This window comes from Neolamprologus brichardi, chromosome 20 (assembly GCF_056152115.1).
Source record: "Neolamprologus brichardi isolate AB-2024 chromosome 20, ASM5615211v1, whole genome shotgun sequence".
NCBI lineage: Eukaryota > Metazoa > Chordata > Actinopteri > Cichliformes > Cichlidae > Neolamprologus > Neolamprologus brichardi.
In genome coordinates this window covers 19,893,678-20,030,000 of record NC_142123.1, presented here as the reverse complement: position 1 = coordinate 20,030,000, position 136,323 = coordinate 19,893,678, and the positions used below count along the sequence as shown (strand labels likewise).

The window sequence follows — 136,323 nt, the reverse complement described above, 5'->3', positions numbered from 1 at the left end:
ATACTGTGTGAATGGACAACAAACCTTGGTAGGGAACAGCTGTTCATCTATGGTCATGTGTTCTCCTGGAGTGAAACTAGCACAGTTCTCATTGAAGCGTGTCCAGATGTCAGATATCGGAATGGAATGGAAGATCTTTGCTGAGAGTCAAGGAAGGTGTGAATGTGTGTCTTTTATATTTGCAGGTCAGTCAATGTGTGGGATATTTTGTATAGATACGGCAGGCATTTCTGAAAGTTGTAACACAGAGGTTTGGCCTGGCTTGGATCTGAGCAACTCTGAGTGAGCAAATGCAAATGTGCCAGGCCTCAAGGATAATGGGTGGTTTGCACAACAAAAGCTGGAGGAGAAACGAGCTGATGACCTGTGAAAATCTCAGCAGGGGTGATTAACACCTCGGGACTTGCACCAGAAAATAAAAAAGCCAGTAATTCTAGGGGGTGTTGGGTTTAGGGAAGTTACGCAAATTTGCGCAGGTTAGTAAACCTAGTGTTAATACTACTAATAATTTATATTAGTAGTATTATCCAATGTGTGAAATTAATTATTAAAAAAAGTAACGAGTCAAATTTTTGCAAATGTATGTTTTTCAAAAACTTACTCAAGTAAATGTAACGGAGTAAATGTAGCTCGTTACTACCCACCTCTGCAAAGACGTAAACACAAAGCGCGGATCAGAATCAGTGAGATGTTGCCTTTCTCACCCGACGGCACGACACGGTCGGGGCTGAAAGCCGACAGCTCGCTGATTCTGATGTTTCGGCGAGTCCGCGCTTTGTGTTTACGCCCTTTTGCGCTGATTCTAAAGCTGTTAGTTTTATCTCTCTCCAAACAATATTGACCGAACCAGCAGCAAAAGAAGATCCAAACTACGCTTCACATAAACATTGTCTATCCCCGAAATCTGTTTTCTGCATTATTCGCTTGCTTGTTAAGCACAAGACTACCATTATTTACAGCGCTGTCGGCCGATGTTTTTTTTCTTTCCTTTTACTTACTTCCGAAAAGAAAACCTAGTTTCTGCCGTTCAATAGGCTTCTGAACAAATTTAAACTTTTTAAAATTATACAAAATGCAAAACGCTTAGCCGTGTCTCTAATAGAACCACTGTAACTTCAGAGGTAATGTTCATATGGTGATTAATGGTTGTCTTTCGTTTTTGATGTACTGCAGAATATTTTTATAAAATCCCAGGCCAGGAAAATCACCATGTTTTTCTGTGTTTTATCTTCAGCTACTTTGACACAAAGGCATCTGCTGTGATGCTCACACCTTTGATAAAATCTGGAAAGTGTCAGCTTCCTTTTTATAGATACAAAAATATGTAAATGTACTGACTGTCTGAGGCAAAATTTCCCAGATTCAAATAGAATTGAATCGAATCGTGGATCAAATCGATTCAGGACCCTGTGAATTGGAATCGAATCTATTCTAGAAATCAGTGACGATACCCAGCCCTAGTTAATAGTTTTAATAGTTCATAATTAAATAATTGTGTTACAACATGGAATTCAAAACAACATGAGGGAACCATATGGACGGTCACGGGTGCCAAAATGTATTAAACACATAATTATATAGCATTTAATGTCATTAATTAAAATATAAATAAGTGACATAAATTACATTTATATAAATTATATATATAAATAATTTAATTTAATAAATGTAATAAATTATTTTAATGATGTGAACAAGTTTCTTTTCATCTGGATGTTTTCAGTGGGAAAATCCTGAACCAATGACTTTGTGTTGTTCCAGGGTACAATACCAGAGCCCTGCTTAGCACATTGTTCATTCAGTGGGCTGGTTTCAGTCATTGTGCAAATGTCCTATTTATAAGGTTGTAAACCTGCAGTCAGCTGAGACTGAAGAGGTCGCTTGGATTCAGTAAAGAACTAGATGTTACAATCCCGGACAATGCATTGCTTTTAATGGAGAAATCTTGAGGGATGGCTCTTATGAGGAAAAGCAGCCCAGAAACTTTGCCAGCAGCACACATCGTTGTGTGCCTCAACTTTCGTTCTTTTATCCAAGCAAATCTGCCATTTTCCCTGGTTAGGTTTAGGGATTAGAGATTTGATCTAAATTGTTAAAATTTGGGACGCATCGTCAGTAGTGGACCGTGGATTCATCAGGTGTTTCGGCCATTATCACTAGACACCCTCATCCAAGGAGGCCCTGCCAGGATTGATCAGGGCCCGGAGTGTGTCACTGGTTTATGTTAAAATTGTTTTTCTCTTCTTCGTTGTCCTGTTTAGTTTTCTAGTCTGGCTTCCCACACCTCCCCGCCGGACTACCTCCCAACTGCCTCCCAGAAAAGGGAAGAAGAGAAGAGCGGAACATTTTTCATTCTTCTTTTTAGTTTTACTACCATGAGGTTAACTGCACAGTCCCCAGGAGGCCCCGATGAACAGAATCAACTTTTGGGATTTACTTACCTGGATGATTGAGCATGCATCAAGACACATTTAATCAACTTATTATATATTCAATTCATTATTTCTCATTTTGATTAATTATAATAACACTTAATTATTTCACTATCAATTAATTATTTTCAGTTTAATTTTTTTTTTTTTTTTTTTTTTTTTTGCAGTGTTCATTAATCAGTTTTATCTGTCAGTCTAACTGTCTCTGCCCCTGAATTTGATGGGTGAGTCCAAAGTATTGCTTTGGGCTGGTGTCTATTTATTTAGTGCGCTCTGCTTAATGCACACAGTTCATTTGGACCTGATGGACCTACACCATCAGCAATATTTTTGAAATACTTGCCGTGTCACCAAATATGATTTTATTATTTTTATGTAGTGTAATCTTCAAGCATCTGGTCGGTCTGTCCACTTCAGCACCATCATATCAGTCCATTCTCTGAGATGGAGCTGTCTTGACTTGCTGTGTAGGCTAACCAATCAGATGCTATGTTTATTGATAAGCTGCAGTGACAAATAAGATTAATTCATGATGCACTGCAGCACAGCAACCATGAAATATTTCATTAAACATCGAAAAAGTAAAGTAACTAAGGCGAAAAACGGAGGTGGGTCAAGTATACAAAAATTGCACTTTTTTTAGCTGCTGTTCCAGCCAGCCTGTAAGCCTTTATAATGATGTTGACAACAAAGAGTTGTACTGGTCTTCAGCCCACCAGGAAAATGTGCAGAATGCCAGATTACCAGTCAAGCACTGATGTCACCACAACTTTGCCTGTCAGTAAAGTTGGAAATCTAGCTCCCTATGACGCATAGCTGACAATGGCATTACCGGCTTATTATTTCTTTAATTGGTATTCTAGAAAATAAACATTCAAAAGAGTGATTGTCTTCTTACAACTGCCTCTTCATTGGCATTGCCTGTTGGCATTTGGGAGGCAGGTGAAACTGTACACTAAAGTCATTTTTACTACAACACCTTTTTTATAGGGTCGTATGCAATAGCTTTTTGTCACTTAGCAGCTTCTCTGTCATTACAGCTCAAGTTTCTTTATATCATTTAATTTTTTAAACCTTTTTAAGGGGGGGTCGCTCTGTGCATCTCCACAGTCGGCATATATCAAAGTTGCTCTGATCCTGTAGTGGAGACTGGTTTGACGTGGTATACACAGGAAGTCAGCCATTTTCAATCACTACAACTTTCAAACATATTTGTCTCCCATGCTGAACAATACCACAATCAGCTGACAAACAAAGTCACACCCTTTCTAGACAGGGTTAAAAGCCATTTAAGGCTTGAGAAGAATTGAGAACAAGGAGGGCGGGAGGGGGACGTAAACGAAAATGGACTGGTTGCAGAACTTGGGGAACCTATATAGATGACAACCAGAAGGAGCGTGTTTGGAGGCGTGGTCCTGCTCCTGAAATTTGATACATAATCTCTATTAAAAAATGTCCAGCTGCCCAAAACCTAACAACACAACTCCTATAAATACTTAACTTTAACACCAGATTTTCATATACTTACATTTGAAAGTGTTTTCCTCTCCCGCTTCGACTGCCATCGCTATCAGAAAAAAAATCTCCTGTATGGCCTGCAATGAATCCTGGGATATGGTGGGACACGAAGGATACACCGGACCCATCCTTCAAATTCATGGAAAACAAGGACGTATTTGTCACCGCATTTGAAGGACTCTTCGAATTTGGACAGCCTTTATCGCGTTGCTTTGACATCATTGCCCACAAATGCGGCCATTGAAGTATGCAACCCCTGAATTTGGACACAGCCGCAGTGTACAGCGGGTGGGAGGAGTGAGGAGTGGTGTGTGGGGAGTGTTGGGGAGTAACGGAATACATGTACTGTAGCGGACCACCAGGTGGCTCCACTCACACCCAAGTTGAAGGAAAGTGCTGGGGTGGAGATTTTGGCGCTTACTGTATGTGATGTTCTGAGAGTCAGTTAGTAAAGTTGGAGTGAGACACTGAGACCTCGCCTGTCGTTATTACATACCTCCACAGTACCACTGTTATGTATTTAAAATACAAATATGAGTAACTGTATTCTGTTACAGTTACCGTTTAAAAAGGTGGTATTTAGAATACACTTACTTTGCTGAAATAAAGGTCGTGTCCAAATTCATGGGCTGCATCCTCCTGAGGCGCATTTGTAGACCGATTATGTCACAGCGACACGCTGAAGGCTGTCCAAATTCGTAGCATTTGTCGGCTCCGAATGCAGCCGACAAATGCGTCCTCCTTTTTCCCGAATTTGAAGGATGGGTGTCCTTCGTGGCCAACCATATCCCAGAATTCATAGCGCGGCCCAGCCAAGGTTTTAAAATTACTCTTACTAATCTTTCTGGGTCACAAAATAAACTTTTATCATATTTTCAGGCGAGAATGTAGCTGTGTTAACGAGAACGGCACAACTCCCGGCACATCATTTTCAGATCACCGCGTTCTTTTGCTACTCAGGTTAAACGTAATATATAAGTCACTTAGACAACCTAAAAATGTTAGTGTTTGGCTTTTTTCTGTGTTTTATTTGTTCGTGAGTAAATCGGTTTGGCTGAGATTAAAGTTATTAGATTAGATAAAATAAAACTTTATTAATCCCCCAGGTGGTTTTTACACAGCTGAATAAACGTCAAACAGAAGTGTGAGAAGGTCGAGAATTTACGCCAATGTCCTGTTATATTTTAGGAGCAGACGGCCGAGTTTATTAAACTCCACCGAGACAGCGGTGACGCTAATCAGAAGGCTAGACCGTCCAATTTCCCCAGCCGTTTACTTCCGGCCTACCCAACCTTCTGAGCACCCAACCCACATAGACCGCGAAGACCGGGTCCTGAGGAGGATGCAGTCCATGAATTTGGACACGACCAAAGTGATTACACAGCGGTCTTTTCCTGTTTCATATGTTCGGCTGTGCCCTCTCTATATTTGGTTTCCACGCCCCAAACAAAACACACATTAAGAGGCCTGTGTCTCAATCTCGTGGCCCATGTCACCTCTACTACACCCCGCATAATGACGTGAAAAAATATTTTTAAAAATTATTCACAAAAATGATTTAATATGAAGGCAATATGCAGAGTGTTACAGGCATCGCACTAAAGAATGTAGCCTCATGGGCACTGTAGTCCGTGCTGCAGGGACAATGGACTGCCATACCCATTATGTGTCTGTGAGCGAGGGAGTGAGAAAAAGGAAAAGTACGAGCTGTACCCGAGCAGAAACGGCAGCTGGAAGCATGCAAATATAATAATAATCACTGCAGCCAAAAAGAGTGCCTGACGAGCCCAGTTGTAAGTAAGCTATTAAGACTCGACTGTACACTGTGTTCGTATTTTCCTCCAAAACAATTAGTTCAGTTGGAGCAGCCTTTCAACGCCTCTCTCTGTCTCTTGCTAGCAAAGTTGACCCAGACAACAAAATAAAGCTAGTTTTTGGCTACAAACCCGACACAAACCCACCGTATTAGCCAGGTCCCTTTAATACGGTTCGGAGTCGCGGACCTGTTTTATATACGCGTGGAATAGTTTTCTATACGAGATTGCTGCAAAAAGTGCAGCCTTACCTAATGTCCACCCTACTGGTACTCATTTATATTAAGATTTTAAAATGTAGTCAGTATTGGTATGGCGAGTAACCTTCAGTAAAAGTCATAATTCACACAGCAATAGTACATTCATGTAGTTGTAAAAGGCATGATAGTATTATAGGTAATCCAAAGGATTCAGAATTCATTACTGTCATTGAGTAACGTAACAGAATACGTTACAAAATACATTCTGGGGCATGTAATCTGTGGTGGAATACATTTTAAAAGTAACCTTCCCAACAATGTGTGTGGGTAACGTTCACACAGTAATGACGGCCTCAGGTGATCAGGAGAAACTTACCTGGATTTCCTTTTTCCACAGCAGACTGAGAGCTGCAGGTGGACACTGAAGGAGGTCTCAGACAGAGGTTGTAACTTCAGTACACATACTACTGTTAAAGGACTGAATACACTCCCCATACCAGCATAGGCAAAAATACACATGTTCTGTACTAAAGTGCTGTAGTAGAATCTGAAGTACTGATTCAACTTCTTTACTCAAGTAAAAGTACTAAAATGTACTCGGAGAAAGAAAGTAAAAGAAGCTGTTTGCAGGATGTTTCTACTTTAGTTCAGAGCTCACTGAACCTTTTAATAGCTCCAGTAGATTTTCGTAGTGTGATCAGGTGACCTGCTGCTCTCTGTGGATGGACACACCTGAATCCAACCAGATGTGAGCAGATGTTTCATGAGTTGTCCTGATTTCATCCTCCACACTGACCGTACACAGTTTATGCTGTCTTTATATTAGACACTATACAACCATCATCAGCTAAGTCGGCTGAATCTCTGCTACATATGATGTAAGCTACCTGTGCGCATCCACAGCCACTGTGCAGCAGTCACACACTGTTCTTTACTTTAAACCATCACAGCAAACTAACCTGTTTATCCTGCACTAACCTGCAGAGGATTTTCATGCAGCCTTTAAATGTCACAGTCGCCTCAGTTTGATTTCACAGTATGAACAAACATAATGTGACATGTACAGATTTGAAAACATGAGGACATGTGAGCTTTAAAAGCTGGAAAAACTGATCAGGAAGGATGGCTGCTGTTAGCATGAAGCTGGACACTCTGGTGACAGTAGCAGAGAAAAGGACACTAAAACTGCTGGACATTCTCTGCACACGGCCATCAACAACCAGAGGAGTCTGTTCAGTGACAGGTTGCTTTTCCCAAAGACAAGAACCAACAGACTTAAACTCTTTTGTCCCACATGCCATCAAACTGTTTAACTCCTCTCTGGAGGGGAGAGGGAGGGGAGACAGGAGGGGGGAACAACTGAGCTGTAGTGCTTTTTTTTTTACTGTACAATACTTTTGTTAATATCCAACGGTGCACTAGACTCACAATACTTGAAATGAGCAATTCCCTTGTATTCCTACTCCTATTTATTCATTTCGTATACTCTGTATTTATATATGTGTGTATATATGGTATATTTCTGTTCACATGCATCCTGTAACTTCTGTCGGTGCTGTGCTATTGGAAACCGAATTTCCCGGAGGAACCCACCCGAGAGATTAATAAAGTTCAAAGAACTTCGAAGAAGTTTGCTCTTTCTTTTCTCACCCTGTGAAATAAGCAGCTGGACCTTTAGCTGCAACACACTGCGAGAAAAACTGCACACAAACAATTTGTGTGTTTTCTGATCTTTTAGAGCTGATAGAAACGCTGTATTTAAAACTACCTGGCACTCCCTCCTTCTGTAGGGCTGGCTGGATGCCGAAGTACCACAACCACAACTTAACACCTGCAGTCCTTCAGATGTTGTGAGGAAAAAAGAGAAAAAACAACCCTGTCCCACTTTAATCCCTGACTTTGGCACACGTCATGTCTTTTCATGCTCCATCTCCTGGTGATTAATGAATGAACAGGATTTCTGTTTAGGCTGTTGGCAGGATGACATTTTCATTATTATTATTTTTATTTATTTATGTATTTATTTTTGCCTTACCAGCCTTCTAAAATCTCAGCTGAAAACCATATTCTCCATGGTAATCTGCTGTTACTGGGATGGTGGAGGCTTGGGATGTAATGCCATCTTTGTGCAAACTGTCATTTGGTAGCTCTCCCTTAATTGCTGGTCATTGATGAGCAACATATCGCTGCGGCTATCTGTCCTCCATATATACAATTACATAAACATACAGACACCTTTTAAGCCCTTCTCCTCTGATCAGGTGTCCATCTATCATTTACCTGGATCACTGTCGCCAAACCATCTGTTTCATAATACATGTAAGCGAATGATCCCAACGTGCTTAAGATACTTTTTAAAAATTATCTGTGTAATTTCTGTTCATATTTAAATTAAGAGGGGGTGGCAGTAGAAACTATAACAGATGTCATCAAGTACACTGTCAAACGATTGCTCTGTACAGACTCGTGTACTTGACTACTGAGAAACTGCTTTCACGTCAGACTTACCTGCGCATTTCATTTACTGCTAAGCTGCTTAGCGGTTCTTATTTATCCAAAGTGCGACACCTGAGCACAGACCCGGGCTGTTAAACAAGTATGAGTCAATGCAGAGGTCAGACAGACTGTCCCAAACAATCTGCAACCACCTGTTTAAAATCGACTTAGAATAGAAAATTCTAAGTCTATTCTTGAGATATTCTTATTTTCTGTTAATAGTTAATCTTTCAAATGACAAGAGATAATGCCCAGATATCTCACCTCATCTTTCATCTGTATATTACATATTGACTGCAGGAGACACTCATGTAGAGCTAGTATCTCACATTTATTATTATTATTATTATTATTATTATTCAGCTGTAAACCTGACGTGTTTCATAATTGCCTTGGCTATGTTAATCATCATGCACTTCAGGAGTCGTCAGGACGCGGGGAACACAGATGAGAAATTAAAATGGAGCCACGAAGGAAGCAAAACAAGACACCTTAACATGGAAACACAAGACCTTCACAATAAAACACAAAACGGTGAACGTATATAATACAATATATACCTCAGAGTGAAATTTGGAAACATGACACTTTTCATTTCAATACGTACATTTAAAAAACAAAAAAACAAAAAACAAACAAACCCTCAAACCACATTTAAATTACAGGCAAGACAATGTAAAAAAACAGCTGTAAAAAAAACAAAACAACAAAAAAAAAAAAACAGATAAAATCAAAGTCAGCTGTCCAGCCACTCCAAGTCTTCCCCTTCACCACCATAAGATTTGTGAGTTACTGCGTAGTCCCATAACAGCTCCTCACCAACTGTGATGTCCTTCAGGGCAATGAAAAGTATTGTCTCCTAAGGTCCTGCAGGAAAGTTCATTGTAAACTTCTGGGGCTTGATGTTGGGATTTTTCCAGGAATGGTTCATTTGCATTCCATAGGTTTCAATGTCGGGATGACAGGCACAGGGGAATGCAGTGGCATCGATGCACATACCTCGGTCACACTTGTCCCTGAAGAAGAACAGATACCCCGACTGGGGCCTCAGTTTCCCTTCTGCTTCACTGATGTATGTCCCGTGGTAATCGCACACGACATCCCCTTTGCAGGAAGGCATAAGTGCGATCACACCTGTAAGTTGAAAGAGACCATCGGTCATGACAAGGCTCTTAGAAACGTTCACTGGCAATTTAAAGACCGTGTAGTGTAAATGATGTGTGCATTTTACCGTTGCCCTTCCATTCCCCAAAGTCTTGCAAAGCCAGGCCCTTCCACTTCTGCTCTGCAATCGAAGACATGAGGGACTCGTTGTCTTGTATACTGGGTTGCGGAGCAATCCAGGCCTGCAAGATGGCATTGACAGTGGGCTTGTTGGTGTGTCATTTCTCCTTGTCCAAAGCCATCTGTGCTCGTGCAGGCTTAGGTGGGTTACCTCTTCTGGCAATTGACTGACCTGCTCAAGTGGTCCCAAAGCGAGGTACAAGAAATAATGCAAGTCATTAGTGCAGCTTAAAAACAAAAAAATCAACCATATGCATTTTAGTCAAACACATTTGTACCTTGAAAAATTCCTTATATTTATAATTGAGCTTTCTGTGTATATTTGATAAGTGGTTCTCAAATTGTGGTACGCGTTTCACTATGTGGAATCCATCTAGTGGTATGCGGGAAGTCTCCCAAAAAATTTCTATCATTTATCTCATGTAATTGAGGGATTTCTGAAAAATTAAAAACATACTATACAATACAATTTTATTTATATAGCACATTTAAAAACCCAAAGGCACACCAAAGTGCTTCACAGTAATATGTCCTGCTATCACTTCTGACATAAAGGAAGACGGGAAACCCAAACAGCAATGACGTTTGTAAGGTTATTGAAATTGGGTTAGCTAGTATACAGGGTGGGCCATTTATATGGATACACCGTAATAAAATGGGAATGGTTGGTGATATTAAAGTCCTGTTTGCAGCACATTAGTATATGTGAGGGGGCAAACTCCTCAAGATGGGTGGTGACCATGGTGGCCATTTAGAAGTCGGCCATCTTGGATACAACTTTTGTTTTTTTCCCCAATAGGAAGAGGGCCATGTGACACATCAAACTTATTGGTAATGTCACAAGAAAAACAATGGTGTACTTGGTTTCAACATAACTTTATTCTTTGAGTTAACTATGAGTTATTTACAAGTTTCTCTTTGTTCACAGCCATTGACATGTCGAAGAGGTTAACACGTGAGGAGCGGATCGAAATTGTGTTGATATCTGGTGAAGGCAGTAACCGGGTCATTGCAGCAGATTTCAATGACACCCTACGAGACCACCCATCTCCCATGCTACAGTTAGCAAACTGCTTGCTAAGTTTCGTGAAACTGGTTCAGTGTTGGATTTGCCAAAATGTGGACGCAAGAAAACTGTCACTAATGAAGAAACATCAGTGGCTGTCCTAGCTTCATTCAGCAAGAGCCCACAGCATAGCACTCGCCGCATGTCACTGGAGAGTGGCATTAGTCAAACATCCCTTCGGTGGATATTAGCTACTGTAGGAATGTTTAGCTGTTTTAGAGTTGAGAAATGTGTTAACATAGAATCTAGAATTATTGTAGAGACACTGACACTGCCCTCAATGTAATAGAGGCCTGATTGTGTCATGAACTTAGGAGTAGATTTTAGGAGACCCTCCCCAGTTGGACTGTGAAACTAAGACAAAGAGGAGTAAATGCTGAGTGGAAATTCCCCAGAGGATATCTGGGTGGGGGTCTCAACATTTGTAACTGGATAACTGTGGTCTGGAAGGGAGATGGGTTTTTATGACCTAGGGAGTCACCTACACCCACAGTGCTTTAACTGTTATGCACCCACACCCACATGCACACTCACGTGCACTCACACATACATACAGGTACGCACATACATTCACTCACGTGCGCTCACATAGGCATACGAGTACGCGCACACACAGGCACTCACATGCTCGTGCATACACAGAGTTTGGAGCACACCATGGGGGTTTTATGATGGGGTCGCCTCTATAAAGCTGGCTGTAACAAAGGGGTGAAGATTTTGCAGAGGGACACACCGGCCTCGTCTTCCCTTCTAGAAGTGCATGCTTAAATGAAGATGAATAAAGGTTTTGTGAAATAACTACTGAGTTCCGGTGCCGTCTCTGGAAGTTTCGACGAATAAAAGAACCGGGGTAAAACTGATTTCGCAACACTACTCACAAATGGCACCCTTACAAACTCCAGCTACTGCAGCATCTCAACGAGGATGACCCAGATCGGCGCACAGAATGGACAAAACAAAAATTGGAACAGGACCCCCAGTTCACGCAGAAGATTTTGTTCAGTGAAGAGGCAAACTTATGTGAATGGTGAAGTTAACAAACAAAACCACCGCTATTGGTCTGACACTAACCCACATTGGATGGATCCCTCCAAGACTGTTGAAACAACAAAAGTGATGGTTTGGTGTGGTATATGGGGTACAACGATAGTGGGTCCATTCTTCATCAATGGAAACCTCAAGGCCACTGGATATTTGAAATTGCTACATGATGATGTGTTTCCCTCTTCATGCACTGAAGCTGGCACGTTCCCTGAGTTTTTCCAGCAAGATGGTGCACCACCACGTTATGGGTGCCAGGTCCGAGCATACCTAGATGAACAGTTTCCTGGAAAGTGGATTGGTCGTCGTGGGCCAGTTGAATGACCCCCAAGGTCTCTCAATCTGACCCCCATAGACTTTTATCTTTGGGGTCATCTGAAGGCAATTGTCTATGGTGTGAAGATACGATATGTGCAGCACCTGAAACTACGGATACTGGATGCCTGTGCTGGCATTTCTCCTGCGGTGTTGCTATCAGTGTGTGAAGAGTGGGAGAAGAGGGTTGCATTGACAATCCAATACAATGGGCAGCACATTGAACACATTTTATAAGTGGTCAGAAACTTGTAAATAACTCATAAAAGAATAACGTTACGTTGAAACCAAGCACACCATTGTTTTTCTTGTGACATTACCAATAAGTTTGATGTGTCACATGGCCCTCTTCCTATTGAAAAAACAAAAGTTGTATCCAAGATGGCCGAATTTAAATGGCCACCACCCATCTTGAGGAGTTTGCCCCCCTCACATATACTAATGTCCACAAACAGGACTTTAATATCACCAACCATTCCCATTTTATTACGGTGTATCCATATAAATGGCCCACCCTGTACAATGAGTATTGTGATGAGACGTGAAGGTAAAATACACCGATGACTTGACAGCAAAATAAAGGAAGAAAAAAGAGGTCTGAAATACAGACAGGAGGTGATGGAAATTGGAAACATACAGGGAAACAGCTAAATGAAATGAAAATAATGACATCACAGTAGAAGAGTAAAATTAAACACTAAGAACAAAGAAGCACAGGACTTTCAAAGTAAAACAGCAAGCTTAACAACATGCAGACATGACACGAACCAACAAGGGAGGCTTGACAACATGAAACACACAGACAAGAAATACATGTCATACTAACTCAGAGGACAAGAACCGGCTTACACAATGGGATATAGATGATAACATTAACTAACACTCAAGTAGTTTCCTTCGGGATAAATAAAGTATTATCAATCAAGTAATTCCTAACTGACATTACCAACACAAGACTTAACATATTTTTAATATAATATGAGAATTCAAAAATACAAGATTAATTCTAATTCAAAGACAAAGCTTTATGCTAAATGTTCAGACATCGTAGCTGACATATGCATATACACTTACTGGACACTTTATTAGTTACACCTAAAAGACTGCTCGTTAACACAAATACCCAATCATGTGCCAATCACATGGCAGACATGCATTGCGGCATGTAGACAAGGTCAAAATGAACTTCGGAGGTTGTCATTGAGCATCAGCATGGGAAAAAAGTAGACTGAATTGAATTTGAGCGTAGCATTGTTGTTACTTGCAGATAGGCTGGGCTGAGCATTTGTGGAACTAATGATCAACTGAGATTTTCGCAAACATCTCACAACAAAATGGTTGCAAAAACTCAATTAATTTAGTGAGTGGCAGTTCTCTGGGACAAACTGTCTAGCTGATACATACCAGAGAATGCATTGACTGCTACAGCTGGTAGGAGGACTACATAAACCCAACATAACTGACCATGTACAACCAGGGATGGCAATAGAGCATCTCTCAACAAGAATTGAGGAAGTTCAAAAGAAAAATTGAAGTCCATGGATGGTTACATACTCAGAACATAAAATATTGAAAGCTGAAATCTTAGAAACGTTTACTCTTACACCAGCTAATTAGTTATGTAGTTAACATCATTGCCATATGGTAATTACTGTAAATAATTGTGATATGTATATTTGATCATATAATTTATCATAATTTGTGATCCAAGAGCTGGTCTTTATTGCTTCAGATTCTACATGCCTTTTATTCAAAAACTAACATTATATTTATTTCAGTCATGCTCTTACACATACCTTCAATACATAGGCACCACATGAAGTTGCATCCTGTTGAATAGGATGAGGCAGTGTGTCACATGCCCATCTTGATGCATTAAGCCCTCTGTGTCTCATGAAAAATCTGAAAGACATATGTAGTAAGGATTCATAAGTTGTTCTGTATAAACAATTTACATGTTAAACCTAGACATGTAAGGTGCGTGTGGGGTACTGGTACAAGCCAGGGGAAGGACATCCAGCAGACATCTTGGCCAAATTAGAAAAACAAAACAAAACACCAGTGTTGTTGACCAGAAGGTGGAAACTGTGCTAGAGTTGGGTAAACACAGAGGAAGAGAGGGGGAATATATGTTCCAGGGAAGTGTGCCAGTGGGGCGGTAACAGAAAGACATGCATTACGGTGGGGGTCAGAATAGGGAATTTCAATGTACGCAGTATGATTGGTAAAGAGAAAGACAGTGGGATTACATCACTGATTGTGTCAAAACCCGTTCTTCTTCGCCATGTTGATGTTTGGTTCTAGGTTTACAGATAACGTTAGGCAGGAATCTCCATTGAGTCATGTTCACAGATGACATTGTGATCGGTTGTGAGAATAGAAATTAAAAATCCACCAAATTTTAATGTTTTAAAAGACAGCCTGGAGGGGTGGAGGTATGCCCTGGAGAGAAGACGAATAAGTTCAGTGGCAGTAAGACAAAATTTTCATGTGTGAATGACTGACCACAGAGGTAGCGATGGAGAGTTATGAATTTAACTTGGGGTTAAACATCCAAAGCAACAGACAATGCAGAAGAGAGGTAAAGAAGCGAATGCAGAGGGTTTGTGTGACAGAAAAATATGTAGGGATAGTATGAGATATAGGCAGATGATCCAAAGTGTTGACCCCCACATGAATAAGCTGAAAGAATAACAAGATAAAAATTAGTGTGTTAACACATAAACTTTACTTCTAAAAAATAACATTAAAATTTCAAGCATAAACGGTTATATCAAATGTATAAATACTGCAAATGAAGGAAGAATGACATTTGAGAATAATAAAATAACAACTCTGTCAAGGAAGCAGCTGTGTGTAGGCAGGCGAGGACCCGAACGCTGGACTCACAACACACGGGGTAAACTTTAAAACACGTCTTTATTAACTGAAAGGCAAGCGGCGATCCAATAACTTCACTGGGATGAACTAAAGCTAAGACACAGGGAAAACACGAGGAAACGCTCGCATCAATGACGCCACACAGAACAGAGAGAGATCCAGACATAAATACACAGAAGGTAATGAGGGACGTGTGAACGTACGGGGACTACAGATGGAAACAATTACACATAACAAGACAGGGAGGACACTGAAATAAAAATATTGACCCAAGACTGGGACCTTAAAGTTAACACAGGACGAAAACCGAGAGGAAATTACTAAATAAAACACCCAAAATATGACACTTTTCTCTATAGAATAAACTCAGCGTTACAAAGTGAGCTTTGAACATAAACCATAATACAAAATCCCAGGGACACAAGACAACTCAAAACACTGGGTCGAGAGACCCAGGATCCCGACAAACTGCGTTTTAGATTAAATGAGGCATAACTTACAAATGTAATTACATAAGTCATTTTGAAATACTGTATACACAGAAGGTGCAGTGCTCCGAAACAGAAAAAGTTGAGTTTTCTAATTGACAGATTTGAGATATGTCACCAAGACTGTTGGATACAATAAAGTAATATGCATGGAATTCATACTTTTAAAATATATTTTAAAAAATGATTGTCTTTGAGCTTATAACTTCTACATCAAAGACTTAAAAATAAATGGAATGTGTCAGGTTGTGTATTTTTGGCAACATCGAGCAGCTCCTAAATGTCAGATGAGGATGTATTAGACAGATTATTTTAAAGATCATTGCAACTACTACAATTTTATGGTAACTTAAAATGACAATTTCTGAGTTTTAAATGTTTTTCTTCTACTGGGTTTACATTGTGTTAACATATATTCAGAGACAAATTTCCCTTGAAATGTCCTGGCATTGTTTGACTCTCCTTTGGCTTTCACCAAGTGGATCGAGAAACACGCTTCTCTTTTCTCCAGGTTTGATCACCTAAATGTTGAAGTACTAGAGTTACAAATATGACTAATTACAAATATAATTAGGCATAGAAACTGAACATTTAACAGTGTTTCCTGAAAACCCTCTCCTGTCTGATCATTTCTTGATAACATTTACAATAATTGATTACGCAGCAGTGGAGAGTGGACTTTATCAAAGTAGATGTCTTTCTGAAAGCGCTGTAACTAAGTTTAAGAATATAATCCAGCCACTGTTATCATCGTCAATGCCCTGTACCAACACAGAGCAGAGCAGCTATCTGAACGCTACCCCAACAGAGGTCGATTATCTTGTTAATAATTTCACCTCCTCACTATGTACGACTCTGGATACTGTAGCTCCAGTGAAAACTAAGGTCTCTAATCAGAAGTACCTGACCCCGTGGTATAATTCTCAAACACGTGGCCTAAAGCAGATGACTCGTAATCTGGAGAGGAAATGGCGTGTCACAAATTTAGAGGATCATCATTTAGCCTGGAGAAATAGTTTGTTGCTTTATAAGAAAGCCCTCCGCAAAGCCAGAACATCTTACTACTCATCACTGATTGAAGAAAATAAGAACAACCCCAGGTTTCTCTTCAGCACTGTAGCCAGGCTGACAAAAAGTCAGAGCTCTTTTGAGCCAACCATCCCTTTAATGTTAACTAGTGATGACTTCATGAACTTCTTCACAAATAAAATTTTTATCATTAGAGAAAAAATTACCAATAATCATCCCACAGATGTAATATTATCTACAGTTACTCTTAGTACCATTGATGTTAAGTTAGACTCTTTTTCTCCAATCGATCTTTCTGAGTTAACTTCAATAATTACTTCCTCCAAACCATCAACGTGTCTTTTAGACCCTATTCCTACAAAACTGCTCAAAGAAGTCCTGCCATTGATTAATTCTTCGATCTTATATATGATCAACCTATCTCTAATAATCGGCTATGTACCACAGGCCTTCAAGGTGGCTGCAGTTAAACCTTTACTCAAAAAGCCATCTCTAGACCCAGCAGTCTTAGCTAATTATAGGCCAATCTCCAACCTTCCTTTCATATCAAAAATTCTTGAAAGAGTAGTTGTCAAACAGCTAACAGATCATCTGCAGAGGAATGGTTTATTTGAAGAGTTTCAGTCAGGTTTCAGAGTTCATCACAGCACAGAAACAGCTTTAGTGAAGGTAACAAATGATCTTCTTATGGCCTCTGACAGTGGTCTCATCTCTGTGCTTGTCCTTCTTGACCTTAGTGCAGTGTTCGATACTGTTGACCATAATATCCTATTAGAGCGATTAGAACATGCTGTAGGTATTACAGGTATTGCACTGCAGTGGTTTGTATCATATCTATCAAATAGACTCCAATTTGTGCATGTAAATGGAGAGTCCTCTTCACAAGGTCAATTATGGAGTTCCACAGGGTTCAGTGCTAGGACCAATTCTGTTTACATTATACATGCTTCCCCTAGGCAGCATCATTAGAAGACATAACATACATTTTCACTGCTATGCAGATGACACCCAGCTCTATCTGTCCATGAAGCCAGATAACACACGCCAACTAGTTAAACTGCAGGAATGTCTTAAAGACATAAAGACTTGGATGGCCACTAACTTTCTGCTTCTTAACTCAGATAAAACTGAGGTCATTGTACTCGGCGCTGAAAAGCTTAGAAATATGGTATCTAACCAGATTCTTACTCTGGATGGCATTACCTTGGCCTCCAGTAACACTGTGAGGAACCTTGGAGTCATTTTTGACCAGGATATGTCCTTCAACGCACATATTAAACAAATATGTAAGACTGCGTTCTTCCATTTGCGCAACATCTCTAAAATTAGAAATATCCTGTCTCAGAGTGACGCTGAAAAACTAGTTCATGCATTTATTACTTCCAGGCTGGACTACTGCAATTCATTATTATCAGGATGTCCAAAAAACTCACTGAAAAGCCTTCAGTTAATCCAAAATGCTGCAGCAAGAGTACTGGCAGGGACTAGAAAGAGAGAGCATATTTCTCCTGTTTTGGCTTCCCTTCATTGGCTTCCTGTTAAATCCAGAATTGAATTCAAAATCCTGCTACTCACATACAAGGTCTTAAATAATCAGGCCCCATCTTATCTTAATGACCTTGTAGTACCATATTACCCTATTAGAGCACTTCGCTCTCGCTCTGCAGGCCTACTTGTTGTTCCTAGAGTATTTAAAAGTAGAATGGGAGGGAGAGCCTTCAGTTTTCAGGCCCCTCTTCTGTGGAACCAGCTTCCAGTTTGGATTCGGGAGACAGACACTATCTCTACTTTTAAGATTAGGCTTAAAACTTTCCTTTTTTCTAAAGCATATAGTTAGGGCTGGACCAGGTGACCCTGAATCCTCCCTTAGTTATGCTGCAATAGATATAGGCTGCCGGGGGATTCCCATGATGCATTGAGTTTTTCCTTTCCAGTCACCTTTCTCACTCACTATGTGTTAACAGACCTCTCTGTATTGAATCATATCTGTTATTAATCTCTGTCTCTCTTCCACAGCATGTCTTTTATCCTGTCTTCCTTCTCTCACCCCAACCGGTCGCAGCAGATGGCCGCCCCTCCCTGAGCCTGGTTCTGCCGGAGGTTTCTTCCTGTTAAAAGGGAGTTTTTCCTTCCCACTGTCGCCAAAGTGCTTGCTCATAGGGGGTCATATGATTGTTGGGCTTTTCTCTGTATCTATGAAGCGCCTTGAGGCGACATTTGTTGTGATTTGGCGCTGTATAAATAAAATTGAATAAAATTGAATGAATAAATAAAATTGACGATGTACTTGTGTCTCGCAAGGCACACTGAATGCACTACTTAATTTATGCTTGAACATAAGATCAAGATGGGTGACAAATAATTTTTTTTTTTTAAAAAAGACCTACAATGTCTTAGTAATATGCTATTCTACATTGTGTCATGTCTTAATCGCAACTGATTCTCCAATTGTCCAACTCGGAGAATGTTTTAAAATGTATTTATATTTTTCCTTTAATTTGTCACCCACTAGTTTATACGCAAATGACCATGAAGTACGAAAAAATTATTACCACCAGCATCCAGTGATGACCTTCATTGACAACTCCCAAAATATACTTGTAGAACACTGGGTCAATCTGTAACACATTAAAAAAAAACAAGTTAAATAGACCCACCTCACTAATACGTATTACAAAACTTTTAAGGACAACTTAATGACAGAATATTGTTTAATACCTTAATTTTTGGCTTATTCCACTTTCATACCCTTGTCATTTCATAGGTGTCAACCACAAATGCTCTTTCAGCACAGTCTTGGTTGAATTTGCTTACCAAGACTGTCAGATAAGCATTAATAACCTGGAATTACAACAACAGACTCACAATAATTGATTTACATTTTTAAATAAATTAAAGAAAGTTAGTTATGCTACAAACATTTTTTGTAGGAAAAAGTGAGCATAAAAACAAAAAGAAAGAAATGTCACTTTACCTCACTTTCTAGTTCCCTTTGTGGAGCTGTTGTCACGGTTGGCAATGGCCGACCGTGGGGATGAGAGAAATGAGGACCCAAAATGCCGGACTTGATGAAGGCAGTGTGTTTATTTACAGTGGTGTAGATCCAAACAACAATAAATCCCCAGTGCGATCCCAACTCCCGTTCCGTGTCTTCTCCCTACTCCCGTGCTCCGTGCTCAGTCTCCGTTCCCTGTGTACCGTCTGTGTGCTGCTTCCTGGTTCCCACAAATCCTCCTGGGGAAACATGCATACAAAGGCAGCCGTGAGTACTTAGCATACCGGCAAACTGGCACTAACCTTGCACATATTACTGAGACTGACGAGAAGTTACTCAACAATCAGCCACACTGTTTTGTAGCTCCTCTGACGAGGCTTAATCGGTGCCAGGTGTGTGTGGAAATTCTTGGGTTGACCGGTCAGCTGGCAGGGCCACACCAACCAGGCCTGAAAGTGCCTGTCACGGCCACACCCTCACACATACGCTCACACCCATACACACCTGCCAGTACACAAACAAGGAACACTGTCATGGCCCCTGTGGCTGCTCAGCTGACTCAGTTTGGCCACAAGTGTTTTCTTATGTGTTGCGCCTGCCTGCCTGCCTCTCTCTCTCCCCTCCCGCGCTCTACCGGGGCGGAGTCTTGGCGACTCCGGCCCCTGCCTTTGACACCTGCAAACGATCATCTAATCATCACGATAACTACTTAAGGCGGCCGCTGGGAATGCATCATCGCTGGAGTTTCATTCGTGCCGTGACTTACCTGTGCTTTTCTCCCTGTGTCAGACCCAACCTTCCAGCGTGAGGACCGCCGCTACGGTGAGCGTAAGAGCCAGAGTACAAGAGCTAAACCTGAGCGTTCTGAGGAGGATCGTTGTACATAGCCCCCTATGTTTCCCTCGCCATGCCTGTGTTTCCCGGAGATCCCTACCTGCGACCTTCACCTGTATATAGCTGCACGTAGTGTCTGCTTATTAATAAATTGTGAACTTTTGAGACAGTCTGCCTCCGAGTCTCTCCTGAGCCTGACAAACACAGGACAGGAGCAGTGCAGAAGACACAACCCTCACATAATAATAATAATAATAATAATAATAATAATAATAATAATAATAATTGTTAGAGTGAATTATTAAATGTTTGTCATTTTTATGTTTACCATTTGTACATTATTTTAATGAATTCTTTCTGTCCTCCCCTCCCCAGATTCTTAAGATTCTGGGTGGGGGGGCGGTAGTGTTTTTTATCACAGGCACATCCTGGTGAAGGTCTGTTTGATGTTGGTAAACTTCCTCCCCTTTGTATGGCTTCACTGTGTTATCTAGGGTGAACCATCTAGGGTGTGGGGGAGACTACCCTCTTTATGACCAAGGATGTTCCTCCTGCTTTTATGTTATATGACCCTTTGATCAGCAGGAGAACACACACACACACACATTCTCACATAACACACACACACAGTGCCTTGTCTTTGTAACCAAGGGGGGTTACGTGGGGAAGGTATGTGTTGTAAACTATTGTTTATTGTGTGAACGTTGTCAATAAAAGGCAGCGAGAGCCGTCGTCGAGGTCATTCGTGATGAGCTGAGATACCGACAAGGCTTCCCTTGCAAGTGAAACGATCGATCGACTGTCTTGTTTTCTTCATGATGAATAAGTCTCTAGAATTAGCGGGGCTTGTGGAAACACAGACCCAACAATAATAATAATAATAATAATAATAATAATAATAATAATAGTCCACACTGCTCACGGACCCCAAGTCCCTGGAATCGGGTCCGTGACAGTAACCCCCCAAAGGTCGGCTCCCAACGGCCCTAAAACAAAAAAAACAAAAACAACAATACAACAATACAACCAACCCAAGGTGGGCAGCGGGCGGTCAAGGACGGAGGGCCCGAAACAAACAAAAAAAAAAGAAAAAAATTGTCCGGCAAACAGAGTCCCAGTCCAAAACGTGTCAAAACCCCAGCTGCGCCTCCAGCGGCGGGGCACACAGTCCCAAAAAGAATCCCCCACTCACCGCAACTCTGACGAGAAAACAAAAAAGTTCCCGCAGCTGGCCAGATGGAAGGCGACCGCAGGAAAACAGCTGGGGCGGCGGCCGCATTGCAGCTCAGGTGGCCTGTCATGGGTCCGGCAGCGACAGTAAACGGTTCAGGTGGCCTGCCGCTGATCCAATGGTGGTGAAGTAACAGCCCTGGCGGCCTGCCACACGTCCAGTGGTAGCGGTGCTGCAGCTCCAGTGGCCTGCCACGGATCCAGTGGCAACGTCATTGCAGCTCCGGTGGCCTGGCTGCCACGGATCCAGTGACGGCGGTGTTGCACCTCCAACAAGTGGTCAAGCGTTCAGTGGTGATGGCGTTGCACCTCCGGCGAGGTCCAGTGGCGGCTGCGCTGTACCTCCGGCGGCCTGTCCCCGGTCCCGTGGCAGCGGTGCTGCCAATACGGTGAGCCACAGTGTAGCACAATACACGATCCACGACGATCTGGCCGTGCCAGACATAGAAGTGGTGTTCGTGCTGGTCCCTCTGGCTTGCTGAGCTCGTCCGCGACCAACACAGGCTCCTCTGGCCCGCTGGGCTCCTCAGCTGGCGGCGCTGGCTCCTCCTGCTCGCGGAGCTCCTCCGGCTGCAGCGCGGGCTCCTCTGGCTCGCTGAGCTCCTCAGGTGGCGGCGCAGGCTCCTCCCGCTCGCGGAGCTCCTCCCGCTCACGGAGCTCCTCCGGCTGTGGCGCGGGCTCCTCTGGCTCGCTGAGCTCCTCCACTGGCACTGTGGGCTCCTCCCGCTCGCTGAGCTCCGGCTCCAGCTCGCTGAGCTCTTCCGTAGGTGGCGGAGGTGATGATATTGTAGTAGATGTGGACGGTGAAGCTGAGAGTGCTGCGGTCGCTGCAGACTGATGGGACGCTGGTGGAGAAGCAGCTGCAGAGGGTGGAGGTGATGATGGTGTGGCATCTACTTGCGGAAGACTGGGCAGCGATGCAGGAACAAAAGACAGGTGAAATGACGGTGGAGTGGGTCCAGCAGGCGTATCGACCTCCGACTGAGGATGAAGATGAGAGGCTGACTGGACTAGAAACTGAGCTACAGGTAGCGGGGCTGAAGACTGAGTGACATGCTGGGCAGCTGACTGCCCAGCATGTCACTCAGGCAAAGATGCAGAAACAGAGACTCCTCCAAGTCTCTGTTAGTACATGACTTAATAATTGATCAACAAATCGATTTACTCTGCCTTACAGAAACCTGGTTGCAGCAGGATGATTATGTTAGTTTAAATGAATCAACACCCCCGAGTCATTCTAACTACCAGAACCCTCGAAGCACAGGCCGAGGGGGCGGAGTGGCAGCAATTTTTCACACCAGCCTATTAATTAATGAAAGACCAAGACAGACTTTTAATTCATTTGAAAGCCTGATGCTTAGCCTTGTTCACCCCAGCTGTAAAGCTCAGAAACCAGTCTTACTTGTTGTCATCTATCGTCCACCTGGGCCATACACAGAGTTTCTCTCTGATTTCTCAGACTTTTTATCTGATTTAGTGCTCAGCTCAGATAAAACAATTATTGTGGGTGATTTTAACATCCATGTAGATGCTAAAAATGACAGCCTCAACATGGCATTTAATCTGTTATTAGACTCAATTGGCTTCTCTCAAATTGTAAAGGAACCCACCCACCACTTTAATCACACTCTAGATCTTGTTTTAACATATGGCATAGAAACTGAACATTTAACAGTGTTTCCTGAAAACCCTCTCCTGTCTGATCATTTCCTGATAACATTTACAATAATTGATTACACAGCAGTGGGGAGTAGACTTTATCACGGTAGATGTCTTTCTGAAAACGCTGTAACTAAGTTTAAGAATATAATCCACCCACTGTTATCATCGTCAATGCCCTGTACCAACATAGAGCAGAGCAGCTACCTGAACGCTACTCCAACAGAGGTCGATTATCTTGTTAATAATTTTACCTCCTCACTACGTACGACTCTGGATACTGTAGCTCCGGTGAAAACTAAGGCCTCAAATCAGAAGAACCTGACTCCGTGGTATAATTCTCAAACACGTGGCCTAAAGTAGATAACTTGTAAGCTGGAGAGGAAATGGCGTGTCACAAATTTAGAGGATCATCATTTAGCCTGGAGAAATAGTTTGCTGCTTTATAAGAAAGCCCTCCACAAAGTCAGAACATCTTACTATTCGTCAGTGATTGAAGAAAATAAGAACAACCCTAGGTTTCTCTTCAGCACTGTAGCCAGGCTGACAAAAAGTCAGAGCTCTTTTTAGCCAACCATCCCTTTAACGTTAACTAGTAATGACTTCATGAACTTCTTCACAAATAAAATGTTTATCATTAGAGAAAAAATTACCAATAATCATCCCACAGATGTAATATCATCTACAGCTACTCTTAGTACCATTGATGTTAAGTTAGACTCTTTTTCTCCAATTGATCTTTCTGAGTTAACTTCAATAATTACTTCCTCCAAACTAGGGCTGGGCGATATGACCCAAAATTCATATCTCGATATTTTTTAGCTGGATGGCGATATAAGATATATATCTCGATTTTTTTTTTTTTTAAAGCCACAAGGTAAGAACAAAAAGAGAGTTCTTAGTCAAAGCTGTGTCCCAGATGTCACACGGGCACCTATTAACATACAGCGTAGATGTACATGAAAAAAACTACTCAAAAATAAATTATGAGCATTTATTAAATAATAATGCTCCATAAATAAAAGAAAACTATGTTGTTTTTGTGCATAACAAAGAACTCACAATTGTGCAGTCAAAATGTAAACTAAAAGACGCTGAGCATAATAACAAAGACAGATTTCACATTTGCTCTGTTCCCAACTTCTACTGCGTGACTGACAGCCTGGAGTTTGAAATCCTCTTTGTAACCGTGTCTCTTAACAGGTGCCATTTATGGCCCTTATACACACACAGTACGGTAATATTACGTTGAAGCACAGTACGTATCACTCCGCGAGGCTCCTCGGTAGCCGTAATGCTCCGACAATCCATCAAGCGGTGCAGCACCTTAGCTTACCAAAGTCGTACTAAAACATTTTTTGACAGATTGCTGAGCGCCGTTTACCACATAAAATCGGTTCGCGGTCATCAAGCACAACCAGAATTCATACATAAGGCGCGCTGTCAACTTTTGAGAGAATGAAAGAATTTTAGGCCGTACATGGCGTTAGCGTGGTTAGCGTGGTTAGCTCGTTAGCTCGTTAGCGTGGTTAGCTCGTTAACACGTTGACGCCGTCCAGCCCCACGCACCGGGCGATGCGCAGTAACTCGTTAACGGAGATTTGCCGTGTCCATCTTGTCGCTGCCTGCAGGTGAAGCAATGGGGGAGGGAGGGGGAGTTGTGTTCAGTGAAGGAGAGGCGAGGCCGAGTAACGTTGCGTAAAGACAAAAGTGGATGAAAGAGAGGCAAACTTGTGGCTCCATAACTATAATTATAACGTAACATAGACTATATCGATATAAAAGATATTGTCACATCTTATATCTCGTATAAAAATATATCGATATTTTTAAAAAACTCGATATATCGCCCAGCCCTACTCCAAACCATCAACGTGTCTTTTAGACCCCATTCCTACAAAACTGCTCAAAGAAGTCCTGCCATTAATTAATTCTTCGATCTTAAATATGATCAACCTATCTCTAATAATCAGCTATGTACCACAGGCCTTCAAGCTGGCTGTAGTTAAACCTTTACTCAAAAAGCCATCTCTAGACTCAGCAGTCTTAGCTAATTATAGGCCGATCTCCAACCTTCCTTTCATATCAAAAATCCTTGAAAGAGTAGTTGTCAAGCAGCTAACAGATCATCTGCAGAGGAATGGCTTATTTGAAGAGTTTCAGTCAGGTTTCAGAGCTCATCACAGCACAGAAACAGCTTTAGTGAAGGTTACAAATGATCTTCTTATGGCCTCTGACAGTGGACTCATCTCTGTGCTTGTCCTGCTAGACCTTAGTGCAGCGTTCGATACTGTTGACCATAATATCCTATTAGAGCGATTAGAACATGCTGTAGGTATTACAGGTACTGCACTTCAGTGGTTTGTATCATATCTATCTAATAGACTCCAATTTGTGCATGTAAATGGAGAGTCCTCTTCACAAGGTCAATTATGGAGTTCCACAGGGTTCAGTGCTATGACCAATTTCTTTTTACATTATACATGCTTCCCTTAGGCAGTATCATCAGAAGACATAGCATTCATTTTCACTGCTATGCAGATGACACCCAGCTCTATCTGTCCATGAAGCCAGGTAACACACACCAATTAGTTAAACTGCAGGAATGTCTTAAAGACATAAAGACCTGGATGGCCGAAAACTTTCTGCTTCTTAATTCAGATCAAACTGAGGTTATTGTACTCGGCCCTGAAAATCTAAGAAATATAGTATGTAACCAGATTCTTACTCTGGATGGCATTACCCTGGCCTCCAGTAATGCTGTGAGGAACCTTGGAGTCATTTTTGACCAGGATATGTCCTTCAACGCACATATAAAACAAATATGTAAGACTGCTTTCTTCCATTTGCGCAAAAAACATAGGTATACACCTTGTGTCAAAATTTGATTGATGGCCCCAGCCTTGACCTTTTGACCTTACCGGAAGTACTCCAGAAGTGACTAATCGAATCCAGATGTGTGTAATATGATCCATAAGCGTGACTAATCGCATCCGGTGGGAAAAAAGGAGGGGAGACAGAATGATCGCGGCAGTTCGTTTTTCATAGACAAGTTTGAATTCTGTTTAAATATTATGACAACAATCTTGATAACCCGTTTTTTTCTCGGTAAAGAGCCATTTCTTTTTTCAATAGCGGCTTTATTTTACTTTCTTACGTTAATCATATTACAGACGCAATAAAATAAAAACCTTTAAGATTATCCGACTAGTAACAGATTGCATTTTATTTATATCTATATATCAATAGTGCCTGGGTGGAGGTAAGCTACACCAACGCTTGTAATGAACAAAAGAAGGACCTTCTATTGCCTTTAGAGAGCCATTTCTTTTTACAATAGCGGATGTATTTTACTTTCTCATATTACAGACGCAATAAAAACCTTTAAGATTATCAGCCTAGCAACAGATTGCATTTTTATAGAGCTGGGTGGAGGCAAGCTACGCCAGCGCTTGTAATTAAAAGAAGAACTTTCTATCTGCTTGTAACCTACAGGCCGCCCACCTCATATGTGTAAAAAAACATAAATAACCCTTAGTGAAAAAAGCACCGTGCACATATTCAGAAATCGGTCTTACTTAAACAATTAAAACACCCCGATGAGGTATTTTGGTTTTGTGCAGCCACTCCTTCTCAGACCAAAGTAATTTTTGAGCTACTTTTACAACGGGTTTTCTCATAAGCAGAAAATAGACAGAATCCCTAAAAGACAACGGCCTTGTTTTACGCACATCAAGAAGAAATCAGATGACTGTCGGTTCATCCCAGTCAATTACCTCCAAGAGATCGGGATGCTTCCTCCGTCGGGTACCATAAGCGTATAAGAAAAAAAAAAAAACCCAGAGAATTTATTATTTTTGTAAGAGTGAGAGAGAGAGCGAATCGATCAAACTTTTCTACAAAACGTTATACCACTCCGGGTCAGGAGGGGCGATATAGCACGGACCATAGTGATGGGATTTCCGGCTCTTTTTAGAGATCAGGCTCTTTCGGTTCGACTCACTAAAAAGAGCCGGCTCTTCAGGTTGTTTTGTTGCTTTAATTAATTTATTATTAACAATAATATTAAATTATGCACAAAAGGAATTACTAACGTAAAAAAAAGTGGTTTTATTTATATATGTTTATATATAAATATATGCGGTGGCCTCTAGAGACAAAATACGCACAAACTCCAAAACACATTTCTAGCATGAACTGAACTTCCAAAGCAGAGCTACTAGATCACTTAAATTACACAATTGAAAGCATGTGTGTATTGTTTGTGTATTTATACACAGGCACTCATATATATTCAAATAATTTAAAAACAATGTTCATTTACCTGTTACTACCACACACCAAATCCAGTTGTTGGTACTTGCTGGCTTGTGTAGCCACTAGGTAACAAAAGCTCAACACTTCGCCTGTATTCTGGAGCACTTCTGTTGACTTTTGTACGTGTTTTGAGTTTTTAAGTGCTTCGGAGTTTTTACGTGCTTCGGAGTTTGTACGTGTTTTTACATGTTTTGGAGTTTTTATGTGTTTTGGAGTTTGTACGTGTTTTTACGTGTTTTGGAGTTTGTACGTGCTTCAGGGTTTGTACGTGCTTCAGGGTTTGTACGTGCTTCAGGGTTCGTACGTGATTTGAAGTTTGTATGTGCTTTGTCTGTAGGGGCCACCGTAAATATACTTTTATTTATTCACTCCACATAAAATGTAATAAATAAATCATATTATACAAAAATCAACTATTCACATTTCAACTTTTAACTATTTAAATTTTCAGCTTTTTCCTTTTACAAATTTAAAGTGAAACAACACAAAACACTGCAAACCACAACACAATTAAATATAAATTAAAATATGAAAACAAAAATCATCTGCAACTGAAAATAGTTGTGGATGATTACTATACCTTTCTAATGTGACGTTGTTGTCCCTGGCTCTCTTTCTCTCCCTCTGGCTCTGTTCCTGTGCTACTGAGTGTAACTACCGCCCCTCCCCCCTCTGCCCAGCGTAAAGCACAAGGCTCGCGTGCTGAGTGAAGCAGAAAAAAAGTGCGAGAGAGAGGCTGAGAGAAAGAAAAAGAAAAAAAAAACCCACGTGACGGCTCGCGTCGTTCACGTCAAAGATTCGGCTCTAAGAGCCATTTCGTTCGCGAACGACCCATCACTAACGGACCGGCTGGATGACTACCGGTATAACCGGAAGCGTGGCAGGGACTTTCCCTTTGACCTTCATTCAGCTCCATGATCAGCCGTTAAACCTTTCCTCAATATTGCTGTAATGTAACAACAAAGTTAGTTTTTTAAGATCAGACAGGTCCCAAAACATTCCTTACATATTACCACAGTCACTGAATAAGCATCTGTGGCAGAAATAAGCTTCAGGGACTGACTTGTTTTTTAGAACCGACCTTTGGCTTAATTTTTGACCCTAATAAAAAACAAAAAACAAAAAACAAAAACCACGATACTGTGGTGAATACTTACCTCAACTTTGATAGTTTTTTTTCACAGCTATTTATTTTGGAAAAAAGTAAACATGTCACAAGGACACAATGCACATTGCAGAGTACATGCATGGGAAGTAGGAATTCCTCCTCTCTATACTTACGCTCCTCCCTAACAAATTCCAAGTCATCATCTCCATATTGTGCGTCCCACTTTTCGAGTTTCATTGAAGTGTATCCAAGTGCACAAGATGTAAAACAATGTATTCGTTTTTTAAGCCTCTTACCGAGTCCCCGTCAAGATGCCATTCATTTAAGAGACTAATAATTTTTTTAATTTAAGTTGTGCTAACTTCAACGCAGTAACATTACAAATAAAACATATTAGAACTCATTTTTTGTTGGACGCAAGAACAACTCGAGCATCTTTCTTTCGGAAGCCGAACTAGGGCTTACAAGTTTGCCGTGACCCTGGGGACCAGTGCGAGGTTGTGCAGGGTGGAGGGTCCAGACACTCCCACAGCGCAGACTTTGTTATCCGCACATAGCGTTTCTGGTGTGTCTTATGCAAAAGAGACAATACAGCGTGTTTCTCTGCTCCCGGTAAGCATGTCTGTTGTAGCCTGCCCTTTATAAATATCTCTTTGATTATTCAAACAGTGTTTAAAATGTGACTCGTTTGTTATCCAAAAACATTTTATCTATGTTACTGATTTAAAATATACATATATATTTCAAGTTTTTAGCTCAAACAGACTCTTGAGCATATTCATATAGCAAATCCACATAACCAGTGTGCACCCTAATGTACATCTTTTAAGTGTATGTTAATCAGTACATGAAGCGTACCTCTGAAAAGAGTCCATCATTTGTGAATTTATTGATTTGTTTTTTAACTGCAGTTTTCACAAACTGCAGATGATGAAATCCTCTGTATTGTAGAAAATGTCTCTAAACTATCGCTGTTCCTACTTACTGAGTTCCCTAGCTACTTCTTTACTATGTGAATAAACAACTTGAACAAGAAAGGATTTAAAGACACATTGAAGCAAAGGCGCAAAAAATTTGTGATGAAATTTATGTGACTGTTCTTCTGAAATCCAACAGAGAGTGAAAATCCAAGAGCTGCTGCAGTCCTCTGCATTAATGATCTTTCTGTTTCTCTCTTTCTGCGTGTGTGTGTGTGTGTGTGGACGTGTGTGTGTGTGTGTGTTCACAGAGGGGAGGTCACAGCAGGAGTTCCCTGAGTTGACATGTATGAACCATAAAGTCAGTTTGGACTGAGGAGCAGTTGGTAAACTACATTCAGTCTTGACAAAATTACTTTTTTATCCAACGCATGCACAAGAAATCAAATCTCTGTATCACAATGATTTCATTAAAGCCTTATTATTTTATGGGGGCAATATCACAAATTTGATCATTAATAGGGAACAAAAAAGGAGGATCACATCAGCAATGAGAGACAGAAGTCTTGACACGTGCTTATAACTTAAAAACACAAAAAAAAAACCCAGTTACAGCTGGTAAGATTTATGGTATAAACCAGACTTTCACAGTCTACATCTTTACAGGGTTTTTTTCTGCTTTTGTTCACTCCTAGTGTGATTAAAAAACAACAACCACAAACACAGAGCCCACTAAGTATTAGCCGCTTTCCCCCCCCTAAACAGTCAGTTGACTGAGAGAAATGCAATCCATTATTGTGAACGCGGAAAGAGATGTGCTCCATAGTCAAACTTATATTTCCTTAACTTACATCCTATGTTCTGTTTAATTCCGGCATCCCTTTGTGGTTTGATGGAAAATTGGTTAAACCATTGCTCAACTTATGTCTTACGGAGCCCCGCAGGGGACATGGGAGAAAAAAAAATTAAGACGGACTTTTGCGAGATCTCGCAAAACTTTTGCGAGATCTCACAAAACAAACTCGGGATCTCGCAAAACTTTTGCGAGATCTCGCAAAACAAACTCGGGATCTCGCAAAACTTTTGCGAGATCTCGCAAAGCAAACTCGGGATCTCGCAAAACAAACTCGGGATCTCGCAAAACTTTTGCGAGATCTCGCAAAAGTTTTAGCCGCATTCTTCCCATTAGCTCGAAGCTAACGGGAGGTCGAGACCTCCCGTTAGCTTCGAGCTAATGGGAGGTCGAGACCTACTACAGCCGGGAGGAACACCGCTTTCCCGGCACATCGTGCCTCGACCGCCCGGTTGGCTTCGAGCCAGCGTCCGAAGAATGCGGCTAAAACGTTTGCGAGATCTCGCAAAAGTTTTGCGAGATCCCGAGTTTGTTTTGCGAGATCTCGCAAAAGTTTTGCGAGATCCCGAGTTAGTTTTGCGAGATCTCGCAAAACTTTTGCGAGATTTCGCAAAAGTCCGTCTTAATTTTTTTTTCTCCCATGTCCCCTGCGGGGCTCCGTAATGTCTGAATGACGGCAGATAATTGTGATGAAAAGGAAACTGACCCCGTAAGCACTTTGCAGCTTCAAGTCGAGGGCTCGTGGAAATAAGGTCAGGAGGTGTCCGGCGTGAGTACGCGTGCAGCCTGACAACCCATTTGGGACATCTGACAGACTCATCAGTGTAACTCAGGGTGTGCAGCAACTCCTGTATACTAAACAGAAGAAAAGTATTGTGTAGTGCTTCTTTTTTTTTACAACCAAGATTCCAGGGCTCATGCTTATATGGTTTTCTTTTATCCAAAAAACAGGTTAGTTTAGCAATCGTGTAACTGTGTCCTTGACCTTTTTACCGGTTTGAGGAGTTGGTTCCCTGGTCCAGATATTTGGGATGGTTCAAATGCCGAGTCTCCAAATGCAAACAAAAGGATATTTTCCACTTTATATCTTAAATGTGTGTAAATGAGATCGGATGATGTCCGATAAAAGTAATAAACAATAAATGTTAATCAGTTTTTTTTTTAACTTTGCAGACTCATTTACCCACTCAGCAATAAAAAAAACCACTCAGCAATAAAAAACGATCATCGATCATCTTAAAAAGATTATGAACATAATGCATTATATTTTGTTTTTTGCTACATTAACAACTTTTCCAGCTGTCTGGCCCCACCTTATCATGCGAATTCCTGAGGTCAGATGGCCCAGGATGTGAGTGACCATCTTTGAACAGAGGTGGTGGTTTACGACACCAACTCTCTGCCATCTATAATCCAGTTTTGAGTTCCCTCCCCAGACGCCTTAATGCCCACTCACATCCTGGGCCATCTGACCTCAGGAATTCGCATGATAAGGTGGGGCCAGGTTTCACAAAGAGCTCACCCGAAACCCTGGCTGATTGGGACCCACACCCAGTTTCACACCTTGGCTCAGGTGATTACAGGATCATCAGGGGGTCCTTTTGTCCCTCTGAGGGGGGATACTCCCACTAGGTTTAAATCTGGGACTCCCCACCATTTGACCTTAGAACTGAAGAAGCTTCTCGGATGAGAGGTGAAACGTCTTCAAGCAACTTAAAGAAGTCCAGATGTTTTTCTTTGCAAGCTCCTTTGACTAGTCCATGCATTTATTACTTCCAGGCTGGACTACTGTAATTCATTATTATCAGGATGTCCTAAAACTCCCTGAAAAGCCTTCAGTTAATCCAAAATGCTGCAGCAAGAGTCCTGACAGGGACTAGAAAGAGAGAGCAGATTTCTCCTGTATTGGCTTCCATTCATTGGCTCCCTGTTAAATCCAGAATTCAAACTCCTACTCCTCACACACAAGGTCTTAAATAATCAGGCCCCATCTTATCTTAATGACGTTGTAGTACCATATTACCCTATTAGAGCACTTCGCTCTCACACTGCAGGCCTACTTCTTGTTCCTAGAGTATTTAAAAGTAGAATGGGAGGGAGAGCCTCCAGTTTTCAGGCCCCTCTTCTGTGGAACCAGCTTCCAGTTTGGCTGCCGGGGATTCCCATGATGCATTGAGTTTTTCCTTTCCAGTCACCTTTCTCACTCACTATGTGTTAACAGACCTCTCTGCATTGAATCATATCTGTTATTAATCTCTGTCTCTCTTCCACAGCATGTCTTTATCCTGTCTTCCTTCTCTCACCCCAACCGGTCGCAGCAGATGGCCCCACCCCTCTCTGAGCCTGGTTCTGCCGGAGGTTTCTTCCTGTTAAAAGGGAGTTTTTCCTTCCCACTGTCGCCAAAGTGCTTGCTCATAGGGGGTCATGTGATTGTTGGGTTTTTTCTGTATCTATTATTGTAGGGTCTACTGTACAATATAAAGCGCCTTGAGGCGACTGCTTTTGTGATTTGGCGCTGTATAAATAAAATTGAATTAAATTGAAGGCAAATTACAGCGCAGGAACACGAGAAAACACGGTGATGCAGGACGCTTGCAATACTTTGGTCACTTCAGTGCACGCAGTCCCACAAAACTGGATGTCACGATGCATAAATGTGACATATTTTACTCCATATTCATTCCTGCTGTCTTACTGTTTATATTTTACTGCTGCACAGTCAGCGTGCAGCACCTATCATGGCATTTTGCATGTACAAGGACAGTAAAAGGCTCTTCTACTCTATTCTATTCTATTGTCATTTGCAAACACGGATGCAGCCGTGTATTTATGTGGAACATTTGTAATATTACTGGACATTTGAACCTAGGCCAATATCAACGAGTTACAGCAGCTTTGAATTTATTTCAGACTGGATGTAGCCAGTTACAATTCAAGTCTCACATAAGAAGTATTTTGTTAACTTTCAAATCAGATAAAAGCTTAATTGAAGAGTGTACGGCATCACTAACACCTGAGGGTGTTCTATAGCAAAATCAACTGTGATGTGCAAACGTTTGGAGGCCTCGAGGGCCAAAAGGTCAGATTGCTGACTCAGAACAGGACGTTTACATGGAACTTGCTTTTGACAAACATTGCAGTACCTCCACCTTTTTTGGGTTGATCTGTCCTATATACATTATAGCCATCAATACTTATAAGCCTACTTGTAATAGATTTGTTTAATCAGTGCAATGTGCCCATACACAAAGCATATCATGGAACATAAGCGACCAAGATGGATATGATGTGGTTTAACATTCCCAGAGATAAGAAGTAGCAGAAGAACGACACGCTTCAGTTTAAAGATTTCCTCGAATTATTTTTTATAATCTAATTCTATTCTAAAATCATGTTTAAAGGAAAGTACAATTGTTGTGAAGAGCCATAACACAAATCATTTGGGGCAGTTCCACAAAAGAGAAGAACAAGGGCACAGGTAAAGACTTCATTCACCTCAGTGCACCGTCACTTTTGTACACCACGAAGAAAAAGTTGAGAAAACGTAAAATTTCAAGGCAACATGATGCAAGAGATTTTTGAGTTTTCTCAACTTTTGCAACTGTTGTTGACTTAACTAAGATTTACAAGTTCTGCCAAATTGGTTCTTCTTGTTCACCTAATTAGGATAATCCTGGAAGTCTAACGAAGAAATTCTGGTTTCAATGCCATGTTTTTCTGCCTTCACCAAACAAGGATATTCTTGTTGAGTAATCATACAATTCTTACTCCAGTGAGTTGAAAATGTACTTATATAAACAAAGGAAAATGTATGCTGTTATTATACTTGAAAAAACACATAATAAATAGATATAGAATAAAACAAAGCACAATTCAATGTTATCTAAAAGCTTATTTATTTTGTTCAACAGTGCTTTCAGTACATTTCAGAATGTCATGGGCAGTAGGGTGAATTTCTGTTAAAAAAAAAAAAGGAAAAAAAAGAAATAACAAACAAAAACGTGTTGCCAGTTTCTTTTGGGTGCTTTGAGCACCCCAGCAGAGATGTTAAAATTCCAGAGTCCAGAACCAAAATGAAAAGTGTCCAGCAACTTAATAATGTACGCACACACCCTGACCGTCTTGTAAAAGCTTAACATAACTATTTCACCTTAAGGAACCGGACCACGGTAGGTTTTAGAAAACCCATCCAGAATAATTTTGTTGGCCCATACAGGGACCCCAAAGGTCAAAGCTTCTGTTTCCCTGCTCACGCAGTCCTACCAACAACTACCCACTGTGAAAACAGGCAGGTAATAACGTTTTGGCACATTATTTATGATAAGAACCCACCGTGAGGGGAAATGCAGTTGTGGAGAAGATGAAACCACAGAACATGTTTGATGACGCTGTCAGAAATATGAAGTTGGGAAAAAGCGACTGATGCAAAGCCCCAGTAAAGTGAAAATTAAAGTGGATCTTATTGATATACTGTAAAAGAACTGAAGAAAGGAACGATATCAGGCTATATTGCATTTTCTCAGACAGACTAACTTATCTGATAGCCTTTGATTTTTGTTTTCTTTCAACGAGGGCAGCTGGATTCACGGCGTATTGATTATAGGATAAAATATCAAAGAAAAGATGTCTAGTTTGACTTTGGTAAGAGACATAAATCCCTTGAGGACTGTCAGGAACAGCAGCCCGTGTAAACATCAGCCGACATTCCTGAGTGGCTTTCCTCTGGTCCTCACGTCACGCCGAAGGATGGCGGTAATGCACACGGTCGCTGTTTGACAACCGCCAATAAAACCCACGAAGAAGAACCCGAGGTCGGTTTGGATAATGGCGGGTGTTCTGACAGAGAAACAACTTGCTCGTCATGTGTATTCTTTATTGGAGGTAAACATTGAATACAATATTAACTAAATAAAGTCATAGTTGTGCTCACATAGCATTAAACGCTGCTCTGTGATTTGTTTGAACGGTTTGGCTCATTAATGCACTGAAATGATTAGTGATGTTTTCTAAGGGACTGTGTAGCTGATTTGTCTTCGGTACATGTTGGACTTGTTCTACATGAATATTTTTACAGCCGTTTTCCTGCTGCGTCCTTTCTTCTTGATCTTTTGACTGCTGCCTCATGCGGTCAAATAGAAACAGTACTGCTGGAGCCACAGATCCGCTGTGCCTTTGGTCATGACTCTTTTCCTTTGCCTTGATGTGACTCTGTTGTCGTGTGTGTGTGTGTGTGTGTGTGTGTGTGTGTGTGTGTGTGTGTGTGTGCGCCGTGTGCGTGTTGAGGCTGCGTCCTGCCCCTTGGTTGAAGGTCTGTACCTGCAGGAAGCAGACAGTATGCTGCAGCTGCTGTGCGCCCCCTCACAGCACCGCACGGACATACTAGCGTGGATCTGCAGCAGGTAGGAGAAGCTCTGCTCATGTACCACAAATAATCTGTTCATCATTATGAACTCCGCCGTGTGTTCACTTCACAGTATCAGCCCAAGCTTCACCAGTTCAAAGCCGATGTCAGTGAGATCCAAGGAGCCTGATGTTCTGACTAAAGGTAACGTAGCTGTGCACAGAGTCCACCAGATGTTTTTGCTGCTTGACACCAACTGTGGTGGTTTATGTCCAAGCAGATATGGCTGTTCTTGGGCAGGAACTTTTGCTATGCCGAGCATCTGATGTGGACCTGATTAGGGTGAGAGTTTGTATTCAATTAGTGATGTTATTGTTTCACACATACAGACATGCAGCATCACAACACAAATAGTAATCACACATCCATGGTTCTGTGTTTAATCTCTGAAGGGTGATGCAAGTCCGCGGCGGCAACTTCAGTTTCTGGAGCAGCTTTTAGCTTTCGTCCCAGGCTGCGTGAAGTCTGCTGGGCACACAGCTGATGGAGAGCTGCTGCTGAAGGAGTTCTTTGGTGCTGAGAATCTGCCACACCTCACACAGACGCTCAGTCCTGCGTTTGACCCTTGGCCGACACACATCAAGTATGTTTGCTGTCTGATGATCTCTTTTTACACACATTGCTGAAAGACTCATTCATGGATGCTTGGTGAATCCTAATCGAATTCATTGTGTGCTGTTGTACAACCACAAATCAGAAGAAGTTGGGACGTGTGTTAAAGTAAAGTCAAACTGAAACCGTGCTTTGTTAAATCATCTTTGACCTGTATTATATTGAAAACAGTACAACAGCACATTATTTAATGTGTTCTTCATGAATTTTATTGTTGTTTTCAAAATAAACACGTATTCCAGTTTTGGTTCTTCCAACACATTTCAAAAGCAGTTGGAACAGTAAAGCATGTACTGGTTTGTAATGTTGTCACTTAAAAGACGTTTAGAGACTGAGGACACTGAGCGATGAAGTGATTCAGGTGTCATTTTGTCCCATTTCTTCCTGCAAATAAGTCTTAAGCTGGGCAACAGTACGGGGTCTTTGTCACCACACATTCTGGACTGGAGACCTGTCAGGACTGCAGGCAGGACTTTGTAACTTTGTTCTTTGGTCCGGAGCACACAGCATCCATTTCTCCCAAAAAACAGTGATTGATGGTAAACGGACTGGTTCTTTTCTACTCTTCTGAGCACTCAGAGTGCTGTACACAACTTGTGTATTCACACAAGCACATTTTCTGTGTGCTTTCTAACTAACATTCACACTCTGATGGATGCATCGGAGAGCAATTTGGGGTTAGTATCTTGCCCAAGGATATTTGGCACGCAGACTAGGGGAAGCCAGGAATTGAACCATCAACCTTCCGATCAGTAGATGACCTGCTCTACCGCCTGAGCTACTGCCACCCAATTGACATGAAATTATTGATGTGATCACAGTGTACGTTTCCACTGTGACGTGGTCCATCCCAGATGCCTGTGAGCCCAGAGAAGTCCACGGCACTTCTGTTAACACACGGCTTTCCTTTGGCTCAGTACAGTTTTAACTGCCATTTGTGGATGTAACTATATACTGTGGTACTTGACAAAGGTTTGCCAAAGTGGTCCTGAGCCCATGCGGTGATATCGCTTATAGATGAATGACTGTTCTTGATGCAGTGCCGCCTGAGGGATCGGAGCGGTTGTTCAGCTTACGCTTGCGCCCTTGTCCTTTATGCACTGAAATTCCTCCAGATTCCCTGAATCCTTTAATTCTATTATGCACTGTTGAAGGTGAAATATCCAAATATCTTTCTTTGAGGAACATTGTCTTTAAACATTTTGTCTCGTATTTGTTGCAAACTGCTTCTCCTTGGCCCATCTTTGCTCCTAGAGACTCCAATAAAAGGACTAGACCTTTCTCAGATGCTGCTTAGACATCACCTGTTTCCAGTCAGATCATTATTTAACCAATTTACGTGATTATGAGCCCTAAATTGCTCCTGTCCCAACCTTTTTTCGAATGTGTTGCAGGTCTGAATGACAGAAAAGGACAAAACATGAAATATTTTGTGTTCATATTCTCTGCAATGAATCACGAGTCAAAGGAAATTTAGAAATTGCTACTTTCTTTTTTTTTTTTTTTATTTGTTTTCCAAACTGTCCCAACTTTTTCTGATTTGGTTTGTAGGTGAGAAGCCTCTCTGACTTCTTTTCTGTACCTCATAGGGCTCTGTGGAAGAACACCAAGTCATCTTATAAGCCAAACAGAGAAGAAAATGGAGATATTGTTGCCCTTCTACAGGCGACTCAATCAGCACTGGAGCAGCTGCAGTCAAAGGTCTGACAAGGAGAAAAAAAGGGAAACTGTTATTAAAGCACCAACAGAAAGCTCAAACATCTTGTTTGACATGTGCGACTGTCATGGTGGTAAAGCATGCCGTTTGCTTCGTCCCCTCAGTGTGTATTCCTGAACAGCGAGGCCCAGAGTCCTCCCGCCTTCTCTCCAAGCTCACTGCGTGTAGCAGCGTCTGACCTCCAGCAACTGATGGCCACCTTCAGCCATGTTTATGAGACAGACCTGAGAGTTTACTGCAGCAGAGACCCCCCCAGCTTCAGCTCAGAGACAGAAGTCTTCCAGAGGGTCCAACAGCTGCTGCTGGCCTGCAACACGGTACTCACAAATAAGCCCACTCTGTTAAAGTCACACCTGTGTCATTTGGACACCCACAGTCCCAGAGACTTGCACATTAAATCATTTTAGGGCTGCCCTTAAATCATTGACTAAATATTAGCAAATGAGGAAAGTCTCAGTTGACCAAGTTTGGAGTTTGGTGGAGGGAAAGCAAAGCAAATCATTTACCTTCTTATTTACAGACGTGGCCAAATGTTTTGAGAATAACACAAATATTAGTTTGCTGCTTCAGTTTTTACGATAGCAATTTGCACACACTCCAACTTCTTTACCATGAACATGAATTTGACCGAGCAACCCAACGATCATATGACCCCCTATGACAGGGGTAGGGAACGTTAGTCCTTGAGGGCCGGCATCCTGCAGGCTTTAGATCTCACCCTGGGTCAGCACACCTGAATCACATGATTAGTTCATCAGGCCTCTGAAGGACTTTAGGACATGTTGAGGAGGTCATTTAGCCATTTCAATCAGCTGTGTTGGATCAAGGACACATCTAAAACCTGCAGGACACTGACCCTCGAGGCCTGGAGTTCCCTACCCCTGCCCTATGAGCAAGGACTTTGGCAACAGTGGGAAGAGAAATGGAGATGTGTCTTAATTCTGGGAGTGTGACTGCACCTCATACACTCCCCTTTTAGTTTTGTTACTGTTTGAATTCCTGCATTTCACAGCGTCTGTTCTCGTTTTTCGTGCCCACACTCTGCTCTTTTGTTTCGTCTCAGTAGTACCTGGGATCTACCTGCTGTCAGTCAGAGGGCTGCCGTGAAGCTTTTCCCAAACTCCGGTCACAGACTCAGATATTAGCTTCCAGCTGTTCTCTTTCTATAGACACTGATGATCTAAGTGAAGACACGGTTAAAAATAATACATTTACAGCCAGAAACAAAAACCTGTTTCTGTAGCTAAATTATTTTCCTCCTCCTTAAACTGAATGGTGTTTTGATCGTTCTGTTTTTATAACCCAGCAGTTGGTGCCACGTTGATGGGAAGGTGTGCAGACACAGGCAGCCGTACAGCCAACTTCTGCCTGGTCTGACCTGAAACCTCTTCAGGTCCTAGCTTTGCATACTAATGGCTTTTTCAGGGTTGTTGTAGTGGCAGCAGATACCTTGGACGTGTTTCACAGAGGTGTTGAATCTATCCCACCAAACGTCTCTGAAACAGTTAGTCTGAACCTTCATTTAGTCCGGACTGTTTGCAGGCCTGATAGCAGGTCGGTGTAACTAATAAACTGACACTGCTCGTAGGACAGGAACATAGTGACGTGTTCTGTCCTCTGGTGTGTGCGTCTGTCAGGAGCTGGAAATGCTGAAGGAAGTGTCAGAAGCTTCTGAGTCGGTGAGCGAGGAGGTGAAGCAGCTTCAAACGCAGCCTCGCTACTGGAGCCGAGGAGAGAAGCACACGTTACGTAAGTCAGTTTAACACTCATATTTAGAGTTTCTTACATATTGTTTATTATTTGTTTCCTCTTTTTTCTCCACTAGCCGATCAACTGGAGAAGGTTATTGGGCGAATTGGAGGCTTTCTGTCTCAGCTTAGTTCATAACGTCATTCAGAGGGATGCACTCATCAGATTCACTGAGGAGGCTCTGGTGGTGTTAAGACGGAGACAACACAGCTTGGACGTGTTTCACAGAGGTGTAAGGGACAGACGTGTGTGTGGTCACTGCAGTCAGACACCCTGTTTAATCTGAGCATGACTGACATGTTGTTGTGTGAAACAGAAAGTGTCACTGTTGGTGAGTCGAGAGTTTTTACATCGTTTTTTTTTTTTTTTTTTGAGAAATCAGTGATGACATTAAACATGTTGCTATGCTTCTTTGTTTCATGATGATTACTGAAACTGACCATTTTACACTCAGCGGTCACGTCACATCCCCCTGCAGTCGTGATGGGAAATACTCCAGACCAGAGTGGGAAGAGAGTATGTTCCCTACAGTTGGGGTGAAGGAAGCACCATGAGTCGCAAAGACCAAAATCACTCATGTACTGTCTGATTATTAGGATTCAACTTTGTCATTACACATGTATGAATACAGGGTAACAAAGTACAGTATAAATACAGTATAACTGGTGGACAGCAGAGTTCCTGCTGTATTGAGCCTGTTCACGTCTTCATTAGTCCAAAGCTGAAGTCGCCCCAGAGAACAAGGGCACAGTGTAGGTGCTCAGAGACTAACAAACATGGAAGAATGAGGGGTCATCAGTATCTGGGTCATATATACTGCTTTTTAATTACTACTCTCCTGATCTGTAACTGAGTACTGTGAAATTCACATTTATTGTTCTATATTTTGTTAAACACTCGACTACATGTTAAGAAAACAGAAATGAAAACATTGTTTATCACATCACAATTATTAACAGTAGTTCAAAGGTCTTATTAGATAAACGTGAGCTCAACTTATCCTTGTTTTATATCTCATGTATATATGGTTTCAAGCTCATGTACAGGGGTGTGATTCAAATATTCAGCCTTCAGACCACCAGCCACTCTATTTCACACAGTTTTACTCAGCCTGCTTCATGTGACAGAGAGCAGCTATCTCATCCACACTGTTTACAAGGGGAGCCTTTCCAAAGACACTGGCTGAAACAAAAGCAGAGGGGAGCTAAACCAGTCTGTCCAGCTCATACACCCAGTAAGGTTAAGAGATAAATAAGGATCATGTTGAACTGTGATTCAATAATAAAATTAAGGTATTTGATGTGAGCTTAAGAAGTCTCTTAATCTCATCCTACCGATAAATTTAACAAAGGCTGGGGCCGTGTGTCGTCACGTGAAGATAGCGACGGGCATTCTGAACCTGCTTTAAAGTAGCTGAAAGTAACTATGTGTTCTCTTAATACTCAGATCCACATCAGGCATGTGCAGGCTATGCTATAACAAAGATAACCTGTACAGTGATGAAAACTGAGAACGTCCAGGTGAACAGAACCAACCTTTTGGGATTTACCTGGATGTTTGAGCATGCAGCACTAATCCCTGACATCACATCAACCTTGAAGAACAATCAGAATGACAAAGTCACAAAAAACAAAACGATTAATGAGTCAGTTCAGTGTCACTTCATCATTATGCTATTCAAGTCCATGATAACAGTCTTCATTGGCAAGTGACATCATTGACTTTGTCTGAATGAAAATGGCTTAAAGAACAGCTGTGCTTCTCTCTGTGTTATTCCAGTTTGAGTGAAAAATACTTTCAAAGTATTTTTAGAGTAGAAAAGAATAGAATAAACCTTTATTATCCCACGGATGAGAAATGTGGGTGTTACAGTTCTTATAGCAGGGGCAATATAAAATATAAAAGCTGTGACTGCTGTTGTAGCTGTTGTTCCTAGAGTATTTAAAAGTAGAATGGGAGGGAGAGCCTTCAGTTTTCAGGCCCCTCTTCTGTGGAACCAGCTTCCAGTTTGGATTCGGGAGACAGACACTATCTCTACTTTTAAGATTAGGCTTAAAACTTTCCTTTTTGCTAAAGCATATAGTTAGGGCTGGACCAGGTGACCCTGAATCCTCCCTTAGTTATGCTGCAATAGATGTAGGCTGCCGGGGATTCCCATGATGCATTGAGTTTTTTCTTTCCAGTCACCTTTCTCACTCACTATGTGTTAATAGACCTCTCTACATTGAATCATATCTTTTATTAATCTCTGTCTCTCTTCCACAGCATGTCTTTTATCCTGTCTTCCTTCTCTCACCCCAACCAGTCGCAGCAGATGGCCCCGCCCCTCCCTGAGCCTGGTTCTGCTGGAGGTTTCTTCCTGTTAAAAGGGAGTTTTTCCTTCCCACTGTCGCCAAAGTGCTTGCTCATAGGGGGTCATGTGATTGTTGGGTTTTTTCTGTATCTATTATTGTAGGGTCTACTGTACAATATAAAGTGCCTTGAGGCGACTGCTTTTGTGATTTGGCACTGTATAAATAAAATTGAATTGAATTGAAGGCAAATTACAGCGCAGGAACACGAGAAAACACGGTGATGCAGGACGCTTGCAATACTTTGGTCACTTCAGTGCACGCAGTCCCACAAAACTGGATGTCACGATGCATAAATGTGACATATTTTACTCCATATTCATTCCTGCTGTCTTACTGTTTATATTTTACTGCTGCACAGTCAGCGTGCAGCACCTATCATGGCATTTTGCATGTACAAGGACAGTAAAAGGCTCTTCTACTCTATTCTATTCTATTGTCATTTGCAAACACGGATGCAGCCGTGTATTTATGTGGAACATTTGTAATATTACTGGACATTTGAACCTAGGCCAATATCAACGAGTTACAGCAGCTTTGAATTTATTTCAGACTGGATGTAGCCAGTTACAATTCAAGTCTTACATAAGAAGTATTTTGTTAACTTTCAAATCAGATAAAAGCTTTGTTGAAGAGTGTACGGCTTCACTAACACCTGAGGGTGTTCTATAGCAAAATCAACTGTGATGTGCAAACGTTTGGAGGCCTCGAGGGCCAAAAGGTCAGATTGCTGACTCATTGACTCAGAACAGGACGTTTACATGGAACTTGCTTTTGACAAACATTGCAGTACCTCCACCTTTCTGGGTTGATCTGTCCTATATACATTATAGCCATCAATACTTATAAGCCTACTTGTAATAGATTTGTCCAATGTGCCCATACACAAAGCATATCATGGAACATAAGCAACCAAGATGGATATGATGTGGTTTAACATTCCCAGAGATAAGAAGTAGCAGAAGAACGACACGCTTCAGTTTAAAGATTTCCTCGAATTATTTTTTATAATCTAATTCTATTCTAAAATCATGTTTAAAGGAAAGTACGATTGTTGTGAAGAGCCATAACACAAATCATTTGGGGCAGTTCCACAAAAGAGAAGAACAAGGGCACAGGTAAAGACTTCATTCACCTCAGTGCACCGTCACTTTTGTACACCACAACATATATTTGCACACATGCTTGTCCTTATTTATATTCATACCTACATCTCTGTATTCATCTAGTCAGCTTAATATTTATCTAACAATGTCTCTGCTTCTACACTCATTTATATGAGTTTGTTGTATATTTGCTGCTCTGACAACTCAATTTCCCCTCTACGATGAATAAGGTTTCTCTGATTCCAATTAATGTCCATTAAATCTGCGTGATCAATGGCATGCAATAGAATTTAATGGCAAAAACGCATTATTTTTTTTAACACATTGGGGGTTTACATGTTGTTTTAGTGAACGACTAAACTAACTCTGATCAGCTGTATGGAAACAAAATAAACAGACTCTTCATATCAGAAGCTCAACCTGCACTGTGCTCACAGCACAGTCAGCGCTAAATCTGATTTGAACTGACCAAACTATACAGTACCTGTATGAATACTATGAAGGCCGGAAGTGAGAAGCTGTGGAGTGGGACGGTTTGTGAGACTGAGATTACCCAGAATGCACCAGTAAGTGACACAGGAAATCATTCCTGGCTGTGGATACCTCCCTGCACAGCTCCTCCATCTAATGCACAACACACACAGTTTAGCCTAAAATGTCAATGACATATTTCTCCTCTGCAATATTTTGGACATTTATAATGGAGCTATTTATATATATTACAGCTACACCTTATATTTTCTAACTGTGTAATGTATTGTGTTATTTAATTTTGTTCAATGTTACTGCTCTTATTGACTCGGAGCGACTGTAACCACAGAATTTCCGCAGGGATTAATAAACTCTTTATTTCATTTTCCAGCATGCAGAGAATGTGTTAAACGTTTTTCTCTGCCACCTACTAACAACATACACAAAGAACATAAAGGCTTCCACCTGGCCCAAATGACCACAATTACGACATATTTTCAGTGTCAGTTCATCAGATGATCAGTTTTCAGGATTCAGATGTATTGTTTGGTCTATTAAATGTCACACACTTGCAAAGAGCATGGTTTATTTGAAGACACAGAGGAATCAAACATCTCCTTTTGTTAAATCAAAACATTTTGTCTTCTGAACGTTTTATTTCTGCTTCTGCCAACATGTTTAGTTAACGAGCTCGACTGGACAGAAACAATCACAATAAACAGACTCTTCATATCAAAAACTGCTGAACCTGCACTGTGCTCATGGTTAAACCTCCCACAACATTTTGTCTTCTGAACATTGTATTTTTGCTTCAAAACTGCTTCTAGCACAACAAGAGTCAGCAAAGTCTGGAATAAGACTTAAAAAAGCTTCAGTCCACATTTCAGTTTGTTGAGCTCGCTGTTGCTCCAGAGGAGGCCCTCAGCTGGCCGGGCTGGAGCCGAGGCCCCGGGGATGCTGCTACGTGTCGCGCTGCTCTCCAGCTCCACTGGCTGGTCAAACACAGTCATTATCGAATAATTGTCCACCATGAGGCACGACGGGTCGTCCGACTGTCCAGGAACTTTACCAAGGGCATAGTTCTTCCACGTGACATTATCAGTGCACACCTGCCACGGAGAACCTCTGAGGGCAAGTGCTCTTTCAGCCTGCACGTCTGCCCATTTGCGCTCCTCACTTCTCTCCGAGTCCATCGGTGAGGAATGCAAGGGACGGGCGTCCTGCCGGGAGTGTTGCATCTGGTCCAGCAGCATCCTCACAGTATATATGGGCTGCTGCTGCTGCAGAGGTGTGCTGGCCTCTGAGCGCTCTGTCTGTGTGTAGATGGAGCAGAGCTGGAACAGCTTCTCTCTGGTTTCCTGAGGGGGGGGATGCTCCATGTCATCCAGGACTAGCTGGATCAGGTGAGGTGTGCTGATGCAGGGGGCATCCAGACATGCAGACAGAAGCTGCTGCGACCTCAGCTGGATGTGGTTGATGAAAATCCTGTCCTTCGTTCTGGCTTTCTTCTGCAACTTTGTCTCAAAATGATATTCAAATTTGTTGTTGTTGCAGAGGAGGACTTCTGAAATCCATGCAGAAATATAGAAACACCTGTGACCGTTGGGCTCTTTGCTGAGCAGCTTCAGTTCCACAAAGAGCTTCTCAAGGAAGAGGTGAATGAAAGATGGAGAGTTAAGCATCTTTAGCAGGGGCAGCCAAAAGCGCAGGAAGGTTTGTGGGACTCTAGGCTCAGTGGGACTGGCACTGTCAGAGGTTGCACAGCCTAATGTTTCCAGCTGCTCCGTGGTAGGAACAAGAAAACCGTCTTCCAGCAGCACATCAATCAACAGCTCACTGGACTCCAGTGCAAACTGCTTGATCTCACCCAGCAACCAACTCATGTCTGCTAAGGGGGCCTGCCACAAGCTCTTCTCCTTGTCTTCAGGAGACCCATCATCAAAAGCTTGGTACTGGTCCTTCTCATAAGAGATCAGCAGCTCCCGAGCTTTTCTGTAGGCTTCCACTTCTTTCTGCCTGGCAACGAGCTCATCATCCTGGCGCTTGACGTCAGATTCCTCATCCTCGCCATCCGACTGCAAGTCCCAGCGCTCATCAGGGGCTCCTCCCAGCTGTCTGGACCAAAACTCCTGCTGGAGCCACTCCAGGACCACCTTACATCCCTTTCGGCACCATTTCAAAGAAGGAAGCGTCCGATGTGTGATTTCGTGCCTCAGATCCACCACCCACTCGGGGATGTTCAAGTTTCCAGCCAGTCGCCTCAGCGGCCGGGCCGTTCTCCCCTGCTGGCGCTCCGTGATGAGATTAACAAATCTTACCAGGGCCGTCCCGTACATCAGGATCAAGTCATCTCCGGAAAGCTGTCCGGACCGGTCCCGCACCTGGCAGCGCACGAGGTCCGCTGTGCAGTCCACGGCCACGGGAAAACTATTAGCGCACCTCGCCCTCCAAGCCGATATCCTCTCTAACGCAAACCTCTGCAGAGAGGAGTCCATCGAGTAAAGGTAGTCCCGAACCTGATCCCACTCCGCTTTGTTAAGCCAGGCTACCACATGGCGTTTTTTCTCAGAGCCCTTTTTCTTCATTGTGCGCGCTCCGGACCTCACGCTCAATCTCTCACTCGCCGGGAAAAGCCGCTCGCCTCACGCAGAGTCCACTCGCAGATTTATATGACAGAGGACTGCGTTCAGAGCTTCGAGTTTTACCGTTGCTTGTCGCACAGCATCCAGGAAATGACGCTGACGTTTTCTTCGGCTTCGTTTACGGCTGACATTCACCCTGCGGGCACGCTGACGCCACCTGCTGGATTGGAGGATAGAGCGATGGTTCTACAGAGCGTTTATTTACATGATGCTGGTCATAAACGAGCTTTCTTTGGCTATGGTGATGATCACAGTTTATTTACGTACTCTATAAATTCACGCTGTTTACTTTTAGACACTGCACTTTTTTCTTGCATCACATTCATTTGGACATTTCAGGCTATTGTTGCTTTCATGATATGACTTGACTAAAAGAAATCTGATAGCCTTTGATTTTTGTTTTCTTTCTCTGAGGACAGCTGGATTCACGGCGTATTGATTATAGGATAAAATATCAAAGAAAAGATGTCTAGTTTGACTTTGGTAAGAGACATAAATCCCTTGAGGACTGTCAGGAACAGCAGCCCGTGTAAACATCAGCCGACATTCCTGAGTGGCTTTCCTCTGGTCCTCACGTCACGCCGAAGGATGGCGGTAATGCACACGGTCGCTGTTTGACAACCGCCAATAAAACCCACGAAGAAGAACTCGAGGTCAGTTTGGATAATGGCGGGTGTTCTGACAGAGAAACAACTTGCTCGTCATGTGTATTCTTCATTGGATGTAAACATTAAATACAATATTAACTAAATAAAGTCATAGTTGTGCTCACATAGCATTAAATACGGCTCTGTGATTTGTTTGAACGGTTGGACGTGAGCGGCTCATTAATGCACTGAAATGATGCAATGTATTTATTATTTATGCATCTGTAGAAGTTTACTTGCTCAATGGTGCCCTCTTTCAGAGGCGGTGGATAGAAGGCTGAGGTGAGCCTGAGGTAGCTTGTAGAGCAGAACGCTGTATATCAGAGGTGGGGAACTCCAGGCCTCGAGGACCGGTGTCCTGCAGGTTTTAGATGTGTCCTTGATCCAACACAGCTGATTTAAAGGCTAAATGACCTCCTCAGCATGTCCTGAAGTTCTCCGGAGGCCTGGGAATGAAACAATCATTGGATTCAGGTGTGGTGACCAAGGGTGAGATCTAAAACCTGCAGAACACCGGCCCTCGAGGACTGGAGTGGGAGACCCCTGGACTAATACCATGAGTGTTGGTGAGCTTTTTACTCCCCAGTGGTCTGTACCATACAGCAGACCATAGTTTTATGGGTACAGTTCATTAAAAATAGTCCACCAGGCCCCAGCAGTGTGCACACAGTGAGAAGGCTGGGACACCTATCACAGCAGCCGTACCCTAATTCAATTAATCAGGTGGAGGAAAGGTTAAAAGAAATGACCCTACTCTCTCTCTTTTTAAATAAAGATCAAAACTATTAATACAGGCCAAAATGGTTCGTAATGGTTTGCAAACATGCTTTTTATGCTATACAGCTGGACGTTTTACACGCGGCCTCGAGCAGCACTTAGAGGTCCTGCAGTTTTTTGGTATTTCTTCATTTGGCTTCATTTTTCAGATCCAGAAGGGCCCAAGCAGGGTGTGCTGGCACACAGTACTTTAACCACATCGTGGTACTGCGTTCTTCCATTTGGGCAACATCTCTAAAATTAGAAATATCCTGTCTCAGAGTGACGCTGAAAAGCTAGTTCATGCATTTATTACTTCCAGGCTGGACTACTGCAATTCATTATTATCAGGATGTCCTAAAACTCCCTGAAAAGCCTTCAGTTAATCCAAAATGCTGCAGCAAGAGTACTGACAGGGACTAGAAAGAAAGAGCAGATTTCTCCTGTTTTGGCTTCCCTTCATTGGCTTCCTGTTAAATCCAGAATTGAATTCAAAATCCTGCTCCTCACATACAAGGTCTTAAATAATCAGGCCCCATCTTATCTTAATGACCTTGTAGTACCATATCACCCTATTAGAGCACTTCGCTCCCGCTCTGCAGGCCTACTTGTTGTTCCTAGAGTATTTAAAAGTAGAATGGGAGGGAGAGCCTTCAGTTTTCAGGCCCCTCTTCTGTGGAACCAGCTTCCAGTTTGGATTCAGTGATTTGGCGCTATATAAATAAATAAATAAAATTGAATTGATTCGGGAGACAGACACTATCTCTACTTTTAAGATTAGGCTTAAAACTTTCCTTTTTGCTAAAGCATATAGTTAGGGCTGGACCAGGTGACCCTGAATCCTCCCTTAGTTATGCTGCAATAGACGTAGGCTGCCAGGGGATTCCCATGATGCATTGAGTTTTTCCTTTCCAGTCACCTTTCTCACTCACTATGTATTAATAGACCTCTCTGCATTGAATCATACCTGATATTAATCTCTGTCTCTCTTCCACAGCATGTCTTTTATCCTGTCTTCCTTCTCTCACCCCAACCGGTCGCAGCAGATGGCCGCCCCTCCTTGAGCCTGGTTCTGCCGGAGGTTTCTTCCTGTTAAAAGGGAGTTTTTCCTTCCCACTGTTGCCAAAGTGCTTGCTCATAGGGGGTCATATGATTGTTGGGTTTTTCTCTGTATCTATGAAGCGCCTTGAGGCGACTTTTGTTGTGATCTGGCACTATTTAAATAAAATTGAATTGAATTGTGGTCAGTGTGTTAGCGCAGCATCCCATCTGCTGAGACATTCCAGTAACAGTCCAGCTCATTGACCATAACACAGAATCCACGTTACTGTCATTCTTAGCCTGTTGCTGTTTCTAGCCAGAAGAACATGGAAACATTAGATCACTAAGGTCTTTCAACATAGCAACAAAAATGATGTCAGATATGCAGACATACGGTTTCTCGTAAAATGTTTTCATTACATTTTCTGTTTTTTTTTATTTTTACAAAAAATACCTTTAATAATTTGCCTCGTTACATTTCTTGTCAGTGACATTTTATTAAGAGTAATTCTTTCTGCTTTACAGTGACTAAGAAACTGTATTATTATTATTACACAGTTACACTGACGCACACTGTTTAGGAGTGATACTTTACAGAACAGCAGGAAGACAGCATTTCATTCTTTTGAGTCATTAAAGGACAAAGTAAGATTTTAAATCCTATGATGCAGGTTTGGATAAACTGGACAGAGGCAGGTGTAAACTTGTTACACAGCGCTGTAATCAACTTGTGTACTTTCACTGTGGACAGAACGAGTCAGTGTGAGTCCAGTGTTTTGAATCTTCTTCGGTTTTCTTTCTCTGGTGCTACATGATTAAGTACATCTCAAAACTCGGGTAAATAGAAAATAATAAAAAAGGACACTGCTTAAAACTGTAATTCAACAATTACATTTGACCCTGAATTAGATAAGAAAAAAAGATAAATGGATGGCTTTAATGTTAGAGGAGCTAAAACAGATGTTTCAGACAGAAGATGAACTGGGGAGCTGCACCAAAGGGCAGTAACAGATAAATAAGTATTATTTTTAACAGTAAAATGACTCCAGCAGAGGAACAATAACTGCAACTGCAAGGTCAGCACAGATATTACCTGACAGTCCCACTTTTTTTTTGTATTAACAATAACATAATCGACAGTATACAGTGTACAAAATCAAAACTGGCTGGTCACTAGAAGCTTTGGCTTTAAAGTTGGACAACAGAATCTGAAGCTACTGTAGCAGAGTCCAAGTAAAAAGTGGTGAAGCTCAAAAATAGAGTCTCGATGTGACATCGATGGAACAAGCCTTCCATCCAAAGGAAGATGATTCCCGAATGAACAACTTCCACTGTTCATCACACGATGTAGGCGTAGGCGTAGTAGCACACAGCTGATAACACAGCTAAAGGCAGGAGCACCAGAATCATCTTCCACAGGGTTCCTGTGGACTTGTCTCCAGTGGGCTCCCCTGATCGTTCAGACGTGTGATTGGTGGAGCTGTAGGTGACCTGCACGGCAGCCCTGAGACACAAAGGAGAAGAGGTGGGTTAGACCTGGCTATAAACTCACGAGCTCAAACATGTGACTGCTTCATACTGCAGGATTCACTCTGTGTCAGCGTCTGGTCCCTCCACTCCATGTTGCTCAGTGCTTCGCTTCACCCTGTGTGCAGGAAACACGCAGTTCAATACTTAATGTTCAAGCCAGCACTGGGTTTGTTTCACTGCACTACATTTATGATGCATTTTAGGGAAAGTTACCCCTGGCTTTACCCTCAACATGTCATCACCATTATGACTCTGAGCTGACAAGAACAGTGGATTTTATTAACACACATAACAGATTTGCACTGGTAGTTAGCTGCATGCACTTTTTGGTTTAAGGATGGCTGGGTATTAAAATGTTATCAAGTCCAATTAAACAAAATATCCTCAAACAAAGGTCAAGAACGTGGTAAAGTCCCTCATGTGGAACAAATGGCAGTAAGTACCCTGGCATCTGCGTCAGCAAGCTAAAATAATGAAATGCTGCAGTTTGAGTTTCACATGTAAACCATCTCTCTGCTTCCCTCGTCACCTCCTGGAGTTCTCCCATTTTCACATGTAAATGATTTGATTGGCTGAATAGCGTGTGTGTAGTGAGTTACAAAGCACACGATTGGTTGGTGTACACACAACAAGAAATAAAGGAAAAAGTTGCACAGATTAATATAACGTTAGTGTATATACTAGAAAATCCAACCTATCATCTTACAGTGTAAATCACAATACTGTACTAAGAAATGTGACTCTGCAGAGTTCTTACCTGCAGGTTTAGACTGACTGACATCTGGGTAAACAACAACAATCTGCCCTTTCAGTTTTACTTCCATGGTAGTGTAGACCATAACACAGATGACGTGTGATAATACCAGTGCAGCTTGGGAGAATTTCATAGAGGAAATAAAAGCACAGTGTTGTATGTGGGCGGTGCAATATAATCAGCTTTAAAACTATCCAACCGGAGCGGTGCATAAAGGCGTGCACATTAGCCTGCAGGGCTAGCAAAGCAGCACTGCTAATGTTCCTCACACTGCTAGTGCTGCCCCATTACTTGGTAATACTACAGTAATCAATATTATTTAACCGTGTGAATGTCAGTTAAGTAAACAACATTTAACTTCTTTTTACAGTTAACACTGAATGGAACGATGTTTGCTAACTGGGTATTAGTTGTTTGTAAACCAGTCTGGTGGTTGTTGGCAGGTTGCAACTGGTGTTTCTAAATGGTTAGTAAAGAGAGTGGTGCATCGAGAACCACCAGTATCTCGCCAGTCAAGGTGAATGTTGTTTACCCATGAATGCCACAAACCCACACTATCACTTTTATGAGATTCATGTTCTGTTTAATCTGCTTCACTATAGTTTCATGTCCACATTTGTGCATGCACACGCATGCACCATGTTTGAAATGCACATGTCAGTGGAGTGGCTTCATCGATCCATTATTGTCTCAGAGCACGAGAGGATCTTAAATTAGAGCCTCATCCAGATGCTCTAACACAGGGGTGTCCAACTCCAGGCCTGGAGGGCCGGTGTCCTGCAGGTTTTAGATCTCACCCTGGGTCAGCACACCTGATTAGTTCATTACCAGGCCTCTGGAGAACCTCAGGACATGTTGAGGAGGTCATTTAGCCATTTCAATCAGCAGTGATGGATCAAGGACACATCTAAAACCTGCAGGACCCTGACCCTCGAGGCCAGGTGCTGGACACCGTGGCTCTAACCTCTCCTCAGCCGTGCGTTTGCTGCTGAAATAGTGTCACTAGTGTTGTTTGTGGGGACAATGAAGACAGGCCTCCATGAGATCATTAAAGAGTCACATTATAATCAAGGTAAACATACTTTGCAGGTGATGATCTAAATAAACCCTCAACACCTCAGCTTCACAGATCTCGACAGAACAGGTTGCTGCTCTTTTTCTGCTAACAGGTTAATCAGGATGTCGTGTTGCATCAGTGTCTTTAATGTGCCTTGCGATGTTCTGTGTGGGTTATAGCAGTACTCACGTGTTGGCAGAGCGCTTACGTGTAGCCTGTCAAAATGAAAGCAGGAGTAATTGTAAGATTATTGTCTTTTTCCAGAGTAGAGGAGCTGGCACAAAAACAAAGGGGTAGGCAGACAATCAGGACTCACTGCACTCTGGTATGTGATGTAGGTAACTTCCTCCTCTGTAAAAAACAATACGAAACACAAATCATGCAACTATTACCTCAAAGTTACACCTCCAAATCTGATCAGAGGACAGAAACAGGAGAAGCAGAGTGAGCCTGAGAGCGAGCTGCTGGGGCTGACCTCTTCATACAGACCAGTTATCATCACTGCTGCTGTTTCCATAACACTAACTGATTCAAACTTCAAATTCACAACTATGAAGGGAAGAGAGTTACAGTTCACCACCAAATACCACAGTCTCCTGACTTTACCCAATCACCGTTTGTGTGTTTACGATCGGAGCTAAATGAGCCCGATCCTTAGTATTCTTCACTCTGACTGAAACACTGATGGCTTCTACCTCAGGCTGCTTCCTACCTTCCTCTCTGTAGTAGGTCTTATCAGAGGATGTCTTCACTGAAGCCTGCTCCATCGCCTTTTCAAGCTTCCTCTCATACAGATGCCGAGTGGAGTCTGTGTTCACACAAAAACACTTCTTCAGTATGTGAACAAAGTACAGACACTTATTTAAATAAATGCTCAATGAATTAAAAGCAGTTTTTTGGTTCACATGACCCTTTGTAATGAATGATTTTAATGTCACGTGGATCCATTTTTATGATGTAGTGTAAGCAGTTTCCACATACTGTCCACATATACCAAGCCAGACCTGACGTAGCGGTAGCCTCGCGTTATAAACTTCCAGTATGAAGGAAGTTTCCCGCAACATTTTCCTCATGTTTCAGATGCAGAACAGCGCTCACGTGGATAATCTGCGTGTGTGGAAAACACTTCACGGCGCAAAGCTGCGATCCCTGTGTGTGTACTTACCCACGATGGGTCCGTGTTTGATGCCATACTGAGAGAGCAAGCTGCCGAGCTCCTCGTCGCTTTTCTCACTCAGAGACATCTGCAGACAGACAGACTCAGACATGCTCCACCCTGCGCTCCAGCAGGGAAACCAACAGGCTACATTTCAAAGCCAAACTTTATCAGTCAACGTTTAAGACAGTCGTACATGTTGTAAAGCGTTAACTTCTTTGGGCCCCGTTAAAATGAGTTTTCCCGCAGAAACATAGTTCCGAGAACCGACCTGGCGGCTTTTTGTGTCTCTCTCTCAAAAGTAAATCCACGCTGCCACAAACAAATGAAAGCGGCGCATGAACAAAGCTGACGGTAAAGTGGGCTGAATGTCACTCACCTTTGGAATAAGACGACGGCTGTGCTGCGTGAACTGAGACGAAGGAAAGTCGGGCACAGCAGTAAAGCTCACATGTGGGCGTAACTTCTCCAGAATTTGGAGACGTTAGGTTGGCACACCCACAGAGCACTGCTGATCCTGCTAACCTGGCCTAGCCTTGTTCTGTAGCACGGTTACAAGTGCTTTGCTTTTAAACGAGTAATCAGCGCTCAGAGCGGGTCCAACAGGACCTTTGTCATCGGCAATCTGTGTAACACAATAGACATTCCCCTCCCGCCCCTGCGAGCGATCCATCCTTCCAGCCTGGGTCCCCTACCAGAGGCCTTGAGGATCCTGCGCAGCACCTTGGCTGTTCCTAGGACTGCGCTCTTCAGAGACTCGGAGGACTCCGATTACCACTGGAACCACCGGGAGCTTCACCCTCCACATCTTCTTGAGCTCTTCTCTGAGCCCTTCTAAGCAATTTCATGTCAGAAACTTTTGTCTTCTCTCTCATAGCTTGTGTGTTTTTTGTTGCTGTGAACTGGTGCTCTATTAATAAAACTGAAACAATGAAACAACCTTTCATTCTTCGTGGAAGTTTGTTCAGTGTATGACACGCATTTAGTTTCTATTTCACTCGTCTGTAAATTAATATCGGCTCCCTTACATTAAGCTGGAGGGATATAAAGACAACAGATGCTGAAAAATGGCGACTAAATGAAGTAAAGACATTGTGTGAATACATTTTTATTAGTGCTCTGTGTAAGACTATAAATATAAAGCAGTACTGCAAGTCTCCTCTGCTGGAATGCATAAAAACGTGATTTTGTCTGGTACAACGGTAAAATAATCATCATCTTTGATGTTGTACTCCAAACAAGAAAAACTTTAATGTTCATTACATTTATGTCAAGTTTTCATGAAACCATGCAGAGTTGAATCACTCATCGCTCTGTGTCATCTCTCTAAGGCACTCCTTCAGGTTATCCACCCTTTCAGGTGGAGCCTTCTGTATGGTCTGCTCCAGCAGCCGCCGTGCTTGATCCAGTCCTCCCACCTTAGGGGCGTTCTGGCGGAAGAGGTAGCCGCAGAGCTGATTGTCATGGCAGTCTGGGGAAAGCAGGCCACACAGAAAGCGCAGGAACATGTCAAAGTGACCCAGTGGGTGGTTAAAGGTTCGCACCAACGCACACTGGATCAGGCCTGCGATGGACCTGGTTTGTTCTTTGGATGCAAAGATCTTGGGCATGTGCAAGATCCCAGAGTCCAGGACGTTCTTCTCCTCTGTGCGAAACATTGCGAAGACATACAAAGCAGCCATGAACTCCTGCAAGAAGGAAGATAGAGCTTCTTAAAGCGTGATCTCTACAACATACAAGTTTTTCACATTTTTGTGTATGTCACAAGAAACAAACAGTTGATTACAGTGGCTCCTCGTTTATCGCGGAAGTTACGTTCTAAGAGTAACCCGCGATAGGTGAAATCCATGAAGTAGCCAGCTTTATTTTTTACAATTATTATAGATGTTTGAAGGCTGTAAAACCCCTCACTACACACTTTACACACTCAGACAGACACAAACATTTTCACACTTTTCTCTCTTGTTTAAACACTCACAGTTCAAACCTTGGTAGGAAAATAAGTCCAGTATTATAGAATGAAATCAAACACACCCGCGGCTGCCTTTCAGGGTGCAAAATGTTTCATCGACAGTGTTTGTTGGAGCAAACCTACAAACATACAGTGCAGCACTTAGGGGTGCTGTAGCTCAGGTGGTAGAGCAGGTCATCTACTGATTGGAAGGTTGGTGGTTCGATTCCTGGCTTCCCCTAGTCTGCATGCCAAATATCCTTGGGCAAGATACTAACCCCAAATTGCTCTCCGATGCATCCATCGGAGTATGAATGTGTGTGAATGTTATCTAGAAAGCACTTAGAAAGATGTGCTTGTGCGAATGGGTCTGAATGGGTGAATGCACAAGTTGTGTAAAGCGCTTTGAGTGCTCAGATGAGTAGAAAAGCGCTATATAAGAACCAGTCCATTTACCATTACCATTTACCACTTCAGAGTCACACTGCTAGCGATCAAAGATTTATATAAATTTGACAAGCTGACCACATTCTGTACTGTACAGGAGACACGGCACGAGATCGATTAACAATGGCCCGCAGCCAATCAGGACGCAGAACACAATGCGCTGTAAAAACTAAAAAATGCAAAATTGCACAAAAAAATCAGTGAAACAGCGAGGCCGTGAAAGCTGAACCGCGTTATAGCGAGGGCCCGCTGTACTCAAAGTGGACCTGCTGCTTTTCCTTATGTTCTGTGTCCTGTTCCAAAGGCTCGACCAGTATATGTGCAACTAATCCCTGGATGTCAAAAGCTATTCTTGGATCTGCATGATGTCAGTGAAAGTGGACATCCTTGATATGGTTCTCTCAGTACAAAGCTCACATACTGTTCGAACCTTCTGTCTGTGAAGAACAGCCAATCAGAAAAGTTGGAATGTTTCATTTATGAAAGGATTCCCTGTCCGGTCCTTGTTATTCCGAACTCCAGATCATACAAAACTGCTCCACTAAAGACCAGAAATAAAATATGGACACGTTCCATTTCATTTCACACTCTTTCCTCCCTTTTTTTAAAAATCACATACAAATACTGTTTCTGTGGTGGGTGGGTTGATCCCTGGCTGCTCCAGGCTGCATCCCAAATGCCTCGGGAAAGATGCTAACCCCCAAGTTCAGATCTAATGCTCTGCTAACCACTCCCTGCAAATATGATATAAATAGAAATTAAATAGAAAATAAAAATCTACACACGGATTCTAGGGTAGCTGAAACAGAGGGAGAGATGGGAAAGTCTGCAGCTTCAACAGACCCCTACATGTGAAGTGTATGTTTGATATATACTAGAAGGCGCGTTAGTGTGTAAGATGCAATGCAGCTTGAGTTGTGCTAGCTTCACTACCTTTATGGAGTCTAAGGCTACGTTCACACTGCAGGTCTTAACCTCTTAAGCCCCAAGCCTAACTGATCTCCTGCCTTTTGCCCCCGTATCAGGGGGCGTTGGGGCTTAAGAGGTTAATGCTCAATTCCCATTTTTTGATCAAATCTGTCTGGTTGTTCACATTACAAATAAAATGTGACAGCAAACATGCTCTACTGTGAATGGTTCACGGCCCTCAAAGCAGCCCGCATGCGCAAAAGAAGACGTCACACACAATATGTCTGTGAAGGTTCTCAGTCATCCAGGTCATCGTTGTCTAAGGAGCTTGGAAAGAAAAGCGTCTGGACTTCTTTGAGTTGCTTGAAGACGTTTCACCTCTCATCCGAGAAGCTTCTTCAGTTCTAAGGGTCAATGGTGGGGAGTCCCAGAGAGTCCCAGAGTCCCACACCAGCGAGGGAGGATAAGAAAGACAGACGCAACAGGCCTGTCTTTAAATCTGGGACTCCCCACCATTGACCCTTAGAACTGAAGAAGCTTCTCGGATGAGAGGTGAAACGTCTTCAAGCAACTCAAAGAAGTCCAGACGCTTTTCTTTCCAAGCTCCTTAGATGTCACATACAACGCGCTCTGTTTATGGAAGTAAAAATGGCGGCTACAGAGCGAGTAGGTGTTGTTGCAGCAGTCTATCAACTTCTGCACAGTTGTAATCGACATCATTTTGACGAATTAATTAGAGAAAGAAGGACACTGAGAAAACAGAGAGCCTGTGCTTTAACAATGGCCGCCATGCTTTCTCGTTTGTCTTCTCCGGCGCTGTTAATTGGCGTCTGTCTTGTGTCAGTGACGTAAAAGACGGATTTAATGCAACATGACCATTCAAACAGCAGTCGCTTTCTAAAATATCAGATATGTATCAGATTCAGTACCACATACGAAAGTGACCCAGATCGGATTTGTGCCATTCACACTGTCATACCATGATGGGATATGGGTCGCATAGGGTCAGAAAAGTCAGATTTGATGCGCTTTCGCCTGCAGTGTGAACGTAGCCTTAGACTGTAAAGCTTATGGGAAAGTTGATGTCCGAGCAACAGGGACCTGTGAAGAGAGCTTATGTCAGGTCTGTTTGAAAAGAATAAGCACAAACATGTTTACCTGGAAGGTGAAGTGGATAAAGGAGTACACTGTCCTCCCATTGGCAGCTGGGGCGGGGAGCGCAGTGCACATGCCGCACAACACGGCCACCTCGTTCAACTTCAGGCCGTACTCCCTCAAATCGTCTTCATAGAACACGCTGGTATCCTTCTCCAGCATTTTCAAGGCCATCCTTCCCAACTGTACCACCAGGTTTTTATCATCAGTGGACCATTTCTGAGTGCAAAGAGCACAAGAAGATAAAAACAAAGCTCTGACACCAAACATAAGCTTTGCAGTTCCAGGGCGAATGCCTGTTCATTGGTCTTAATGGAAATAAACTGGGATTTGACTGTGTTTGATTTTTTGCTCCTTTAAAGCTGGGCCACATCTGGACTTTTCTGTTTCAACAGCTCTTCTTTTCACAGCAGCTGCGATGTCATCCATTCTGCTGCTTTGGGACTGCAGCGTACACCCGACAGTCATACATTAACACTCAGTCACCGACAATATAGACAGTATATGACCCCAGCACAGTTTCAAATGCCAGTCTGCATCCATGTGCTGCACAGAAACAAGCCCAGCATCAAAGTCATACTAAGGCTGTAACTTGACCAGTTTAAAAACAAAGACAGTATATAAAAGATGGATGCATCCTCTGTGACATCACTTCAGAAACTCGTGTAATACACGCTGTGGACAAAGCCGCTCTTTTTCTCCTAAAGCTACCAAACTAGAGCAGCAGTAGTCTGCAGCAGGACTGGAAGCTGTTTGGAAATGAAACACAGACACGTTACCAGCTCATTTTCCCTCCTGTCATAGTAAAACTGCAGCCTGCGATTCATCTGGACCATCAAAATGTTGACGTAGAACGGCGTCAGTCTGGGAGGATCCTTCCCGTAGCCCCGGTAACGGTAGCAACGCTCGAACACCGTGGCCACCATCCAGCACACAAACGGGTGGCGAGCGGCCATGACAAGTGTGGGGAGGCGCTTAAAATGAGACAAGATCTTCGCTCCCAGATCCGTATCGCTCTGCCAGCGTTTCTTCAGGTAGGACTCTTTCATGTCATCGCTGCGGACAAAGGGGGCAAACGGATTAACTCACAGCACTGAAACTAAATCACGTGCACACACAGATGTCAGACAGAATCAGCCGCCATACTTGAAGCCCTGGATTTCTGTGACTGCATCGATGAACTTGGAAGGTATCTGTGAGACAGCCCCCCGTCTGCCTAGGATCCAGAGGCGGGCGCCGCGGAGCACAGTACCTCTGATGATGTTTACTACCAGGACGTCAGGATGTGCCGGAGTTTCGTTGTCATGTATGACTGGAGCATTCTGGAGACAGAAAAAGGAAACAGACAGAAATACGTCTGATTGAGTCAGCCACTTATCTTAGCAGCCAGGTTTATTCCTGCAGGCTAAACCTGCTCAGTTACAAACAAGATCATCACAAGTACTTTACTCCATCTTCATTTAACCTCCTAGGACCTGACCTCCACATGTGTGGACATCACATTTCCTTTAGAAATGTGTGGTTTCTTGCACATTGAATTTTGGGTTGTCCAGACCACAACACTGAATGTTGGGCCTGATATCCACTTACGGGGACGTTATGCTGCCACTGTTCTATCCAAATGTAAAACGAATGTCCTCGTGTGTGGATCTGATTTTTCTCAGAAACAAAAATCAGGTAAGAAAAAAAAAAAAATGACAAAATTCTTAGTTTTTACATTCATCAGGTCCCAGTGACAGAGCTCAGGTCAGGAGGTTAATATAGCTGTGTCATGTCAGGACATCATTGCAAAAACAACGCCATGTGCTCCTAGCACACACAATGCCACTGCTCAAGCATCGTCCTCTGTGGGGAACATGATGCTGTTTTAGAAGCAGAACAGCTCTGCTGTGAATGATGCCGGTGACATTGTGGGAACGAGATGAAGATGTGTTACACTGACACTACACTACAAAGATGGTTTGATGAGTGTGCCGCTTGTTGTGTGGTTGGAAGGAGGCGCTGCTGTTCTGTTTAGTTAGTCTGAGAACAGGAAGTTAGTCTCACAGAATAAAAAGGGTTTTCACTCAAATCTTTAAATATCCAAGTGTGTTTGTTTCCTTTATGTGACTTGAGCCAATGATGTTAATAAGTCAGACATCAAAGTATGTGAATGGATGGGTTTACCTCCCAGTCCAAAGGACTCTGGTAACGATCAAATGAGTCCATTATGATGAGAAATTTACATTCATCCTCCTCCAGGAAAGGCTTTACATCTTTGCAGTCAGAATAAAAATATTCAATGATTTCCATGATGGACATCGTCTGAGAAGGAGGGAGGTGTTTGTTTCGCAGGACCCACAAAGATCTGAATGAAAGTTTGATGACAAACTGGATATCCTGGATAGAAAGAACAACAGAAAAGCTTTTGGTTATGAGCGAAACACAGGAACAGTAGCACAGCTCGTCTCTGCTGCAGCTGGAAAACCAAATACTGGCGACTCAAACCAACTACGCTGTGTGCTACTGCAGTGCTCAGGCTTCACACAGTATATAAGATGATAAAAAGGGAAATGTTGACAAAATATTGTGTAATTCCAAATATCAAACACATCTAGAACTCACACTGGCTTTCCTTTATGGAACGAGCTAATTACAGCCTCTAACCCAGCATTAAGGAGGATGAATGGATGGATGACATATACAAAAAGATCATTCCCCCTACAGCTGTTATCAGAGTGAAACAGACCGAGTGAAGCTGCTGAGATTTCTGTGTTCTTTCGAAGTAACTGCTAACGCTTCATGTATCAAGTGCACGAGACTGGAAAATAGTTCAAACAGTGAGCTCCTGCTGGAGTGATGGTATAACCACGTGTTTATCCACAGCAGGGTCCAACCCGAACGCTTTTTCTGGTCAGGACTGGCCTGAGGCGCTCATTGGGTCAGGATACGCAGAATGTAAAGCATAAAGGCTCAGAGAACTCAGACCTCCCCACTCAGGACCAGCCCAGAACACACCCTGCTGTGGCTTTACTGAAGCTGTGATTTGTAAACATCTCACCTTATTGGCCCGCTGTTCGGCCCAATCCAGGCAGAATTTTCCCACACACACAGTCATGCCAACTCCTGGAAGCCCTGTGGTCACCACCGTCCTCACCGGAGCACCGTCATCTTTCTTTAGTCGGATCAAATTGTTCAGTCCAACAAAGGTGTCAGGGCTGGGGACCGGGACAGGGGACGCAGGTGGTCGTAAATCGTGGGTGGGATAAATTCCTCCACAACCAGAGGTGGAAATCTCCGGCTCCACAAAGACCTTGTCTAGAAAGTTCTGCCTCCCAGCTTGAATGACTCCCTCCCTGATGACTTGATGTTTTCTGAATAAAGCCTGCTGCAAGCGGAAACGCATCAATGCTGTGTTGGAAAAAGATATGGAGGAAAGTGAGAAAATGACATGTAGGAAAGAAAGAAACATTCAGTCCTTCGGGTACGTGTTGTCTAAATTCTGAGGGCTAAAATGAGATCATTGCCATCATTCAACAACACATCACCTACAGGGGGAAGTAAGCAGTTAAATCCAGGACGTCACACAATCTACAAGTCAAGAAGCTTGCAGACAGAGCAGGGGTGTCCCACCCCAGGCCTCGAGGGCCAGCGTCCTGCAGGTTTTAGATCTGACCCTGGGTCAGCACACCTGAATCACATAATTAGTTCATTCCCAGGCCTCTGGAGAACTTCAAGACATGTTGAGGAGGTCATTTAGCCTTTAAATCAGCTGTGTTGGATCAAGGACACATCTAAAACGTGCAGCACACCGGCCCTCGAGGCCTGGGGTTGGACACCCCTGGGACAGAGGTCAGAGAATAGATGTTCGAGTGTCGGCAGACAGCAGGAGCATCAGAGTTGCACATCGAGCTACAGCAACTTTCTTATTTGTGATGATTGGAGCAGCAGATGCTTTGTAATGGCCGAGGCATGAAAATATAAAATGTCGTTTCATTTTACACATGAGTAACCCTGTTAGTATATGAATTGTTGAGCCATGGCCAAAAACAATTATATTGTCACTCTGACTTAAACAGTCTCATCTCTGACACAGCGACCACAGCGATTCTGAAGTAATCCCATTGAGGCTTCCCAGAGCTGTTCCCGCAGATATTGGATGTCATTTGCCGTGAGGCATAAAACGCTCCGAGCACTTTGACCCTTCTTGAAACAGAAACATGAACATACTCTGCTGATGGTGCTGAAACCTCCTGAAAGCCCATGCACTGTCCGCTCACCTCTCTTACACATGTTTGACAGCTCCTCTGCTTCTGGCTTCTTGTTGATATTTTCCAGATTCGTTATTGTGTGAGTCAGAGCTCGATCTTGTCCTGCAGAGCATAGTTTGCATCCAAAATAAAAGCAATAAGAATGTGTGACACAAGTGTCCATCACAGCAACGACTGTTTCAGCTGTGAAATAAACTTTTACACCAAAATCCCCCCACAGTTGTAAAAGACTGGTTGGCAGCTGTTGCTCCTAAGCGTGGCCCAGCCAGCGATTAGGCTCAGGGGAACACCTTTCCACACGCAGGTTTGGATTTTTCCCCCATAAACTCCTTCATTTAGAAACTGCTGCTTTAGTTTACTTGTGTTGTCTGTGTTTGACATTTCAACTTGTTTGATGAGTTGAAACATTTAAGTGTGACAAACACACCAAATAATAGGAACTCAGGAAGAAGGCAAAGACTTTTCACATCACTGTAGGTGCCACAGCTGTGCTTCCTTACCGAGGACCTCCAACAGCCGGTCTACAAAGTCCAGTATGTCTCCATCGTACATTTGGTTCAGCTTCAGGTCAGCCTCCCACTGATAAAACCACGACTTGAATTTCAGCATTTCTTCCCAGGACAGCTTGGTCAGGATGCTCTGAATATTCTACAAATAAAGAGCACCTTATGAAAACACAACTTAAGACGATGTCTTGTCTTGCTGAATGCTCACATACTCAAACCCATGGACATGATTTATCAATAAAACTTGTAACAAAACAGCAAAGTTGCTCTGAAATTTGTCCCTCGACTGCCAAATGGACTATCGGGATTTGTTCCACCCTGAATGTTTCATGTGTGCGCCCACTGCGGGAGCCTGCTCTGCAGGACTTCACTCTCAGGCGTGTTTTGGGCAGAAAGATGAAGTAACAGCAGAACAAGTGGAAAAGTCTCAAATGGACTGATTGGGTGTTTCAGGGTTTTCTGGCACCGCAGTCCTCTGACTAATCCAGAGAAGATTCATCTGTAGCTTTCTCTGACTCTGTGTCAGCCCCAGTGTGTGTGGGACAGCTGTCACACACACCTGCAGCTGTGACCAATCACAGCCAAGATGTAAAACGTCTTTGTAACATGAGGAAACATGACAGCTGCTGTTTGTCATTGTGGCACTGATCTTCATCACACTGGAAATGCAGACAAACGTCTGAAGGAAAAGCCTCCTGACAGCAACAAGTTCCAAACACTTTGGACAGAAAATGGTGATTACACTGTGTTATTAAATGAAAACGTCTTTAGCGTGGACACCAAGCGATAGCTTCAGTAAAGACAGACAGGCTTTGTACCAACCCTAAAGACATGAGGCAGATCCTGTTCTGGGTGCAGCCTGCCGGGCTGGCTGTTCTCGTCAGGCAGTGGATCATCTGGTTCAATGGGCTCAGGCGGTTCTGGAGAATTAGTTATTAAATACTCATCTTCTTCCTCATCCTCTTCATCTTTATAAAAGTCTTCCAGATCAACAGAGCTGGGAGACAACCAGAAGCACAGGGTAGAGTCAGAGACTGCTGCAAACACGGTTACACAGCACGCGTCCTACCTGACCCAACACTGCTCTTCTAATAATAATGACTCTCTGTTGTCATTTGTATAACGTTTGTCAACAACATTTGTTTTTTAAGTTTAATGTATTTGAAATACAGAAGACAAACCAGCCCGGGTCCATCGTCATGTTAAACTGAAACAGTGTGTGTGTGTGTGTGTGTGTGTGTGTGTGTGCGTGCGTGCGTGCGTGCGTGCGTGCGTGTGTGTGTGTGTGTGTGTGTGTGTGTGCGCGTACGTGTGTGTGCATGTGTGTGCGTACGTGTATGTGTGTGTACGTGTACGTGTGTGTGTACGTGTACGTGTGTGTGTGTACGTGTGTGTGTGTACGTGTGTGTGTGTACGCGTGTGTGTGTGTGTGTACGTGTGTGTGTGTGTGTACGTGTGTGTGTGTGTGTACGTACGTGTGTGTGTGTGTGTGTGTGTGTGTACGTGTGTGTGTACGTGTGTGTGTGTGTGTGTGTGTACGTGTGTGTGTGTACGTGTGTGTGTGTACGTGTGTGTGTGTGTGTGTACGTGTGTGTGTGTGCGTGCCACCTGGTATCAATGACCACAGCTCCGGGCGCTCTGGTCTGCTGCGTGGTCATGGTGTACAGGGTTTCTGGAGACTCGGAGCGATCCTTGATCTGTATCCTGGTCAGTACGAAGAACAACAAGCTGTAACAGGCTGCAGCAGCTCATATCATCCACACCTGCCATCCTCTGTAACTCTAACAGGATATTCAAATGTACCAGATGAGCTGCTGTAAAATGACTGCTCTGCTTTCAAAAGCAGAAAAAGAATTATTGTCACTTCTGTGTTGCTGAGCATTGAAGAACAAATCCAGAATGGCTTGTGGCAGCGCCCCCTGCATAGAAACAGCGCAGGTCCAATCCGCGACATTTTTTAAAAACTCTGTACTTCGTTAGCCTGTATTTAAACATGACAGTGAAGTTGAAGCCTAATCCTAACAGCAGGATCAGCTGTGTTTAGCTGCACTGTCTTGTGCATCGTGCTGACTGTGCAAACTTTCCTGCAGCTCAGACAGTGGACAGGCTTCATTTTTAATACGGGCAATTAACTGGAACTAAGGGTGGCAGGCTAACTGTCCCAAAAACACACAGCAAAGAGCAGAAGTCTACAGACTGAAACTTCAAATCAGATAAAACACTCAGGACCAAGTACCCTGTCCCTGTGGGAGCTCTCGGTTCAGGTAGTTTTGCTACCACGTCTGCAGCTTCCTGCTTCTCCTCCACGTTGTTCTCCATGTCGTCACTCTCGCTCTTCATTGAACCGTAGCTGGACGGTGGCCTTTTCCACTTCTCCTTCTCCTCGTCCTCCTCATCCATCTCATCCTCTCTCTGGAAAATGCTGGGTGAAGGAAAATAAAGTTTTAGTGTGCACCTGACTGTTTCTTAAACATCATTCTTCTCACAGATATTCACTCATATATAGTTTTGGTTGTCTGGCTGTGACAGAGAGGTGTAAAGGTAAACCTTTTTTTTCTGAATTGCCACGTTGCTTTCGGAAAGAAGCGCCTGCACTTACTCGTTATTGTTTCGTTACTACATTATTGGCTCCCTCGTCAGCGCTGACGCTTTGTGAGCCACTTTATGTTTTCCTCCTCTGTGTTTCAGATTTCGGTGACCGAAGCTAAACTCGCTCCATCACATCCCAACTGGCTCCAACTTAAACAAATTAATTCCTGATGGTGCTAAAGGCTGTAATACTAAAGCCAACAGGATGGTAAAGAACAGCAGACAGTATGAGAGCAGAGGGATGTTCAGAGTAGCTTTAACAGCTTTTTCAAATTCTAAATGTATGTGTAGCTTATGGCATTGAAACATGAAACATGATGTGCACTACTTTGTTAGTTCGGTGCTGCACAGCATACAGTTGTGTTCCTTTGCAAAGGATGGCCCAGTGCATCCAGGTACAACAAAGGGAGCAATGAACATGTTTCTGGAGCACTCACAGCTCTCCGGCTGCCACGCAGGAAAAAGAAGTCTGACTGGAAATTCATAGACTGGTTTTCAGCAAAGATGGCGGTTGGCCCACACCTGCCTCCCTGAAGTTAACAGCTGAAACGTGAAACATCAGCCAGTCACAGTGACGTGACGTTTACTTCACTTTCCTCGCTCGCTGTAAACGCGGATTTCACTCGCTTTCTTGAACTCTTGCCCCCTGTGTCCACACAGCTGGGCTCTTTCTTTTCATTTGTCTCTGCTGTGACAGGGAAAAGGTCACGCAGGAAGAGGTGTGTCGGGGGGGTCTCGCTGCATACCTGACAGTAATAAATGCGTGTTAACACTTGAGTCAGAGCTGAGTGGTCTGTAGCGCACAGGGAGAGTAAACTACGAGGTCCCGTCGGAAACACTGCTTCTCTCCTGAAGTCGCACACAAGCTGGGAAGATAATGATAACACCCACCTTTCAACCTCCGTGTCCGGGTCCATGTTTCTGGTTGGAGCAGACTGGCACGGCACGGCACGGAGCTTAGGCGGCTAAATGTTGCAGCACACAGTTACTTTAACACGAAAAGAAGCTGACCGGCCTGCCGCGCAGATTACGCTAAACGATACAACTTCCAACTTTCGTTTTCGACTCGTTTTCTTCCGCGAGCAAAGTGCAACGCAATCCCTAAGACTTCCGGGACAGCTTTTCGAAATAAAACCATGATCGTCGTTAGATACATACGTGTGTATGAAAACAGACACCACGGGCAGTGCTCGGGGCTGCAACACCACTGCCGTAGACCGCAGAGCTGCGCATAATCTTAATCACGGTCATAGAGCAGCTCAGAGGTTAGTTTGAGACATATTCGGGCTTCATAAGTTAGTCCATCCATTTTTATTGTATTCCTTATTAGTAGGATTTTTAAATAAGGTTAAAAATAGTCCCAAAAAGTAGAAAAATCAGATTAAACCAAAGAAATATTTCAATAACATAAGCATAACATTTATTTGTAACATTTAAAGCTATTGTTAGTAGTGCTCGACATGACAAACGTGGACCTGAATGAGCTCCTCATCTAAGAGAGATGCAGTGTTATGTTGTGAGAAAAGCACAGTGCAGCTTAAATCACCATCTTTTCAGTGTTCCAGGGTCTCCTCTAAAGAATTGTCTTTACATGTTCAAGTGTACCACTTCCTACTTTATTAGGCAGATCTGTAAAATCCAGTGTTGTCTGTACATTAGTAATTCATATCAGTTCTTAGCAGGTCAATTCAAACATTATTTTCTGTTTATTTCTATTGTTCTAATGTCCTCATAAACACAGGATGGGCAAACTGTTAATGCATGAAAACACTGCAACACAAAAGTCCAAAGATGACTTTTTGCAGGGACTTTTCCAAGCCCTAGCAGGAAAACAAACTAAACAAAGGTGCAGCACAATGTCAAGGAATTGGCACATCTGAAGCCGTTAGACTTGTTTGGGAGAAATGTTTGTGCAACCACATTTTTAGCTGGTTTGTGGTACCACAGAGGATTCAGTTTTACCACCACAGTGTAAGACTGTGAAGTGAGCTTACAGCAGTCAACTATAGTGCAGGCCCTCTTTTCTTTAGGTCTGGTTTTCAGTGAGCCAGACTTACTTGTTATTTTTGAAAGTTTTCCAGGCTTTCTTTCAAAGCTTTGCCTTTGGAAATTGACTTTTTTTTTCTAACTGATTGCAGTCTAGTTTTTGTAACATTTCGTTTGTGCGATATGCCTTAACACTAACATATGAACCATGTAAACATGAAACGCGCCAAGCTCAAGTGCAGAGGCGGAGGCAGACATTTGAAACACCTGGGGCTTAGCCCTAAAGGGTAGTATGCATGTGGGATTGGGGGAGGGGGAAATGACTGAAAGATTCATTGGCTCTGTTTTGAGTTTTGTTAAAAAAAAGAATGACTTCATATAGGGAAAAATATATATCACATATGCAGGACACCTTAAACTAGTTTTTTAATTAAGCAGCAAGGCAGAACAAAGGGCTGTATCAAGACACGCGGACTAAACCCCAATTCAGCCAGACCCAGAACTGATCCGGAATTAAAACAGGACTACAACAGTTCAAAATCAGGACTACTGAGGACTTAACCAAGACAGAACTAGAATCAGAACTAGATGATAGTAGCAGTAAAAATCATCATAGACCTGCACTACACTTATTTTTTAATTCTACCAAAGTCCACTATTTAGATTGAGAAAAGTTTATATAATTATTTAGTCTTGTTGTGCAAACAAGCCTGCATAACTTAATAAATATAGAATTTGAAAAATAACAAACAAAAGAAACATTAGGTACGAGATACATGAGTACCTATGATACGATAATACTTTTGGTAAACAACCATGTGACTAACATGTGTGTCTCACCTGCTCTTGTTCCCTCTCTGTTTTGTCCTCATTCTCCTCTCTCTCCCCCTCTGTTCCTCTCTCTCCCTCTTTGTGCTGAAAATCATCAAATATACAGTTGAAACCAGATATTTACACACTCTTCAGATAAAAACACAAACACTTTTTTAATTGTAACATCAAATCAGACTAAATGTTTATTTTTTTAGATTGATAAATATAAAACCATATTTGTTAACTTTAAGAGTAAAGAGAAACTATCTGTATTTCTTAATTGTAAATGGCACCAAATTGTATTCAAAATTGAGCCACACTTATGGAGCTCCACAATTCTTTTTCTGGTGTTTTGGTTGATGTAGGAGCCATTCTTGGGTTAATACCTTATGTGGTCGCTAGAGGTCACCTTTTTCTGTTTTGATTATGGTTGGATCCCAATTCAGGGTCTGCAGCCTTAAAGGCTGCATTTTAAGGCCGATTACGTCACAGCGACGCGACGAAGGCTGTCCCAATTCGAAGGCTGCTCGAAATGCGGCCCTCAAATGCGTCCTTCATTTCCCTGAATTTAAAGGACGTGGCGGTGTAGACTTCGTAGCCCAACATATCCCAGAATGCATAGCGCGGCGGTGGGTGTGGATAATTTTGCCGAAAAAAACGGCGCATGAGGGGCGCAAGAAGACTTAGTAAACTAAGTACTGAATATTATGTCACTTATTTATGTGCAAATGTTTAATAAGGAAGAACATTAAAACATTACTGTTGGCCTCATGTCGGCAAAGTTATGTGACATTAGTGACGTTTGTACTGCAGGGTCTGCAGTACAATTCTGTAAGCCAATGAGGTTGTCACATGACATTTGTGAGAGGGCATTCTTTACTTGGACAAATTATCAATAAGCTTTCAATATCAGTAACAATGGTGACAGTATAATTGTTTATTGTGTTGAACAATAAACAATTATACTGTCAATTATATGTGTCCAGTATGTTGGCTGATTTTCTTTTACTTTTTGCATTTGAAAATAAAAGCTGGGCTGATTTTAACACCATTACAAGAAGTGTTGTTAATTATTCTTTTTGAATCATAATCAGGTTACCACAAATTGTTTTTTAATTTAGTAGAACTTGAAATGTTTGTCAGTGGGTAAACAATTCATAATGCAAAGTCAGAAACATCAAGTTATTCTTAGTACTGCATACTTGCAATACATAAGTTGTCCTAACAGTCATGTAGGGCATCCGTAGTTCACGGGGTCGGGAAGCTCATCTTGTAACTGGAAGGTTGCTGGTTCGATCCCCAGCTCTGTCTGTCTTGATCGTTGTGTCCTTGGGCAAGACTCTTCACCTACCGCCTACTGATGATGGCGCGATATAGCAGCCTCGCTTCTGTCAGTTGTGGCAACAACTGTGGCTTGCCTCCACCAGTGTGTGAATGTGAGACTGAAGGAATAGTGGAATTGTAAATTGCTTTGAGTGTTGGGCAGCTGTCTTTTTATTGTTTGAAAATGCATAGTTTTAATTGTATCTATTTTTATTTTATACTATTATAATATGAATATCATTACAACATGAACATGATTTTAATCACGTTTTCAAAGGAAATGAAAAGAAAAGAAAAGCTAGATTGCAGGTCATAACTTCTTACCTGAAGATCACTTCACCTGACATTCGGTGGCCGTCTCGGGTCTCTCCTCCTCACCCACCTGCTCTCTGAGGAAGCTCCGCCATAGCTCACGGAAGAGCCAGAGAATTTTGTTTCTTATGGTGTGAAAGTCTTTCAGGTGCCTTCTGTGAAACTCCAAGTTAACTGTTATGTGCCTTTTAATGAAGATTGGCTTCCATCTGGACACTGTACTGTAGTGAAGTAGATTCTGGGGTAGGATTTTACGTGATGTCCGGAAATGCAGCACTACCATCCACACCTTCCCAGCTGATAATTAGCGGCCTTATAAGAAACAGCTGTGCTTCACTACCACGCGGAGGCATTTGGCAGTCTTTTCCCCATCTAAGGGGGCTGAGAGCATTAGGCAGCGAAGCACTGCAGAGCTCCTCAGGAAAGCTAGTATTGCCCTTTAGAGAGTGGATTGTGTAATGCTGCTGCTGTCTTGTCTTATGCTGTTTGTTTGTTATGTGATGCTTTTATAAAGAACAGTAACTTGGGGTGTATTTGTTTTATGTAGATCTCTTTTACTAATTTGTTTAACATTTTATGCTTTGTTTTATTGCTTTAGTGGAGGTGCGGCCGCTTGTTGAGGGGCTAGGCACGTGAGGTGGCTATAGGTAGATTGCACCATTTAGAGTTCAGTGTGGCTGTATCCCAATTCAGGGTCTGCAACCTTAAAGTACGCAGCCTCAACGGTCCTCAAGGGCCGCGTACTCAAAGACCGCTAAGGCCGGAAGTGAGAGGCTTGTGAAATGGGATGGTCTAGCCTCCGTCGTGCTGCCCAGGTTGCCTAGCAACCATGATAGCGGGGAACGTGTGGTTGACAGAAATGAAGGCAAAGTTTTTTTAAACAACGAGCGGAAATTATCTTCCTGACAGAGCAATATGAGAGAAGGACCGCTGAAGTAGATAGACTGTTCAGCCAGCTTCTTGAAAAGGAAGATATTCAAAAGGAGAAAGAAATGGAACTCCTAGACATGCGGGGAAGGAACTTTGAGTTCCAAGCAAAGCTTAATAAAGTACAAGAAAAACCAACAGAAGAAATCCTCCAACAGAAGAAAAACGAGAAAGACAAGGAAAAAAAGATTCAGGAGCTGCAAGTAAAGCTTGATGAAGCTCTGCAAAAAATTCAAGAACTCCTCCAAGAGAAGAAACAACTGGTCATAAAACTCCAAGGCACTGAGATAAATCAAAAAGTGCTGAAAGGAAGGGTTGAGTTTCTTCAAAAGAAAGCGCAACAGACCATGAAAAAGGAAGATACGGATTGCAAGCTTCAGGACAGCGAGAAACACAAGGAAGCCTTGCAAATAAAGCTTGATGAAGCTCTGCAAAAAAATCAAGAACTCCTCCAAGAAAAAGAACAAATGGACATAAAGCAGCGCAAACTGCAAAGCATGGAGGAAAAGTACAAAGGACTTCAGGCAAAGCTTGATAAAACACTGAACAAAAATAAAGAGTTGCTTCAAGAAAAAAAGCAACTAGAAATTAAACAGAAAGAAATGGACTCCAAGCTTGAAGGCGTGGAGGAAAAATACACCGCGCTGAAAATAAAGCTTGATAAAACAGTGCAAAGAAATAAGGATTTCCTACAAGACAAAGAACAGCATGACACGAAACAGAAAGATCTGGATTGCGAGCTTCAGAACATCAAGAAACACAACCAAGGTTTGCAAGTAATGCTTGATGAAGCTCTGCAAAAAAATAAAGAAATCCTTGAAGAGAAAGAAAAACTGGACATAAACCAGAGAGGCATGCAGGAAAAATACGGAGCGCAGCAGGTAAAGCTTGATGAAACGCTGCACAAATATCAAGAGCTGCTTCAAGACAAAGAACAACGGGAAATAAAGCAGAAAGAAGAAAAACAAATTCTCCAGGACTTTGAGAGGAAACACCAACAACTGCAAGACCGTTATAACAAACTGAACTCCAAAACAACTGAGCTGGAGGGGGAAAAGAAAAAAGTGCAAAAACAATGCTCAGAGATGCAGAGTAAGCTCAGTGACATGCTGATAAAAAACACAGAACTGGAGAAACTTTCCAACAACTTGAAGTGCAAAAACACTGAGGTGCAGATGTTAAAGCAGCAACTAGAGAAAACAAACAAAGACCTGCAGTGTACACTTCAACAACTCGAGAGAAGTCAGCAGCTACAAGACACACACAACAAATTACAACAGAGTTATACAGAGATGCACGAGGCAAAGCTTATGCAGGAGGCCAAATGTAAAGAACTGAAAGAAAGGCTCGAAGAAAAACAAGCCAAATTAAAAGAAGTGGAGACAACATGCAGGAAACTTGAGAAGGAAAATACACAAACAATTGATGAGTTAAGAATGCTCATCCTAGAGAAAAAAGTGCTTGTGGAAAAGATCATGGAAAAGAAGAAAAAACGCTTCCGCTTCTTCTGGAGAAAGAGCACTCCGACTTTTTCTACTTTTTCTACTTTTTCTTCTGCTGATGTGACCCCGTCTTCCTCCTCCACCGTTGCATCGTAATTTTCACCTCTCCTCTCCCATTCTCTCCTGACACCTCTCCCTCCCCTATTTCCCTTTAACTCCTAACACCTGTCCCATCCCCCCCCCCCCTCTCTTTTACCCTCACCCCCCAACCAGTCCCGACAGTTGACTGCGCCCTCTAGAGCCTGGTTCTGTCATAGGTTTCTTCCTTTAAAGGGAGTTTTTCCTATCCACTGTTGCACCCAGTGCTTGCTCAGAGGGCATTGTTGGGGTTCTCCCTTTCTCTATCCCTTTCCTTTACCCTCTCCCCCCCCCCCCCTTTCTATTCCCCCCCATTTTCTATTCCCCCCCCCCCCTTTTCTATTTCCTTAATAATTTAATAATAAACACAATTGGCTACATTTTAAATGTGTCTGATCAACATCTTCATTCAAGAATGAATTGTCTTTCTCACGGAGTCATGTGTATTTTGTGTTTTCCTCGGGCTGGTGATTCCCGCAGTCGTTCAGCCCCGGAGTCCAGAGTTTTAGTGTTTTAATCACATTTAGTGTTACATTTCAGATCACCACAATAGGATATCCATAATTTAGGATTCAGGCATTTGTTTTAGTTCAATATCGTAATTATTCTATGACTGAGTAGTTTACAGAACCTTCAGTCAGCAGCAATAACTTCTGTTGGAGCTATTTGTTCTTATTTTTTATTATTTTGAAATTAGTTAAAGTTTGTTGTTCGTTTACTTATATTTTGGGGTTTATTTACAAGTTTATTTGTAGGTTAATATTTGTTTCAATGTTTTGTTTGTTTGATGTTGCCTTGTTAAATTAGTCAGTAAAAGCTGTAGGGCCATTTTGTTTCTATAAATAAAGAGACTGGTATAGGACCAGCATGCACTGGGGTGGGCCTATGGTTTTTCAGCAGAGCAGGAGAAGCAGCAGGAAGTAACAAAAAATGGATCTTGTTATTGCTTGCCAAACTGGATAAAATAAACCATAAAAATGCAACTTTAAAGTTTGGACAGTGGACTTCTTTTGCCTGCGTACGAAATATTATCTCAGTGCAGCAGTGGCTTGTGGACTTTTAAATGTGGGATGTTTGGTTTGTCAAACAAAAGGAATTGCCACTACAACTTCAATTCAATGACATTTGCAAGCATTCCTTTATACACAGCATTTCAGTCAGGTTGAGGTCTGGACTTCCATGCTGTAGATTTGCTGCTGTGCTTGGGGGTCATTATCTTGTTGCATGGCCTAATTTAGGAGAAGCTTTAGCTGTCGGACAGGTGGCCTCACATTTGACTCTAGAAAACTCTGGCATACAGAGGATTTCGTCGACTGCAAGGTGGCTATCTCTTGTAGCTGCAGAACAAGCTTAAATCAAAAAATTATCCACTGCTACGAATCCTGGGATAGGGTGGGCCATGAAGGATACACCCGAACCATCCTTCAAATCCAGGTAAAAGGAGGAGGCATTTGTGGGTCACATTTGGAGCAGCCTTTGTCGCCTGGCTGTGATGTAATCGGCTATTAAAGGCAGCCTCTGAATCACAAAACAACCACAATGGACCAAAGTGCTGTACAGTACTGAAAGTTTAAAAAAAATCTACAAAGTGCTGTACAGAAGATTAAATACATAAAAACAAATAGAAAGAAAAACCACAGAAAAGGAAAAACGAAAATAAAAAACTGTATACAAATAAATAAACAATAAAATAAAATCAGCAGGAGTCTATCCCAGCTGTCACCAGGGTGTCAGCTAACACACAGACAACCAGTTGCAGTCACATTCATACCTATGGACAATTTAGAGTTTCCACGCAATCACAGGACAACATGCAAACTCCACACAGAAAGACCCACAATTTCATACCATAAGGTCACCAGTCTCCCAGCAATTCATTTCTCATATATTTGCCCAACAACTTCACAAAAGCTGGAGAATTTATTGCGGGACCATGTACTCTCATGTGCCTCTTCATTTTCTCAACAAATGAAATCATTTCTCTTTTAACACATAAACAGTGTGGATGCTGAAGAGCTTCATCTGTCATGGAGGTGACCAATAACCCAATGGTCCCTCTGACAAAGCTCCAGCATTGCTGTGTGGAGTATGGAGAACCTTTAAGAAGGACAGAGGCTGTATCCCAATTCAGGGTCTGCAGCCTTATAGGCTGCATTTTAAGGCCGATTACGTCACAGTGGCGCGCCGAAGGCTGTCCCAATTCAAAGGCTGCTCGAAATGCGGCCCTCAAATGCGTCCTTCATTTCCCTGAATTTTAAGGCTGTGGCAGTGTAGACTTCGTGGTCCCATATATCCCACAATTCATAGCGCAGCAGTCGGTGTGGATAATTCTGCCGCAGACGGCAGAAGCGGAGCGGCCGAAGGGTAAACTGTGAAAAGTAAGTACTGAATATTATGTCACTTATTTATGTGTAAATGTTTAATAATGAGGAACATTAAAACATTACTGTTGGCCACATGTCAGCAGAGTTATTTGCCATTATTGATGTTTGTACGTTCAGCTTTTACTTGCTTTTAAAGCCTTTAAAATATAATAATACAATAGTTGACCTTAATCTGACAGAGAATGTGATGATTTTGTGGATAATTAAAGTCAGTCATATATCCACAAACACAACAAGCTGAAAGTCAGTGATGCTGCTCGGTTTGCATTCCTGAATATCACGGCACAAGCAGGATTCACTGCACTGTTAATGTTAGCTATGTTATATTGCTGCCTCTGTTCGGTGGTGTCGAGCCAAACGGACTTTAACGTGTGTTTGAACGAGCTGACGGTTCACTCGTTAAGCTGAAAGAAAGATGCTTTAATCACAGGAGTCACACATGTGTCCACTGCACCTTATATGCATGAATCGTCTGGAGTTTTCTTATTAATTAACAATAAACTTAGTGTATATGTACTCCTAAATTTGATGAAAGTAATAAAAAATAGACAGCTCTGTCTCTCTTTATTCTGACATTTAACTAATTCAAAAGATATTTTAATATTGATTTATCCAAAACGAAACAAGTTTACTCTAAATTGATGTTGCACAGTAAAAAAATGTTATTGTGTTTTCCATAAAGTGTATGTAAATATCTGGTTTCAGCTGTGAATATACTACTGTGTATTGAAATTCCTCTTGTTTTGCATAGAAATATACTGAACAACATACAAAGCATAATATATAAAATAACATCTACCTGAGTTTTTTCTTTGAAAGAAGCCCCTTATGTCCATTCTTGTATATCAGTACATTACTGAAACTGATTTATTTAGCCGTGGATGGTAACAACTGAAAATATGAAATAAACACACATGTAAGCTAAGACTCTCTAAAGCAGACCTTCCCAAAGGGGGGGGGGGGGGGGGGGGTGCGCAGAGCCATTGGGAGGGGGGGGGGGGGGGGATGAAAAGGGAAAAAAAAAACAATGCTTGGACACTGCTAGCACAGGGCGCCCACACAAACGCAAAGCTGGAGATGAAGCATCGCTGAATATGTTTCCAAACCAACTTCATTCTAAGCCAAAGACTAGAAAATATGGTGAAGCATGTCTGCCCTTTGGCTTCACCTGCACAAATGCCGAGGTAGGTCAAACAGTATCCCACAATCTTGATTTTTAGTTCACAAACACTTGTTGTAATGACTAACTACTCCTGACATTTTGGAGATGTTAGCTCTTTATACAGTAAAGTTACAGTAGGATACAAATAACATCAGGCTGATCCTGCCACACTTTGTTGCCCCTGTCTAAATCCCGGACAAACAGGATCCCACAGTTGTTTATGTTTTTAAACCCATTTTGCACAGAGAGACATTTTTTGAAAAATGTATTGATAGCAATGTTGAATATTATTACACAGGAAAAAAAAAAAAAACAACTACATGTAAAATAAGTACACCGTGACGCCTCTGCCTTTGTAAATGGAGGGACAGTAACTGCGTGTGTAAGCCTGTAAAACCTGCAGATAGAGACAAAATACTGTTAATCTGACTATCTGCCATTCTGCAATTCATCTCATGTAAACAATAACGTGGCACACAGCGCGACGTGAAAAAAGGCAAATACCTTTGACCTTGCATGACGAACTCTGTATTCCTCGTCCACACTTAAACGCAGAAAAGGAGTTTTAAAAATCTCCGTTTTCGGTGATTCAAAACGCCGTTTACGTGTGGACGAAACGGACATAGCGTAAAAGAGTTAGTAGTTTATTTTATTTCTAACTGTAATTTATTGCAGATTATTTGTATTTGCTTAATTGTTTACTGTAATATTCTGGATTAGGCTCTTTGAAAAGATCAGGACAGAAGGACATGGATAGGTGCTTTAATGAACAGCAGGACAACACACACTGGGCCTTTCTCAATATGCGTACTTGCGTTCTCGTGTACTCGTTATACGTCATCAGTCGGAGACCAAGTACTGTTCCAATTCGAAGTACGCATCAAGCCGAGAACGCGAAAAAGTCCCGGATGTGTTCTCGCTCCGCCCGTTTTATCGAGCATGCATCGGTGGTGACTTGTGTGGACTTGGTACAGCTAAATATCCCAGAATGCATTTCGTCCAAAACTCAAACGCGGCAATGGCGGACGAGCGGGGCTAAAAACTTTTAAATATTACTCTTTCTGGGTCACAAAATAAACTTTTAAGTTCTTTTCAAGCGAGAATGTAGCTGTGTAAACTTCGAATATCTGCTCAGTTTATCAAGATATCATATATTTCCAAACGAGGTCCGACGTTTTCGGAGACGTCTGTGACCCGCCAGCTCCATAGCAGACAGCGAGGTCGAGGATTATTACAGCCAGCGAGAACAGCGGACTCCCGGCAGATCGTTTTCAATCCCCCCCGCGGTCTTTTCGCTACTCAGGTTAAACAAACCCCAAACCCCAGTAGCTGTCTATTGTATTGAGTGTCCACTAAAATAAAAATAAAAGCGTTCTAACATCTCACCTGCTTGTTTTTATTAAGGTATGTACACGTATGTACATGTACACTATTTTTATTAATAGAGATTTCACTACTGAGGTTAAACATGATATATAAGTCACTTAGATCACTTCTAAATGTTAATGTTTGGCTTATTTCGGCTTTTTATTTGTTCCTGAGTAAACCGGTTTGGCTGTGATTAAAGTTAAGCTTCATAACATATTACTCACAGTTAAATTAAGGACGGCAGTAAAAACTCCGGACCTGTGACATCATCAAGTACGCTGGTGTTCCAATTGTACAAATCGCGAGTCAGTGCTCGCGTTCTCAGCGAGTCCGTACTTCCGTGCGTTCTCGGTGAGTACGTACCCGCCGAGAACGCGAGTACGTACTCGCGTACTTGAGAATTGAGAAAGGGCCACTGTCACTACCCGATCCGTACCGGAAACCCGATCGGTACCCCGCATGCGCAAATCTTACGTCACTTCCTCTCTTTGCCAACATTGCGACATTCAATGGTCGTGTCCAAATTCATGGGCTGCATCCTCCTGAGGCCGCATTTGTAGACCGATTACGTCACAGCGACGCGCCGAAGGCTGTCCAAATTCGTAGACTCCTCCGAATGCAGCCGACAAATGCGTCCTCCTTTTCCCCGAATTTGAAGGATGGGTCGGGTGTGTCCTTCGTGGCCTACCATATCCCAGAATTCATAGTGCGGCCCAGCCAAACTCCAGTTTCCAACAATGGCGGCCGCTACTTAGTTTTAAAATTACTCATACTAATCTTTCTGGGTCACAAAATAAACTTTTAACATATTTTCAGGCGAAAAAGTAGCTGTGTAAACATCAAATATCTGCTCGGTTTATCAAGATATCGCATATTTGCAAAAGTGCTTCGACGTTTTTGGAGACGTCTGCTACCCACCAGCTCGATAGCTAGCCGGGAGCTCGAGGGTTACTGATGCGGCCGAGAACGGCACAACTCCCGGCACATCATTTTCAGATCACCGCGGACTTTCGCTGCTCGGGTTAAACGTAATATATAAGTCACTTAGACAACCTAAAAATGTTATTGTTGGGCTTTTTTCAGTGTTTTGTTTGTTCGTGAGTAAATCGGTTTGGCTGAGATTAAAGTTATTAGATTAGATTAGATAAAATAAAACTTTATTAATCCCCCGGGTGGGTTCCTCCTTGGTTTTTACACAGCTGACTAAACGTCAAACAGAAAACTGATTAAACAGAAGTATGAGACAGTCGAGAATTTATGCCAGTCTCCTGTTATATTTTAGATAGCAAGGAGCTGACGGCTGAGTTTATTAAACTCCACCGAGACAGCGGTGACGCTAATCAGAAGGCTAGACCGTCCAATTTCACGGCCGTTTACTTCCGGCCTACCCGACCTTCTGAGGACCCGGCCCACGTAGACCGCGAAGGCCGGGTCCTCAGGAGGATGCAGCCCATGAATTTGGACACGACCAATATATTTGAATGATACGGTTAGCCCCAGTTAGCTCCTAGCATTTCTCAACAGCTCTGCCTCCTTTTCGACTGCCCGGGACATTTAAACGATGGATAATCCATATACAAACAAATTCATGCTTTTCTCCTCAACAGAGAGTGTTCCCCGATTGAACAACAGCGCCGTAAAATAAGAAGAATGGCGCCTAATTACAGACTTAATAATATTGACTTAGCAATGTGTCACGTGAAGATTCATCAGCCAGATTAAGTGTTTACTGACAACTGACAGTGATAGCAGACATCATCATCACTATACTAATCAATCCTCTCCACACAGACAAGCATAAACACACTCGACTATCACTAAATCAAATTTAACACACGTTTGTAATGACGCCAATTCAGTTTACAATAGGGTTCATTCGCTCGGTCAGCAGGTGGCAGTATCCTCGTACACTGGGGAGTAAACTGCCATTAAACGAACAGAAGAAGAAGAAAACATCTGCACATGCGCGGTACGGATCGGGTAGACCCGATTTGTACGGTCCGACTTTGCACATGCGCAGTAAGGATCGGGGAGTCCCAATTCGTAACTATCTTTTTATTTTTCGTTTTTGTCTACATTGTATTGAAATGCTTCATTATTGCAAACATTTTAAGATTTACTCATTATTCTTAACATTTTAACAGATACTCTGACCCATAACTATCGTAAAACGCTACGACCGGAAGTAGACACCTTTCGCGCATGCGGGGTACCGATCGGGTTTCCGGTACGGATCGGGTAGTGACAGTAGCGACTAGCGACAGCCACTAACTTGGGGCCTTTCTCAATATGCGTACTTGTGCGTACTTGCGTTCTCGTGTACTCGTGATACGTCATCAGTCGGAGACCAAGTACTGTTCCAATTCGAAGTAGGCATCAAGCCGAGAACGCGAAAAAGTCCCGGATGTGTTCTCGCTCCGCCCGTTTTATCGAGCATGCATCGGTGGTGACTTGTGTGGACTTGGTACAGCTAAATATCCCAGAATGCATTTCGTCCAAAACTCAAACGCGGCAATGGCGGACGAGCGGGGCTAAAAACTTTTAAATATTACTCTTTCTGGGTCACAAAATAAACTTTTAAGTTCTTTTCAAGCGAGAATGTAGCTGTGTAAACTTCGAATATCTGCTCAGTTTATCAAGATATCATATATTTCCAAACGAGGTCCGACGTTTTCGGAGACGTCTGTGACCCGCCAGCTCCATAGCAGACAGCGAGGTCGAGGATTATTACAGCCGGCGAGAACAGCGGACTCCCGGCAGATCGTTTTCAACCCCCCCGCGGTCTTTTCGCTACTCAGGTTAAACAAACCCCAGTAGCTGTCTATTGTATTGAGTGTCCACTAAAATAAAAAATAAAAGCGTTCTAACATCTCACCTGCTTGTTTTTATTAAGGTATGTACACGTATGTACATGTACACTATTTTTATTAATAGAGATTTCACTACTGAGGTTAAACATGATATATAAGTCACTTAGATCACTTCTAAATGTTAATGTTTGGCTTATTTCGGCTTTTTATTTGTTCCTGAGTAAACCGATTTGGCTGTGATTAAAGTTAAGCTTCATAACATATTACTCACAGTTAAATTAAGGACGGCAGTAAAAACTCCGGACCTGTGACATCATCAAGTACGCTGGTGTTCCAATTGTACAAATCGCGAGTCCGTGCTCGCGTTCTCGGCGAGTCCGTACTCCCGTGCGTTCTCGGCGAGTACGTACCCGCCGAGAACGCGAGTACGTACTCGCGTACTTGAGAATTGAGAAAGGGCCTTGTTGTTTTCTTAGCGGTGCACAAACTACCCTTTTTTGTTGTTATATATTGGTCAACCAAGAACTAGCCCCGTAACAGGCACTTCTGTATTTTACCACTGGGGGGCAACAATTCACTCTATTACATTTACTAAATGTTTGAGCTGTGAAATAAACCGCAATGGAGCAAAATATGGGTGTGTGTGGTTGGAGAATGTGTTTGTGCATGCGTGTGTGTGTGTGTGTGTGTGTGTGTGTGGGGGGGGGGGGGGGGGGGGGGGTAAAACAAAGGGGGCCCAGCCATTCATTTCGCCATTTGTTGATTCACTTGAAAAGCAAGTAACTAATATGGGTCAAGTGATCCGTTTGATGTCAATCTTTCGTGATACACCGTCATATTTACATTATTTGTACAGTATGAATGATTTGCTTTGGTACCTGGTCAAACTTCAGTTCTCCTCTGTCTGCCTACCTCCGTTTCTCCAACAGCGCACTCGCTGGTAGCAACTCAGTCGCTTAGTGCCTGAGTTCGGATCATACCAATATTAGGGGGGATTTATGCACAGTCGTAAATTTCCACAATGTGGGCTTCAAATATTGTGTGTAGTTTTTTGCTTTATACAGTTGTCAGCCAGGCATCTAACTATGAAAAAATTACACTCCAAAAACCCGGGCTTAAGCCCAGTAAGCCACCCCCCCCTCGCTCCGCCACTGCTCAAGTGTCTGAATATAATGTAATACTCAGCAAAAAAACAATTGTAGATTTTCAGGCATGTTTGTTAAAGGCACCTGCTGAAGAATAAAAGATGGTCATACCATAATATTTCCTTTCAAGCTAACTGTCGGAAGTGTACCGCTGTATTTGCCTTACATGCTTTCCCCCCATTTGTTTGTACGTTTCAGTAAATTTTGGCACTTCCCAGTTTCAACAGCACAAAGCTGCGATGTTTACAATGCCTTCTGCATGAATCCTTGTTTTCAAAAGAGTTTCAACTTTATGAAGTTAAACTATCAGAAGAATGCAAATAAACAGCTACGATGTCAGTCCTCAAAGTATTTCGTTAGAGGTAAAAACAGGGCGTGGCTTTATTTTGGCATAAGACCACTTTGAACTACAAAATGGGAACCATAGTCAGCATCCAGTCTGTCCAATATTATTCAAGCTGGTATTTGGCTTTTTCAAAATCATGTTACTATTATACATAACCAACTTATTCTGCCAGCCAGAAGAGACTACCGTTTTAGAATAGTTAGCAATAAAACTATTTCTAACATTCATTTGACAACACCGGCCGCCTGGAGCGGACACCTTCAGTAAAGTCCTGCTGAAACACTGCCACCTTGTGGTGAAAGTTTTGCATGGGATTTTGGGGGGTTAAGGGATAGTGATGGGTTTAAAAGTATCAGTTTCCTGATTCAAATCAATTTTAGTTTGAATAATCTCATTTCGATCCATTAAACCCTGAATGTATTTTGCCAGAATCTCACCAAGTGATGCCGTATGAACCCTGATTCCGGGTCCAAACTACTCTGCGTTAATCAAGGCTGATGTGTTTTTAACATGTAGTGATGGCCGAGTGACGCTTTCTGAAGCACCGAAGCGTTTCAGTCCTCTTTAGTGACATCTGATGGCCAAAAGTATGACTCACAGCTTAAAACTCAAACTGCTTCATTATGATTGCCTGCTCCTCAGAGCTGAACTGACAGCTTCTGTTTGATATTTACTTCAATAATAAATTATTTGTCCTTGTTTAAATGTGCCATGGTGTGTTCTCCTTTTGCTTGTGACTTCCTAATAAAAAAATTAAATTAAAAAAAAAAAACAAAAACAAAAAAACAACAGGGGTGGAGGTGGTTATCTGCTACAAAAAGCCAGACAATTACAATCTCCTTGTTTTATCCTCAGTTACTTTGACACAATGGATAAGCAGAAGAGAGTTGATGGATGTACAGAAATGAGACAACCATTAGAATGACAGAAAATACTTAGACAACTTTATTGTGTATCAAAATACTGTCTTACAATCATTTTTAAAGCCTTATTTTGGACAAGATTCTTTTTTTTGTTCAGAAACAGATTAGGCACAGAGCGGAGCTGGAAGGACAAAGGGAGGGGAGGAGGGAGGGGTGGGTGTTGCTGAAGGGGAAACGGGTGAGATCTAAAACACTGAGCAAAAAAAAAAAAAAAAAAACAAGCATCTGTCCACTCCCTCTGACGCGATGAATCACACCATCATCATCGTCAGCCCTTCTGTTAAGCACAACTTTGGAAACTTCCCTTTTTAACATACGAGGCAGTGAGCCACTGCACACTCACGTTTCATGCCGGGGAATCGGGCTCTTTATCCGAGTTCTTACAACCTAATGGACATGGATGGCCAGTACTGGTGCCACGCTTTCCACAAAAAAACAAAACCGAGGAAGTGGCATTTCCAGGCAGCGGTGTCGGGATGACGAGCAAGCTACTGTGAAATGCGTCTTCCCTACTAAGAACAGCAGTGGCTAAACCTGGATCACACTAGCAGCAGGTAAAACAGCTGGGTTAGTAACAGAGCATCATGAACACTCTGGTGTAATGAACAGACATGCGTGTGTGTTCTCATAGAAGCTCATATCAGAGTGAATCCATTATTTACTGTGTGTATGTCAGAGTAGCTCCTCCAGTGTAAACAGTAACTTCAATCCAAAGCAGGGGGCCAGACTCTACTGGCGCTACACTAGCTTCTCATAAATCCACTGAAAATGGAAAAATCGCCTAAGGCACGACTGACTGCTAGCTTACAGTAATAATGAAAAGGTGCGTCGTTCTCGTCCCCAAGTTTACTGAATGTGTTTAGCAGAAGAATGAAAACAGAAAATGGAGCAAATGACTGTAGACAAAGGAATATTCAATGCACTGAACTTTGACTGGAATTTTAAAATATCCAATCCTGGAATCTGGCTGAGGGCAACACTGATGAAGTCATTGGTAACATGGGAGGGACGTGGAGCTGTACACAATGATGGCTTAAACTGGAGAAAGTCGTTTTAAACAGTGGTACAATTCTAATCTGCAGAGCTGGATTTTTGCTTTATTTTTTTAAACTGTGATGTGGTAGGGGCTGCCGGGGATGTGCTCGTCGCCCCACTTCACCACCAGGATGTACTCTCCCTTTTCCTTGAGCTGGTAGCTCACGTTGTACATGCGGTTGCCCAGATGCTTCACAAGGATCTCCTCACATGGGACCTTAGGACCGTCCACGCCAACCAAGAGCATGTTACGACCTGCAAAAGATGTTTTCAGATGAGTGATTGCATCAGATCAGCCCCAGAGCGTGTCGTGCAGAAGCAGCCACACCGCTGAAATGTGTGCAGAATTCCTCCATTGTTGCGTTGCTAAAACAAGCACAGTCCTGACAACAGCTTCACCAAACTACCATCGCTGAGTGCTGGCAGTACGGGCCTTCCTTCAGATGTCCATTTGCAGGAACAGATTAAATGTCAAGTGAAAGCAGCTCATATGAAAGCTCTGCCACACAGCAGGATTTTCTATGGTCATACTTACGACTTTACCACAAAATACAACATCTAATCCTGAATATTGCTCTGACCTGCGTTTTGTTCATGCATATCCTAGCTTTACACACCTGCTTTGCTGCAGTCAACGCTGAAGTTGTTCTTCTGACCAATGAAGCCCTTTGTCAGGCCCGGGCCCTTAGCCACAACCTTGCTGGCATCGGATTGGATAGGAGCGCCCTGCTGAGAACAGCTGATAGCACGGGTCACAGGGTCTACAGTAACAGAGGAGGTTTCATGCATACTGTGGCTGGACACAAGCTTGGAACCTAGAAGACAGAGAGGAAGAGGAGTGTGAGTTAAAGCTGAAGGTATTTCAGCATTTTACATTTAATAAAATAATGATGAAAATATTCCTCCTCACCAGTGATCTTGGCCTTGAAGGGGCTTCCCACAATGTGGTAAGGACCGCCATACTTGATGGAGATGAGATAGTTGCCGGGTGCCATCGGGGTGTACGTGACCCTGTAACCCTCGGGACACTCCACGCAGTCCATCTTCACCTTGGAAGGCCCGTCAATGGTGACCGCTAAAGCCCCGGGCCCTGCGTTGCTCGTGTTCACCACAAATTCACATGATGTTCCTGGAGGTAAATGACACATGACAGGCAGGATATAGGGGACATCAAACAGGCAAAGGAATTTCATTGATTTGCACTCAGGGTGAAAGTGCTACCTGTGGTGCCTCCCTCCAGTCCTGGTCCGTATGCAGACACCATCCCAGGGTCTCCGGCCTGGCCGGTCTCTCCGACTCGAATCTTGAACGGACTACCAGGGATGTGACTTCCATTGAACTTCACATCAATCAGATAGAGACCATTCTCTCTGGGGATGAACCTGACTGCATATTTATCTATCAAACAGAAGGCACATCAGTCTAACGCATCACATCAGCTTAGCAAGTGCTTTGAATGGGTTAGGATTGGTTTTCCTGAGGTTACCTTGGTCAATCTCAGTGACGCAGCACTCCTCCAGCGCTCCTGACGGGCTGTGGACCTTGGCATCAATCGCACCCTTTGCTCCGTTAAGGCTGACAGCGAAGGACGCTGGTTGGTTCACCTTCAGACCCGATTCCTGCTCAACAACACACTCACAGAATCAAACACTGCATCGAAGGACAAAATGAACCCCCATGCCTCTGCTGCCCACAGCAAGTCAGCAAAAGGTCACCACATCATAACCACCACTCTTACATAGCTTACCTGAAGTCGCTAACAAGGCTAAAGAGGAGGGCTGTGCAGTGAAAAGGTGTGCATGTATCATATTTTTGCTTGTGCACGTCTGTGTGCACATGAAGATTCCTGTAAGTGTTTCTAGTAGGTGGTCTGACCATTCATTTTGTAATGTATTAGAGAACGTGCAATATGCTTTCAGTGAGCAGCAGGTACTTTGGAGTCGTGCTACCCAAAGCCTACGTCCACACAGTGTCTTTGTCATCACTGCATACATGCATGATACCAAGGCCTGTGTGATGATGCGACACTGACACATGGCTCTATGGGTGAATGAACAGGAAGAACAGCCCATGTTAAACCTCTTTAACCCTTTAGCGCCCACAAGACTTTCAGAGACGAGAGGCTGTTGGGAGCCTTTAGAATGAGGCACGAGAAACACACACAGTCCTTTCGTATCCCAGAAGCCCTTGCACTGCCCAGCAATGCAGCAGCAGCTGATGGTGATCCTATGTCTGTACCTTTGCTACCAGTGCATGCAAAACAAACCACTACAGCTGACTTGCTGTCAGAGGTATCCACGCTCAAAACGTCATTAAAACAAAAACCCTCACCGAGCTGCTACAGTAAAAAGAAGTAAAAGGCTGGTCTCTTTACATGTGATCTAGCACAAAAGTCACCAACACTCTGCTGCTGCAATGCGGTGTACTGTGGCCTGGTGGTGTGTGCATACGGATGTGTGCGTGTCTCAGAGCCTCACCTGAAGACTGGCAACAGTGAGTCGGCGGGCATCATCTGACGGCGAAGCCACGGGGACGATGAAGGGGCTGTCGGGGATGTGCTCGTCGTTGAAGCGGATCGACACCTCGTAGTCACCTACACAGGGGGAACCATCGGAGAGTCAGTGAGAGTGTCACTCAAGCACAAAACAGTGACAGGACGTCTCTCTCACACACGCACGCACTCATATGAGGACCAGGGTCAGAGTACGACTGAAGCATAAAACCACACTATAAACTAGAAATGTGATTCAGTGTGCAGCACAGGCTCTGTCTCTTCTCACCAGGCTCCTGCACGATGTAGGAAACCCCACTGGAGCCGTCCTTGCGGTCCTCAAAGGCGATTTCGGCCTTGCTTGGCCCCTCCACAGCAATACTGAGACCTCCGGCCCCAGCCTCCCGCGTCCAGATACTGAACTCCGCTACACACACACACCAAAACAGAGTTAGCTATACAGTGTAAAATTACACACTGGATTCTGCACTCACAACCCAGACGCCACACCAACCTGGTACTCCAGCCTCCGCTCTCTCCAGGCCTGGCCCTCCAGCACGCACTTTGTGAGCGCCACCCTCACCCAGGGGGCCGACAGTGAACTGGAACGGGCTCCCAGGCACATGCACGCCGTTGTATTTCACACACACTGTATGCACACCGGTCTCAGTGGGCACAAAACGAATGCAGTAGGTGTTATTCTCTCCCTCCATGATGTCAGCCTTGTGAACCTGACCAGAGGGGCTGGTCACCTGAGCGGTCATGTCCGCTATGCTTATCTCTGAGGACGCACAGATGTAGACATACAAACATGAGGATCTCCTAGCGTCAGCTGCATTAGAGAACCTAACCGTGAGAAGGCTGTAACCTCCCCCTTTAGACCCGAGCACAGATGGAGAATTAAATACGAGTTCCTGCTCGTCTCACCTGGGATCTTCAGGCTCAGGTCACACTGGCTGCCAACGTTGGCAACCGATGCTGCCCTCTTCTTCCTGGTGATGCTCTCCTTCATTCTGCCCTCCCCTGTTACCTTCACTGTGAAAGCACTTCCTGTGTATACACATGAACAAATTCACTTTTACAAAACCGAAACATGTGCCTCCTCTGTAATCCGACTGTTTCATGTAAGCACCTGGCACATGTTGGTCAGCAAACTTGATGTTGATGATGTAATTTCCTGGTTCAGTGGGGCAGTAGGTGACCTTGCAGGTGCCATCCTCCTGGTCCTCAGTGTTAATGTCCACTTTGCTGGGGCCTTCAATGGAGAGGCTCAGGCCACCGTAGCCTAATGCATCAAAGACGAGCATGACAAATATGAATGTGTAAAAATAAAATGACAGCATCTATGCTTTCACTGAGCATATACCTGCATCACGAGTGTCGATGATGAACTCTGCAGGCTCAAAGGTCCTGGCCTCGCTCAGCCCCTGTCCACTCACACGCACACGGCTCGCGTCACCAATCTCTGACTGCTTGATCATTACAGAAATTGGGCTGCTGGGAATATGACGACCGTTCTTCTTGATGTTAACAAGGTGCTCGCCAATCTCCTTGGGAACAAAGGAGATTCCTAAGACAGACAGAGGAGGGTTAACAACGCGCCAACCAGCATGCAGCCCGTTTCATCCCCCCCGTCTTACTTAGGGAACCATAAAATAATTTGATTCTGATGACTCATTGTTTAGCAAACTTATCAGACGCACACTCACCAACGTGACCGTTACGCAGCATCTTCAGCAGGCAGGGCTCCTCTCGCCCTGAGGGTGTTGTAAGAGAGGCTGTCAGCTGGCTGAGGTCGAGCTCTCCAATGTCCAGTGGAATATCTGCAGCCGAGCCCACCTTCAGATGGGACATCCTCATCGAATCGTCACCTAGAGATGCAGCAGTGACTGTTAGGGCACACGCCATAAATGCACTTTTTCTATCATATTGTGTGTGTGTGGGGGGGGGTGGAGCAGTGGGTACAGGGGAGGCCGACCCACACCTGACTGGAGGAGAGGGTGGTGTGTGCTACAAGAGCAGTGGGAAAGCCAATAAAAAAACACAAAACAAAAAGAAAACGTGCTAACAGCAACGCTGCTGTTGTCAGCTCACACACGTATCCTTACTAAATTAACTGGATTTTTATCGTTTCGGTTTGGGCATCTGATAAGAATGTTTCCAGGCATGTAGTCTTGGAACATCTCCGGATCCAGCAGGAAGGGAGGAACTACGTTACTGTAGTGTGCGGGCTGCATGGATGTCTACTCTGATGTAGAAAGAGTTACCAGTAATCCTAGCAGAGAAGGGGCTGCCTGGGATGTGCTTGTCATTGTATTTAACAAGGATGCTGTAGTCTCCCGGCAGCACTGGCAGGTAAGACACGGTGCAGGTTCCGTCCTGGTTGTCCACACAGCTGATGTCAGCCTTGGATGGACCCTCGATGGCCAGAGACAAACCCCCTACAAAGATGATCAGCGGGCGTCACATGTGTTCAAATCTGAGGAGGCAGGTAAGTCATAGCCAATATAATTGCACTCCACAGGTGTGACTGTTACCCACCTTCTCCAGCATCTTTGGTGTTAACAGTAAAGACGGCTGGCTTGTTGACAGTCCCGTGGATAAGGCCAGGCCCATAGGCACTGACATTACCACTGTTCATGTAATCCACGTAGAACTGCAAGGGACTTCCTGTTGGCAGACAGAGCGGTTAGTGTCGCACGTCCAAACCATCTTCTCAGTGCACTTTAGAGCCCACACAGTCCTAAATGTGTGCAGATACCAGGGATGTGGATGCCGTCGTATTTGATATCCATCTCGTGCAGCCCGGCCTCTGTGGGAGCGTACTTGACAGTAACCGTGCCATCTTTGTTGTCTGTGATGTCAGGCTTAGCCACTTTGCCCGATGGCATTCGGACCTCACCTGAAGCAGAGGACAACACAATGACACACACATCACTATGATCAAACTACGCATTTATAAAGGAGACATTACCCGTGATCTCTCCTTTCTGGATGGTGAATGGAATCACCAGGTCAAACGGTCTCAGACTTGCCACATCCAGCCCGTTCATTCCCATTGGTCGGTCTGTTGCCTGAGAGACAGAGTGCACCAGTCAGACCACAGGTTGTTAAGAGATCGTGGCAACCGTTCTGGTTACAGTGACAACATGTCAGACAAAATGAACACAGTGCGGGATGGAAGAGGAAAAACGCCAACAATGAACAGAGGGTGAGACGATGAGATGGAATGATAATGGCGACCGTGGTCAGGATGATGGTACGGACAAGCTGCAAGAGCAGGATGGGGACAAAACATCGGAAAGCCATTTTGAAAAACGTGGAGTAGCTGGGACGGCCAAATTTAGGATTTTCAAAATGGCCTTTTTCCCTCTGAAGCCAGGTCGACATGGAACACTGTCCACAAGGGCTGCATAATGCTTCAGTAAGTATATAATTTGGTCCCATGCTACGAAGGAAACCACTGTTCAGCTCATACAGTAGGCTTTGGACCCTGAACTTTAACATTATGCAGCTCTGCTGAACCGTCCATGTGTCCCTGGCATCCTGTTTGGAGAGAGAAACGAGAGAAAGCACCCTCTCAGTGATGAAACACCTGCAATGAGACACAGCAGACAATGATGAAAGGAGACCATATGCGCCATAGACGACAAAGGGACAACAGGGAGAAGCAAAACTGAAGCCGAGAAGGCCGAGAGACTGGAGGCTGAGGATTTAGATACCCAGGGCTGTTGAGTGTAGTACTGGGGCATTTGGCTCTGTTGCATGAGCTGGTCTGATGGAGCTCCTTCCAGTGCCTGGAGGGTGTAGGTAGGGATGGTGGAGGGAATTGAGAGAGTGAAAAAGATAAGGCATTGGAGCGGATTAAAACGGCAGTCAAAGTGATTTAGAGAAACGGCTGCAGGCGTCAGGACCAAAGCCTCTGTAGGGGAAGTAGTTGAAAGCATCTGTGGTCCAGGGCTCTGACAAACCTGTAACTGCTGGTAAACAACCAGCTCAGTAGTTACTGTACCGACGAGCAACACAAACACTCTGCATCAACTTGTAATTCTTACCACGTCTACATCAGCTGCTGCTCAATTGAATTTAAAATCTGTCTTCATAAAGGCCCCGCCCCTCTACACCATCTTACTGAGAGTACTCAGTATGAAGGGGCTGAGCAATGACAAATGAAGCCAATACAGGCGTGACAAAAGCTGCACCTCATTGTCCTATAAAGCTCCCACGTCCACCTTTACAGCCGGAAAAACAGAACGTGCTTACACTCTGCCCATGCTGACCAAAGCTGCTTTTTGGACCCATTTCCACAGCAACACAACATGTGTGACTTGAAAACATTAAATCAGGGCTTTGGCATCTCGGACTGCATATGCGTTTTCTTCAGTCGGTTGTTTCTGTCACTCTTACTAGCAGCAGGGCTCGACTGTAACCCAGCGTTGAGCGCAGAACGCACAACCTTTGGACAAACTGCCTGAAATGTGTCGACAGAAACATTTCAGGGATTCTGAGTGATTCTGCACTCCAGATGGGTTAATTGCAATAAAATTAATTTCATCGTGATGACAGATTAAGCCACACTAACACGTTAACGTGGACAGCCCTTATTAGTGCTCACTTAAATTGCTTGCCTAGAATTTGAAGACAGTTTATCTTGGGCCCACTTCCTGTCAGTTATCTCGCCCATAATCATCTCATGTCGGTGACTTTGTTTTCTCGCGTCACCAGCTTCAAGCTGCAGCCTGCTTTCACTGTGGATGCAGCTTAAGACTGAACTCTGCTTATCCAAGTTGAGGGTCATTCTTGATAACTGTATCTGACACTGAGAAGTTTTCATGAGATTCTAGCAGAGCAGGCTTACACGTGCAGATCACTCACCGTGACTTGGAACGGACTGTTAGGGATGTGCTCCCCTCCAAAGCGGACGCAGATCACATACTCGCCAGGCTGTGGCGCCGTGTAGAAGATGTCGAATGTGCCGTCCTCATTTTCAACCACGTCCACGTCAAGCTCCACCCCCTCTGGCGTGCAGACGCTGCACGTCACCTTGCCTTTTCCGGCAGCCTTGGCGTCCACCGTGATAACCGTCTGTTCGCCAATCTGGATAGTTGGGCCAACACCGGCACCTTCAGATAAAAATAATCATAAAATGCATTTAAGTCGTTTCTTACACAGACACAAGCGCACTGCCAGACGCAACATTCAGCATGCACATTCCACAACCAGAAGACCAGGTTAAAGCTGAATCTAGTCATGTTATTACCATCGCTCATATATTGTTACCAATAACAGTTACAGTTTCCATGTATGAACAGAAAGCTAGATTAGAGTGCCATTCCACCATGCCTTCCTACCTACTCTGTTAGTCCATTAGTTTGTCCAATATAAATGGAGACACAGTTATGAGAGAGGAAGCGTAAAATGAGATGGAAGGCGGGGGGAAAAAAAAAAAAAAAGAAAAAAAAAATGGTCTGGGAAAGTGAAATATAGAAGAGAAACAAGCAAAAGGATGGGATGTCCTGTTGAAAGCTGGTGCCACTATCCTCCATGCTGAGAAAAAAGACAACAGAGAAGGTCCTCTACATGATAAAAAGGCTTACCTAAACCGTGACCGCCGATTGAGACTGAAAGTAGGAACGGTGAGAAGCGAGGGAGCCAGAGAAAAGTGACAAATAAAAGACAGTCAGGTGGGGTGGAGGTGACGGGTGGCAATAACTGTACTCCAAACAGTTGGATGAAACAAACGGTGGTGGAGTGTGAAGCGGGGCGGTGTGTGTGTGTGTGTGTGTGTCTGTGTGTGTGTGGGGCCGGGCTGAGTGAGGAGTGTGCAGGGTGCAACTGAGGAGCACAGCGTGAGGAATGCCACATACCAATGCACAGAAAACTGATGAGATACGAGCAGCAGGTACACTGAGAGGCGCTCTAGATCACATGACCTCCAACAAACCACTCACATAATCATCTGTGGAGCCAAATGTCCGTGAGCCCTCAGGTGTGGGTGGGCAGGAAGACTTTCAATCGTTGCCATTGTAGTTAACCAAAGAGAGTGTCTCATTCATGTATGTTTGACTATAATTCATAAAAACCAAAAACAGGATTTCTATCATCTGAGCTCAAACTCACTGATGTCATGCATCAGGTGACTTAAAGAACCAAAGCAGGTAGTCCTACCTGGCTGTTAGAAAACATTGAAGCGTCACTTTCAGAACCAGAAGCTCTGCATGTGATTACAGCTGACTGATTAAACTGGAACTTCCTCAACGCTCGACTTTAAATATCAGATCCTGACTCTTCAGTTCAAAGACACGCTGAGCGCTCAATCCTCGTGTTCTGTAGACGCATTTATAAGTATTTACCCATTTGTAAATCTGCACCGCTCAAAGAACTGTGCAACATTTTCTGTAATATATAAAATCCTGCACGAGCAACAATTCCTGCACGAGAGAGGAGAGAAACATTTTGTGGCTCTGAGTAAAAACCCTTTGACCTCTCCCGGCTGCAGGAACTCTGGATTTTAATAGCAACAGGTGGAAATGTGGGGCATATACTGTTGATAACAATCAGATATGTTGGAAATCATTGTGTGTCAGTATTCTACACAATACGTTTCAGTAATTATTCCTGCTGAGACGAGACACTGATCAGCAGTACAGCCGACTGAGTTGGTAGAATAACAAAATGACTGCAGCAGCCCGTCCTGGACATACCTGTGACGGTGCACTTGCTGGCATCTCCGGTGGGAAGAGCCCTGATTCGGTAGGGTGAATAAGGGATCTCGTCTCCTCCGTACTTAATGAGAATGGTGTATCTGCCAGTCATGTCTGGCACATAAGACACCAGGTAGGTCCCATCATGGTTGTCACGGATATTTGCCTTCTTGGGCTTCCCCTCTGGGTCCTTCAGGAGAAAACAAAGCGTTAGCTAAACATCGCAGCTCTGATTCCATGCTGTGGTCCAAGCACTCACAGTGATCTGCACTGCCAGCAGTCCCTCGCCTGCATCTTTGGCATCGATGGTGAACTCCACCGGCAGAGAGGCAGGCACTCCAGTGGTGTTGAGGCCGGGTCCGCTTGCACGCACCTTGCTGGCATCATGGGTGGGCAGCACCTTCACCTTGTACGGGCTGACAAAGAGAGAGAAGGACTGGCTGTGGGATACAGGTCGTGTCCAAATTCATGGGCTGCATCCTCCTGAGGACCCGGCCTTCGCGGTCTACGTGGGCCGGGTCCTCAGGAGGTCGGGTAGGCCGGAAGTAAACTGCTATGGAATTGGACGGTCTAGCCTTCTTGATCTACTCCCGCCCTTAATTCAGAGTATTTCCGGTTGTCAGCGCCACGGCACGAAAATCGAAAATGGACCCCGAAATCTTTCTCCGTTTTTTGTGTTCATTTGTAATTATCAACGAGCTAACCCACATTCTCGCCTGAAAATATGTTTAAAGTTTATTTTGTGGCCCAGAAAGATTAATAAGAGTAATTTTAAAACTTAGTAGCGGCCGCCATTGCCGGAAACTGGAGCTTGGCTGGGCTGCGCTATGAATTCTGGGATATGGTGGGCCAAGAAGGACACACCCGACCCATCCTTCAAATTCGGGGAAAAGGAGGACGCATTTGTCGGCTGCATTCGGAGGAGTCTACGAATTTGGACAGCCTTCGGCGCGTCGCTGTGACGTAATCGGTCTACAAATGCGGCCTCAGGAGGATGCAGCCCATGAATTTGGACACGACAACAGTCTCATCGAGAGAGCCGAGTAAACCACGGGTGGGTTAGATGTTTCATTAGCAGCCTGCTGAAACGAGCTGTGTCATTAGCCGAATTCAGCCATGCAGACAGATGACCGTCTATGGTAAAGCATGCAGATCACCCGGACAGCACACAGTTATTATTCTAGCCAGACTTCAGCTACTTCATTCTAATAATGCAGGAACTACAAAGATTTATTACTACTGGCTTTTGAATGTGGTTCTTCTATTCAGAAAAACAAAACTAACATCGTTTTGTGTTTTCTGTGTTGGTCACAGGCAGACATTGATCATCATGGTTGGATATTAGGAAATGGATTAAAATTTGTGCATATTTAGGCTGATACACTGCCTGAGAGTTACCTGCGTGGGATCTCCTCATCAGCATACAACACATTGATGGAATAGGGTCCCTCTCGAGTAGGAACATAGTTGACTGTGTGAGTCTGGTCACCGTTATCCACCACCTCCACAGGCTCCACCACACCTGAACACACACAGAAAGAAGCCAAATACCAAGTTTAACATCTTCTAAGAGCTCTCTGGTCCACAGTTAATCATAGATGGAGAAATGTTAGAAGCCAGATCACCTTTGGGCCCTTGTACTCGGACCTGCAGTGGGGCAACTCCAGCTTTGGAGGCATCCACTGTGAACGCCTGAGGAATGTTGGCTCTGACATTGTTGCCGAGGCCGGGACCCTGGCACTTCACCTTGGTACTGTCCACTGTGTCGCTGACGGGCACAGAGAATGGACTTCCTGCTCAGAACAAGCACGAGGGAACGATATTTAAGGCCTCTGCTTAACAACAGGGGATGGAGTACATTTCAAAAGGATTTTCTTCTCACATTTTTATTTCTTACTACTACTAAAACAGTATTCAGTACCTGTGATGGGCTGTCCTCCGTAGGTGATGTTGAGGTTGTACGTGCCAGGCTCGTATGGGATGTACTCCACACTGCAGCTACCATCCTTGTTGTCAGTGCAGGACATTTTGGCCTCCGACGGACCTTCCATAGCTAGACCCAGGCCACCAGTACCTGCTCCTCTGCACAGGGAAGAAAGACTTTCACAATAGGAGTAGGAAACAGATTTGTGACACGCCACCATGGACTCGTCTCACCTGGTTTCCACGGTGAACTTGTTGGGCTTGTTGGTGGTGCCACCTTTCAGACCAGGGCCGTGCACACGAACACGAGCCGGGTCGCAGCCTTCAGTCACAGCAACACGGAACGGGCTCTTTGGTACCGGAGAGCCATCATAGCAAACTTCCACAGTGTGTGGGCCTGAAACACACACACACACACACACACACACACACAACTCAAAGTGGAGAAGAAAAAACACACAGCTACTGTACCCACTGCTGCACTTGAACTCACCCTCCTCGTAGGGAGTGTACTCCACATTGTAGGTTCCATCCCGAAGGTCCGTGATCAGGGCATCCGTGCGGCTCCCTGAGGGGTTGCTGATGTGGGTTTTGATGTGGTCGCCTCCAGTCTGTGTGAGAGCGCGAGCATCCACAGTGAAGTCTGTAGTGGCCTCACGGAAGACTCCTGAAAGGACAGAACATACAGTACACAGGTTATCTCTAAATATAATCATAAGCTCATATGTCCTTTAAAATGAGACCAGTCTGTCATTTACATTTCACACAGCTCCCTTTATTCTTCACATAACGTTATTCACACGAGCTGGGGCCCAATTTCAACTGAATTCTGCAATAATCTACAGATCAGATCATCTCCCATCAATAAGACTATGGTGATAATGGGAGGAAGAAACCAGCACCAGCCCCCCAAAAAAGGAACACACACACACACACACACACAATTTCACCTTTGCCTTCCACTCCTGGTCCGAACACCAGAACACCGCTGGCATCAACGGCAGGCTCCACGTTGAGCCGAGCAGGGAAGTTGGGCACATCCTGGCCACCATAGCGGATGGTGAGCGTGTACGAGCCGGGGTACAGAGGGATGTAGGTAATCGTGTAGGTTCCATCTCCGTTGTCTTGGATGTGAACCTCTGCCTCAGTGCCGCTGTCCGATATGATCTCAATAGTCAGCTCAGCAGGGCCGGCATTGGTACAGTCCACAATGAACTCCCCCGTCTCGCCAACTTTGGCACGCTCCAAACCTGGGCCCGAGCAACGTACCTGAGAGGAAAGGTGACACGGAACAAAGATCAATGATTCCAATCTGCAAGCATGTCAAGCTGAATTAATTCAATTCACTTCACACAGGTTTAAGAACATCTAGCAGCGCTTGTGGCTAACCTTGGAGGGGTCTGTTGCAGGGTAAGCTGTGGGGGTGAAGGGGGAGCCAGGGATGGGCACTCCATCATAAGTCAGTTCAACCTGGTATGGTCCTGCTTCCCGGGGGATGAATTTCACCTGACTAGTCTCTGGGCTCAGCCCAGGCTCCACCTGGAACAAAACACATTAACGTGACTTTACGAGAGGCATGAGGAGAGAGAAAGACACGGCACTGAAAGAGTGCTGGAATACTGGGAGAGTTCTCCAACATCCAAGGAGAACTTCCAGGGAGACCAAATAAGTGGCTAGAGGTGTAAGACGGCAGTGGAGTGGACTCCAGGATAAATAAAATGTTTATTAAAAAACAAAAACAGGATGAAACTGGTTTAAGACTCAAAGAGAAAAACATTAACTCCTATATTGTCCTGTTAAAAAAGGAGATTTGGTGTCATACTTTGCTGGACACTGGTTTCCCTCCTGGTCCAGTCACTTTGGCAGCAACCTTGCCCTGACCCCCAGCACCCTTTGACTTGACAGTCACTTCCTTATCTTTGCCGACAGTCATCTCTGCAAGAACACAGACCAAAGAAAACACACTGACACTTCTGATCTGCCTGAAAAGCTTAGATTTTTTTTTTTTTTTTTTTTATAAACACATCAATATACTGACAACCATGCAAGGGAGAAAGCCATGGTGAAAACATTCATGTTAGACAGTAGGCTTTATATAGGCTGAGGTTTGCTGTCAGGTGTGGCTGGACAAGAACAGTGACACAGGTACGTACTGTCTCCCAGGCCGGTCACGTTGACCTTGCTGAGGTCTAGTGTGGGCGCCACACCGACGCTGAAAGGGCTCTTGGGAATGTGATCTCCACCATAGGTCACAGCAACTCCCAGTGGACCCTGTCACAGCAAAGAGGAGCGATCCGCACGATCCCATTTAATATGATGCATAACAGCCAGAAGAATGCTTTACTGCTCTGATAAGAAGCCACATGATACAACGTAGCTACAACTGGCAAATTCTGCATGTTTGCGCATTCTTCTCTCACCTGTTGCACGGGTGTGTATTTAACAGTGTGTGTGTTGTCGTGGTTGTTGATGATTTCAAAGTCTTTCACAGCCTCTCCTTTGGTCGGGCCACTGAAGCTGCAGTCTAGGTTTGCTTTTCCTGCTCCTTTAGTGCTGACGGTGAAATGAGTGGGCTTGTTCAGCTCTACGCCTGAAAGAGAGCATTCAACTGGGTTAGGGAGTCTAATTAGAATAAAAGTAATCACTCTGCAAACCCAGCATGTCATACAAGCTTTTGTATCAACACGTTTCAATAAGCAGGAAACTTTTACACCTTAGAGGAAATGCTCGGGGTGCTTCAGGGTCCACGGGCAACAGCCCACAGCAGACAAAAGACTAAGATCAAGATGTGTAAATGTAGATCTGCAGATATATAAAAGACTTAAAGTAACAGATTTAAAATGCTACCCAGCTTAGCACAGCGTTTCTTCTGCAGTGTAAAATAACACCAAAGTACCTTAAGCTAAATTTAAATTATGCATTTAACTGAAGCAGTTGATGACTGATTTGAATTATATTAGTTCAAATAAAGTCTATTTATATGCAGTGTACAGTGACGGATTATAGGTGTGCAGTACCAGTCTGACTCTTAAGAGATTAATAAGTGTGATCCAGCTTCATACATTTATTCTGGGATGCCACAGCTTTACAGGAGTCTGTCACAAAACACTCATTTCAGCCCCCTGCCCCCCCAGATGACAACATCTTAAGCTAATGAGCAGGAACAGTGACTTGTCCAAATCAATCCTTTTATGTGGCTCATCTTTGGCATCTTACCTCTGTCAGATTGTCACATGACAGCTCAGAAGGACCTGTTTCCATTAGCATAGCAGCTCTAACCCTGTTTATTCTTGTTTTTAAATCCTTGTGATTTTAACATCTGTAGCAAGAACATGTTTGACAAAACTGACAAGATCCAGATTAAAGCATTAAGAGAGCTATGAAGAGTTGTTCCATGCAGTTTGACACTGACCGTCAAACCTTTCTGAGCGTTCAATCGACAGCCAATCGAATGTGGCCACGCCTGTTTTTGTTAGCGCCCTCTGGCTTGGTGTTCTTACCACTGCGGCTGAGTCCCGGTCCCTCCGCCTTGACTTTGCTGGCATCATGAGAAGGATCCACTTTGACCCTGAAGGGCGTCATTGGAATAGCCTGAACGCAAACAGGAAGACACACATTACAATAAACCCCGAGTCCTGGAAACAGACTGCCTTCCAACCGATATAAATACTCGAGGATTCAGAGTCACCTGGTCAGCAAACAGCACCATGATGGTGTAGCTGCCTGCTCCAGGGGGAGTATATTTGACGGTGAAGGTATCGTTGTCGTTCCTGATGATGTCAAAGTCGATGTCAGCCTCTGCAGGTCCCACCACTCCTGGGGCACACTTGATGCCTATGCTGATGTCACCTGATGGCCGAGGGCAAAGGTTAGCATGTTATAGGTAATGCTCTACAGCTTCAAACAGCAGCTGGGTGAAATACATTTCCTATAATAGCTGTTCATAAACATGTTATTGTTGTTTGGAATATTGCTTTGACCGGATCTTTTGTTTGTTCCCTTTACTCTCTCACAGTTTTCTGGAGCTTTACCTTGACCAGCCTCTGAGCAGTCAACAGTGAAGTATGTTGGCTCGAAGGCCTTGAGGCCCGTCTTTGCCACTCCAGGCCCAGAAACCTTCACCTTGTTTGGATGACAGCCTGCTCCGATATTCATCTGTGGGCACAAACACCAAAACTCAGGAGACTCAGTGAGAAGAAAAGGCGAAGCCTGCATAGCAGAGCATACTCACCCTGAACGGACTCTCAGGGATGTTAACGTCTCCCCAGGACACCATCACAGTGTGCTTCACAGGCTTTCGTGGGGTGTAGGTGCAGCTGTACGTGCCGTTGCCATTATCCTTCACCTGGACATCCACAGAATTGCCTTCACCATCCTGTGCAGAGGACAAGAGATTAGTTCACTCAGATTTAATACACATTTACCGTATTTATGGTCATAAACAAACCCAGACATACCTGAGCTACAATTTTCAGAGGAGCTTTTCCTCCTTGCTTGGCATCGACTGTGAATTCGGTGGGTTTTCCAACAGCCAGTCCACTGCTCTGAAGGCCTGGGCCGTACGCCTTAACCTAGACAAAAAAAAAAACCAAAAACCCCACATGTACTACAGCCAGAAGAGCATTTATACAATACAGTGCTGTGAAGACATATCTGCCTCCTTCCTGATTTACCATCTTTTTCCATATTTATCACACTGACATGTTTCAGATCAGTTTTTAATATTAGACAAAGAATGTCTCCTATTAAAATGCAGTTTTCCAAACACACTACAGGAAAAAGTAATTCATCTAAAACCTGAAACCTTGTGTGTCACCTCTGACACCAAGAACTGCAGCAAGTGTTTGGTGCAGGAAGTCTCCCTTTGCCTTCACACAATCGTTTTAACCCATCCACTCCCACCATGATCTCAGGCCTTGAGGCAACAGTCATGAAAACTAATCTTAAATGAAGAAAGATTGTTAGATGGACTTGTCCATGATCTCCATGTGCATCTCTCTGGGTGGGCGCATACCTTGTCTGGGTAAAAGTCTTTCCCTGGAGGGTTGACGATCTCAGCCATAAAGGGAGAGTGTTGGATGTCCTCATTGTTGCAGAGCACATGGACGGCATACTCGCCAGGCTCTGTGGGCCAGTAACGCACGTCACACGATCCATCACCCTTGTCATCACACTCGATCTTGGCCTGAGACGGACCTTCCACAGAGAAACCTGAAGAACAACAGTTTCAGAGAAGAAACTGAAGATTATCTGCACATGCTTTCAGGACTGACCCCACGCCCGCGTATGGCACTTACCCAGTGTACCGACATTGTCTCCAACAGCCTCCACCACAAAGTCAGCAGATTTACCAACAACGCCTCCTTCCAGTCCAGGACCCCAGGCCCTCACCTTCTGCTGGCCAGCCTCAGTGCCAATCTTGACCTCCATGGGACTAAACAGAGCATCGAATGGTCAGTCACAATGACAAGTTGGAGTCAGTGTTTTGTTTGCATGCCCATGTGTACCTGCGTGGAATGTGCTGTCCTCCCCAGGTGATGGTGATGGAATATGTTCCAGGTGTGGTGGGGTAATACTCAAATCCATACACACTGTCTCCAAGGTCTTTCCGTTTACACGGCTCCTCCAGACCCTCTGTGAACAAGATGCCTTTGCATTATTTCTTTAATCCAGTCTTACTTGATCATTTTAGGAAGGAGGAAGCATCCCCAGTCTGTTTGTAGTTAGATTCATTGGCCACTCAGAACCACATTTAAAAAAACAAAACCATAGCTTAGAGTAGAAATCCTCTGAGGCGATCGTGATTTTAGGTTGCATTTAAAAAAAAAAAAAAAAAAAAAAAAAACCAGGTACATTTTTAAAATGCTTTATGCACAGAATTGTTCCCGTTGGACACAAGAAGCAGACTCTGCAGCCTGATCAGGCTGGTGTTTGTGCAGCTGGCTCACTGTGCTGTGATAACAGTGTGTTTGTCAAAGACTGATGTGAACAGTGAAGACAGTCTGAATGTCAAAGAGCGCAGAGGAGGGCTGCAGACGTCAGGAGCTACTCTTTCAGTGACAACAGCTGGCTGTGCTCGTTCGTCTTCACTGTTCTGTTGGTTTGTTGTCAGTTAGCTAAAGATTATCTGGGGCTTTGTAAATCCAACAACCTCATTTACTGATCTGTTTATTCGTTTGTTGGGTTTTTTCTCTTCAGATTGCAAACATTAATCCCACCTCAAGCACAAAAACCAATGTGAACATTTGGATTAGAACTCACTGGGGCCCTTGATGGTGACTTTCAACTCCCCAGTGCCGGCTCCTTTTGTGTAAACCTTGAAGTCTGCAGTCTCCTTCACCCGGAGGCCCTTTGGCTGCAGACCACGACCCTTGGCTCTGCAGAGGCTGGGGTTACACGCTGTGGACAAACAGAGCGAGTGAGACGCGCACGGCTCCGAGTAACATTATGACCACATTTCAGTGGGGACAAGACCAATGAAGTGTGAGGTGAATGAAATTAAACACAAACCATCCATCACACTCCAGATCTGCTGGAAAGCAAATGTTATTTTCTCCTTCCTACTACCCCGCATGCCCCCCGTTATCCACCCATCCTTTCCTGCAGAGCGAATTCTTAGACCACAGGGAAGGAAGTGAGCCATTATCCTCACACAGGAAGTGGGATATCCCTTCATAGCGCTTTATTAAAACTGTAATAAGCTGAGTCACAGCGATACCAAGTGCAGAAAGCAAAGGAAGCCTTCCAGGAAGACAAAGTGTCTCAAGATATAGTCCATGTTATTGTATTCAGATGTGTTGCTGTGGTATACTTGCAAAAGCTACTGGACACAGAGACACCACATTAATGGCAGAAGATTGTTCTGTGTTTTCTTTTAAACCAAAGTTACTTTGTTTTTAAATGTGTTTCAGCCCAATCTAAGGGAACCTTCTGGTTAGCAGCAGAGCTGTTTAATGACTTTTGGTTTTTCTGATTGTGAAACTGAGGAAATTCTTTACAAGCTCTTGTTGTTTCCCCCAGGCTTACTTTAAAGGACAACCATGATCTAAACGTTATCAGTTAGTAGGGGATCAGCCTATACTTGGCAAGTGGCAACCCTTAACTACTTTGTTAATGTAGGACCCGTGCAGCTCTTTCCATTTAACACCAAAGCAAATGCATTTGCTCTGTGAGCCCATTATACAAGCTGAATTTGTTTTCTATGTCTGACAGACTCGGGCTACATGGACGTCTTACTGGATCTCAAAGAGACAGTGAGTTACTATTAGGTAGCAGCCACACCCACAGTTCTGCTAAAAGCTATATTTAAATCATGTAAATATAATTCTTAGTAACCCAGGTCACTGTTAACTTGGCTGTAATGAGGAACTGGTTTCCTGATCAAACACAACACAGCTTAATTTTCTGGGAATGGTGTTTCTTCATGAATGTGCTGAAAACACCAAATAAGGAGATTCACACCACTGTGGATGCTCGAGTCACGTGAAGTTTACAGGCAGCCGACACACACAGCAAGTTTACAGGGGGGGAAACACACACACACACACACACGACAGAGTAGGTACCAAAGAGATCCCAGGAAGGAAGAGGCTGTTCCAGAGAGAGGACAGATGCCAGCAGGCTTCTATCAAAGAGAAGAGGACATGACATCCAGCAGAGGAACACAGCAGAGGTTAGACACAGGAGAAGCAGAAACACATTTTAAAACGGCTGCTGTGGTAGAAGTGTTCAGTTAGCAGTGACATCCTCCCAGATTTACACTCCGTGAAGCTGTAACATATGCTCACCCTCTCCCACATTAACTGTGAAAGGACTCTTGCTGATCTGACCACCAGCAAAGGTCACGTAAATGGTGTGCTGGCCCTCCTGGGTGGGTTTGTAGGTGCAGCGATAGCTGCTGTTACCCTTGTCCTCAATGGTGCACGTCACCGTGTTCTTATTCCCTGCAGGGTCCATGATCACCACTTCCACCTCTCCAACACCAGCACCTTAGAAAAACAGGAGGAAACACACAGTTAAACACTCCATGCGGCCTGATGTTACAGCTAGCTGCACAAACATACATTACCTGCTGTGTACACATCAAAGTAAGTGGACTTGTTAGCAATATTTCCTGAGGGCTCGAGGCCCGGTCCCTGTGCTGTGGCCTTGCTGGAGTCTCCCTGAGCCATGCCGACCTCCACCTCGAAGGGGCTCTTAGAGATGTGTTGCCCTGCAAACAGCACAGTCACCTACAAAAGGAAGGAGAGCAGGAAAATGGCATGTTAGCTGTAATCACTGCTTTGTGGAGCAAAACCCATTTTCTACCTGAAAGATTACTTTAGGGATTATTTCTCACATCTTTAACATTAAATTCTTCGCTCACCTTGTGCATGCCTGTCACTTTGGGGACGTAGACGACAGAGTAGGTACGGTTCTTGTCATTGTTGGCCGTCACTTGAGCCTGAACACAGACACAATCGTTTTTAAATGAACAAAACTGTGAAAGTAGAAGTTACACACAAGGATGGATCACAGACCTCCTCTCTGTGGCCTGCAGGGTCCTCCACGTAAACCAGCACCTCTCCCATTCCTGCACTGATGGTTTCCACGGTGAACGTAGCCTTTTTCATCACTACATTACCAACGGGCTCAACGCCTTCACACAACAGACAACATGTTAAAAATGTCACACTGCAGTATAAGGCTCACAGTTTGTCTGTGGATACAAGGAAAGGTGAATCAGCTGCATGTCGTGATGCGCGTGCATGTAGGCGTACCTGGGCCATAGGCACGCGCTTTCTTGGGGTTGAGTTTGGGTCGCAGAGGTGCTCCAGGCTTGAGCTTGGCTTTGGGGAACTGTGACAGGTAGGTCATGACTGAGTGCTCGTCCACATTGGGGTCGACGATCTCTTCAGGGGTTATCACCTAGGAGACGAGGAGAAACATTTTTCTAAATGTAAGGGCGGGCAGCCCTCCCCCCCGACTTGTTTGCATGTTTGTAGTTGAAGGAGAACCATGGTGACAGCTGTGCAAACGGAGGCAAGGCTTGATCAGTTACCGTGGAGATTACTCACAGGCAAACCCAGTGATGTTTTGATTGTGTGATTAAAACCACACACACGAACCTGTACGCATTTAGAAAGTACCTGAGACAGTCGCACGCAAACCAGGAGCCAGACAAACCACAGAGTCTGGAGGGGAAGGACGCCGACAGTTTCTTAGCAGAAGCACGGCTGAAGGCGGAAACGCCAGCGACCACAGAGCCAACTGTCAGCACGCTACAGCGTGCCAATCATGCCAACAGTACTGACACACACACAGCACAGCTACGCCACACAGGCGGCACAGGAAACTGAGTTTACTTTCAAAGCTCCCTGGTAAATGCTGAAAAGGGGCTCAAATGTCAGGTTTCCCCACATGACTGCACCAGAACAGATTTACCATTTCTAGTTTGCCAAAGACCCCCTGTAGCCTTACATAAGACTGAGGGGGTCTTTGGGGGAATCAAGAATCGGACAGGTATGAAAATGACCGCTTACTGACCAATTGAAAAATCAAACAAACAAACAAAAAAAATCACCTGGGACCGTCACTCAGATAAGAGAATACTTCCCTGTGTAAGGATTCAAAAACGAGCTGCTGTACAAAGATAGATGTTGTGATGGTGACCAAAAGGAAAAAGCTTCACTGCAGATAACAATCACCCTCAGGAAATGCACCACTTCCTTGCGTTTGGTGTCTGAGGGAGTGAAGTCATTAGCAGGTGTGGATAAGAGTTCAGTCATAGTTTCCAGAGCGTAGCATGATCACCTACACCAGCCTAATGGCAAACTGACTGCAAACGATGAATAGTCTGAAACACGATGAGTTTACTGGTGAAAAATCTCCACTCTTATTTTAAAAGTTCACCTGCTGTTAACCAGAGGCCCAAAGACCCATCAGTCAGCAGCTTCTGTAAAGCCTCTCAGCCTGTGGATGAGAGTCTCCAACAAGTTTCAATGACCAGTCCTCAGTGAAAGGCTCCATCATTTTACCTCCATTTAGATTGAGGATGACTGCATCATCTGCAGTTAAAGTCACCTTAACTCAAATCAGGTTTTTGCTTTATATGCAAAATCTGTTCAAAAGTTACTTATTTGTAAAACACTTGTGACTGGCCACAGTGACCAGCAGGAAGCAGTGCATTTACCTCCAAAAGGCAGATAATAACTCTGGCTAAACGTTAGCTATGGGGGAAAACATGATTGTGATTGAACTATGTTCCAATATCCAGCTTTTTTAATGTTACTCCTTCATTATCAGGTCACCTGTGGAATGCCGAGCCAGTCATCAGCTTGCTGCATGGCTTCACGCGCGTTGTCCACTGGTTTTGTCTGATCCCACTGGTCCCAGTCAGGACACAGACCTGCAGGAATAAGGTCAGATGGATTCACTATATGAAGCAGAAGGGTTCATTTACAGTACTGGCTGTACTGATTATGACGAGTATAAGATCTCAATGGAAAAAAAAGTGTTTAATGATATCAAACTTGCTAGAAATGCTAATGCAGAGTGGACATTTTTTCCTGATGACATGTATAAGCTCAGCTAGCTCTGCATTTCACCACCGAGAGTGGATCTGTCGTGTTTTTGCTAGTTTTCTGTCATTGCGCCATATTTTTATTAACACGTAGCATAATTTAAAATCATGTGTCCTGGCTTCAGAGGGCTCCAACACTCAGATCTCTTGACAATGAGAGCAGAAATCCCCAATATGGTCATCTGAAGCATACAGCTCTGCCCCACCCAGCCACTGTTTAAGGTTGCACTGAGGAGCTGTGCCAGGGCTGTATAAGATAAATAAGAAGTTTGAGTAAAAGCAGAGTAGACCCCCTTTACACAGTGAAACAGCATTTCTGATTAATTAGACATGGAGTGCTTCCTGTTACAGCCAGTTTGTCTAATTAAGGGCAACATGTTGACTCCAAACTTGTAGCCTTGATGATATCCAGAAGATAAAGGCAGAATGTCTAATCTCTGCAGCAGTACGTAGGTGTGGGCAACTCTGGCTCCCAGACACGTCTGCCCTTGAATGATGAGCCTGTCCTGGAAATGCAGCTGTGTCAGCAGTTATTTACTTGCTGGTAAGTCTGATGGCTGTCATTTCAGGACGCTGCAGTAAATCTGTTTGCTTCTGTGGAGGCCTCGTCTCCAGCTTGAGGTTGCTGTGAGCCATAGCAACGCCAAACACTCCAAGCATGTAAACAGAAACCTCCTTTATCCCCCGACAGAGCTCTGTACCCCCTCTGGCTGCTCATCATCACTCTTCCCATCTGTTTTATTGACACGTGAGAATATCATGCTTTCGCCTCACCCAACCTCCAGCTGTCAGTCACTGCTGCGTGTTTAATGTTAGACATATGAGGCGAGGTTGGTGTGCAGTTTGAGTGGTAGTGTTGTGTCAGTGCACTGCTTAGTTACACAATCTTTAAGTCCTCTCTAGCTGCTGGACTGAAATGTGTCACTACATGCCACAGAGACCTGCACACAGGTCGAGGACCGTTTCACACATCAGCTTTAAATGAATGCTGAACTGTGTTGGCCTGATTATTGATTTTAGCATCTCTACAGACACACACACACACACACCAGTATTTCTGCTGCTTTGTGACGGGGATGTTTTCTGTTTCATTGCAGTGTCACTTACTGTGATTGGCTCTTGTTTATTATTGTTTGCGTAGTTATTTACTACCTTTGTGTGTCTCACTTGGTGAGCCACATTACCAAATGAGAGCAACATGGTTTACACATTCCCTCGGAAAGTGAAAGACACAAGTCCCCTCTGGGGTCAGGTCAGGAAGGACTGGTGTCAAACTCAAACATGCATACTTGCTACTGTGAGCCTGTGGGACAAGCTGAAAGTAGTTTCTCCCCACACTGGTGTGATCGCTGAACACGCCAAATTTAATGATTCTTTATCAGTTAACATAAAAAAAATAAATAAATATGCAACTAATTTTTAAAATGGCCTGTATTTGTATAGTGCTTTAAAGCATGTGTCCAAGAACATGTTTAAAAATACTGAATCTTGACTGGAGCAGCAGAACATCGAGACGGGAGCCTCGTCTTTCTGAAATAAATGCATCTCGTTCTTGGTACTGGGCTCGTCTCAGGCTCAGCCCCTAGCAGTAGGGTAAACACAAAAGACCCCAGAACACCTCAGCACATTCACGGTTTAGCTCACCTGGAGCACAGCTGTCAACCAGGGCTCCCAGGGCCCGGCCGGTCTGCCAGTCCCTGTTGAAGTTGGTGATGGGGAGCTCAGGCAGCTTGTTCTGGATCCATCCCAGCAGCCTCTGCTTGGGGGTCTTCTGCTTGCCATCATCTGCCTCTTCCTCTTCATCCCACATGGGCATGGAGATGGAGTAGTGCAGGATCAAGGTCCAAATCAGACCCAGGATCAGCTTCAGGTTTCCATCAACAATGGCTTTAGAGTCTGGGGACCAGATATGAGTCACGTTAAACATTCGCACAAAGTTCCTTTATTTTAGAAACCAGCTCAAACCACCATAAAGCAACCTTCTAGTCTTGGCTGAGACTAGAAGGTCTCAGCCAAGGACATGAAGTAATCTGTACTTCAAATACTCAGATTCCTCCTGCTATCTAATGTTTGGCTGGATACATGCCCCTCCCCCTTTAAACATTTCAGATGGTCTAATTTCCAATGGTTGTCATAAGTTGAAGAAGTGTCCTTTCTTGGAGCCCTGCATTTCAAAAGACATTAACTCAGAGCCCAAACCTTTTTTTTTTTTTGAAAGTAGGAGGATAACATCAGTGCAAATTAAAAGCTGGGTTTCTGACACTGGTGGACAGAGTGCACGTCCTCAAATGGCAGTACAGCAACACAGTTTGTGGTTTGGTCCACCGCTGCCAAGCTTTAATAAACCTTGGAGGATACGTCGAGTGTAAATGCATTTGTTTCAAGGACGGCAGATTTGACCACCATGTACAAGTCATGGACTTGGTTAACTACCTACCTCATTATTGCTTTACATCAAAGGAGATTCAGTACATCAAACTCCAGGATGTACACAGAGTCCCGCTGACTCTGTAAAAACAGTCATTTTCTAATGGACTCTAGGCTGCTCCACTATTTACTCAGCGGTTGGGGATGGACTCATCTGATTTTGTGCCGGATGCTCTTCCTGATGCAACCCTCCCAATTAGCTGGGCTTGAAAGCAGCACTGGGAGTACACCAGCTTGGAATCCCCACAGACTGGATTCATGAAGACGCCAACCGATTCCTTTCATGGTGTTTCATTAACTCAGTGTGGATGACTCATGAGCACAGTGAGTTTAAGTGGAATGAAATGTGTATATAAATAAAATTGACCTTTTATTTGAACTAATTTTAATTTCACACGTCTTTGATGCATTTTTGCAGTGTAATAAAACTTGACCATTTTTGAAACTCCATTTGTGTTCATGAAACAGTGATGCTGAACCGTGACAAAGACATGAAATTCATCTGAATGAGAGCCTGAACTGTCTGAATTCAAACGATAGCGTGAAAACTTCCAGAACAGAGTGCCGTGATGAGTGCAGAGCTGAATCACATTAAAACTGAGACGTACTGACACACTAGTTCCAGTTGTGACGACCACACCAGCAGCACACCGACTTCTCTATTTGCATTTTTCTATTTTCTAGTCTAAACCACATACTGCTGCAAGCTGAGTAAAAGGTGATGCAACCATAAGCTAGCCTGGGCATGAGCACACATACCGGCCCACATAAATGCTACTGCATACACATAGCTTGCACAAGAAGCAAGACCAATGATTCCCAAGATCAGGCCTTGAGGTAAGGGTGTGGCGCAGTGTTTGTGCGTTTCCAAGCTGATGTTGAATCAGATTATTAGTTAGAGGGGAAATAATGGGGCCAAGTTCAGATTCTTGGAAGAACCTGAGATCCAGTTCTGAAATATGTGCAGTGTTTTTGTTTTGCAGGGTTTGGGAGAGCTTTAGTCTTCATTGCAATCTTAACTGCCCACCCCCGAATTTACAGCTACACTGGAATAACTGTTGGTGACAGCAAACCAGCCTCAACCGTGACAAAGACATGAAATTCATCTGACCACCACCCGAGGCCTGGGCTGGAGCTACTGCAGCATTAATGGTCTTCTCTGGGAGTCAGCGAGAGCATGAGGATGCATGATGCAGGTAAAGATGAGGAACAGAACAGCAACAGGAAATCTTTTCCCCATAACAACCTTCAACAAGTCAAGCCGTTTGTGCACATGCAGAACTGGGACAATCTGTCTTAGCTGGCTGCTCGTCTGAATCCATGCGCCAACAAAAAAGCGTGCTCTCGAGCAGCCAACGCTGCTCTACATGACATGTCAGCTGCCTTCTGTTTGGCCTGGGTGGGTGAGAGACACTCCATAGGGGTGATCAAACAGAACTGGATCAGATGCCTGGATGGCCAGCTACTGTGGGAACTTTGTGAAAGCAAAGAGGCAGCAGCGGAGAGGAGGGGGGGGGGGGGGGGGGGGGGGGGGGGCAGAGAATTGTTACCTAGGGACAGATATAAACCCGGGACTTATAAACTGTTATTAGTACTGATAGCAGAGTCTGAATAAGACCACAGGTTGGTACATGTAGCAAGAATGCAGAGCAGCTAAAGCAGGCGCGTGTCAGCCTGCCAGCCATCCCAGCAGAGACACGACAACACTACTAGTTTTAGTGCTTGTACAATTAAGAGAACACAATCTGCTGCTTTTAGTTCAACACGACAGTCCCCTATAAAGGAATATTGTTAGGACTTCATTCAGCTCCGAGTCTGTGTCTTTGATTCATGTCTTGCACACACAAAAGCCACTAAACATTCAAGGAATCTGCCAGCATTCCCAGCAGAGCACAGCTCACCAAGCCTGACAGAGCCCATATATGGACACATGCTGCCACAAACTCCCCCCTCTGCTGACTCATACACCCCCCGCAACAAGCTTGTGTGTGTGTGTACCACAGAGGCTATCGTATGGAGTGTCTGTGGTCCTTTTACCCCTAAAACTCCCATGATTCATTGGTATGGCTCGTCATTACTGCAGCAGCCCCTCCACAGCCCTCCTGTGGCATTACATGACATCATCACAACCCGTGACCTGTACCCTGACCTGGTCTCAGCAAGGAGACCACGGGGAGCGAGAGCGCTCTGCACGGTTCAGACTGTACAGCAACATCTGGAGCCGATTAGTCCTGAGAGCTTGTAAACGGAAGAACAAGCAGCAGTCCCGAGGCCTCTCCCGTCCATGTTATCCTTACACAATAATGATGAAGTGTAACTGTAGCATGACTGTCACCATCTCTGTACGTTCATAATATCATCTCCAGCTCACATGTGGAAAGGAATTTTAATGAAATTCTTAACATGTCACATGACCAACTGACCGTACATGTATGCGTAACATACATATGAGGAAAAAATAAAAAGATTAGTGTTGAAGTCCCACTGAGAAACAATGGGACCATCATTTCCAAAATGAGCCTTATGTTGATTCACAAAGACTTGAAACTCAGTTTGATGTCAGAGTTGTTTCCTCTGCTGCACGGCTCCAGATTCACCACAGAGCAGCTGCTGAGAACGTAACTGCAGTCACAAGGAGACAGAAGAAAAGACCTTCATAATAAAAGCTTAAAAATAAAGTCATTTGCTTTGTTCATGCTGGCCCACATATACCAATACACTAAATGTAATCTATTGTTATACCGAGTTCAGGCTAATAGCTCCAAATGCTGAAATCTGTGGCCTGCAGCTCTGTTCTTCCCCTCCCATTTCTTCCTCTGACTGCACCAAGCCACACTGGAGCTACTACACTTCCTCCTCTTCCACTCATCCTCCCTCCCCTCAGCACTCCCTAAGCTGGAAAAAAAAAAAGTTCCTCCTGGTTTTTTAGCCTTAAAAGGGCAGAAGCACACTGGATTTGGCAGGGCCCCCCACCACCCCCAATTCCCTGGGCTCTGGTTACAGACAGGGAGGGGAGGAGGCAGGGCGGACAGGGAAAGGGAAGGAAAGAGGCAGAAGGGGCGGAGGTCTAAAAAGAAAAAAAAAAAAAAAAAAAAAAAGGTGCGGGGAGTAAAAGTGCTGCATAGGACATTTTTATAAGGCTGCACTGACAGCAGCACACACTGAGGATGGGAGGTGTTCATTTGAGTGAAGCAAGCAGAGAAAATGGCCTTGGACAAAAAATGATGATCAGGAGGTGAGGGAGGACATGGGTACCATGTCAAATGATGGAACACAATACAAGCGTTTCCTGGAAACAGCTGAGAAGTACTATTAAAGTACTGATTATTCCCTCCAGAATCTCGTCTTTATGTAAAATCTTATGACATCGTAATAAGAACAGTAACATAAGACATTATCTATGAAAAACTGTCTGCTGTTTATGTGCAGTTTAAATGTGTGCTGGAAAAAGTGCTTGTTGAGTTTGAACATGAGGCATGGGGAGTTGTGGCAGTTTTCCAAATATGATGTAATGGAATAGCCAGAATACCTCTGGACTGAATGGGAACACACTCGGCTAATTCCAGGATCGACATGACCAACCCCCTCTGCCTGTGCAGACAGGAAGTTGTGCTAATGATAATGAGCTGGCAGGAAGTGATCCATTTTGACCTAACTGAGTGGCTAAGAGCTTATCGCAGCCCGACCTGCATTCCTCTCTGCCCTCATCACCAAAGGCTCTCCTTTCCTTCATCGTCATGTTTCTGAAAGATTACATTTAAGATCATAACATCCGAACACAGCAGGCTAAACTGGTGAGTGAGCGTTCCCAGTGGACCTGTGCAGCACTCATCATGTTATGACCAAAACTGGAGTTTTCCGGGTTTTGGGAGTAGCTTAACTTCAAAAAGGAACGCACCGCTCGCTGAATTCTGCTTATTAACATGGTCCAAGTTTCAAATAGTTTTCCACTAAGCTGATAACTGATGCAGCAACAAGCATCAGTGTAGCTTCATGTGTTGGCTAATGAGCAATAAGACTGAATGTGCCAATTTGCTCCATCTAGCAGCTCAGGTGTCACTGCAGCCAGCAGAATCTGACTTTAACCAAGGAAACGTATTCATCTCCATCACATGGCTCTTTAAACACCTCTTTGGTTAATGTCAGAGGTGTACAACACTGGCTTCAATTAGCATCCATTTCCTCAGGTTATTTGTAGAGTCATGGTGCCACACTGTGTGGACATCCAAGTTGCAAAAGTAGAAACATGGCAGAGGGAAGTTAATGTTTGACAGTATGAAACTTAATTGTGCAAAATCACATATTTGTTGTATACAGCAATTACAAACATCTTTATGTGCTTTGACGTTTCCCAATCATCTAAGGAACACGTGCAAGCAGCACCTTACAGTTGTGACAAACTTCCTTAAATGCGTCATCGTCCTGGGATCACTTCTATAAAACATTATCATGGGACAGCATAACAGGAGGGAGCAGCTGGCTATTACTACACAGGCGTCTGTCTCAACCTGCTCACCTCCACTACCAGCAGACACAAGGAAGCTGCCATTTATGAAGATGATTCCACACCAAGCCTGGAAGAGCTTGGCACAACATTCACTCATGCACCGTTTCTGCATTTGCTCAGTCAAGTTCATACAAAGCAGGGTTTCAAATCTGGGTTTGGCTGACAGGCTGGAACAGAGATGCTGCTGACATGATTATGATGGAGAATGAACCTCTGCACAAACAGAGGAAAATTTGATGAGGACAAGTCTTAATCTGCTGAACAGCTAATGTTTGTTAAAGCTCCACTTCACTCAGACACAAATAGGATGAAGCTTGTACAAACATGGGTGTGATGAGGGCAGGGGAACAATCACTTACAACGTCTTTGCACAAGGATGCAACAGGAATTTCCTCACAACTAAAGATTTATACAGAAGATGCTTGTAAGATGTTCTATAGTCACAGCAAACTAAACGACTGCATGAGATGTGCTGTTGGATCACTGCTAACACCACTGCCTGCTGCTGGCAGCCTCTGTGACTGAACCCATGTTAGGTCTTTGGATTCATCTGTAGTCATGAGTCTGCTGCTGCCGCCAGATCATGTGGGGCTTTGTCAGAGAGATTACCTGTTAGGCTGGAGCCTGGTTATAGTGAAGTCTGGACTCTGTCACTGTGACTGGATACCACGCTGGCCGAGCCGTGCAGCATGACAACTTCAGCAGTGTGCAGGAACACGAGTGATGCGAACCACACATGCAAAGGCACCATGTTTACAGCTGAAGGAGCAAACAAGGTTTGGCAGGAAGAGTCTCCTTTAATCATTTATCTACTGTCAGCAGGCCCATTTAACAAGTTCTGTTTAAGTGAAAGAGACTCTTCTGGTTTGTCCTACAGACAAAACTCAAATGGTTCAGCAAAGATCAGAAGACGAGCTTTACAGGCATGTTTAGTGTCACAGTCTCAACCTACTGATGTCTGAACACACAAAGCAGAACTGACCATCTTTGCTTCACATTTCGTTTTTCAGAATATTTACATTGTTCCTGAAAAGTGATGATTTTTTTAAACTTTACAGCCAAAGATGTGTAATAAGTCCATTTGGCCAATATTATTATTGGTTAATAAATCTGGGAATCTTAGCCTGTTGCTTTAAGGTGGATTAAAAGACACACAGCATCTCTATGGGAGATTCTGCTAGATTGATTTTGTTAACCTTTCAGTAAAGGTAGCCTAAAGGGGGAAAAAAGAAAAACCATTAGACTAAAGCTGACACGCTGCTGGTCCCAGTGTTGCATTTCCTGTGCAAAGAAGAACATGACATATCTGTAAGAGGAGCGTTTGCCAAACAGCCTGGCTCAGCCGGTGAAGGAGAGCCCTTTGTAACAGAGCTCAGTACCGGTCGGCCCTCTCCAGATACATCTCCTGCAGCCCGTCCACAGAGCCTCTGCCTTTAAACCAGCAACATTAGTTCCAGCCTCTCTAATGTCGCCCTTCCCAAAAAGCAAAGTTCATTTATTTTACTGTCAGACTGAGGCAGCATGCTGAAAGGTGAAATCCAATCTTTAGAGAGGTTGAAAAAGCAGACTGTAGAAACAGTGACAGTTTTTGCTGCTGGTTTGGACGTGCATCTCTCTCCTTCATTTTGTGTCAGAGTCAAAAATCTGGCATGAAAAATGAGATTTGACAGAACAGAAATCCACTGATGGTTACAGCACTGTGTTTGTCAAATCGTGCTCTACCTGCTGCTGACATGCAGCCAGAGTCAGACTTTTACATGAAAAATTCTTGAAATCCTGCTGATGCTGAAAATATCAGCTGTCAGAAAATACCAAAGTACGATAGTTCTGTTTTCACAAAATGATTATCCCGTCTCTTATTTGTAGCTTGCACTCCATTAAATCCCTGTAATACTTCCCAGTTAGAGGCTTTGTGAGGGCGTGTACGAGAACGGGAGTTTGTGCTGACGTTCGCTCTTTATACTGAGAGCAGAGTGAAGCCTGAGTGAGAAAGACAGAATCTCACACATGAAAATCTCAAGCAAGCACAGTAGCCCAAAATAAGACTGTGGACAAGGACAGCCAATCAGAACAACGTGGGCTTAAAGGGGGAGGAGCCGTTATTCCAGACAGAGCTACACCAAGGCCGTGTATGAGAACCGTTAATCACTCTGAGCTATTCTAGTTTTTATTCTTGGACTAAACAAGTTATAGATCACGTACTGAACGTCTGTCGACTTCAGTGAGGACGCGTTTGCCTTTTCCTTCAGTGCAACGCTGTAAAATAAGAAACACTGGACACCTGCATCTCTGGGGTTGGATGGATTACTCCACAACACGCAGCTGTTATTTGGAAACTGTTGCATTTTCAGTAAACAAGAAAAAGACAAGTGAAATGAGAAATGAAAGAGGTGTGGCCATCAAGATGCAAGATGAAAGGAAACCTGATAAGTTATCAGCGAGAAAATATGCTGAAAACCAAACTGGGCAAAGAATAACAAGAATAAAGCTCAGAGAAGCAGAGAGCATGTGCATCACACTGAAGAGATGTCAGTTTGGCAATTTGTGGTGAGCCTTGCTGCCTGGGTGTGTCCACTTTCTGCAATGAAAGGAGGAAGTAAAAGAAAAGCAGGCTCCTCTCTCATCTTCAGATTGAATGAGTCAAAGAGCAGCTAAGGATGAGTGTGAGTCAGCAGGAGGAACAAACAGAGGCTCACTCGTGCTTCGCCCCAAATACCAGCAAAGCACTTTCATTAAAACACTGCTGCATGTATTGAGAAATTGAGGGTGATGTGTGTGAAGATGGTATCAGATGTGTACTTTAAATTGTCAACCGCAATTTCTGCAGCTGCACCTCCCAAATTTAGAGCCACCCCATCGTCTCCCCTGCAGAGCAGCTGGAGGCAGGAGCGTGTTCATGGAAACCAAGTGAGCCAGACACCAGAGATGACAAAGACCCACTCATGTCTGAGTCACAGAGCTATCACGCATTTCCACCCACAGACTCTGTAGATAACACGGTTACAGACTGTCTTTACTCCAGGTGATGAGGCAGCATTTTATTTGCTCTCACAGACCCTGCATAATGAACTGTAGTGAGGACTCAGAGCTGTGTGACATCTGCACTGTTCTGGGAGAAATATGAGAAAGCAGAACATCAGTAGCGCTGTGAGCAGGCATGCAGCTGCATGTAGGCAGAGCCAATTCAAACTTTATGTCTGCTGCAGTCCAGCACCAGCCCGAGCTCTCTCCACCACATCAACACACACAGTAGGTCTGGGGCAGGCCCACAGAGCGTGGGTCTGACGGGCCCGGCCGGCTCAGGCGGCTGAAAAACACCCCACCCACCGACCCCACAGCACAGTCAGACCCCCTCCTCCCAAAACAATCGGCCTCAAACCTGAACAGCCGAGACAAAAGCCCTGCGCCCCCGGTCACCCGAGGGAAACGCCTGCTGTCTCACTGAAAACCCTTTCAGAAATCCTGGTGCGCGTTTAAACACTTCTGTTACAGAAAATCTTCTAGTGGGCTCCATAACTGGTTTTCCTGCGCCCCACGGTCGTGGGCTGCTCTTAAAATGATCACCATTTACTACAGTGCAATCAAATGTAACCACTTCTTTAGGAACAGCAAACATTTCCCCACAGACCGCAGCGCAGGAGGGAGCAGAAGCCATCTGAGTAAACCTGTTGGAGTAAAGCTGGATCAATCACGCGTCCTGGCACTCACTCACACACACTTATCGGACCCACCTATGGACACCAGCTTGATGTTTTCCTTGTCCAGGAACTCCAGAGCCACCGACACGTTCTCCAGCTGCATCTGGCGAAAGGTGGGCCTCTGGTTGTACTTTCGGAACATTTTCTTCTGAGACAGGACCTCCAGGAGCCCGATGAGCCGCAGCCCGTCGCTGAGATCCGTCTGCAGGTTGCCGATCCTCTTGTTGACGCATTTCAGGTGTTCGTTACACCAGCGGGTGAAAGTGTTCTGCTGTATCTTCTTCCACGGCGCATCCTCGGCCAGGTCTTTCTCTGTAGCGGGCATTTCTGCGTCCTTGTCCGCGGAGAGAGCGTTTGGAGCGGGCGCGGCGCTCTGGTGGAGCCGGGGGTGGGAACCACTCATTTTTATGGTCTCGGCTGTCTCCTGGTTCGCTGGCTTCTCTTTTTTTTTTTCTTCGCCCTGGGTGGAGTCTTCTCAATCTTCCCTTTCTCACTTTCTAGCTCGTCTGTTTGTGGAGAAAAGAAAAAGAGAGGAGAGAACAGTTACTAACAGCCTAGAGACACAAGTTTTGCAAAGAAAGTAGGCGGCTGAGGACGGAAAGGGACGAGTCAGCTCCATTATCCGTGTTACAATCAGGGGGAAAAAAATGGGAAACAAATAAGAAGAATGGTATTTAGCTCCGTTAGACTGTGTCCCAAACTTAAGCCGGGCTCAGCTAAGGAAACCCAAATGTCCTGTGTTGGGGCGGTTGAGGTGTAAGAAACCTGAAACTTGTTCACATTCTAACTTTACGCCATGTTTAACAGCAAACGAGCATCTCGCTAGTTTTACTACCGAGTTTAACTCATTGCAGTCAGAACAGCTGCTCTGTGTTTGGACATTTAGCCATTTTTAATAAAGACAGTCAGCGGTGTCCAGAGAAAGAGCTCCGGGCAGGAGACAGAAACCTCAAGCTGCAGCTTCAAGTCAGAAGTACGCATAGTCTGAGAGCCATTGTTCGGCTTGTCCTCTGCTGAAGCACCTTTGTAAACAGGCTCCTGACTGAAGCTAACAGTCATGGGTACATTAAACTGTCCCCAAACTAATGGACAGCGCTGGCTACACCAGGACAAACACCAATGATCATAACCATCAGGCCACAACGTGCCAGCAGTATTGTGTGGAGGAAACAACAACTGTGATGTCACTGAAAATCAGAAAGCAGCAAAATTACCTCGGTGGTCTTTGTAATGTCTTCATGTGTGTTTGTCAAAGACTGTCCTTATCCTGGACCTCCTAGCGTACCATTGTGGGACTATGTGACAGTTTGCACACCGTTAGTTCCTCCTGTGGGTTTCACCTGCTCCCTTCTTTGACCTGCCCTCATTAGAGTCTGAGTGATTTCACCTGCTCAGCCTCAGCTGTTGTTTCCTTCTGTGTTTTAGCTCCTTTTTACTTGTTATTAAAGTTTTTATTTGAATACCTGAAACTTTGTTTCTGTCCCTGTGTGCTTTGAACTGTATCACAGTGTCACATATGATAACCTTGTGTTTGTCTCACACCTGGTTGTGCTCCTGTCTGAGTTTCCAAAATGGCTTCAGACAATAAACAAGTTTAGCTGAATCTGACTAGCATTATTGCTATAGCTCCCCCCAAATAAATCCAATAATCAATGCTGTTATTATGATTCAAATTTACAAAGCACAGTTGTGAACATGACTGCTCTGTAAGCTGCAGTGGAGTGTTTCTGACTGGACGTCTTCTAAGTTTTCTCTGCAGTTTTTTGCTGTTTTTAAAAATGAAACTTAATGGTGCCATAAAGTTAAAACTCTTAATATTGTCATCTTAATTCAGTTTTTACAAATACCCACAAGTATTTCCTTCGAGGACATAAACCCCCCCATGACCTTTATCCCCAATGCCATGCTGTGACTACAGAAGCAGAGGGGCTGTTTTCAGAGCTCGACAAACAGATTTTCCAGCAGACGTACTGAGATGAAGGGCCCATGTTCACGGTCCCTGTGAGGATATGAGCTCATCTTGTGCTCGGGGTCCGAGGCGAAGTAAATATTTAAGATATCTGGAAGGATAAGCAGATCGGAGACTCACTGTTGTTTGTTTGTGTGCGTTGGAATGCATTCAGTGTTGTTCAACTTTCCTTTTTTGTGCAAGCATGGACAGTGTGCTTATTTGTGCATTTGAGCGCACAGTATGAACCTCTGCTTTCGTCTGTGTGTGACATCACTGTGCTGTGTGTGCAGCCCCGTCAGTAAAGACAGGACTGTGGACCAGTGTGCTGTACTGGCCCAGCAGCGTGATCACAGATCAGCTGTGTGCTCTACACTAACACATGGTAGGCTAATGATAAAGTCTGATAAGAGCCTGGATCGACTGTTTTCATCACTTTGTCTTCTGCATTGGAGACACGTGCTGATTGCTCTTTTTAGGTTTACCAAAAAAATATGATGGCCAATATTATAACGAAGCATCGAGCAAGCTTTGAGGTGAACAGTTAGCAGCTGTCAGCCTGGCATGGTGAGGTACTATACTGGTCACCAAGGAAGCTTAGTTTCTCACCAGCTCCATCCACGCTGCTCTGTGACTGCTTTGACCTTCAGAGGTAAGGAAGTAAGCTGATGGCCAAAACTGTTGTTCCTCTAATGGGCACAGTCTCGAAAAGCTCGTCCCTCCACACAGTTTGCTTGATTTCATAATAGAAATAAACACCATCACAGCCTGGTGATGGAGGTCTCTATAGTGCTAGTTTCTTTCATAAAAACTGTACAGTGGGTAGATCTGATCCATTTACATTTTGTTAAGTGTTAAATCAGACGTGGGTAATCCACTGGTGTGCTGGCACGGGCAGATATCTGTGAATGGAACATGTTGACTATGTGCTCTGGTGTCTTTTAAGCATTTTTAAGGGATCATCTAACAAAAAAAATCTTTGCTGATGATTCGCGATGTTGCTGCTCCACTTTCTTTCACCTCACCAGCAGATATGCGTGCCTGCGCATTGCAGTGATGCAGTTCATGTATGCAACTGTCTAACCAACCTTACTAACCATAGCTGATAACTTAGCAGTCCACTGTCTGATGTAAATATGCTTCTAAAATGACTGGTTCTTATATAGCACTTTTGTACCCTTCTGAACACTCAAAGCGCTTTACACAACTTGTGCATTCATCCATTCACGCCCATTCGCACAAGCACATTTTTCTAGGTGCTTTCTAAGTAACATTCACACACACATACTCCGATGGATGCATCGGAGAGCAATTTGGGGCTAGTATCTTGCCCAAGGATATTTGGCATGCAGACTAGGGGAAGCCAGGATGGGTGCTTCTTGTGATTTTTGAATGAAATTATCTGACAAATAATAAGTCTGTGTGTCAGAAGTTTTTGTTAGTCCACTCCTTCACATACAACTTATGGTTGAAGCTTGCTAAACAGGCTTGTTACTATTAGTTGGGAACTGGGCACTTCACCCTTTAAAGGTGAGTTTAAATATGGCCACTTTTGGCTCCTTAAAGCAAAAGGCATCATGGTGGTGGCCAAAAGTCTAATGTACAGCATTCATAGGCACATAAATAAGATACAGACATGTTAGCAACTTATTTCCAAAGTGTGACCAGCAGGACTGAGCAGGACGTTTGATGAACTACCAGATTTGTAGCTCAGTGGTTTCTGTTGCTTTGTAGTGTCCAACATCTGATTATGACTTCTAAGCAGGACGTCAGTATTATCTGTGTACCCTGACCTTTAAATTCCTTTTTTTCCTGTGAGTAACACACCAGCAGCAGCTCTACAGATGGGCTTGGATGTGACTCTGCAGCTTTTTGACTAAATAAGGAGTTCAGTGCCAGGAGCCAAAGTGCGGCCAGCAGCCATCAAGAATGCTTGGCCTTTGTGTGTGTGTGTGTATGTGTGTGTGTGTCTGGTCAAAGGAGAATCTGAAGAATGTTCTTCACCCCCATAACAACCCGGAGCCTCCAGACTTAATAACACCCCAATAAAAGCGTCCCGTTAATGCTACACACACCGAGTGGCACCAGCATGCTTCTATCATCCTGTGGTCACTTAAAGAATCGAACAATACAATTAGATTTTTGGTTTAATTGTGTAATTCACATCATTTTACAACTTGAGCTGTATGGGCTTAATGAAAATGTGCGACAACAGTGGCAGAGCAGAAAACAGGCCAAATAAACACAATGTACCAGAAAGAAGAAGTGAATAGATGCTTGGAGTGGAAATGCTTGTAGGGGGGTAATCTGTGGTTTGTTCATGCCAGAGAGCTCACTGAAGTTCCGCCTGGAAGTAAGTGAAAGCCGAGGAAGCTGGCAGAATATCCAGCACATATAGAGGCCTATTGTTCCAGAGGAATTTAGAAAATAAACAGGAGACAACACGCAGGGCGGGACGGCAAGAGCTCACCAAGGCAAGACTGAGCTCTCTCGCTTGTCATTTGTCTCCCCCTAGCATTTGATTATGGTACTACACTTCTCTGTCCTGGAAGTGTTCCAATTATCTGCTTTTTGGACATATCCACTTTTTATACTGATTGTTGTGACGTCATCACTGTGTTCAAATGTACAACAGCCTCCTCTGCTGAGTGCTGCTGAGGACTTTGCCACCACCACAGAAATCTAATTAGAAAATCACTTAAAATCACTTCATTAAAGTGCCCAAAAGCTGCATCAGTGTTAATCTGACTAATGCTTCAAGACAGACTGAAAAATGTGTCATCATTCAAGCTTCCATCCATCCATTCGCTTCCGCTTATCCTTTTTCAGGGTCGCGGGGTCATTCAAGCTTCTTACCCACAAATCAGGACCTCAGTTTAGACTCTAAGCTCAAAGACAATAAGGTAAGAACATGAATGAGTGCTGTAAAAACACAACCTGACCACGTCAGTGTTGAGAAAGGATTTCAGAGAGCCAAATCCAACAGAAGGTTACAGAACTAAATGTGGCACTGTTATTCTCTGCTTGTGCAGGAGGCCTCCAGCCAAAGATCACAGTGAGTAAAACAGGAGTATATGCCTCATTCCCTGGATCGGCCGAGACAAAACCCAGAGGCTGGAGTGCTAAGACAGAGGTACAGAGGTGTGTGTGCATGTGTGTGTGTGTGTGTATGTGTGTGTGTGTGTTTGTGCGTGTGTGTGCGTGTGTGTGTTTGTGCGTGTGTGTGCGTGTATGTGTGTGTGTGTGTGTGTGTCTTCATACAAATATCGAATATAAGCTCTATTCCACAGAAAGGTGTCGACTCAGTCTCCACTTGAGTGAATCTTATATAGCTGTATAGCACCAGCCTGTCCCAGCTTCAGCTTCTCATCACTTACCCCACCCAATCAGCCACAAGCGTGAGCAGAGCAAAACTCAGCACAGGAAATGTAACACTGCACGCGATAACACTGCCAGCCACATTACATGCAAGACACTGTGGAGACAGCCAGTCAGAAGCAGAGATTACACCTAAACTATGGTTTTCCCCTCCAGTTTCTGTAGACAGTGTGGTAACGGTGGCACTTGTTAGCTGAAAGTAGGACAAGACATGTCAAATAAGGACGCATTTGACTGAGTTGTTTACATCAGATGAACCACGCCAGCATCCTCTTTTGTCTTCACAGTATATACATCTTTATATTTATGAGAGAGAGGCAGAAATCCAGTCAGTTTGAGTAGTACCACATTTGCCTGGTGTTTGTCTGCATGCAGGTGAATCCATTTGTAAATCACAAGAGGAAGTTATAAGCCTCGAAAGCATCAACAGTTTAGCTTTCATTGTCCTTTTTTAGTTGGCGTTGCAAATATTAATAGCTGCACAGAACAGGAAGTCTTTGGCCTGACATCTGTGGTGCGCTGGCTACACCTGGCCCAAACAGCGGCTACTGACCTCGCCGCTAAGCCATGCTAGGGGAGCCATGCTAGGACAGCCATGCTAGGACAGCCATAGGTCCTCAAACTGTGGAAAAGCTAACTCGCTTAGCTTAATGCCTCTCATTCTAATGGATTTAATTGGATCTTTGCCTTTAAACAACTTTTTTAACAAAAACAAATATATCTATAGATACCTATAGATAAACTCTCTGAAAGTTGATTAAATATAAAGACTCACTGGATATATTTTGCTAGGAAATTGGGAAAAGGTGCAGCAATTAACTGAGACATCTGAAAGTGAACATATATAGAAACACAGTATATGAGGCAAAACCTGAGAATCCTAACGAGCTTGGAAGTCAATATTTGGTGTGATCAGCTTTATTCAACACAGTCTGAGCTCTCTTATTCAAGCCTTCTGTGATTTTATTAAGTAGTATTTAGGAGTACTTTCTTGGTTTCTTGGGGGACGTTTCAAAGTCTTCTTTACAAACCGAATGCTGTTCAAATTGACCCCACGTTTCTTCAATAATGCTGAAGTCTGGAGCCCAGTCCACCACTGTGTATTTCTCTGTTCAGCTTTGCTTTTACTTTGTTGGCAGTGCGTTTGGGATCGCATGCTGAAAAATGAAGCTGTTGCTAATCGGATGTTTTCCAGATGGAATTGCGTGATGGATCAACATCTGATGGTAAGGAGCCAGACATTCTTCTCTTTAAAAAAGACCCTAAGTCTGGACCACCAGTCCCAAACCATGACAGAGCCTCCACCATGTGTGACAGACGTCTGTAGACACTCACTGTAGTATTTCGAAATCGTGGTCATCATCTCATCAAAGCTGTTTCCAATGATTTTCAGTCACGTTCTTGTGTAATTTAACATAATTCAACCAAACACACAAACCTGTGTCCCAAACGGTCCAGTGTAAGCTCTTTGCTGGATCTTTTCCTTTCTTAACGATATGACTATGACATACTTTTCATCTGCTGTATGTCGTTTTTCAGACCTGATACTTTTTCACCCTCCACTCATTTTTTTGTTTTGTTTAAGGCCACATAGCTCATCAGTTAGTTCAGAAACACCATTTGATTCCTGACCGAACTCTGTTTCCTGGATTTGCTACAGAGCCTAAAGATGGTTTAACAGATGAACAGCATTACAAATGAAAATGTTACTATGTGTTGTCACACACTGGTTCATTCTTAGCTGCCTTTTTATGCCTGATTGAATCATAGGTCACAGTGAAATGGCTTAGCAAAGGTCAGGCACAAGGACTGGGCTGAAAATAAAAGACAAAGCAGCCAATGCCCACACACTAACATCTGAGACGTACTCCCTTAAGGACCACTTTAAAAAGATCACAAGAAACAAAATCGAATAAAATGTGGGGGTGGCTCGAGACTTTTACTGTAGGTCTTATCTCACCATAATATTTCTGCATGAAAAACACCAAGTCTGCATACATTTTTCTGTTTTAGGGAATTTAAGTTTTAATATGTCATCGAGTTTGTTACAAAGCATTCACATGACAAAAGCTAAAGTTTTAAATTTGCTGTAGAGATACGTAACAACACTAGTGATTTTAAAAGTAGCCCGCTTTAGCTGGTGCAATCTATGAATGGGGGGGGGGGGGGGGGGGGGGGTGTTGATTTCATTTAAATCACACATGTTGTATGTGACAATTAGTAACCAGTAAAAACCAAGTAAAGGTGATGTGTCTGATACAGGTCAGCTGAGGAGCTCTGAGTTTGTGTAGAGCACAGGAAGCCCACAGTCCTCCACAGCGCTTTAGATGAAAGCTCAGTAGGAATGTTATGACCTCACCGTAAAATCACCTGCCAGAAAAGCTTTAAAAAAAACTGGTTACATTTAAGAACAAAAGAGGCGCATTCAAGTCCTGCAGTCTCATCACCAAACAACCATCATGAGAGCACTTTTCTGTTTTTGGAAGCTTACTGGTGAAGTGGACATGACTGTCTGGACTGGACCTTCCTTAGATTATCTCCTACACTCTGCCATGAACTGAAAAGAACGTTTGTGTTTATATAACTGTATATAATATGTCTATAGGCAACAGTTAGTTCTTTAGAGGCTTCTTGCAACTGCTAAGTGAAAGGACACTGCCACACTGTAAACTGGACTTGGATCAGAGCGTTCAGTTTGCTTCATCACAACTTATAAATAGTAAAGTACTGATACATAGATGTAAGCCTCCCAGTCTTCCAGTGGCATGTGTTAATGCTGTTGAAGTTTAATCTGCAAATGATGTCAAGAACAGCAGAGCTGAAACTAAATAGAGAGGTGCTGCCTTGCTTGTGTGGTTATTAAATGTGGATAAATGAAGTGTAACGAAGGTCATGCTGTCCTTGAACATGTGAGCTGCGTGAAAGCTTTCCTCCCATCTGGCCACACTTTGCAAACATGTTTGCAAACATGTTGCAATGATGTGCATCAGGTGTAGGCACTCAATGAAACTGAAGCTTTATTATGATTATTACCGACTGACTGACAAATACTTGGCAGGCATCTTTTTGATAATTGCCAGACTCATTATTTTTATGTTTTCATCGATCAGTTTTCCTATGCCAGCTATCACAGGATGAAAGGTGTGGTCCACTAGGAGGGGTCTAACCTTCACACTGCATAACTTATCGTTTCTTTTCCTTATTTTGGGAATTAGATGACCATCCAGCTGTGTTTCTGAAATGTGTTACGTGAAAATTCAACCATTCTTCTGAACAATATCCAGATGAGATCAAATGAGTCTAGACTGGAAGGAATAATTATTTCAAGCAGCCACGAGAGTAAACTCTGGGACAGGTGCACTTTTAGAGCTGACTTTGCCGTTTCGAGTCTTCAGTCGGGCTGCTGTCAGTGGATCGCTGATACTTCGGGAGGTCAACACTTGGGTCCTTTTCAAACGTCCTCAACGGACCCGGCGGCGCGCGTGCTCTTGCGGTTTCCCGCTCCCGGCGGCGGAGGGCGCACGCGGCCACCACTTGGCCCCCTGGTAAAACAGCACCAGTGGCCGCGGATGACCTTATTTGGTGTGGAACCCCTAATTGTAACACCGGGGAGTGCGCTGCTGCGGTGCAAAAACCAGCAAATAAAGTTTACACGCAGGAACAGCGTGGGGCTAATCGTGGACCACCAGGGCAGCCAAGCCCTCAGCGCACTCAGTGAACCTCCTTCAAAGTTTAACAGGAAAACCCATCCACCGCACCCGCGGCAGAAGGAGCGGACACTCACGGCTGAGCCTCTCCAGCCCGCTGCAAACATACCCACGGAGCTGACACACAAAACTTCAGCACACATGCCACGCAGGAAGCCTCACAGTGTGAGAGGAGCCTCCTCACATCGGGACCGCACTCACCTGTGTGCTGGAGCCTGTGATCTTCAGTCGTCTGTGTGCGTCCTCCGCCTCTCTGTCCGCTCCGTCTGCGCGCAGATGTTGCTGTGGTCACAGAGGGTGTGTTTATGTGTGTGTGTGTGTGTCCGCACCGAAGTCCCGGAGCTCCCTCCCCACGCTCAGTCCCGGTGGGGGGAAATGGGTGTATTGGTACTGGTGGCGCAAAAGAAAAGAAAGAGATAGTCCCTGCGCTCTTTTTCTCTTTTCTACCTCCACCTCTCGATCCCCCCCTCTCTCTCTGTCTGCACCGTGAGAGCCTTAATTGGTAAACGGGTAAAGCATCAGAGGTGCTGGGGGTGTTACTCTCTCTCTCTCTCTCTCTCTCAGTCTCTCGCTGTGTCTGCCTTTTTTACTTGGTGACGTCACGACCGCGCCTGGATTTTATAGGTATGATGTCACCGGTCTGTGCTTTGCTCTCATCTCATCCACTTTTATTGTATGCTGGTGTGTGTGTGTGTGTCTGTGTGAGTGAGTGTGTGTGTGTCTGTGTGTGTCTGTGTGAGTGAGTGTGTGTGTCTGTGTGTGTGAGTGCGCGTGTGTGTGCGTGTGTGTCTGTGTGTGTGTGTGTGAGTGCGCGTGTGTGTGTGTCTGTGTGTGTGTGTGTCTGTGTGTGTGTGAGTGTGTGTAAAGCTTCACATCCGTCTTGCCTGGTATTTCTGTGTGTGGTCATATGTCTTTCAGGCCCTGCTCTCTTTCCTTTTATCTGTTAGACTGAGGGAGCTGAGTTACTCTGTCAGGTCCTGCTCTGACTCAACATGGGGAGGTTGTATGTGTATGTGTGAACACACACACACACACACACACACGCACACACACACACACTGTGTTTCAGTGCTCTCCAGCTGAGCATTGGCTCAGGAAACAAGAATGTTCGGCCTCTGCTGTGCCCTCTACTCACAGTTCATCAGTCTGGAGGGAGGATGGACGGAAGGGGAGGAGGAGGTAGGTTTAGGGAGGTGAAAGTGAGAGTGGAGTCAAGAACGGAGAGACTGTATTATGTAGGGAACATTAGGAATATCTTTTAATAGTTTTCCTAAGTGTATTAGAACATATTCTCCATCCATACATCAAGTCCACTTTCTTCCACTTATGTAAGTTCAGAGCCTGTCACAGCTGTCACAGTGGAAAAGGATATCTTCATGTATTAGAAGAAGTGTGATCTGCATAATGATGGTATTTTCTCTATATCGTCTTCCTAGAAATGGAGTGTGAGAGAGGACAGGACCTAGAGGAGAGGGAGCCAAAGGAGAGAGGTTACAGAGCTTTACAGTAAAGCTCAGTCTGTGCTTTAAGGTCACAAAGTCCCATCTGTGTGTGTGTGTGTGTGTGTGTGTGTGTGTGTGTGTGTGTGTGTGTGTGTGTGTGTTTACTGCTACAGATGAGCCTGCGGTGAGGTAACTGCATACACATGATGTCACTGATCGACTGGACCAGCTCACAACTGCAGGCATATGGCTCTGATTAATACATACTGGTTCACACACACACACATACACGCTTGCAGACAAGCACATATAAGTGAGTGGAAGACAGATGAAGCAAAAAACAAAGGTTTCATTTTAGGGAGAAAAATCTGTGTCTGTATATAAAACATGAGTGTAGCCACTGTGACATCATTGACTGAGGTTTCATTCAAAGCCTTGAGATGAATGTTTTCACTGTCAAGATCTTTGTGTTCTGAAACGCTAAATGGTGTATGAGGCACACTAAAGACATGCTTTATATTGTAAGGTAAAAACTCTACAATAAGACAGAGAAAACAAAGAAAACCCAACAATCATATGACCCCATGTGAGCAAGCACTTTGGCGACAGTGGGAAGGAAAAACTCCCTTTTAACAGGAAGAAACCTCCAGCAGAACCAGGCTCAGGGAGGGGCGGGGCCATCTGCCAAGACTGGAAGGACGACAAGCTGTGGAAGAGAGCCAGAGATGAATAATAACTAGTATGCCTGCCATTCTACTTTTAAATACTCTAGTATTGTCTAGTACAGTCCAAGTGCAAACTGTTCTAATAGGGTGATATGGTCATTAAGATAAGATGAGGCCTGATTATTTAAGACCTTGTATGTGAGGAGCAGGATTTTGAATTCTGGATTTAACACTTTGGCATTCAGTAAAACGATGACTAGCAGAGGGTTTGACCTTTGACCTGGGGGTTGGTGCCAAATCTGCATGTGACAGAGTGCTAGCTACTGCTAAGGCTAATGTCATTTTTATGCATTTTTAATTAAATAAGCATATTTAAAAAAATATGCACATGTTCAAGAACATCTGAATCCTATTTTTAGTTGTTTAGTTGTTGTAATTCATTTACTAAATCAGCCTTTCTTGGTTTGTTGCCTCAGGGCAACATTGTGCACTTAGGCCACTGTCTTTAGGCGATAATGGTTAAGAGAAATTTTATGGGGAAAGAATTTGATTGGACGGTTAAGGTCAAAAGGTCAGCTCCTTGGTGAGGACAGTGAACTGGATGAGAGTGACAGCAAGCAGCAGAGGTCCCCAGAATCAGGTCTGAGGAACAGTTCAGAGATGAGGGGTCAAGTCAGGGAAAACATGATGTGAACCCCAGCTGAGTTTGTAAGTTTGCCCACCATCAAAGAAATGATCAGTCTATAACTTCAGGGGTAGGTTTACTTAAACAGTGAGAGAAAAATGAATTTATAACTTATTAGAACATTATAAATTCAACATGTGCATCGGATTCAGTTATTTTAAATTTGATGGATGGCAACCAGAAAGCTAAAATTGAAGCTCCTGGCTATGAAATCCAGAAGTGAGTGAGTGAGTGGCATCATGGTATCTTTTATAAATACTTCCTGGTTGATTTCAATACGATGGACCATTACTGTGTTGTGACATGAATTCATCGTCATCTTTGTTATCTGTTTGCAGCTACAGAAATAAATGACTCATAACTGGAAAAACAGATCTCAAGAAAGACAGCGCTGATCCGATCTTCTTCACAGGATGATAGAGGTCTGATTAAATCAGTGAAGAGTGAAAGCTGATATGAAAGTGTGTGATAAAATTGTGGAAAACTCCCAACGTCACTGAGGGATGAACGAGCTCTAATGCCACACGAAGGGCTTTTCTCTTAAAGAGTGTGACAACTGGGCACCAGACTGTAAAAGAAAAGATAAAGTTTTTCCTGTCGGGCTGTGTCTGACACACTGTGGGCTCAGCAGCTGTACCTAAACACTGTGACTTGTCCTCCTTTAAAAGGAGCAGGGTCGGCTTGACTGCTCCTTTTAAAGGAGGACAAGTCACAGTGTTTAAGTACAGCTGCAACTAAACAGACCAAAAATGTCACAGGCAAAGAGAAAGACATTCCCAGTGGGAAGGGACCGCTGATGAGAAAAGATGTACGTAAAGATAATGTGTTTGAGAGAAAACAGCGAAAACGAACGAACAAGGACAAAGCTTCAAAGCTGAACTCTTAAATTATTAAAGTGATGTCAGTAATGGTTACTTTGCAGTTACTTTTCAACTCTTGTTCTTGTACACATGCACACACACGCACACGCATACAGAAACACACACACACACAAGCACACACATACACGGCCTGAGCTCTTGGACCCATAAAAAGCGCATTAGAAGCCACTTGCAGGTTATTAAACAAATGCGCCTCTTTACTTGCATTCCTTGTTCTCTCATCTAGCTCCCCCACTTTCCATCTGAGTCGAACTAAAAGGATGTTACACGTGCACATAAAAGTGGCTCCCATATTAAAGCCTATATTTAGGTACAGAGTGGATTTTAGGACCAGCTGGGGCAGAACAATGCGTTAAAGAGAAACCAATCAAATTTATTAAGGTGGTAGTACATTTGAATCACTGTCTATTTGCTAACAGTTTTTAACATTTGCACACAGCTGGATTAGCAGCTGCAAAAAGAGGATAAATTGGGCTGTAGAGCCCTGTGATGGGCAAAGCCTCAAACACATTGTGCTTTGGTTCTTCTCTGTGCCAGCTGCAGTCTCACAGTGTCTTGTCTAAGGGCCACACTGTATTCTTTAAAAATGAATTGAATTGAATAAAAAATTATTGTCCACAGTGAGGCTGCACATGCTTTATTAACCGAGCACAGCTTTTCAAGAGTCAGCTGGTAGAGGTGAAGGCCTGTCCTGGGAGAAAACATATTGTCAGGCAATCTGTGGAAGACTTGGGTTCACAAGTTCAATTTAATTTTATTTACATAGAGCCACATCATAAAAACAGTTGCCTTTGCAAGGTAAAGACGCTGCAATAATACTGAGAAATCAGAGGGAACTGTAAGAGCCATATAGTCTCCTATCAGCAAGTGCTTCGGCGACAGCGGGAAGGAAAAACTCTGCAGAACCAGGCTGAGGGAGGGGGGGAAGGGAGGGAGACAAAGACATGCTGTGGAAGAGAGCCAGACAGGATTAAATGCATCACGTATTTTGTACACATGTTAATGAGTGCAACAGCTGACTTTGTTAATGTTGTGTTTTATCCTGAAAGAGGAAGATGACGAGTATGAAGAAGAGTCCTGCATGTTGTGAAGCAGGACATGTTGTGACATAAGAGGATGTTAGGGATGGGTTGAAATGGAGGCCAGTTTTTAGGTGTGGTGGCCCTCAGAGGGAGAAGCAAAAAGAAGAAGAAGATCATTAAAACATGGAACCTTTATAGATGCATTTGTGCTGAAAGCAGGTTTTGTATTGGCAGCCAAGCAGAATGATTAGCTTTGTGATGTTTCACATGAATGATTTCTAAAGCCCGGCCTACATATAAAGCTGACAGATGGTAGCTTTAATACCAATAAATTATAATAGGAGCTTCACTTTCTTGCCTAGCCTTTTGATACTGTAGCTGCTAGTTTCTTCCTCTATCCCCACACAGCCTGAAGACCAGTACAGGTCCCTCAAACCAGAATGAAGTTGGTCCAGTTTATTAAGTGCAACAGTTTCGTAATAAAAGCCTTTTCTTTTTTTTCTTTGCCACGAATATTCAGGTTAAAATATTCCAGGTACAAAGAGGCTGTTACTGAAATATGTGAAGCTACCTGTAGCCTGATTGTTGAGGATAGCCTGAGGAGTGAATGGGTATGAAATTCCTTAGAAAGAGTCAATTAAGCCAGCTGTGCCAGCTGCTGTAGATGAGCCTGGATAGACAGAATGTATCATTTCTAACTGTTTGTTATGGTTATAGAGCGGTGTAGCTACACAGTAACACTGGAGATATATAATGAGTTTAACATTAGTGGACTTCACCACACGCTCCTCATCTGATCATCAACAGACTCAAAACAATGCAAACTGCTGAGAACGGAACAGTTAAAGATCCAAGCAAACATCAACATGAACCCGCGCTCACTGTCATTACAGCACCAAGCAGCAGGTAAACCCTCCTGCACCTGTACTCTTTTAACACATGTAATATGTGGTGTCAGGCACTGTAAACAACACCGTGTGGATCCAAAGTCATGAGACACAGACTGACCGGGCAGCACACTCTGATGTCTGCCACGGCGTCACTTACACAGACTTAGGACATCTTCAGGAATAATGAAGAGTTTCCACATTATACAGACTAAGAGGTAATTAGGTTAAGTGGGGCTGTTTCAGCTTGGAGATAAGTCTGTGTGTAACGTCCCCATGCCTCGGACACACTGCTACTTGTTTTATTTACTGTGTCGTTTCTTTACGGAGCAGCTCCCCATGCCCGTCACTACAGCAGAGCTCCAGACTTCTCCTCCAGGTACCAGCCTCCTACTGAAAAAAGGGAAGTGTGATTAGATGACTGCTGTCAGCTGCGACAGCCAGCCTACCCCCAGGACCACACCCTAAACCCTCTGCTCCGCCCCTCCCCTGCAGCTGGGCCACAAACCACACCCACCACACAGTGATACACTTCTATGTCTAATGTGTGTGAGTGTGCATGCCAGCTATATGTGAGACCCAAAGACACACAAAACAGTAATGTAACTTCACACACACACACACACACACACACACACACACACACACACACACACACACACACACACACACACACACACACACACACACAATGTTAGTTCTGTTATGTCTAATAATCAGTCAGAGCCAATGGTGCCTCGTGCTGGCTCACACTGACACATAGACAAAGCCATATTGAAGCACTGTAGTGAGTATTATTATCAAGTATTAGTTTCTTATTTGTCTGGTCATTCAGTTCAAAACAGCAGGCAGACTGAGGCTCTGCTGAAGATGATTAAGATCCAGTTTTCCTTCTGTTCCAGCGTCAGGTGATCCTGTGTGTCACACAACAAGGGCAGCAGTTACTTTTCCACACTGGCCACACAAGTTTGGACCATCATTTAAAAATCCATCCGTCATTTTTGTCTAATATTAAAATGTGAGACATATCTGAGACATATGTGTATTGACTATCCAGCAATCAGGAAATAGTTTTCATGGCACTGAATAGTTGTTATTTTTACTATTATCATTGTAGAGTGAAACACAATATGGGAACAGAACAGCTGAGCATCAGGGGTCATAACTCTGATTCTTGTTTGGGCTGAGAGATGAACTGTTGAAATGTGGCTGTCCAGAGGCAGTGGTGCACCCCATAATGATGATGTATATGAAGCAGGGATCACTTCCTGTTTCACAAAGGATGAATTCATGCTGAAGTGATCTGATAATGTAACATTCATGTGGTTTGTACATCTGTGAGTTTTTATAATATCTTTGAAAGAAGTGGTCGAGGCGATAAATGAGTGCAGAACGACACCGTGGACCACAGGCTACAGTCTGACAAAAACACAACGCTGGACTTTCAAAGAACAACATCTCTTATGAAATATTCCTGAAGGCTGAAATCAAAGAGTGTTCAGGATGTCTTGAAACATACATTTGGTCACAACAAATGTTGGCTCAGATTTTTTTAAATGTTTGCAAACGTTTCGGCGCACATGCACGTTTCCCATTTTCCTAGCAAAACACAAGGAAGGGAAGGGTGGCACGAGGCTTTTCCACAGCACTCTGTCAAACGAGGAGCACAGAGAGTGTCAAACAAAGCTCAACATGTTGAGTTAGTCACATTCCTCACAGTAGCTCCTTTGGCTTTTAGAGCAGCTTTTCATACTCTGTATATTCAATGATGTCATCATCTGGAGCCTTTCAACAGCTTTACATATGCTACAACTTGTCGGTCACTGTTCCCTCATCTGTGCTGGGGTTAGGTGCTTGTGGATCCAGGTGTTCTTCTTCTGCTTCTTACATAATTAATCCACTTTATGTTTCACAAAGTTCAAATGGGACATTTAATTTGATTTGTTATGTTTATACTTCCATACTGAGGCTGGTTATTTTGAGTCTTCACACTGTGAGGCTGGACTGTGTCGTGAGAACGTGGGTGGGTTACTGTGAAATGGTTACCTGTACACTTCACCCTCACTGGTGGCTGCAGTGGATGAACTTAAACAGTATTCAGCCTGTGGGCAACAGGAAGCTTTACAAAAGTCAGAGTACTGGCTGCTTAAAATCTGAAAAGTCCCATATTTTCTGTTTGGACACACAAATGAAAAATGTCACACTGCACAGGACGACTCGGGACAATTTCTGAGAGACATATAGTTATATTTCAGAAAAATACTTTACAAATATTTTTATATGAAATTTGTCACAAATATTGAGAACATGCTATTTTCATTCATCGTTCACGCTGGATTGAAGAAACATCACAAAAACAAAAACTATCAACGAGCTGTTGCTGAGGCTGCATGCCACAGAAAAGACAAACAGCCATCCCTGCGCTGTAGAAAGACAGTGCCACTGGTCCTGTTTAAAGTCTGCAGTTACATGTGTGATGTGACCTCATCAGAATAAATGCAGTCGCTTCAGGTTGGTTCTCAAAGTTAATCACTCTGACCTTAAACGTCTTAGTGTGTTTCTGAGCGGTGAAATCAGCCGTGTACACTACAACAGTTTAACACAGGTCTAGTTTGGCCATGACGACAGCTGGAACACGGACATTTGAACTGCTTTCCACCCTCGAGCTCTCGCTCGGCCTCCTTTCACTCCCTTTCTGGCCATATTAAGAAAATCCCTCAGATTGGAGGAGAGAGCAGCGCTGAGAGAGAACGCGAGAGAACTCTGGACTTATTCCCAGATCTTCAGTTCCTGTTGGGTAATGACTGGATGGGGCTCAGGGAGGATGAGTGTGTGTCTGTGTGTGTGTGTGTGTGTGTGTGTGTGTGTGTGTGTGTGTGTGTGTGTGTGTGTGTGTGTGTGTGTGTGTGTGTGTGTGATGTAATCAGAACACGCACAATTTGCACAAGTGAGTTACAGTAAAAGTAGCAAAGCTGTCCGTGGAGTCTCTGTCCTCAGAGACGTGTGTGTGTGTGTGTGTGTGCATTCCAGGTGGATACAGTGTTATCTATGCACATTTATACTCTTTAAATGGAGGCGTGGCTTAGCTGAATGAATTAGAGTACAAGACTCTATTACTAGTAGCTAAAACACACACACATACACAGACACACACACGCAGACACACACACACACGTTCTCCGTCAACACAGCCTTTTAAGGTAAGCTCTCCCTTCCTCTCTCCCCCGTCTATGTTAGCCTCCTCTCTGTCTCATTTAGCCTGCCTGTGATTTTAACCCCCCCAGCTTCCAGCACACAGCCCTCCCCATTGTGTTTCTACCCTGCTTATTTTTTTCCATGTTTCTGGCTGTCCGCCCGAGCACGCAGCACTGCTGGATTCCCTGAGGACCAGCGCGCCTCTCTTGGGTCTTCTACTCTCAAACTCATCTAAACAGAGAGATTCTGGTGAGCGGCGGCGACCAGGCCAGTGAGGAAAGGAGCAAAGCAAACAAACAGAGGTTTGCAACGATGCAGAGAGATGTACTGTGGATAGCGCTGCATTCAGCCAGGGCGCAAACAGTGCTGTTTTTGTTCCAAAGGGGAAACAGTATAGACGATCGTCCATTAGAAATCACAGGCCTTACATTTGATCACGGGGTAAAAACGTGTGGATTCTGCATTTCTGTATTCAACACAGAGATGAAGAGATGGGGTCCAGTAGTTTTGTCCATATAAGGGGGGAGGAATGTGGCTGTGGAGCAGCTATGAATGACTGATCCACCTCTCAGCCTCCCTCCTTAGTGTTATCTGCCCCCTTTTTCCCTGTCTGGGATTAAATCTGGAACATTTCTCTTTCTTGTCATGTATGCAGCATCTACACATGTGCTGTCCTCCATAAACACACACACACCTCAGCTACAGACAGAATGATGTTTCATCATGAACCCTGCTGGCTCTAGGACTTCTCAGTCACTTGTGAGTAAATGTGGGTCACCCAGGTGGTGTGAGTAACATGCATTACATCACAGGTACAGGATCACATCACACCTGCGTGACTCATTCTCCGTGTGAGTCTGACAGTCATCATTTCAGCTCCACTGCATGAGCGCATGTTGCAATATAGGCCCTGACCTGCATCGAGGATTCGCTGGAAGCTCATGTTAAATGAAACACATGGTGATGGAGAGCAGGGCCTAAAGTATTTGACAAAGATGCATTCCCTGTGTGTATGGGTGTGACTGTATGTGCGCTTTAATGGACGTGATACAGGATGTAAAGGTAAAGAGAGGAGCAGAGGGTGAAGCATGGCTTTTAGTTTGCTGCCTGTCTTTGGTTATCTTCTAACCATGTGACCATGATGGCAGTGCTGGGCTGCAGGTTGATTGGTTAGCCACTGTGCCCCATACTCGTGGTTTACACCAAGTGTTTGTTATCTCATCACTCAGTGTGAATGTGAGCAGATTGTAACACACACAAAAGATTCTAGGTCTGACCAACCGTCTCAGCCGTGGGCAAAAAGATGACAGTCAATAAACTTCTAAAAGATAAACACTGGATAAAACAGTCCAGTGTCCCATATGCGAATCAAGTAAAAACACACAGTCCCAAGGCCAGAGCCAGCTATGCCACAACACCAGTTGCACTCCACAACAGACTTCAACAGGGTTAGCAGTTGTCCTCTGAGACCCACCACCCTGCAAGTAGATAGCCAGTGATCACTCCAGCTTCTGCAACTTCGCTGCCTTTAGGCTGTGGCATATCATAGGCCCTGGCCTGCACAGAGAGACAAAATAACACAGCAGTGTTTGTAGTGTATCAGTGCAATAAATTACACCTGCCTCTAATTAGTCCAACCCCATTACAGCCATTGGCTCATCAGAAATGTGACATACACACACACACACACACACACACAACCACTCCCAACCCAGTGCAACTTCACACAATAATATGGAGGAATCAGGAATCTGCTGAGCCTCAAACTAAGAACTTAGAAATCTATTCCTCCCTGCAACTTCTACTTCTGCAGCATCCTTCCACAGATCGAAGTGCAGGGTTCTTTGAGTGCTGTGCACCTCTAAGGGTATTATATCTGACTGACTGAGTAATAAAATACTGGACTGTCACTCACCACTGGTGTGCCGTCAGATTGTCAAATTCTTCCATTTAAATGGTCCAAAGTTCCCAAAATCACAAACGTGGTTCTAAAGTGCGGTGAGTGAGCAGAGGTGAAGGCTTGCAGAAAGCTGTTACAGCTTATTGAAACAATTCTTACTCAAAGTTTGAAAGTGAACTTTAAAAGAAATGAGCTTCCTGCTGTAATCATAAAGGTGGTAACTAAACATGGTTTTCATGCTGTGAGGCACTTTAACCTGCAAGCGTATCCAACTCCTCTTTAGTCTCAAACTCACCATCAGGGCAAATGCAGTCTGTGCTACAGTGTGATCCACTCTGTGCAAACCATGAGCTGTACTTTAGTGTTTAAAGGACAAGGTGTTGGAGTAAAAGCACAAGGATACTGGAAGGTGTAACGTTAATATGTTAAAAAAAATGATTGAATGGAAGGTATGCTAACGACAGACAAACAGAGATGACAGTTATAACTACACTGTTATTAAAAATCACAGATGCTGAGCTTTGTTGGAGAGTGATCTTTAACTAAGATCATGTCTGCAGCTGTTCAGACTGTACACTGTGTGTATGTTACTACAGTGGCTATGCTAAAATGATGTTTGCTGACTAACTAAAGAAACCAGACTAAAAGCTTCGGACTAACAGCGCTGTGGTAGGTGTGTTTCCTGGGAGGCTCTCTGTAACCTACATTTGGGGTTCAGGATTCAAGCAGACCAATCAGGAGGCTGCTCCTTCGTGAACAGCATGACATCATATGATCTCATTACTGAAGCAGCTGAGCCTGACACACAGACCTGCAGAGACACGACCAGCAGGGAGAGAGAGGCACATATGCAGTACATGGTATGCACTCAGACAGAACCTTTTAACCTCTGCGTTTCTAGAAAGTGTTTTACAA

At 43.8% G+C, this 136,323-nt stretch overlaps 6 protein-coding genes across 9 annotated transcripts; 2 read left to right on the top strand and 4 right to left on the bottom strand.

Annotated features, from left to right (window-relative positions):
• The first annotated feature begins 34,796 nt into the window (after positions 1-34,796).
• On the top strand, positions 34,797-43,626 carry haus7 (HAUS augmin-like complex, subunit 7). The gene is made up of 9 exons (XM_087833701.1): positions 34,797-35,357; positions 35,760-35,875; positions 35,951-36,021; positions 36,098-36,159; positions 36,270-36,460; positions 38,079-38,190; positions 38,311-38,523; positions 39,844-39,955; positions 40,032-43,626. Exons 1-9 carry the CDS (start codon positions 35,301-35,303, stop codon positions 40,091-40,093), a joined length of 996 nt encoding a protein of 331 aa, XP_087689827.1. The 5' UTR covers positions 34,797-35,300; the 3' UTR covers positions 40,094-43,626.
• Positions 43,627-44,234: 608 nt separating this feature from the next.
• On the bottom strand, positions 44,235-46,646 carry las1l (LAS1 like ribosome biogenesis factor). Its single transcript, XM_087833700.1, has one exon. The coding sequence runs from the start codon at positions 46,466-46,468 to the stop codon at positions 44,744-44,746; it is 1,725 nt and encodes a 574-aa protein (XP_087689826.1). The 5' UTR covers positions 46,469-46,646; the 3' UTR covers positions 44,235-44,743.
• A 2,719-nt stretch (positions 46,647-49,365) lies between these two features.
• On the bottom strand, positions 49,366-54,182 carry LOC102790834 (uncharacterized). 2 transcript variants are annotated; one of them, XM_087834199.1, is made up of 7 exons: positions 53,846-54,182; positions 53,476-53,586; positions 53,023-53,118; positions 52,627-52,661; positions 52,500-52,525; positions 50,561-50,614; positions 49,366-50,473 (listed from the first exon to the last, which is right to left on the bottom strand). In XM_087834199.1, exons 2-7 carry the CDS (start codon positions 53,576-53,578, stop codon positions 50,308-50,310), a joined length of 480 nt encoding a protein of 159 aa, XP_087690325.1. In that variant the 5' UTR covers positions 53,579-53,586; positions 53,846-54,182; the 3' UTR covers positions 49,366-50,307. The 2 variants fall into 2 exon arrangements, with proteins under 2 accessions (XP_087690325.1, XP_087690326.1); XM_087834200.1 differs by having other exon boundaries at positions 53,476-53,554; positions 53,846-54,178.
• A 383-nt stretch (positions 54,183-54,565) lies between these two features.
• On the bottom strand, positions 54,566-66,370 carry nlrc3l (NLR family, CARD domain containing 3-like). The gene is made up of 12 exons (XM_087834206.1): positions 66,165-66,370; positions 64,921-65,106; positions 64,293-64,388; positions 63,507-63,681; positions 62,679-62,826; positions 62,188-62,280; positions 60,969-61,318; positions 60,095-60,307; positions 59,075-59,250; positions 58,708-58,984; positions 57,932-58,147; positions 54,566-55,154 (listed from the first exon to the last, which is right to left on the bottom strand). The coding sequence occupies exons 1-12, from the start codon at positions 66,188-66,190 to the stop codon at positions 54,768-54,770; spliced, it is 2,343 nt and encodes a 780-aa protein (XP_087690332.1). The 5' UTR covers positions 66,191-66,370; the 3' UTR covers positions 54,566-54,767.
• Positions 66,371-67,475: 1,105 nt separating this feature from the next.
• Positions 67,476-72,232, top strand: LOC148096975 (uncharacterized). The gene is made up of 2 exons (XM_087833612.1): positions 67,476-67,546; positions 70,573-72,232. The coding sequence occupies exons 1-2, from the start codon at positions 67,476-67,478 to the stop codon at positions 72,230-72,232; spliced, it is 1,731 nt and encodes a 576-aa protein (XP_087689738.1).
• Positions 72,233-82,345: 10,113 nt separating this feature from the next.
• Positions 82,346-125,201, bottom strand: flna (filamin A, alpha (actin binding protein 280)). Of its 3 annotated transcripts, XM_035913629.2 has the most exons (49): positions 124,933-125,200; positions 115,732-116,204; positions 106,711-106,962; positions 104,795-104,892; positions 103,265-103,412; positions 103,025-103,143; positions 102,871-102,948; positions 102,574-102,736; positions 102,293-102,493; positions 100,767-100,904; positions 100,013-100,139; positions 99,803-99,939; positions 99,520-99,716; positions 98,963-99,076; positions 98,737-98,880; positions 98,537-98,660; positions 98,194-98,354; positions 98,006-98,096; positions 96,926-97,095; positions 96,659-96,776; positions 96,328-96,440; positions 95,895-96,044; positions 95,456-95,774; positions 94,999-95,172; positions 94,740-94,902; positions 94,504-94,664; positions 94,208-94,375; positions 93,981-94,104; positions 92,842-92,998; positions 92,583-92,772; positions 91,476-91,499; positions 90,754-91,001; positions 89,601-89,675; positions 88,853-88,952; positions 88,640-88,780; positions 88,420-88,548; positions 88,146-88,319; positions 87,588-87,749; positions 87,245-87,448; positions 87,011-87,163; positions 86,806-86,928; positions 86,393-86,659; positions 86,168-86,305; positions 85,865-85,980; positions 84,874-85,006; positions 84,609-84,785; positions 84,298-84,516; positions 84,005-84,202; positions 82,346-83,642 (listed from the first exon to the last, which is right to left on the bottom strand). In XM_035913629.2, the coding sequence occupies exons 2-49, from the start codon at positions 116,099-116,101 to the stop codon at positions 83,458-83,460; spliced, it is 7,635 nt and encodes a 2,544-aa protein (XP_035769522.2). In that variant the 5' UTR covers positions 116,102-116,204; positions 124,933-125,200; the 3' UTR covers positions 82,346-83,457. The 3 variants fall into 3 exon arrangements, with proteins under 3 accessions (XP_035769522.2, XP_087690584.1, XP_087690585.1); XM_087834458.1 differs by lacking the exon at positions 91,476-91,499; XM_087834459.1 differs by lacking the exons at positions 89,601-89,675; positions 91,476-91,499 and having other exon boundaries at positions 124,933-125,201.
• Positions 125,202-136,323: the final 11,122 nt, after the last annotated feature.

Coding starts and splice junctions, on each gene's coding strand:
- haus7 (XM_087833701.1), top strand. CDS start 35,301: ATGGCGGGTGTTCTGACAGAGAAACAACTTGCTCGTCATGTGTATTCT. Junction 36,461..38,078: donor CCTTGGCCGACACACATCAA/GTATGTTTGCTG, acceptor TGTACCTCATAG/GGCTCTGTGGAAGAACACCA. Junction 38,524..39,843: donor TGCTGCTGGCCTGCAACACG/GTACTCACAAAT, acceptor TGCGTCTGTCAG/GAGCTGGAAATGCTGAAGGA.
- las1l (XM_087833700.1), bottom strand. CDS start 46,468: ATGAAGAAAAAGGGCTCTGAGAAAAAACGCCATGTGGTAGCCTGGCTT.
- LOC102790834 (XM_087834199.1), bottom strand. CDS start 53,578: ATGTCTGAGTCTGTCTGTCTGCAGATGTCTCTGAGTGAGAAAAGCGAC. Junction 53,119..53,475: donor CAAACACGGACCCATCGTGG/GTAAGTACACAC, acceptor GTGTGAACACAG/ACTCCACTCGGCATCTGTAT. Junction 52,526..52,626: donor ACATCACATACCAGAGTGCA/GTGAGTCCTGAT, acceptor TCATTTTGACAG/GCTACACGTAAGCGCTCTGC.
- nlrc3l (XM_087834206.1), bottom strand. CDS start 66,190: ATGGACCCGGACACGGAGGTTGAAAG. Junction 64,389..64,920: donor AGAGCTCCCACAGGGACAGG/GTACTTGGTCCT, acceptor CGTACTGACCAG/GATACAGATCAAGGATCGCT. Junction 62,281..62,678: donor CCGGCTGTTGGAGGTCCTCG/GTAAGGAAGCAC, acceptor TATGCTCTGCAG/GACAAGATCGAGCTCTGACT.
- LOC148096975 (XM_087833612.1), top strand. CDS start 67,476: ATGAAACGCGCCAAGCTCAAGTGCAGAGGCGGAGGCAGACATTTGAAA. Junction 67,547..70,572: donor CTGGGGCTTAGCCCTAAAGG/GTAGTATGCATG, acceptor ACAGAAATGAAG/GCAAAGTTTTTTTAAACAAC.
- flna (XM_035913629.2), bottom strand. CDS start 116,101: ATGAGTGGTTCCCACCCCCGGCTCCACCAGAGCGCCGCGCCCGCTCCA. Junction 106,963..115,731: donor CATCAAGCTGGTGTCCATAG/GTGGGTCCGATA, acceptor TCTGGTCCCCAG/ACTCTAAAGCCATTGTTGAT. Junction 95,173..95,455: donor ACCAGGAGTGGAAGGCAAAG/GTGAAATTGTGT, acceptor CTGTCCTTTCAG/GAGTCTTCCGTGAGGCCACT.